General features: G+C 41.8%; 2 protein-coding genes and 153 non-coding genes across 155 annotated transcripts; 2 read left to right on the forward strand and 153 right to left on the reverse strand.

Moving 5' to 3' along the window:
* Positions 1 to 1841: 1841 nt before the first annotated feature.
* On the forward strand, positions 1842 to 3075 carry LOC149621874 (uncharacterized). Its single transcript, XM_089853634.1, has 4 exons — positions 1842 to 2042; positions 2101 to 2333; positions 2402 to 2451; positions 2879 to 3075. Exons 1-4 carry the CDS (start codon positions 1842 to 1844, stop codon positions 3073 to 3075), a joined length of 681 nt encoding a protein of 226 aa, XP_089709760.1.
* Positions 3076 to 6059: 2984 nt separating this feature from the next.
* LOC149621875 (uncharacterized) lies at positions 6060 to 7549 on the forward strand. The gene is made up of 2 exons (XM_089853649.1): positions 6060 to 7131; positions 7386 to 7549. The coding sequence occupies exons 1-2, from the start codon at positions 6796 to 6798 to the stop codon at positions 7488 to 7490; spliced, it is 441 nt and encodes a 146-aa protein (XP_089709775.1). The 5' UTR covers positions 6060 to 6795; the 3' UTR covers positions 7491 to 7549.
* A 10895-nt stretch (positions 7550 to 18444) lies between these two features.
* Positions 18445 to 18518, reverse strand: TRNAP-AGG (transfer RNA proline (anticodon AGG)). Its single transcript has one exon. It is a non-coding gene; the product is annotated as a tRNA-Pro (tRNA).
* Positions 18519 to 19246: 728 nt separating this feature from the next.
* On the reverse strand, positions 19247 to 19318 carry TRNAP-CGG (transfer RNA proline (anticodon CGG)). Its single transcript has one exon. It is a non-coding gene; the product is annotated as a tRNA-Pro (tRNA).
* Positions 19319 to 19885: 567 nt separating this feature from the next.
* TRNAP-AGG (transfer RNA proline (anticodon AGG)) lies at positions 19886 to 19959 on the reverse strand. Its single transcript has one exon. It is a non-coding gene; the product is annotated as a tRNA-Pro (tRNA).
* Positions 19960 to 20525: 566 nt separating this feature from the next.
* Positions 20526 to 20599, reverse strand: TRNAP-AGG (transfer RNA proline (anticodon AGG)). The gene has a single exon. It is a non-coding gene; the product is annotated as a tRNA-Pro (tRNA).
* Positions 20600 to 21643: 1044 nt separating this feature from the next.
* TRNAP-AGG (transfer RNA proline (anticodon AGG)) lies at positions 21644 to 21717 on the reverse strand. Its single transcript has one exon. It is a non-coding gene; the product is annotated as a tRNA-Pro (tRNA).
* Positions 21718 to 22282: 565 nt separating this feature from the next.
* Positions 22283 to 22356, reverse strand: TRNAP-AGG (transfer RNA proline (anticodon AGG)). Its single transcript has one exon. It is a non-coding gene; the product is annotated as a tRNA-Pro (tRNA).
* An 885-nt stretch (positions 22357 to 23241) lies between these two features.
* TRNAP-AGG (transfer RNA proline (anticodon AGG)) lies at positions 23242 to 23315 on the reverse strand. Its single transcript has one exon. It is a non-coding gene; the product is annotated as a tRNA-Pro (tRNA).
* A 566-nt stretch (positions 23316 to 23881) lies between these two features.
* On the reverse strand, positions 23882 to 23954 carry TRNAP-CGG (transfer RNA proline (anticodon CGG)). The gene has a single exon. It is a non-coding gene; the product is annotated as a tRNA-Pro (tRNA).
* Positions 23955 to 24521: 567 nt separating this feature from the next.
* On the reverse strand, positions 24522 to 24595 carry TRNAP-AGG (transfer RNA proline (anticodon AGG)). Its single transcript has one exon. It is a non-coding gene; the product is annotated as a tRNA-Pro (tRNA).
* An 888-nt stretch (positions 24596 to 25483) lies between these two features.
* TRNAP-AGG (transfer RNA proline (anticodon AGG)) lies at positions 25484 to 25555 on the reverse strand. The gene has a single exon. It is a non-coding gene; the product is annotated as a tRNA-Pro (tRNA).
* A 405-nt stretch (positions 25556 to 25960) lies between these two features.
* TRNAP-CGG (transfer RNA proline (anticodon CGG)) lies at positions 25961 to 26033 on the reverse strand. Its single transcript has one exon. It is a non-coding gene; the product is annotated as a tRNA-Pro (tRNA).
* Positions 26034 to 26600: 567 nt separating this feature from the next.
* Positions 26601 to 26674, reverse strand: TRNAP-AGG (transfer RNA proline (anticodon AGG)). Its single transcript has one exon. It is a non-coding gene; the product is annotated as a tRNA-Pro (tRNA).
* Positions 26675 to 27560: 886 nt separating this feature from the next.
* Positions 27561 to 27634, reverse strand: TRNAP-AGG (transfer RNA proline (anticodon AGG)). The gene has a single exon. It is a non-coding gene; the product is annotated as a tRNA-Pro (tRNA).
* Positions 27635 to 27723: 89 nt separating this feature from the next.
* TRNAP-UGG (transfer RNA proline (anticodon UGG)) lies at positions 27724 to 27795 on the reverse strand. Its single transcript has one exon. It is a non-coding gene; the product is annotated as a tRNA-Pro (tRNA).
* Positions 27796 to 27880: 85 nt separating this feature from the next.
* TRNAP-CGG (transfer RNA proline (anticodon CGG)) lies at positions 27881 to 27953 on the reverse strand. Its single transcript has one exon. It is a non-coding gene; the product is annotated as a tRNA-Pro (tRNA).
* Positions 27954 to 28681: 728 nt separating this feature from the next.
* Positions 28682 to 28755, reverse strand: TRNAP-AGG (transfer RNA proline (anticodon AGG)). The gene has a single exon. It is a non-coding gene; the product is annotated as a tRNA-Pro (tRNA).
* Positions 28756 to 29801: 1046 nt separating this feature from the next.
* On the reverse strand, positions 29802 to 29875 carry TRNAP-AGG (transfer RNA proline (anticodon AGG)). Its single transcript has one exon. It is a non-coding gene; the product is annotated as a tRNA-Pro (tRNA).
* Positions 29876 to 31401: 1526 nt separating this feature from the next.
* On the reverse strand, positions 31402 to 31475 carry TRNAP-AGG (transfer RNA proline (anticodon AGG)). The gene has a single exon. It is a non-coding gene; the product is annotated as a tRNA-Pro (tRNA).
* Positions 31476 to 31721: 246 nt separating this feature from the next.
* TRNAP-AGG (transfer RNA proline (anticodon AGG)) lies at positions 31722 to 31795 on the reverse strand. The gene has a single exon. It is a non-coding gene; the product is annotated as a tRNA-Pro (tRNA).
* Positions 31796 to 32041: 246 nt separating this feature from the next.
* Positions 32042 to 32114, reverse strand: TRNAP-CGG (transfer RNA proline (anticodon CGG)). Its single transcript has one exon. It is a non-coding gene; the product is annotated as a tRNA-Pro (tRNA).
* An 89-nt stretch (positions 32115 to 32203) lies between these two features.
* TRNAP-AGG (transfer RNA proline (anticodon AGG)) lies at positions 32204 to 32275 on the reverse strand. The gene has a single exon. It is a non-coding gene; the product is annotated as a tRNA-Pro (tRNA).
* Positions 32276 to 33482: 1207 nt separating this feature from the next.
* On the reverse strand, positions 33483 to 33556 carry TRNAP-AGG (transfer RNA proline (anticodon AGG)). Its single transcript has one exon. It is a non-coding gene; the product is annotated as a tRNA-Pro (tRNA).
* Positions 33557 to 33801: 245 nt separating this feature from the next.
* TRNAP-CGG (transfer RNA proline (anticodon CGG)) lies at positions 33802 to 33874 on the reverse strand. The gene has a single exon. It is a non-coding gene; the product is annotated as a tRNA-Pro (tRNA).
* Positions 33875 to 33963: 89 nt separating this feature from the next.
* On the reverse strand, positions 33964 to 34035 carry TRNAP-AGG (transfer RNA proline (anticodon AGG)). The gene has a single exon. It is a non-coding gene; the product is annotated as a tRNA-Pro (tRNA).
* Positions 34036 to 35242: 1207 nt separating this feature from the next.
* Positions 35243 to 35316, reverse strand: TRNAP-AGG (transfer RNA proline (anticodon AGG)). The gene has a single exon. It is a non-coding gene; the product is annotated as a tRNA-Pro (tRNA).
* A 246-nt stretch (positions 35317 to 35562) lies between these two features.
* On the reverse strand, positions 35563 to 35635 carry TRNAP-CGG (transfer RNA proline (anticodon CGG)). The gene has a single exon. It is a non-coding gene; the product is annotated as a tRNA-Pro (tRNA).
* An 89-nt stretch (positions 35636 to 35724) lies between these two features.
* On the reverse strand, positions 35725 to 35796 carry TRNAP-AGG (transfer RNA proline (anticodon AGG)). The gene has a single exon. It is a non-coding gene; the product is annotated as a tRNA-Pro (tRNA).
* Positions 35797 to 36205: 409 nt separating this feature from the next.
* TRNAP-UGG (transfer RNA proline (anticodon UGG)) lies at positions 36206 to 36277 on the reverse strand. The gene has a single exon. It is a non-coding gene; the product is annotated as a tRNA-Pro (tRNA).
* Positions 36278 to 36362: 85 nt separating this feature from the next.
* Positions 36363 to 36435, reverse strand: TRNAP-CGG (transfer RNA proline (anticodon CGG)). The gene has a single exon. It is a non-coding gene; the product is annotated as a tRNA-Pro (tRNA).
* Positions 36436 to 36684: 249 nt separating this feature from the next.
* TRNAP-CGG (transfer RNA proline (anticodon CGG)) lies at positions 36685 to 36756 on the reverse strand. Its single transcript has one exon. It is a non-coding gene; the product is annotated as a tRNA-Pro (tRNA).
* Positions 36757 to 37005: 249 nt separating this feature from the next.
* On the reverse strand, positions 37006 to 37077 carry TRNAP-UGG (transfer RNA proline (anticodon UGG)). The gene has a single exon. It is a non-coding gene; the product is annotated as a tRNA-Pro (tRNA).
* A 248-nt stretch (positions 37078 to 37325) lies between these two features.
* Positions 37326 to 37397, reverse strand: TRNAP-CGG (transfer RNA proline (anticodon CGG)). Its single transcript has one exon. It is a non-coding gene; the product is annotated as a tRNA-Pro (tRNA).
* Positions 37398 to 37486: 89 nt separating this feature from the next.
* On the reverse strand, positions 37487 to 37558 carry TRNAP-AGG (transfer RNA proline (anticodon AGG)). The gene has a single exon. It is a non-coding gene; the product is annotated as a tRNA-Pro (tRNA).
* Positions 37559 to 38124: 566 nt separating this feature from the next.
* On the reverse strand, positions 38125 to 38197 carry TRNAP-CGG (transfer RNA proline (anticodon CGG)). The gene has a single exon. It is a non-coding gene; the product is annotated as a tRNA-Pro (tRNA).
* A 249-nt stretch (positions 38198 to 38446) lies between these two features.
* On the reverse strand, positions 38447 to 38518 carry TRNAP-CGG (transfer RNA proline (anticodon CGG)). Its single transcript has one exon. It is a non-coding gene; the product is annotated as a tRNA-Pro (tRNA).
* Positions 38519 to 38767: 249 nt separating this feature from the next.
* TRNAP-UGG (transfer RNA proline (anticodon UGG)) lies at positions 38768 to 38839 on the reverse strand. The gene has a single exon. It is a non-coding gene; the product is annotated as a tRNA-Pro (tRNA).
* Positions 38840 to 39087: 248 nt separating this feature from the next.
* Positions 39088 to 39159, reverse strand: TRNAP-CGG (transfer RNA proline (anticodon CGG)). Its single transcript has one exon. It is a non-coding gene; the product is annotated as a tRNA-Pro (tRNA).
* A 726-nt stretch (positions 39160 to 39885) lies between these two features.
* On the reverse strand, positions 39886 to 39959 carry TRNAP-AGG (transfer RNA proline (anticodon AGG)). Its single transcript has one exon. It is a non-coding gene; the product is annotated as a tRNA-Pro (tRNA).
* An 86-nt stretch (positions 39960 to 40045) lies between these two features.
* On the reverse strand, positions 40046 to 40119 carry TRNAP-CGG (transfer RNA proline (anticodon CGG)). The gene has a single exon. It is a non-coding gene; the product is annotated as a tRNA-Pro (tRNA).
* An 88-nt stretch (positions 40120 to 40207) lies between these two features.
* Positions 40208 to 40279, reverse strand: TRNAP-CGG (transfer RNA proline (anticodon CGG)). The gene has a single exon. It is a non-coding gene; the product is annotated as a tRNA-Pro (tRNA).
* An 87-nt stretch (positions 40280 to 40366) lies between these two features.
* On the reverse strand, positions 40367 to 40440 carry TRNAP-AGG (transfer RNA proline (anticodon AGG)). The gene has a single exon. It is a non-coding gene; the product is annotated as a tRNA-Pro (tRNA).
* A 246-nt stretch (positions 40441 to 40686) lies between these two features.
* Positions 40687 to 40760, reverse strand: TRNAP-AGG (transfer RNA proline (anticodon AGG)). Its single transcript has one exon. It is a non-coding gene; the product is annotated as a tRNA-Pro (tRNA).
* Positions 40761 to 40847: 87 nt separating this feature from the next.
* Positions 40848 to 40921, reverse strand: TRNAP-AGG (transfer RNA proline (anticodon AGG)). Its single transcript has one exon. It is a non-coding gene; the product is annotated as a tRNA-Pro (tRNA).
* Positions 40922 to 41486: 565 nt separating this feature from the next.
* On the reverse strand, positions 41487 to 41560 carry TRNAP-AGG (transfer RNA proline (anticodon AGG)). Its single transcript has one exon. It is a non-coding gene; the product is annotated as a tRNA-Pro (tRNA).
* Positions 41561 to 41648: 88 nt separating this feature from the next.
* TRNAP-CGG (transfer RNA proline (anticodon CGG)) lies at positions 41649 to 41720 on the reverse strand. The gene has a single exon. It is a non-coding gene; the product is annotated as a tRNA-Pro (tRNA).
* A 248-nt stretch (positions 41721 to 41968) lies between these two features.
* Positions 41969 to 42040, reverse strand: TRNAP-UGG (transfer RNA proline (anticodon UGG)). Its single transcript has one exon. It is a non-coding gene; the product is annotated as a tRNA-Pro (tRNA).
* Positions 42041 to 42288: 248 nt separating this feature from the next.
* On the reverse strand, positions 42289 to 42360 carry TRNAP-CGG (transfer RNA proline (anticodon CGG)). Its single transcript has one exon. It is a non-coding gene; the product is annotated as a tRNA-Pro (tRNA).
* An 87-nt stretch (positions 42361 to 42447) lies between these two features.
* TRNAP-AGG (transfer RNA proline (anticodon AGG)) lies at positions 42448 to 42521 on the reverse strand. Its single transcript has one exon. It is a non-coding gene; the product is annotated as a tRNA-Pro (tRNA).
* Positions 42522 to 43086: 565 nt separating this feature from the next.
* Positions 43087 to 43160, reverse strand: TRNAP-AGG (transfer RNA proline (anticodon AGG)). The gene has a single exon. It is a non-coding gene; the product is annotated as a tRNA-Pro (tRNA).
* Positions 43161 to 43568: 408 nt separating this feature from the next.
* Positions 43569 to 43640, reverse strand: TRNAP-UGG (transfer RNA proline (anticodon UGG)). The gene has a single exon. It is a non-coding gene; the product is annotated as a tRNA-Pro (tRNA).
* A 248-nt stretch (positions 43641 to 43888) lies between these two features.
* On the reverse strand, positions 43889 to 43960 carry TRNAP-CGG (transfer RNA proline (anticodon CGG)). The gene has a single exon. It is a non-coding gene; the product is annotated as a tRNA-Pro (tRNA).
* An 87-nt stretch (positions 43961 to 44047) lies between these two features.
* Positions 44048 to 44121, reverse strand: TRNAP-AGG (transfer RNA proline (anticodon AGG)). The gene has a single exon. It is a non-coding gene; the product is annotated as a tRNA-Pro (tRNA).
* A 408-nt stretch (positions 44122 to 44529) lies between these two features.
* TRNAP-CGG (transfer RNA proline (anticodon CGG)) lies at positions 44530 to 44601 on the reverse strand. The gene has a single exon. It is a non-coding gene; the product is annotated as a tRNA-Pro (tRNA).
* An 87-nt stretch (positions 44602 to 44688) lies between these two features.
* On the reverse strand, positions 44689 to 44762 carry TRNAP-AGG (transfer RNA proline (anticodon AGG)). Its single transcript has one exon. It is a non-coding gene; the product is annotated as a tRNA-Pro (tRNA).
* Positions 44763 to 45327: 565 nt separating this feature from the next.
* On the reverse strand, positions 45328 to 45401 carry TRNAP-AGG (transfer RNA proline (anticodon AGG)). Its single transcript has one exon. It is a non-coding gene; the product is annotated as a tRNA-Pro (tRNA).
* Positions 45402 to 45809: 408 nt separating this feature from the next.
* Positions 45810 to 45881, reverse strand: TRNAP-UGG (transfer RNA proline (anticodon UGG)). The gene has a single exon. It is a non-coding gene; the product is annotated as a tRNA-Pro (tRNA).
* A 248-nt stretch (positions 45882 to 46129) lies between these two features.
* TRNAP-CGG (transfer RNA proline (anticodon CGG)) lies at positions 46130 to 46201 on the reverse strand. The gene has a single exon. It is a non-coding gene; the product is annotated as a tRNA-Pro (tRNA).
* Positions 46202 to 46288: 87 nt separating this feature from the next.
* On the reverse strand, positions 46289 to 46362 carry TRNAP-AGG (transfer RNA proline (anticodon AGG)). Its single transcript has one exon. It is a non-coding gene; the product is annotated as a tRNA-Pro (tRNA).
* A 246-nt stretch (positions 46363 to 46608) lies between these two features.
* TRNAP-AGG (transfer RNA proline (anticodon AGG)) lies at positions 46609 to 46682 on the reverse strand. Its single transcript has one exon. It is a non-coding gene; the product is annotated as a tRNA-Pro (tRNA).
* Positions 46683 to 47087: 405 nt separating this feature from the next.
* On the reverse strand, positions 47088 to 47161 carry TRNAP-AGG (transfer RNA proline (anticodon AGG)). Its single transcript has one exon. It is a non-coding gene; the product is annotated as a tRNA-Pro (tRNA).
* A 408-nt stretch (positions 47162 to 47569) lies between these two features.
* Positions 47570 to 47641, reverse strand: TRNAP-UGG (transfer RNA proline (anticodon UGG)). The gene has a single exon. It is a non-coding gene; the product is annotated as a tRNA-Pro (tRNA).
* Positions 47642 to 47889: 248 nt separating this feature from the next.
* On the reverse strand, positions 47890 to 47961 carry TRNAP-CGG (transfer RNA proline (anticodon CGG)). The gene has a single exon. It is a non-coding gene; the product is annotated as a tRNA-Pro (tRNA).
* Positions 47962 to 48048: 87 nt separating this feature from the next.
* TRNAP-AGG (transfer RNA proline (anticodon AGG)) lies at positions 48049 to 48122 on the reverse strand. Its single transcript has one exon. It is a non-coding gene; the product is annotated as a tRNA-Pro (tRNA).
* Positions 48123 to 48368: 246 nt separating this feature from the next.
* Positions 48369 to 48442, reverse strand: TRNAP-AGG (transfer RNA proline (anticodon AGG)). The gene has a single exon. It is a non-coding gene; the product is annotated as a tRNA-Pro (tRNA).
* An 87-nt stretch (positions 48443 to 48529) lies between these two features.
* Positions 48530 to 48603, reverse strand: TRNAP-AGG (transfer RNA proline (anticodon AGG)). Its single transcript has one exon. It is a non-coding gene; the product is annotated as a tRNA-Pro (tRNA).
* Positions 48604 to 49168: 565 nt separating this feature from the next.
* TRNAP-AGG (transfer RNA proline (anticodon AGG)) lies at positions 49169 to 49242 on the reverse strand. Its single transcript has one exon. It is a non-coding gene; the product is annotated as a tRNA-Pro (tRNA).
* An 86-nt stretch (positions 49243 to 49328) lies between these two features.
* Positions 49329 to 49402, reverse strand: TRNAP-CGG (transfer RNA proline (anticodon CGG)). Its single transcript has one exon. It is a non-coding gene; the product is annotated as a tRNA-Pro (tRNA).
* A 248-nt stretch (positions 49403 to 49650) lies between these two features.
* TRNAP-UGG (transfer RNA proline (anticodon UGG)) lies at positions 49651 to 49722 on the reverse strand. The gene has a single exon. It is a non-coding gene; the product is annotated as a tRNA-Pro (tRNA).
* A 248-nt stretch (positions 49723 to 49970) lies between these two features.
* On the reverse strand, positions 49971 to 50042 carry TRNAP-CGG (transfer RNA proline (anticodon CGG)). The gene has a single exon. It is a non-coding gene; the product is annotated as a tRNA-Pro (tRNA).
* An 87-nt stretch (positions 50043 to 50129) lies between these two features.
* On the reverse strand, positions 50130 to 50203 carry TRNAP-AGG (transfer RNA proline (anticodon AGG)). The gene has a single exon. It is a non-coding gene; the product is annotated as a tRNA-Pro (tRNA).
* Positions 50204 to 50768: 565 nt separating this feature from the next.
* On the reverse strand, positions 50769 to 50842 carry TRNAP-AGG (transfer RNA proline (anticodon AGG)). The gene has a single exon. It is a non-coding gene; the product is annotated as a tRNA-Pro (tRNA).
* A 248-nt stretch (positions 50843 to 51090) lies between these two features.
* On the reverse strand, positions 51091 to 51162 carry TRNAP-UGG (transfer RNA proline (anticodon UGG)). The gene has a single exon. It is a non-coding gene; the product is annotated as a tRNA-Pro (tRNA).
* A 248-nt stretch (positions 51163 to 51410) lies between these two features.
* On the reverse strand, positions 51411 to 51482 carry TRNAP-CGG (transfer RNA proline (anticodon CGG)). The gene has a single exon. It is a non-coding gene; the product is annotated as a tRNA-Pro (tRNA).
* Positions 51483 to 51569: 87 nt separating this feature from the next.
* Positions 51570 to 51643, reverse strand: TRNAP-AGG (transfer RNA proline (anticodon AGG)). The gene has a single exon. It is a non-coding gene; the product is annotated as a tRNA-Pro (tRNA).
* A 565-nt stretch (positions 51644 to 52208) lies between these two features.
* TRNAP-AGG (transfer RNA proline (anticodon AGG)) lies at positions 52209 to 52282 on the reverse strand. Its single transcript has one exon. It is a non-coding gene; the product is annotated as a tRNA-Pro (tRNA).
* Positions 52283 to 52690: 408 nt separating this feature from the next.
* TRNAP-CGG (transfer RNA proline (anticodon CGG)) lies at positions 52691 to 52762 on the reverse strand. The gene has a single exon. It is a non-coding gene; the product is annotated as a tRNA-Pro (tRNA).
* An 87-nt stretch (positions 52763 to 52849) lies between these two features.
* On the reverse strand, positions 52850 to 52923 carry TRNAP-AGG (transfer RNA proline (anticodon AGG)). Its single transcript has one exon. It is a non-coding gene; the product is annotated as a tRNA-Pro (tRNA).
* A 565-nt stretch (positions 52924 to 53488) lies between these two features.
* TRNAP-AGG (transfer RNA proline (anticodon AGG)) lies at positions 53489 to 53562 on the reverse strand. The gene has a single exon. It is a non-coding gene; the product is annotated as a tRNA-Pro (tRNA).
* A 248-nt stretch (positions 53563 to 53810) lies between these two features.
* On the reverse strand, positions 53811 to 53882 carry TRNAP-UGG (transfer RNA proline (anticodon UGG)). Its single transcript has one exon. It is a non-coding gene; the product is annotated as a tRNA-Pro (tRNA).
* A 248-nt stretch (positions 53883 to 54130) lies between these two features.
* On the reverse strand, positions 54131 to 54202 carry TRNAP-CGG (transfer RNA proline (anticodon CGG)). The gene has a single exon. It is a non-coding gene; the product is annotated as a tRNA-Pro (tRNA).
* An 87-nt stretch (positions 54203 to 54289) lies between these two features.
* On the reverse strand, positions 54290 to 54363 carry TRNAP-AGG (transfer RNA proline (anticodon AGG)). The gene has a single exon. It is a non-coding gene; the product is annotated as a tRNA-Pro (tRNA).
* Positions 54364 to 54928: 565 nt separating this feature from the next.
* On the reverse strand, positions 54929 to 55002 carry TRNAP-AGG (transfer RNA proline (anticodon AGG)). Its single transcript has one exon. It is a non-coding gene; the product is annotated as a tRNA-Pro (tRNA).
* A 408-nt stretch (positions 55003 to 55410) lies between these two features.
* TRNAP-UGG (transfer RNA proline (anticodon UGG)) lies at positions 55411 to 55482 on the reverse strand. Its single transcript has one exon. It is a non-coding gene; the product is annotated as a tRNA-Pro (tRNA).
* Positions 55483 to 55730: 248 nt separating this feature from the next.
* Positions 55731 to 55802, reverse strand: TRNAP-CGG (transfer RNA proline (anticodon CGG)). Its single transcript has one exon. It is a non-coding gene; the product is annotated as a tRNA-Pro (tRNA).
* Positions 55803 to 55889: 87 nt separating this feature from the next.
* On the reverse strand, positions 55890 to 55963 carry TRNAP-AGG (transfer RNA proline (anticodon AGG)). The gene has a single exon. It is a non-coding gene; the product is annotated as a tRNA-Pro (tRNA).
* A 405-nt stretch (positions 55964 to 56368) lies between these two features.
* Positions 56369 to 56442, reverse strand: TRNAP-AGG (transfer RNA proline (anticodon AGG)). Its single transcript has one exon. It is a non-coding gene; the product is annotated as a tRNA-Pro (tRNA).
* Positions 56443 to 56851: 409 nt separating this feature from the next.
* TRNAP-AGG (transfer RNA proline (anticodon AGG)) lies at positions 56852 to 56923 on the reverse strand. Its single transcript has one exon. It is a non-coding gene; the product is annotated as a tRNA-Pro (tRNA).
* Positions 56924 to 75634: 18711 nt separating this feature from the next.
* TRNAP-AGG (transfer RNA proline (anticodon AGG)) lies at positions 75635 to 75708 on the reverse strand. The gene has a single exon. It is a non-coding gene; the product is annotated as a tRNA-Pro (tRNA).
* A 1049-nt stretch (positions 75709 to 76757) lies between these two features.
* On the reverse strand, positions 76758 to 76829 carry TRNAP-CGG (transfer RNA proline (anticodon CGG)). Its single transcript has one exon. It is a non-coding gene; the product is annotated as a tRNA-Pro (tRNA).
* A 730-nt stretch (positions 76830 to 77559) lies between these two features.
* TRNAP-CGG (transfer RNA proline (anticodon CGG)) lies at positions 77560 to 77631 on the reverse strand. The gene has a single exon. It is a non-coding gene; the product is annotated as a tRNA-Pro (tRNA).
* A 247-nt stretch (positions 77632 to 77878) lies between these two features.
* TRNAP-AGG (transfer RNA proline (anticodon AGG)) lies at positions 77879 to 77952 on the reverse strand. The gene has a single exon. It is a non-coding gene; the product is annotated as a tRNA-Pro (tRNA).
* Positions 77953 to 78678: 726 nt separating this feature from the next.
* On the reverse strand, positions 78679 to 78752 carry TRNAP-AGG (transfer RNA proline (anticodon AGG)). Its single transcript has one exon. It is a non-coding gene; the product is annotated as a tRNA-Pro (tRNA).
* Positions 78753 to 79638: 886 nt separating this feature from the next.
* On the reverse strand, positions 79639 to 79712 carry TRNAP-AGG (transfer RNA proline (anticodon AGG)). The gene has a single exon. It is a non-coding gene; the product is annotated as a tRNA-Pro (tRNA).
* Positions 79713 to 79958: 246 nt separating this feature from the next.
* Positions 79959 to 80031, reverse strand: TRNAP-CGG (transfer RNA proline (anticodon CGG)). Its single transcript has one exon. It is a non-coding gene; the product is annotated as a tRNA-Pro (tRNA).
* A 406-nt stretch (positions 80032 to 80437) lies between these two features.
* TRNAP-AGG (transfer RNA proline (anticodon AGG)) lies at positions 80438 to 80511 on the reverse strand. The gene has a single exon. It is a non-coding gene; the product is annotated as a tRNA-Pro (tRNA).
* A 1206-nt stretch (positions 80512 to 81717) lies between these two features.
* On the reverse strand, positions 81718 to 81790 carry TRNAP-CGG (transfer RNA proline (anticodon CGG)). The gene has a single exon. It is a non-coding gene; the product is annotated as a tRNA-Pro (tRNA).
* An 89-nt stretch (positions 81791 to 81879) lies between these two features.
* TRNAP-AGG (transfer RNA proline (anticodon AGG)) lies at positions 81880 to 81951 on the reverse strand. The gene has a single exon. It is a non-coding gene; the product is annotated as a tRNA-Pro (tRNA).
* Positions 81952 to 82998: 1047 nt separating this feature from the next.
* On the reverse strand, positions 82999 to 83072 carry TRNAP-AGG (transfer RNA proline (anticodon AGG)). The gene has a single exon. It is a non-coding gene; the product is annotated as a tRNA-Pro (tRNA).
* A 727-nt stretch (positions 83073 to 83799) lies between these two features.
* TRNAP-AGG (transfer RNA proline (anticodon AGG)) lies at positions 83800 to 83873 on the reverse strand. The gene has a single exon. It is a non-coding gene; the product is annotated as a tRNA-Pro (tRNA).
* A 565-nt stretch (positions 83874 to 84438) lies between these two features.
* Positions 84439 to 84512, reverse strand: TRNAP-AGG (transfer RNA proline (anticodon AGG)). The gene has a single exon. It is a non-coding gene; the product is annotated as a tRNA-Pro (tRNA).
* Positions 84513 to 85397: 885 nt separating this feature from the next.
* Positions 85398 to 85471, reverse strand: TRNAP-CGG (transfer RNA proline (anticodon CGG)). The gene has a single exon. It is a non-coding gene; the product is annotated as a tRNA-Pro (tRNA).
* An 88-nt stretch (positions 85472 to 85559) lies between these two features.
* TRNAP-UGG (transfer RNA proline (anticodon UGG)) lies at positions 85560 to 85631 on the reverse strand. Its single transcript has one exon. It is a non-coding gene; the product is annotated as a tRNA-Pro (tRNA).
* Positions 85632 to 85879: 248 nt separating this feature from the next.
* TRNAP-CGG (transfer RNA proline (anticodon CGG)) lies at positions 85880 to 85951 on the reverse strand. The gene has a single exon. It is a non-coding gene; the product is annotated as a tRNA-Pro (tRNA).
* An 87-nt stretch (positions 85952 to 86038) lies between these two features.
* TRNAP-AGG (transfer RNA proline (anticodon AGG)) lies at positions 86039 to 86112 on the reverse strand. Its single transcript has one exon. It is a non-coding gene; the product is annotated as a tRNA-Pro (tRNA).
* A 565-nt stretch (positions 86113 to 86677) lies between these two features.
* On the reverse strand, positions 86678 to 86751 carry TRNAP-CGG (transfer RNA proline (anticodon CGG)). Its single transcript has one exon. It is a non-coding gene; the product is annotated as a tRNA-Pro (tRNA).
* An 88-nt stretch (positions 86752 to 86839) lies between these two features.
* Positions 86840 to 86911, reverse strand: TRNAP-UGG (transfer RNA proline (anticodon UGG)). The gene has a single exon. It is a non-coding gene; the product is annotated as a tRNA-Pro (tRNA).
* Positions 86912 to 87159: 248 nt separating this feature from the next.
* On the reverse strand, positions 87160 to 87231 carry TRNAP-CGG (transfer RNA proline (anticodon CGG)). Its single transcript has one exon. It is a non-coding gene; the product is annotated as a tRNA-Pro (tRNA).
* Positions 87232 to 87478: 247 nt separating this feature from the next.
* TRNAP-AGG (transfer RNA proline (anticodon AGG)) lies at positions 87479 to 87552 on the reverse strand. The gene has a single exon. It is a non-coding gene; the product is annotated as a tRNA-Pro (tRNA).
* A 565-nt stretch (positions 87553 to 88117) lies between these two features.
* TRNAP-AGG (transfer RNA proline (anticodon AGG)) lies at positions 88118 to 88191 on the reverse strand. The gene has a single exon. It is a non-coding gene; the product is annotated as a tRNA-Pro (tRNA).
* Positions 88192 to 88279: 88 nt separating this feature from the next.
* On the reverse strand, positions 88280 to 88351 carry TRNAP-CGG (transfer RNA proline (anticodon CGG)). Its single transcript has one exon. It is a non-coding gene; the product is annotated as a tRNA-Pro (tRNA).
* An 87-nt stretch (positions 88352 to 88438) lies between these two features.
* On the reverse strand, positions 88439 to 88512 carry TRNAP-AGG (transfer RNA proline (anticodon AGG)). Its single transcript has one exon. It is a non-coding gene; the product is annotated as a tRNA-Pro (tRNA).
* Positions 88513 to 88759: 247 nt separating this feature from the next.
* TRNAP-AGG (transfer RNA proline (anticodon AGG)) lies at positions 88760 to 88833 on the reverse strand. Its single transcript has one exon. It is a non-coding gene; the product is annotated as a tRNA-Pro (tRNA).
* A 565-nt stretch (positions 88834 to 89398) lies between these two features.
* TRNAP-AGG (transfer RNA proline (anticodon AGG)) lies at positions 89399 to 89472 on the reverse strand. Its single transcript has one exon. It is a non-coding gene; the product is annotated as a tRNA-Pro (tRNA).
* A 246-nt stretch (positions 89473 to 89718) lies between these two features.
* Positions 89719 to 89792, reverse strand: TRNAP-AGG (transfer RNA proline (anticodon AGG)). Its single transcript has one exon. It is a non-coding gene; the product is annotated as a tRNA-Pro (tRNA).
* A 727-nt stretch (positions 89793 to 90519) lies between these two features.
* Positions 90520 to 90591, reverse strand: TRNAP-CGG (transfer RNA proline (anticodon CGG)). Its single transcript has one exon. It is a non-coding gene; the product is annotated as a tRNA-Pro (tRNA).
* An 87-nt stretch (positions 90592 to 90678) lies between these two features.
* TRNAP-AGG (transfer RNA proline (anticodon AGG)) lies at positions 90679 to 90752 on the reverse strand. Its single transcript has one exon. It is a non-coding gene; the product is annotated as a tRNA-Pro (tRNA).
* A 565-nt stretch (positions 90753 to 91317) lies between these two features.
* TRNAP-CGG (transfer RNA proline (anticodon CGG)) lies at positions 91318 to 91391 on the reverse strand. Its single transcript has one exon. It is a non-coding gene; the product is annotated as a tRNA-Pro (tRNA).
* Positions 91392 to 91479: 88 nt separating this feature from the next.
* Positions 91480 to 91551, reverse strand: TRNAP-UGG (transfer RNA proline (anticodon UGG)). The gene has a single exon. It is a non-coding gene; the product is annotated as a tRNA-Pro (tRNA).
* A 248-nt stretch (positions 91552 to 91799) lies between these two features.
* On the reverse strand, positions 91800 to 91871 carry TRNAP-CGG (transfer RNA proline (anticodon CGG)). Its single transcript has one exon. It is a non-coding gene; the product is annotated as a tRNA-Pro (tRNA).
* Positions 91872 to 91958: 87 nt separating this feature from the next.
* On the reverse strand, positions 91959 to 92032 carry TRNAP-AGG (transfer RNA proline (anticodon AGG)). Its single transcript has one exon. It is a non-coding gene; the product is annotated as a tRNA-Pro (tRNA).
* Positions 92033 to 92278: 246 nt separating this feature from the next.
* On the reverse strand, positions 92279 to 92352 carry TRNAP-AGG (transfer RNA proline (anticodon AGG)). The gene has a single exon. It is a non-coding gene; the product is annotated as a tRNA-Pro (tRNA).
* A 245-nt stretch (positions 92353 to 92597) lies between these two features.
* On the reverse strand, positions 92598 to 92671 carry TRNAP-CGG (transfer RNA proline (anticodon CGG)). The gene has a single exon. It is a non-coding gene; the product is annotated as a tRNA-Pro (tRNA).
* An 88-nt stretch (positions 92672 to 92759) lies between these two features.
* Positions 92760 to 92831, reverse strand: TRNAP-UGG (transfer RNA proline (anticodon UGG)). The gene has a single exon. It is a non-coding gene; the product is annotated as a tRNA-Pro (tRNA).
* A 248-nt stretch (positions 92832 to 93079) lies between these two features.
* TRNAP-CGG (transfer RNA proline (anticodon CGG)) lies at positions 93080 to 93151 on the reverse strand. The gene has a single exon. It is a non-coding gene; the product is annotated as a tRNA-Pro (tRNA).
* Positions 93152 to 93397: 246 nt separating this feature from the next.
* Positions 93398 to 93471, reverse strand: TRNAP-AGG (transfer RNA proline (anticodon AGG)). The gene has a single exon. It is a non-coding gene; the product is annotated as a tRNA-Pro (tRNA).
* Positions 93472 to 93717: 246 nt separating this feature from the next.
* On the reverse strand, positions 93718 to 93791 carry TRNAP-AGG (transfer RNA proline (anticodon AGG)). Its single transcript has one exon. It is a non-coding gene; the product is annotated as a tRNA-Pro (tRNA).
* Positions 93792 to 94200: 409 nt separating this feature from the next.
* TRNAP-CGG (transfer RNA proline (anticodon CGG)) lies at positions 94201 to 94272 on the reverse strand. Its single transcript has one exon. It is a non-coding gene; the product is annotated as a tRNA-Pro (tRNA).
* Positions 94273 to 95159: 887 nt separating this feature from the next.
* Positions 95160 to 95233, reverse strand: TRNAP-AGG (transfer RNA proline (anticodon AGG)). The gene has a single exon. It is a non-coding gene; the product is annotated as a tRNA-Pro (tRNA).
* An 86-nt stretch (positions 95234 to 95319) lies between these two features.
* Positions 95320 to 95393, reverse strand: TRNAP-CGG (transfer RNA proline (anticodon CGG)). The gene has a single exon. It is a non-coding gene; the product is annotated as a tRNA-Pro (tRNA).
* Positions 95394 to 95481: 88 nt separating this feature from the next.
* TRNAP-CGG (transfer RNA proline (anticodon CGG)) lies at positions 95482 to 95553 on the reverse strand. Its single transcript has one exon. It is a non-coding gene; the product is annotated as a tRNA-Pro (tRNA).
* Positions 95554 to 95640: 87 nt separating this feature from the next.
* On the reverse strand, positions 95641 to 95714 carry TRNAP-AGG (transfer RNA proline (anticodon AGG)). Its single transcript has one exon. It is a non-coding gene; the product is annotated as a tRNA-Pro (tRNA).
* A 726-nt stretch (positions 95715 to 96440) lies between these two features.
* Positions 96441 to 96514, reverse strand: TRNAP-AGG (transfer RNA proline (anticodon AGG)). The gene has a single exon. It is a non-coding gene; the product is annotated as a tRNA-Pro (tRNA).
* A 565-nt stretch (positions 96515 to 97079) lies between these two features.
* Positions 97080 to 97153, reverse strand: TRNAP-AGG (transfer RNA proline (anticodon AGG)). The gene has a single exon. It is a non-coding gene; the product is annotated as a tRNA-Pro (tRNA).
* Positions 97154 to 97239: 86 nt separating this feature from the next.
* Positions 97240 to 97313, reverse strand: TRNAP-CGG (transfer RNA proline (anticodon CGG)). The gene has a single exon. It is a non-coding gene; the product is annotated as a tRNA-Pro (tRNA).
* An 88-nt stretch (positions 97314 to 97401) lies between these two features.
* Positions 97402 to 97473, reverse strand: TRNAP-CGG (transfer RNA proline (anticodon CGG)). The gene has a single exon. It is a non-coding gene; the product is annotated as a tRNA-Pro (tRNA).
* An 87-nt stretch (positions 97474 to 97560) lies between these two features.
* TRNAP-AGG (transfer RNA proline (anticodon AGG)) lies at positions 97561 to 97634 on the reverse strand. Its single transcript has one exon. It is a non-coding gene; the product is annotated as a tRNA-Pro (tRNA).
* Positions 97635 to 98040: 406 nt separating this feature from the next.
* Positions 98041 to 98114, reverse strand: TRNAP-AGG (transfer RNA proline (anticodon AGG)). The gene has a single exon. It is a non-coding gene; the product is annotated as a tRNA-Pro (tRNA).
* A 565-nt stretch (positions 98115 to 98679) lies between these two features.
* Positions 98680 to 98753, reverse strand: TRNAP-AGG (transfer RNA proline (anticodon AGG)). Its single transcript has one exon. It is a non-coding gene; the product is annotated as a tRNA-Pro (tRNA).
* Positions 98754 to 98839: 86 nt separating this feature from the next.
* TRNAP-CGG (transfer RNA proline (anticodon CGG)) lies at positions 98840 to 98913 on the reverse strand. The gene has a single exon. It is a non-coding gene; the product is annotated as a tRNA-Pro (tRNA).
* An 88-nt stretch (positions 98914 to 99001) lies between these two features.
* Positions 99002 to 99073, reverse strand: TRNAP-CGG (transfer RNA proline (anticodon CGG)). The gene has a single exon. It is a non-coding gene; the product is annotated as a tRNA-Pro (tRNA).
* Positions 99074 to 99160: 87 nt separating this feature from the next.
* TRNAP-AGG (transfer RNA proline (anticodon AGG)) lies at positions 99161 to 99234 on the reverse strand. Its single transcript has one exon. It is a non-coding gene; the product is annotated as a tRNA-Pro (tRNA).
* A 406-nt stretch (positions 99235 to 99640) lies between these two features.
* Positions 99641 to 99714, reverse strand: TRNAP-AGG (transfer RNA proline (anticodon AGG)). The gene has a single exon. It is a non-coding gene; the product is annotated as a tRNA-Pro (tRNA).
* Positions 99715 to 100279: 565 nt separating this feature from the next.
* On the reverse strand, positions 100280 to 100353 carry TRNAP-AGG (transfer RNA proline (anticodon AGG)). The gene has a single exon. It is a non-coding gene; the product is annotated as a tRNA-Pro (tRNA).
* Positions 100354 to 100439: 86 nt separating this feature from the next.
* TRNAP-CGG (transfer RNA proline (anticodon CGG)) lies at positions 100440 to 100513 on the reverse strand. Its single transcript has one exon. It is a non-coding gene; the product is annotated as a tRNA-Pro (tRNA).
* Positions 100514 to 100601: 88 nt separating this feature from the next.
* Positions 100602 to 100673, reverse strand: TRNAP-CGG (transfer RNA proline (anticodon CGG)). The gene has a single exon. It is a non-coding gene; the product is annotated as a tRNA-Pro (tRNA).
* An 87-nt stretch (positions 100674 to 100760) lies between these two features.
* Positions 100761 to 100834, reverse strand: TRNAP-AGG (transfer RNA proline (anticodon AGG)). Its single transcript has one exon. It is a non-coding gene; the product is annotated as a tRNA-Pro (tRNA).
* Positions 100835 to 101240: 406 nt separating this feature from the next.
* Positions 101241 to 101314, reverse strand: TRNAP-AGG (transfer RNA proline (anticodon AGG)). The gene has a single exon. It is a non-coding gene; the product is annotated as a tRNA-Pro (tRNA).
* A 565-nt stretch (positions 101315 to 101879) lies between these two features.
* On the reverse strand, positions 101880 to 101953 carry TRNAP-AGG (transfer RNA proline (anticodon AGG)). Its single transcript has one exon. It is a non-coding gene; the product is annotated as a tRNA-Pro (tRNA).
* Positions 101954 to 102039: 86 nt separating this feature from the next.
* Positions 102040 to 102113, reverse strand: TRNAP-CGG (transfer RNA proline (anticodon CGG)). Its single transcript has one exon. It is a non-coding gene; the product is annotated as a tRNA-Pro (tRNA).
* An 88-nt stretch (positions 102114 to 102201) lies between these two features.
* TRNAP-CGG (transfer RNA proline (anticodon CGG)) lies at positions 102202 to 102273 on the reverse strand. The gene has a single exon. It is a non-coding gene; the product is annotated as a tRNA-Pro (tRNA).
* An 87-nt stretch (positions 102274 to 102360) lies between these two features.
* Positions 102361 to 102434, reverse strand: TRNAP-AGG (transfer RNA proline (anticodon AGG)). The gene has a single exon. It is a non-coding gene; the product is annotated as a tRNA-Pro (tRNA).
* A 406-nt stretch (positions 102435 to 102840) lies between these two features.
* Positions 102841 to 102914, reverse strand: TRNAP-AGG (transfer RNA proline (anticodon AGG)). Its single transcript has one exon. It is a non-coding gene; the product is annotated as a tRNA-Pro (tRNA).
* A 727-nt stretch (positions 102915 to 103641) lies between these two features.
* TRNAP-UGG (transfer RNA proline (anticodon UGG)) lies at positions 103642 to 103713 on the reverse strand. The gene has a single exon. It is a non-coding gene; the product is annotated as a tRNA-Pro (tRNA).
* Between the last annotated feature and the right edge of the window lie 26157 nt (positions 103714 to 129870).

Raw genomic sequence — 129870 nt, forward strand, 5'->3', positions numbered from 1 at the left:
TTCGTTTCTTTCCACTAAACGGACAATTAAGGCAATTGCTTGGACGGTTTTTTCCAAACCCATTTCGTCAGCTAGGATACCACTCATTCCCATATCGTACAACGTAAAAAGCCATTTGTATCCTTCTATTTGATATTCTCTCATTTTCCCTTGGAAACTTTCCGGTTGTTTCCCCAAGTTGGTTTGTATTTTTTTCTGCGCGATTCTTTTACATAGAATTCTATAATATATTTGACTCCGCTCAAAAAGCGTTTGCAAATAATTATACCAAGTTTGTGGTTGCTCCATTTCTATTTCAAAGAGATAGTGGCAAAATAATATAAGTAATTATTCAGTAATTAATGATTCTAGTTTATCGGGTTCTTTTTTTTTAACTGAAAATACGTACCTTTCGCCTCTAATTCTCGTCCCGAGCTAGTGATGATCAGCATTGAGCAACACAGCCCGTTGCCTATGTTAATCAAGGCCTGTGCAGCCAGTTTAAAATTATTATTTTTTCTCAAAAGCAGCTTTCGCTGTCTTGCACCGATAGGCATTTTTTATCCACAGTGCCACCTCAGCAATAGGTGGTGCAAGGTACGCTGACTGATAATTTCTCTCGTCTTTGAAAACGTGGCAGCGAGGAAAACTGTCGCTAAAACTTACTTTAGCGAGAAGAAAACTCGCGTAGACGATTCTCTCTCGCCTCTCGTCTTGCGAGAGAAGCGAGAAGAATACTTCTAGCTTGATTGAAAACGCGCCCTTATGCTTCTAGAGCCGTGATTACACGGGCGTCCTGAAAACGATTCGTAACGTTTAGGAAACGTGCTGTTTACACGCAAATCTCTGGAACCGATTCGGAGAGTTTGCACATGCTGCAGAAAGGGGTTTAAAGATCTATTCTGTAGTCTGATATATTAGTCCAAGAAGGAATTTACTATAAGAAGGCCTAAAAAGGCGTCCAGTGTGCGCGTGATAGTCGACAATCCCCCCTCATGGGTGGGGGGAGGCTGGAAACCAAGGCGGGACTTAATATTTTATCTTACTCTATATTTTCCACCAGCTATCTGTTTTAACTTTTCGTTAAGCCTTGGTTTGGTTTTTGGAACTGACGAAATTATAAGTACAGTACACTTGATTCGATTTAGAAACAATTATAGAACGAACGATTTTCACGTAGAGACACTATCTATTAAGTAAGGTTCAAAACCTTTAACTAACTTGTTAATGGCAATTAAAAACCATTCTCGTACCGTTTCTGCACCGCTGGCATCCTCCATTTTCTGTTTACTTTTCGCGGTTTTTTTTCTCTATTCGGAATACGTCAATCGCGTCTGTATGACCTATCCCCACGGGATCCAATAGGAAAGCGCAGAGCAATGACGGGCATGAAAGGGGTGGGGCTTATTTGTCCGCTGACACCGGCGTAAGAGTAGAAGCGTAAAATCTAGTGACTTAGGCATTCTTATAGTAAATTTATTCTTGATTAGTCTTAAGTCTTATTGTAAAAATGGCGTGTTCTAAAGAAGTAGTTTTGTTTTTTCTGAATAAAAGGAAAACAAAAAGAAGAGAATCAAATTTTCGAAATTGTGAATTTAGAAGGACGCAAGCGCTATATCGCCAGAATTTCACAAAGCACTGGAGTTATTCCACATACGTAAGCGGTTTCAGTTGCGTCTTTTTTAAAGAAGCAGGAAGAGCGAAAGGTTTTGTTCTTCACCTTAATGAAGAATATTTTGAATGATAAAAAATTGAACCCACAACATAAAAGTATATGGTGTAGACCTCGAAATCATGTCAATTTTTGGGAAGAACGCGTTTTGGCAACTTACGTTGAGGCTGAATTCAGGATAGACTTCAGAATGAGTAAGCAATCATTTGTGAAGATTTGTGACTTACTTCATGACCGCCTGGAGAAAGAAGTCACTGTAATGCGAAAGCCCTTGACGGTGGAGCGACGAGTAGCTCTTACTCTGTATAAGTTAGCAACTCCTGGAAAGTTTAGAACTATGGGGAATCTGTTTAGTGTCGCTGGATGTACTGCTTGTGTGGTACTTCACGTAGTAAGAAAAAAACATAATTTCATGAAGGATTTATATTTATATTTAATCTATTTTCAAGGTTTGTAAAGCTATATCAGAGGTGCTTGTGCCATTAATAACAATCCCAATCGATGATCAGCTTGATGATGTTATAAATGGGTTTAAGAATGAGCTGGGATTTCCACAATGTTGTGGCTGCATTGATGGCACACACATTCCGATTATTGCACCTGAAGGACATGCCAAAGATTATTTTAATCGGAAAGGTTGGAATTCTGTCTTGTTGCAAGCGGTGGTAGATCATAGAGGAAAGTTAGTGCTATAAAAATGTCACCTAATACTTTAAATCACTGATAATCTTGATATTGATTGTATTTTAGATTTATAGATATAAATATTGGCTGGCCGAGACCGTTCATGATGCCCGAGTGTTAGCAAATTCAATCAATTTACAAAAAAGCTAAAGCAGTAACTCTTTTTTTACTGGTAGATTTTGGTGCAGAACCCTTTTCTTTAGATCAGGGGAACTAAAGGATTTTAATAAATAGAGAAACACCGTATTAATTGAAGGAACCGACATTCCTCTTTTAATTATTGGAGATCCAGCCTATCCTCTAGAAACATGGCTCATGAAAGGGTTTTCCGAAAATGGAAAACTAACAGATGCCGAATTATATTTTAACTACAGGTAATAATATTTTGTTGATTTGTTATCTTAGTATGTTTAAAATTATCAGTGATATTTCCTTTTAGGTTAATTTGGGCTAGAATGCAAGTGGAAAATGCATTTGTACGCTTAAAGGGGTGCTGGAGATGCTTGCTGAAGAGAAATGATCTAAACCTGAAAAATCTTTTAGTTGTTATTGCATGTTGTTGCACCTTGCATAATTTTTGTGAAAATGAAAAGGAATCATTTCAGCAAGAATGGCTGAACGTAGTTGATGACATTCAACAAGAACAGCCTTTTGATTATCCATTACACGTTCGATCAAATCCAAATGCAAATAGTATCAGAGACGCATTAGTAAAACATTTCTATCATCAAAGATCCTAGTTTTAAATTGGGAGAAATTTATTGATTGTTTTTGAAGAGTGGAAGACGAAATAATCTATTGCCAATAGTGCTGTTATGGTCTAATGTTTGTAATTTTGGATGTAAAATAATAAGAATTACAATTGTGGAACTCAGAACAAATAATTTATTGAAATAAAATACAATGCACGTTGTATGGATTTCATTATTTAAATCATGCGCATTTTTTCAGCAACACAACTCCAAAAGTTTTAAGCTCATGCTCCTGTTGGCGCTTCTCCCTCTCAGCTTCTCTATCATAAAATTCTGTGAGCCTCGTAATCTCTCATTTTCTCATAAAATGTCCCGTCAAATTTATTTTGTTGCTCAATAAGTTCTTTTTGTTGTTCACTCGTAACTCGCTGAAACTCAGCCAGAAATTCCTTAGAAAAGGACGCTGCCCTCCCTAACTTCCTTTTTCTGGGACCTGAAATGGCACGTTACTTTGAATCACCGTAATTTAATCAATTAGTTTATAGTTCATACTGTACTTCAGCCAGTTTCCGCCATACCTTTGGAGGCTTCACTCCGTGTTGAGTTACTCGATTGTCCAGCTTGTTTTATATCGTTTGAATCTGCTGTAGATTTTGAGCCATTTTCCCAACCAGATTCCAAGATTAGATGACTAGTTTGGTCTATACTTTGGTGACTAGATTCGTCACACACACTGGCGTTGATTTCATCTTTAATTAGGAAAATTATATAGTTGTATGATACTTGTTATATTTTTGGACAGGACTTACTATCACGTGTAGCATCATCTTCATTAAAAAGAATATTTTCTTCTAAGATAACTTCAAACCCCGAGTCTATCACAACTGGGGGTTCAGCTGCCGGCCTAAATTAAATATTACAAAATATGTTATATGAAGCATACGAGGAAATATTTATGTAGACATTATTTTACCCGTCGCCCCACAAATCCTGCATTTCGTCAAAATACTTGCAGTTTTCCCTATTTCTTCCACTTTTATTATTGTTGTCCCTTATGCTGTTTTACAAATGTTTGTGTGATTTTACTTTAGTTCGCACTTGTTGGAAAGTACACTTTGATCCCGTGATTTTTTCCAGCTCTAACGCGACTTCTTTATATATCAAATTATTTCTTCGGACACTATCCAGCTGTCTGATAATGTTTTTTTCTTTTAGAAGGTATATTAATGCCAAAACATCGTTATCACGCCAAGTTGCGGCCATCTTTTAATTTGATTTGATAAAAAAAACCTTACTCACGGGATGCCAACGCCAGAAGGCGCTAAAAACGTTTTGAAATCGCTCCCCGGGGCATTTTGGCCGAAACGATTCGAATCGGTTCGCGCGAGAATAGTTTCTGTTTACACGGTGGTTCCCAAACGGTTCAAAACGTTTCGAAGTGCCCGTGTAATCGCGGCTTATGAGTTTAAGTAACGTTAGTTACGAAATAAATATTATTACTATTTTTCTTTAGGTCCATCTTCTTCTCCAGCATGTGAAAGTCGGTAGACCACAGTTTATGAGACTCAACTCTTCTAGGATATTCTACGCTAGCTAACAGACAGTGTTGCCGAACCTACCGAAAAACCGGTATATCTATCGATATTTCGTCTGATATACCGAAATACCGAATATTATGATTTTCTACAGATTTTCTAGGATATTTCTCGAATTGACTGAATTTCCTACTGATTTTGAAGTGATAGAGCTTTTTTATATAAAATAAATTTTTTTTCAGTCTTGTTCGCAATTTTTTCGTGAAGGACTCTTGCTGCCGTTGCTGGCCTCTTTTTCTCAAGGAGTGAAACCTTCTGTGCAGGCTCGGCCGCGTGCTGTGAGAAGCTGGCCACCCCACCGGGTCCCTCCTATTCCGGTAGTTCTAGTTCTAGTTTGAAAGTTTGAAACTCGTTCTCGCTCGGCCGTTAACTATGAGGAGGAGAAGTACTCAAAATAAAAAATAGCGTCGGCAAAATCGGCCGTGTCGATGTCGTCGTCCTCGGAAGATGTACGGGTTTTTAGCTCCACAAGTAGTTTAAGAAGGAAAAAATACAAGCAACATTTCAAAAAAGGAATGGGAAAATGAATACCCTGGCTGACTTCAAAGTTCTTCGAAAAAGGCAAATTATGCCCACTGTAAAATCTGTAACAAGGATATAAATATATCGTCAGGAACGAAAGCTATCAATAAACACAACTTCTCGCATGGTCGTGTTGCGGCTTCAAAAATTATAAAATCACAACCCAAGACACTATTTTCTGGCTCTGACATAAAAGCACCAAAACCAACGCACAAGTGAAAAAAGGTATTACGATTTAAATAATTGCATCATGTCGAAACAAATATAATTTTTCTTGATTTAAAAAAATTGGCGCCAATTATGAATATGGGGCTTTCACTTAAGACCGTTTTCAAATCTATCTAACGTATAGTTTTGTTTGTAAGGGTATGGACAAAATTTGTAACTTTGGAAAATTTCCCATGTTAATTTCATGGGAAATTTCGAGTTTTTCGTCAAAATCTGTGGTTAATTTTATGGAAATGAAAACCACCCTTAGCAACTTTTTTTTTATAAAATGAACTAATTAATGTTAACCACATATTGAGGGCCCGTATTGTAGTTTTGTGGAAATTTTCGAAAACAGTTAATACATAACAAAAAAACTACATCCAAACAAAATACCCTCCTTATACATTAAGAGCAGTATGAAGTCTTATCTAAGAGAGCTACGGCTGTCTCAGAATTTTATATTTGTTTTTAGACCGCAAGAATTAAAAATATATTTTTATGGTTATGCCTACTAAGAGCTGCAGCTATTGATGAATGGGCATCAGTTGCTATTTCAATCATTTCAACTCCGAAATTTGTGCCTAAATCAATGGCTTCGGATGTTGCCAATTTTTTTGCTTTCGCAATCAGCTAAAGTGTAGGAACAGAACCTGGATGTGTGACCAGTGCTGTCATTACGCCCATCACCCGCCAAAACTAAACGTTTTCCACTCAAAGTCTGGAGAGTTTCCCTCTAAGTTTTCTTCGAAAATTCTCTATACGCTGGTGCAATAAAATGCTCTTGATAAATAAACCTATTAGAATTCGTTCATTAATGCAAGTAGTTGCTACTGCCTGAGGTGGCTAACAATTCTATCGAACTTTCGATCTTGCAGAGAAGCCAACACACATGGGCGCCAAGAGTCTGTGTTTCTTGGTACAATGGAAATAACCTAAGAAAGCGGTCCATCCCTGTGGTGTTTGCTTCTCTTATGGAATTAATAAAATGGTTTAGTCATAATTCTACTACTATAGTGAGAGCTAAACTCCCTTTCCACGCCTTATCTCAACACGGGGCTTTTTCTTGTTTTCACTAACTGCTTCGTTTATAGTTGCAAGGTAAATAGCCTTGCTATATGAGATTTCCATAAGAAAGGACCATTTCACTTGACAGTATGACGAACCTTATGGATCTTTCAATAGACCATTTTAGTAAAAAGGGGGGGAGGGGGTAGAACAGCTTCAATATTGGGTTATAGAAAGGGGCTGATCCGTTGCAGGTGCTAAAAAGGGAGATGAAAGGCAAAGAATTAACCCCCCCCCCCCGCGTATTTTCCTCTGAATCACATTGAAGTGGTTTGTACAGTTCTTCGTTTCAATATTCCCATTTCATTTTCCCTTACCATACCGTAAAGTTTAGTCGTAACCCTTCCCAAAAATATTTTTTAACAATTTATTTCTTATGTTGCCAATTGCAATGGCGGAATCTAGCCGGATGGCTACAACTATGTCGTGCAATTGTAAAAACAATTGCGATAAACGCGTTAGTCGCAGGGGCTTAGGTCCTTGCGTAAAAGCGGGCAAAATTTGCAATAGCAATTGTACGTCCGGAGTTGTTAACGGTAAAGTAATAGGGTGTGTTAATGTGGGAACAAAGAAGAGCCGTGAACTTAGGGAGATAGCTTCAGACAGTGAAGAGGAAGGCATTATAAAAAAACAAAGGCAGGCAAGGGAACCGTCACCAGAGAGTGAAGACCTAAGAAATTCCAGAGAAACCCCAGAAAGGGACGATGATTCAGTAAGTACAATTTTTTTCCAAAAAAAGCAGGACCAACTTGTATATGTAACAGCCATTCAGGAAAATAATAGGGAGAACAAAAGGCAAACTTTGGATGCCAGCCCTCAAATGCGTGAAGGACCAGAGAAGTCTGATCTTTTTACTTCTCCTTTTTATTATTCCTCCATGGCAGATGGAAAATATATTACCATCGTCATTTTTGGTTTTGAGACCTCACCAGTGTCAATAGTATAAAGTATTTTAATATAAAATAGGATAATAATCAGCAAGCGAAGCGGCCCAAAAAGATAAAGAAAAAGAATTCTATGCCGAAGACAACTGACAAAAGGCCTAGAGGGTTGCAGTGGCCTCACCCCTGAAGCCGTTGCAGACGTTGACGGAGGGCTGAGCAGCCTCGTCCAACTTTAGGACTATGTTCAGCCCGCCGCCATCTAAGCTCCTCCTCTTTTCTTATCCATAACCCCAGTCCCAAAAACAAACCAAGGCGATAAGCAACGCCGGTTGTTACTCAAAATTCAGTTCGCTTTTTGTTTCCCACTTGACCAGGCACGGTCAGTATTCGGTCTAAAGAACGTGTTCTTATTTTGGAAAGTAAAGAACAATTTTTGTACTCCGTGAATTGTCGCGATTCCAAATTTGGATCCGGTTAAAATTATGAGAGTTAAAAATACGTCAAATCTAATAAATTATTCAAAGATCACAAAAGGTATGTTTATTTTTCTTTGGATTAATTTCCCTTACGGGACGATAGTGACGGCTTCAAGTTAGGCCTACAATAACTCCCCTCACTATTGAACCTAAGGGACTTGTAACAACCCCTCAAACGGCCGGCCCGATAGTACTTTCCGATTGGGAACTGTTACAAATGGTACCGTGCCCGTCTTTCTAAGCCTCGGTCCCTTTTTTCTGTCTGGGTGGTCTGGCCCGATTCGCGTACTTAGTTACAGGTTAGTTCAAGTTTAGACAGAACGCCGCCGTATTGGGTCCCTTCCTTCTCGAACATACGAGGCAGAATTTTTCGATTTTTATTTCAAGCGGGTTGAATCATATATTTTATTAAATCTACAATTGATATCATCAGATTAAATTATTTGGAATAATCGGATTAAATTGGAATTAAACGCTTGTTAGAGGATAGATAATTTTGAATTAAATTATTTAAAAATTAAATGAACCCTCTCGAATCGTGCCCAAATTCAAATTTATACCGTGAAAGACACGATACAGAATCCTCCTCAGCTTCGGGAAATATTTCGGAATCCTCAGGATCAACGTTACCGTTAGCTAAGCCTTACCTCGTGGCCGCGGATATTATACGCCCCCCTCGATTAAGTGATTTAAATATGGCATATGCCCAAAACCCAAGATCCCCCGTGGGATGATAATCTCGATTTGACCCCGTATTTACATACAAGGGACGAAAGGGTAGAACAGGTCTCCCCAAATTATAGGTTTAATAATTCAAGAGAGGAAGAAAGAATTAGACATGAGAATAATTTAGCCCTCTTTAACAGCATGAGCCAAAGTTTAAACCTCCAGGGGAATAGCCTAATTAGAAACAGACAAGAGCGAAGTAACCCGATTTAGTCAAATTAAATGAGATACCTAGACCCTGTCCATCCAAACAAAAGGCAGAGGCTGAAGTAAACTCATATGCAAGGGCCAAGCAATTTTGAATTGTTGGGGTCCCCCAAAGCAAGTTGTACCTAAGACCACATCAACTGCGAACTTTCCGACAATGCCAATGCAAATTACCTCCCCCAGTGGGGCTATTCCACGTAGAAGCTCGGTCGAATATACAAGTGCCCCTAGTAGGCCAAATAGACCCAGTTAAGTAAACCCTGGACAAACCCAGAACCCTATAGGACAGACTCCACAGGGAATTTCTCAGTCCCCACCTAGTTTTCGACATCAAAGTAAACAATTTGCTAGTCAACCCCACGGGACATCAAACCCTCAACCACAGAGTAGTCCAAATACTGGAGGTGCCCACAGGCAGCCTTCCTAGCGTCAGTCTTGCAATCGTTTTCGAACCTAGCGGTGTCTAACCAGGGCAATGTGAAAGGCTTAGAACCCCCTGAAAGGTTAGCATTCTATGGTAGAAAAAATGAAAGCGTTCCTGAATTCATAAGAAAATTCGAGGAATACGTAAGCTTCCATAAAATCAGTGAGGATGATCAAATGCTTTTCATGCCCCTCCTGTTAAGAGACAATGCTCTATATTGGTATCGTTCCCTTCCCCAAGGAGCACATTGGGCAGAATTTAAGGGACGACCAAAACGTCATTATAGGATTAAGGATGAGGGAGCTAAGGCCCGAATAGCTTTACATAATAGAAGACAAAAACAAAATGAATCCAGCGACGAGTTTATTGGCTATTTCGTGAGGGTAAATCAGAATTTACACCCCCCAATACCGGAAGATAAATTACTCCTCATAATTAAACAAAATTTAAGGATGGAATATAAAGGGTTACTTATGGTTCTCCAGGCGCAAACGCTGTCAGACTTGCACGATGTATGCCTAAAGATAGACCAAACTTTTGAGCTAGACCAACCTCTCATCCCAAGACAACCAAAGTCCTATCGCGCAACAAAATATGGATGTGAGAGAGCCACCCATACAACAGGCCCTGCGGTATATAGCACCCAAACCTAAAGTAAATTCTCAACTAGTAGTTCCTCAGTCTTCGGGTGTACAACCAATAGCTTCCCCTATAACTGATTATTCCCAGACGGGAACGAATCAAGGGTACATCCCGAACATGGGAACTCATACTAACATGGACATTCCGTATGGGAACAATAACAACCCCGATCAGGAAGGATATTACAATCCTACCCCCGTCCAAAATGATCCTCAAACCTATCGAGCTCCTTTCCCGAGGCCCAGTTCCCAACCAAGGCAACCCCACCTTGCAGCAAGACCTCCACCAAGAAGACGAAGCCTCCCCAGAGACGAATACCCTCGTCAAACTCGAGTCTTTGAGAGAGGAAATCCTGACATTGCACCCAGAGAAAACCAGCCTCAGCAACAAGAGCTACAGCTCGTTCCAAGACGTCCACAGAATCAAGCCAGGAGAGTCAGAATCCTCCGGGAGTCCAGGACGACCGACCAGTCACCTGCTTCAACTGCGGTGGCTTGCGTCACTATGCCAGCGAATGTCCATCCCCAAGGGTAGAAAGACAAAGAGGTCCGTTTCCGGGAAACGCCAACCCGGGAGGGAATCCCCGAGGACGTCTCCCTCCCGCAACACAATAGTCCCGAGAGAAGAAAATCGAATCGTGGCACGATCCTCTTTACGACTAGCCACAATTCGAAGAAGAAGAGGACTCCCCAAAAGAAAACCACATCTAATAAGCATTCAATTTGAACACACAATCATACAGACTAGAATCGATAATGGGGCAGAAGTTTCCATGATTAATTTAGACCAATGGCGGGCCTTACAGAGATTTCGACGGGATATCACATTTGAACCGAACTCAGAAAAATCAGAATGTATCGTAATGGGAAATGGACAATACTCTTTCATTGAAGGCTCTACCGTATTAGAATTTGAAATTAAATTTGAACAAGATATAACGAGGAGGAGATTTAGTCAAGAGTTCCACATCGTCCCTTCACTTCTCTGCGATGCAATCTTAGGCCAAGATTTTCTAGAAGACTGGAAAACCATGATCGATTTTGGAAATTAAACTTGTAATATTGATGGACTATTATTAAAACTCGTAGAAGTCTCAGAGGATAAGCTTCCTCCCTCACCGCAAATGGTTTCTAACGTCAACGAAGCAGTTGAATCAACCTCTCTCTCATATAAGCAGAAGAGAGAGTTGAAAGAACTCCTTCTCCGATTTCCGGAACTCTTTACTGATAAGTTTGGAAGAACCAGCTTAGTGGTCCATGAAATCCACACAGGAAATGCTAAGCCGATACACAAAAGGCCATATCGAGTTAGTGATGCCAAGAAAAAAATTATCGAACAAAGCATCTATGACATGCTCAAGGATGGAATAATCAAGCCATCTACGTCACCATGGGCCTCGCCAGTAGTGATCCTAGAGCAAGACGACGGATCCGGCACAGGCAAGAAGAAATACCGTTTCTGTATTGATGTCCGAGAACTAAATTCAATCACCCAAAGGATCCATATCCGATTCCAAGAATCAACGGAACTCTCAGTAAATTGGGAAAACCCAAATACATCACCGCATTGGATTTGAAATCTGGATACTGGCAAGTTGAAATGGAACCAGAAAGTGCGCCAAAGACAGCTTTCATAACGCACGCGGGAAATTACGAATTTAACGTATTACCGTTTGGACTTTGCAACGAACAAGTACCTTCCAGCGTCTCCTGGATGAAGTTTTCCGAGATGGAGAAAAATTCGCTATCGTCGTTTATCTCGACGACATCCTAATAGCCTCCGAGACATGGAAAGAGCAGAAGAACGCTCTGGAGTACGTAATGAATAAACTAAAGAACGCTGGCTTAACTCTTCAGTTGAAGAAATGCCGCTTCGCCCAATCGGAAGCAGTCGTCCTCGGACATGTAATCAACGAAACCGGAATTTACATAGATCCTTCCAAGGTTGACGCAATCAAGAAATATCCTCAGCCAAAGACGCTAAAACAACCCCAACGATTCCTTGGAATGGCCGGATGGCATCATAGATTTATACCTCATAACTCAAAGATAGCCACTCCACTCAATCAATTAAAGAAGAAAGGAGTCAAGTTTGTATGGGGTCCTGACCAAGAGGAATCTTTCCAGAAGATAAAAGACGCCATTTGCAGCTCACCACCATTGGCAGCGTATAAACCGGATGCGCCAAGCATTCTGACAACAGATGCGTCAGATGCCGGCGTGGGTGCAATGCTATCTCAGATTCAAGACGGAATCGAAGTCCCAATCGCATACGCTAGTATAAATCTTCGAAACGCTGAAGCATAGTACAGTACTTCGAAAAGAAATGTCTAGCGATATATTGGGCCATTGGACATTTCCGCCCGTACCTGGAAAGTAAACCTTTTACAGTCGTAACCGACCATAAAGCTTTACAGTGGCTATTTGGACTCAAAGAACCAAACTCAAAACTCGTCAGATGGGCGATGTATCTACAGACGTTCGATTTCAAGGTTCAACATAAGAAAGGAGTCGACAACGTCGTGGCCGACGCCCTTTCGCGAGCTCCAATAGGACTGTTCGCCATGTCTGTAGCCTCCACCATGGAAGTGGAAAATCAAGACACACCATCTGAAGAGTCGAACGCACCATCAGATCATTCACACGTCGCGTATATTTTACCACCAAATCCACACGCGAATTTTCATATCTTTGATCGCGATGATATCATTACCGCTCAAGGGGAAGATCCTGTTATTCGCGAAATCATTGAACAATTGAGACAAAATAACCCTCCAGACAATACAGAGTACGAGATGGTAAACAATCTCATTTACCGAAAAGCGTCAGGAGTTTGTCCAGCGCGAATCTACCTACCTCAATCTCTCAGAAGAGAAGCTATGAGGCTATTGCATGATCATCCTCTCTCTGCCCATAGAGGTAAATACAAGACGCGAGAGAAAGTAGGACATAGATACTGATGGCCCGATCTCGACAAGGACGTCAGGCAATATGTCAAGGAATGCGTCCTATGCCAACAATACAAGATCAGTAACCGTAGGACACCTGGTCTTATGATATCTACAGTTCCGACTGGACCCTTCGACAAAATAGGAGTTGATATCATGGGACCCTTTCCAATCAGTAGAAGAGGATACAAATTCCTCCTCGTCTTCACGGATTACATGACAAAATTCGTCGAACTAATCCCTTTAAAAAGAATAACAGCCGACGCATACGCCCTCGCACTGAAGAACTTCGTGTGTCGATGGGGAGCACCGAAGCATATACTAAGCGACAGAGGGACTCAGTTCGTGTCCTCCCTATGGCACAATACGGGCAAATTATACAACATTGGACCCATTCACACTTCACCTTATCACCCTCAGTCGAACATCACTGAGCGGGTAAACCGAGTCCTCGGACTAACCATCTCCATATATGTAGAGAACAATCACAGAACGTGGGACGAAACCCTGAACGCTCTTGCGTTCGCGATAAACTCAGCTCCCCACGAAACGACTAAAAGATCTCCTTTCTACTTAAACATGGGACGAGAACCGATACTTCCATGGGACATCGACGTAGGGATGCCCATCGAGGAATTTGAAGATCGTTCGGAGACCTTGAAGATCTTGAAGGACCAGTGGAAATTAACCAAGACCTTCTCGAAACTGGCTCAGGCCGAACAGAAAAAATACTATGATCTCACGAGAGAAGACCTAGAGTTCGACATTGGGACGATCGTTTGGAAATTGACTCATCCCCTATCCAACGCTAACCTGGGTCGAATGGCCAAGCTATGTCCAAAGTGGACGGGTCCCTACAAGATCATAGAGAAGAGAAGTCCACTAGCTTACGTCCTAGAAGACATGATCTCGGGACAAAAGACCGGCCCAATCAACATGTCGCAACTCAAGTTGTACCAAACCCCTGACGTTCCAATAGAGGAAAACGAAGAGGCGCCTTCTCCCGGAGAAGAACTAGCGGAACCAGAAGAAGTCCACCCAGAGGAAATCGTTCAGGAAAGGGAAAACACCATCCCTTTTGAAAAAACACGCATCTGACTATTGAACAACCCAAAAGGTCCAAGTAAATTACAAGACAACTTACTATGCTACTTGTTTCACGCATCTGATAATTGAACAACCCAAAAGGTCCAAGTAAATTACAAGACAACTTACTATGCTACTTGTTTCACGCATCTGAGTATTGATGCCATTTATACCAGGAGGCCAGGGTACTTGGAGTAAAATAAGCACCACCAAATAGGCTCGCATCGAGGTACAAATGGTTTCAATACTACTAGTCTTGAAATGGTTGTATAATAATAAAATATTTGTTAAACTCAATGTATTATTTTTTAATATTTACCTTAGACTAGTAACCCCTATTTTGCGAAGTCTGTCATCAGTAGAGCTCTTTAAATTTAGTAGATATATAACTTTATCGACGACAGTTACGTTTTCACCCATGTATATTTTCACTGAAATCATTTCTTAAAAATATACGAACCACAATAAAAAAAATACATTAACCAACCTTTCTATATGAATCGCTAAATTTCGAATTACACCAACGTAGCCAAAGATATATTTTGCGTGAACCAACCGTCAAAACAACAAGCCACTGGAATTTTGTTAACATGAAGGCAGGGCGTTACGCAGTACGTCGGAGGTCCTAATTCATATTATACATTTAATCTCAAACTAATTAGAATTTTAAAAGCTATGCGCGACATTTTCAAAATGTCTCTATAAGCAGAATTATCTTAAAATTAGTAGGAAAAAGTAAAAATTTTACTACATTTAAATAGATCAAAAGAAAAACAAAACATCTGGCGTCATAAACGGCAGAGAAAATTTATTTTATGGCATAGGCATGGATAAAGAATGCGCGTGAGAAAATCTGTTTTCACTCTACAGGATAGGCAACTCCCTATCTCGAACGACAGCTTATTCTGTATATACTCTGTTACAACATCGTTTGGCAGCACGCGTAAACCTAGGTCTCTAAGTAACGTAGCTAAAAACGTGCTGTCGAGAGACAAAAAACTTCAGGATCTTCAGGATTTAAGATATCCGCGAGTTTTTTAGCTCGAGTGCACGGACCTCTAGGCTTTAGTTTCAAATACGTGTGGTAGGCTGTATACAATTTCACACGTATTTGAAAACTAAGGCCTAGAGGTCCGTGCACTCGAGCTAAAAAACTAGCGGATATCTTAAATCCTGAAGATCCTGAAGTTTTTAGTCTCTTGACAGCACGTACAAAGCTACATTACATAGACACTTAACTTTGCGCGTGCTGCAAACCGGTGTTGTAACAGAGTATATACAGAATAAGCTGTCGTACGAGATAGGGAGTTCCCGATCCTATTGCGTGAGAACAAATTTCCGCACGTGCATGGCATAGGGGAGAACTTGACCGAGGGGACCGACATTAGAGCGTACTTGATAATAAAACACTATAGATTTTCATGATTTCAATGACTAAATAATGATTTTACTGATTTGGAGGTCAATTTCACGTTTTTTAATTAAAAGATTGGAAGGATTTCTGTAAACCATAAAAAAGGAAAACAGGGGAAAATGGAAAAATGAGGTTAAATAAATAGTTAACAAAAACTACTCGGGGAAATTTAGAATTTTTTATGTAAATTGAGAGATATTTGCCGAATAATTAAGCAAAATGTTCGTGAATATTCCCTCCGTAGGATTAACATTACACTAAACTTTGGAGGCTCATAACTCTGTTTAAATTAGATATAGGGGTCTTTTGATTGTATAATAGTCCTATTTGCCCCCCTCTTTCGATAACATTTGATCCATAGGATACTCCCATATACAGGAAAATTAAGGAAAACTCGAGGAAGTATATGTGGAAATCCCTGGAAATCCCTGGAAAATGTTTTTTTTACAAAAGTTGTATGAACCCTGGGTAAAGCTTCGAGAGATACATTACAGATTTCACTAATTCGTTTATACTGATTTGAATGTTTTACCAAATTTTTGCAGTTAATTTAACGATTACATGGATATCACGGCGATTTTAGTGAATTTTTGTGTACGAGATTTGAAAGAGCGACGGCACCCTCGTCTTTTGACGCATTCGTAAAAGCAATAAAAATCTTAAAAGGAATGAAAACAAATAGAGGGGGGTATACCGAACCTTTTCCTTAACTACCCATTTTACAGTGAACGGTGAACCATCAGGATAGGAGAAACATTAGTAAAGGGACTTAACCTGAGATTAACCCAATGAATAGAGTTAATGTTACCGTCCAAAACTGGCAATTTTGTTCTAAGAAAAGGGATCAACCTACAGTTCAACACGAAGTAGACCATTTTACTTAACTACCATTTTCATTCTTGTTTACGAAGTGTCAATAGATAGAAGTCCTTAACTGGAGCTGGTCGAAGGTCCCCAAATGAGGTATGTTTCCAATTTCGTTTCCAGAGCTTCACTTTTTAATAATGTGGGGTTTTGAACGTTAAAGAATTGTTCAAAACCCAAAGTAAACTCGTTTATAATATTCGTATCGACCAAAACTTGAGGGGAATATGACTCAATCTTAAGCTAAATATTTCACGGGAAACCAACTTAACTTTTACTTAACTTGCACATAACAAAATGGACGGTGAACAATCGGGATAAAAGAAAGAGGAGTAAAGGGATTAACCCTAGATTAACTTATTGAATAAGGTAAACTACACCGCGGGTAAAGTAACTTTGCTTTTCCTGAAATGCTTGGTAAAGGGACTAAACATGAGTTTAACTTATAAAGTACAGAAGACAAAATAATGAGTTTACTTGACAACCAGTTTCATTCTGTTACAGGTATTGTTGTACGATAGAGAAAGAAATTACGTGGACACTTATAACATTCGAAGGAAATCTAATCTGGTAAGTGTTAAAGTACGTTTTACACACAATGATAAGAAATCCAGAGCTTTAATTTCTAATAATGTGGGGTTTTGAACGTTAAAGAATTGTTCAAACCCCGAGTTAACTACTTTACTCTCGATAAAAACATGAGGCACATTGACACTTGCGAAATGGGACTTAGACTCAAACTTACGCTAAATATTTCCCGGGAAACCAACTTAACTTTTACTTAACTTGCACATAACAAAATGGACGGAGAACAATCCTGATAATAGAAAGAGGAGTAAAGGGAGTTAACCTTAGATTAACTTATTGAATACGGTAAACTACACCGCGGGTAAAGTAACTTTGCTTTTCGTGAAATGCTTGGTAAAGGGAATAAACATGAGTTTAACTTTTCAAGTACAGAAGACAAAATAATGAGTTTACTTGACAACCAGTTTCATTCTGTTACAGGTATTGTTGTACGATAGAGAAAGAAATTACGTGGACACTTATAACATTCGAAGGAAATCTAATCTGGTAAGTGTTAAAGTACGTTTTACACACAATGATAAGAAATCCAGAGCTTTTATTTCTAATAATGTGGGGTTTTGAACGTTAAAGAATTGTTCAAACCCCGATTTAACTGGTTTACTCTCGATAAAAACATGAGGCACATTGACACTTGCGAAATGGGACTGAGACTCAAACTTAAGCTTAATATTTCCCGGGAAATCAACTTAACTTTTACTTAACTTGCACATAACAAAATGGACGGTGATCAATCGTGATAAAACTGAAAGTAGTAGAGGAAGTTAACCCGAGATTAACTTATTGAATAGGGTAAACTTTACCGCGGGTACATTTACTATGCTTTTCCTGAAATGGTTTAATTTAGGATCGACTAAGGTCGAACACCAAAGAGCGAATTATAAACGAGATCAAGTTTTATAAATCTTTGTTCTAATATTTCCATTTTTTTAAAACAGGTCTTTAGTAAAATTAACGCCAAAAAATGAGTAAGTGCAAACTGAATAGTTTAGATTTTAATTTAATCATTTTAACTTAATTTTAAAATAAAAATAGTCGTTAAAATAGACATAATATATGGAGAAATAAATCTGCAAAACTATTCATATATATTCTTCCATATTTAACATTTTCAGGCGCAAGATATTTAACAATAAAATATATAGCAGCAAAGGTAGAAGAAACGTATAACGCTGAAAAAGATGCACCTTAACCCAACGGATCATGTATGACAGCGAGACATACTCAACTCGTAGTCCTACAATTTAACTAGTTGCATATAAATAGTCACCAAATTACTTCTGCAAAACTCGGGTCCGTCCGGGCTTTGAACCCGGGACCACTCACACCCGAAGCGAGTATCATACCCCAAAACCAACGGATCCTGTATGACAGCGAGACATGCTCAACTCGTAGGCCTACAATTTAATTAGTTGCATTTAAGTAGTCACCAAATTACTTCTGCAAAACTCGGGTCCGTCCGGTATTTGAACCCGGGACCACTCACACCCGAAGTGAGTATCATACCCCTAGAATAACAGACTATGTATAACACTGAAACATGCTCAACTCGTAGGCCTACAATATAACTAGTTGCATTTAAATAGTCACCAAATTACTTCTGCAAAAACTCGTGTCCGTCCGGAATTTGAACCCGGGACCCCTCGCACCCTAAGCGAGTATCATACCCCTAGACCAACGGACGAAATATGACACTGAAACATGCTCAACTCGTAGTCCTACTATTTAACTAGTTACATTTAAATAGTCACCAAATTACTTCTGCAAAACTCGGGTCCGTCCGGGATTTGAACCCGGGACCACTCGCACCCTAAGCGAGTATCATACCCCTAGACCAACGGACGAAGTATGACACTGAAACATGCTCAACTCGTAGTCCTACAATTTAACTCGTTGCATTTAAATAGTCACCAAATTACTTCTGCAAAACTCGGGTCCGTCAGGGATTTGAACCCGGGACCACTCACACCCAAAGCGAGTATCATACCCTTAACCCAACGGATCATGTATGACAGCGAGACATGCTCAACTCGTAGTCCTACAATTTAACTAGTTGCATATAAATAGTCACCAAATTACTTCTGCAAAACTCGGGTCCTTGCGGGATTTGAACCCCGGACCACTCACACCCGAAGCAAGTATCATACCCTTAAACCAACGGATCATGTATGACAGCGAGACATGCTCAACTCGTAGTCCTACAATTTAACTAGTTGAATATAAATAGTCACAAAATTACTTCTGCAAAACTCGGGTCCGTCCGGGATTTGAACCAGGGACCCCTCGCACCCTAAGCTAGTATCATTCCCTTAGACCAACGGACGAAATATGACGCTGAAACATGCTCAACTCGTAGTCCTACTATTTAACTAGTTACATTTAAATAGTCACCAAATTACTTCTGCAAAACTCGGGAGCGACCGGGATTTGAACCCGGGACCACTCACACCCGAAGCGAGTATCATACCCCAAAACAAACGGATCATGTATGACACCGAGACATGCTCAACTCGTAGTCCTACAATTTAACTAGTTGCATTTAAGTAGTCACCAAATTACTTCTGCAAAACACGGGTCCGTCCGGGATTTGAACCCGGGACCACTCACACCCGAAGCGAGTATCATACCCCTAGACCAACGGACCATGTATGACACTGAAACATGCTACACTCGTAGGCCTACAATATAACTAGTTGCATTTAAATAGTCACCAAATTACTTCTGCAAAACTCGGGTCCGTCCGGGCTTTGAACCCGGGACCACTCACACCCGAAGCGAGAATCATACCCCAAAACCAACGGATAATGTATGACAGCGAGACATGCTCAACTCGTAGGCCTACAATTTAATTAGTTGCATTTAAGTAGTCACCAAATTACTTCTGCAAAACTCGGGTCCGTCCGGGATTTGAACCCGGGACCACTCACACCCGAAGTGAGTATCATACCCCTAGACCAACAGACTATGTATAACACTGAAACATGCTCAACTCGTAGGCCTACAATATAACTAGTTGCATTTAAATAGTCACCAAATTACTTCTGCAAAAACTCGTGTCCGTCCGGAATTTGAACCCGGGACTCCTCGCACCCTAAGCGAGTATCATACCCCTAGACCAACGGACGAAATATGACACTGAAACATGCTCAACTCGTAGTCCTACTATTTAACTAGTTACATTTAAATAGTCACCAAATTACTTCTGCAAAACTCGGGTCCGTCCGGGATTTGAACCCGGGACCACTCGCACCCTAAGCGAGTATCATACCCCTAGACCAACGGACGAAGTATGACACTGAAACATGCTCAACTCGTAGTCCTACAATTTAACTCGTTGCATTTAAATAGTCACCAAATTACTTCTGCAAAACTCGGGTCCGTCAGGGATTTGAACCCGGGACCACTCACACCCGAAGCGAGTATCATACCCTTAACCCAACGGATCATGTATGACAGCGAGACATGCTCAACTCGTAGTCCTACAATTTAACTAGTTGCATATAAATAGTCACCAAATTACTTCTGCAAAACTCGGGTCCGTGCGGAATTTGAACCCGGGACCACTCACACCCGACGCGAGTATCATACCCTTAAACCAACGGATCATGTATGACAGCAAGACATGCTCAACTCGTAGTCCTACAATTTAACTAGTTGCATATAAATAGTCACCAAATTACTTCTGCAAAACTCGGGTCCGTCCGTGATTTGAACCCGGGACCCCTTGCACCCTAAGCGAGTATCATACCCTTAGACCAACGGACGAAATATGACGCTGAAACATGCTCAACTCGTAGTCCTACTATTTAACTAGTTACATTTAAATAGTCACCAAATTACTTCTGCAAAACTCGGGTCCGTCCGGGATTTGAACCCGGGACCACTCGCACCCTAAGCGAGTATCATACCCCTAGACCAACGGACGAAGTATGACATGAAACATGCTCAACTCGTAGTCCTACAATTCAACTCGTTGCATTTAAATAGTCACCAAATTACTTCTGCAAAAACACGGGTCCGTCCGGGGTTTGAACCCGGGACCACTCGTACCCAAAGCGAGTATCATACCCCTAGACCAACGGACCATGTATGTAAAAACATGCTCAACTCATAGGCCTACCCTGTAGTTAGTTGCATTTAAATAGTCTCTAAATTACCTCTGCAAAAACTCGGTTCCGTCCGGGATTTGAACCCGGGACCACTCACAACCGAAGCGAGTATCATACCCCTAAACCAACGGACGAAGTATGACACTGAAACATGCTCAACTCGTAGTCCTACAATTTAACTCGTTGCATTTAAATAGTCACCAAATTACTTCTGCAAAACTCGGGTCCGTCAGGGATTTGAACCCGGGACCACTCACACCCAAAGCGAGTATCATACCCTTAACCCAACGGATTATGTATGACAGCGAGACATGCTCAACTCGTAGTCCTACAATTTAACTAGTTGCATATAAATAGTCACCAAATTACTTCTGCAAAACTCGGGTCCTTGCGGGATTTGAACCCCGGACCACTCACACCCGAAGCGAGTATCATACCCTTAAACCAACGGATCATGTATGACAGCGAGACATGCTCAACTCGTAGTCCTACAATTTAACTAGTTGAATATAAATAGTCACAAAATTACTTCTGCAAAACTCGGGTCCGTCCGGGATTTGAACCAGGGACCCCTCGCACCCTAAGCTAGTATCATTCCCTTAGACCAACGGACGAAATATGACGCTGAAACATGCTCAACTCGTAGTCCTACTATTTAACTAGTTACATTTAAATAGTCACCAAATTACTTCTGCAAAACTCGGGAGCGACCGGGATTTGAACCCGGGACCACTCACACCCGAAGCGAGTATCATACCCCAAAACCAACGGATCATGTATGACACCGAGACATGCTCAACTCGTAGGCCTACAATTTAATTAGTTGCATTTAAGTAGTCACCAAATTACTTCTGCAAAACTCGGGTCCGTCCGGGATTTGAACCCGGGACCACTCGCACCCTAAGCGAGTATCATACCCCTAGACCAACGGACGAAGTATGACACTGAAACATGCTCAACTCGTAGTCCTACAATTTAACTCGTTGCATTTAAATAGTCACCAAATTACTTCTGCAAAAACACGGGTCCGTCCGGGGTTTGAACCCGGGACCACTCGTACCCAAAGCGAGTATCATACCCCTAGACCAACGGACCATGTATGTAAAAACATGCTTAACTCATAGGCCTACCCTGTAGTTAGTTGCATTTAAATAGTCACTAAATTACTTCTGCAAAAAGTCGTGTCCGTCCGGGATTTTAACCCGGGACCCCTCGCACCCTAAGCGAGTATCATACCCCTAGACCAACGGACGAAATATGACACTGAAACATGCTCAACTCGTAGTCCTACTATTTAACTAGTTATATTTAAATAGTCACCAAATTACTTCTGCAAAACTCGGGAGCGACCGGGATTTGAACCCGGGACCACTCACACCCGAAGCGAGTATCATACCCCAAAACCAACGGATCATGTATGACACCGAGACATGCTCAACTCGTAGGCCTACAATTTAATTAGTTGCATTTAAGTAGTCACCAAATTACTTCTGCAAAACTCGGGTCCGTCCGGGATTTGAACCCGGGACCACTCGCACCCTAAGCGAGTATCATACCCCTAGACCAACGGACGAAGTATGACACTGAAACATGCTCAACTCGTAGTCCTACAATTTAACTCGTTGCATTTAAATAGTCACCAAATTACTTCTGCAAAAACACGGGTCCGTCCGGGGTTTGAACCCGGGACCACTCGTACCCAAAGCGAGTATCATACCCCTAGACCAACGGACCATGTATGTAAAAACATGCTTAACTCATAGGCCTACCCTGTAGTTAGTTGCATTTAAATAGTCACTAAATTACTTCTGCAAAAACTCGTGTCCGTCCGGGATTTTAACCCGGGACCCCTCGCACCCTAAGCGAGTATCATACCCCTAGACAAACGGACGAAATATGACACAGAAACATGCTCAACTCGTAGTCCTACTATTTAACTAGTTATATTTAAATAGTCACCAAATTACATCTGCAAAACTCGGGTCCGTCCGGGATTTGAACCCGGGACCACTCACACCCGAAGCGAGTAACAAACCCCAAAAGCAACGGATCATGTATGACAGCGAGACATGCTCAACTCGTAGTCCTACAATTTAACTAGTTGAATATAAATAGTCACAAAATTACTTCTGCAAAACTCGGGTCCGTCCGGGATTTGAACCAGGGACCCCTCGCACCCTAAGCTAGTATCATTCCCTTAGACCAACGGACGAAATATGACGCTGAAACATGCTCAACTCGTAGTCCTACTATTTAACTAGTTACATTTAAATAGTCACCAAATTACTTCTGCAAAACTCGGGAGCGACCGGGATTTGAACCCGGGACCACTCACACCCGAAGCGAGTATCATACCCCAAAACCAACGGATCATGTATGACACCGAGACATGCTCAACTCGTAGGCCTACAATTTAATTAGTTGCATTTAAGTAGTCACCAAATTACTGCTGCAAAACTCGGGTCCGTCCGGGATTTGAACCCGGGACCACTCGCACCCTAAGCGAGTATCATACCCCTAGACCAACGGACGAAGTGTGACACTGAAACATGCTCAACTCGTAGTCCTACAATTTAACTCGTTGCATTTAAATAGTCACCAAATTACTTCTGCAAAAACACGGGTCCGTCCGGGGTTTGAACCCGGGACCACTCGTACCCAAAGCGAGTATCATACCCCTAGACCAACGGACCATGTATGTAAAAACATGCTTAACTCATAGGCCTACCCTGTAGTTAGTTGCATTTAAATAGTCACTAAATTACTTCTGCAAAAACTCGTGTCCGTCCGGGATTTTAACCCGGGACCCCTCGCACCCTAAGCGAGTATCATACCCCTAGACCAACGGACGAAATATGACACTGAAACATGCTCAACTCGTAGTCCTACTATTTAACTAGTTATATTTAAATAGTCACCAAATTACATCTGCAAAACTCGGGTCCGTCCGGGATTTGAACCCGGGACCACTCACACCCGAAGCGAGTAACATACCCCAAAAGCAACGGATCATGTATGACAGCGAGACATGCTAAACTCGTTGGCCTACAATTTAATTAGTTGCATTTAAGTAGTCACCAAATTACTTCTGCAAAACTCGGCTCCGTCCGGGATTTGAACCCGGGACCACTCACACCCGAAGCGAGTATCATACCCCTAGACCAACGGACCATGTATGACACTGAAACATGCTACACTCGTAGGCCTACAATATAACTAGTTGCATTTAAATAGTCACCAAATTACTTCTGCAAAACTCGGGTCCGTCCGGGCTTTGAACCCGGGACCACTCACACCCGAAGCGAGTATCATACCCCAAAACCAACGGATAATGTATGACAGCGAGACATGCTCAACTCGTAGGCCTACAATTTAATTAGTTGCATTTAAGTAGTCACCAAATTACTTCTGCAAAACTCGGGTCCGTCCGGGATTTGAACCCGGGACCACTCACACCCGAAGTGAGTATCATACCCCTAGACCAACAGACTATGTATAACACTGAAACATGCTCAACTCGTAGGCCTACAATATAACTAGTTGCATTTAAATAGTCACCAAATTACTTCTGCAAAAACTCGTGTCCGTCCGGAATTTGAACCCGGGACCCCTCGCACCCTAAGCGAGTATCATATCCCGAGACCAACGGACGAAATATGACACTGAAACATGCTCAACTCGTAGTCCTACTATTTAACTAGTTACATTTAAATAGTCACCAAATTACTTCTGCAAAACTCGGGTCCGTCCGGGATTTGAACCCGGGACCACTCGCACCCTAAGCGAGTATCATACCCCTAGACCAACGGACGAAGTATGACACTGAAACATGCTCAACTCGTAGTCCTACAATTTAACTCGTTGCATTTAAATAGTCACCAAATTACTTCTGCAAAACTCGGGTCCGTTAGGGATTTGAACCCGGGACCACTCACACCCGAAGCGAGTATCATACCCTTAACCCAACGGATCATGTATGACAGCGAGACATGCTCAACTCGTAGTCCTACAATTTAACTAGTTGCATATAAATAGTCACCAAATTACTTCTGCAAAACTCGGGTCCGTGCGGGATTTGAACCCGGGACCACTCACACCCGACGCGAGTATCATACCCTTAAACCAACGGATCATGTATGACAGCAAGACATGCTCAACTCGTAGTCCTACAATTTAACTAGTTGCATATAAATAGTCACCAAATTACTTCTGCAAAACTCGGGTCCGTCCGGGATTTGAACCAGGGACCCCTCGCACCCTAAGCGAGTATCATACCCCTAGACCAACGGACGAAATATGACGCTGAAAGATGCTCAACTCGTAGTCCTACTATTTAACTAGTTACATTTAAATAGTCACCAAATTACTTCTGCAAAACTCGGGTCCGTCCGGGATTTGAACCCGGGACCACTCACACCCGAAGCGAGTATCATACCCCTAAACCAACGGATCATGTATGACAGCGAGACATGCTCAACTCGTAGTCCTACAATTTAACTAGTTGCATTTAAATAGTCACCAAATTACTTCTGCAAAACTCGGGTCCGTCCGTGATTTGAACCCGGGACCCCTTGCACCCTAAGCGAGTATCATACCCTTAGACCAACGGACGAAATATGACGCTGAAACATGCTCAACTCGTAGTCCTACTATTTAACTAGTTACATTTAAATAGTCACCAAATTACTTCTGCAAAACTCGGGTCCGTCCGGGATTTGAACCCGGGACCACTCGCACCCTAAGCGAGTATCATACCCCTAGACCAACGGACCATGTATGTAAAAACATGCTTAACTCATAGGCCTACCCTGTAGTTAGTTGCATTTAAATAGTCACTAAATTACTTCTGCAAAAACTCGTGTCCGTCCGGGATTTTAACCCGGGACCCCTCGCACCCTAAGCGAGTATCATACCCCTAGACCAACGGACGAAATATGACACTGAAACATGCTCAACTCGTAGTCCTACTATTTAACTAGTTATATTTAAATAGTCACCAAATTACATCTGCAAAACTCGGGTCCGTCCGGGATTTGAACCCGGGACCACTCACACCCGAAGCGAGTAACATACCCCAAAAGCAACGGATCATGTATGACAGCGAGACATGCTAAACTCGTTGGCCTACAATTTAATTAGTTGCATTTAAGTAGTCACCAAATTACTTCTGCAAAACTCGGCTCCGTCCGGGATTTGAACCCGGGACCACTCACACCCGAAGCGAGTATCATACCCCTAGACCAACGGACCATGTATGACACTGAAACATGCTACACTCGTAGGCCTACAATATAACTAGTTGCATTTAAATAGTCACCAAATTACTTCTGCAAAACTCGGGTCCGTCCGGGCTTTGAACCCGGGACCACTCACACCCGAAGCGAGTATCATACCCCAAAACCAACGGATAATGTATGACAGCGAGACATGCTCAACTCGTAGGCCTACAATTTAATTAGTTGCATTTAAGTAGTCACCAAATTACTTCTGCAAAACTCGGGTCCGTCCGGGATTTGAACCCGGGACCACTCACACCCGAAGTGAGTATCATACCCCTAGACCAACAGACTATGTATAACACTGAAACATGCTCAACTCGTAGGCCTACAATATAACTAGTTGCATTTAAATAGTCACCAAATTACTTCTGCAAAAACTCGTGTCCGTCCGGAATTTGAACCCGGGACCCCTCGCACCCTAAGCGAGTATCATATCCCTAGACCAACGGACGAAATATGACACTGAAACATGCTCAACTCGTAGTCCTACTATTTAACTAGTTACATTTAAATAGTCACCAAATTACTTCTGCAAAACTCGGGTCCGTCCGGGATTTGAACCCGGGACCACTCGCACCCTAAGCGAGTATCATACCCCTAGACCAACGGACGAAGTATGACACTGAAACATGCTCAACTCGTAGTCCTACAATTTAACTCGTTGCATTTAAATAGTCACCAAATTACTTCTGCAAAACTCGGGTCCGTTAGGGATTTGAACCCGGGACCACTCACACCCGACGCGAGTATCATACCCTTAAACCAACGGATCATGTATGACAGCAAGACATGCTCAACTCGTAGTCCTACAATTTAACTAGTTGCATATAAATAGTCACCAAATTACTTCTGCAAAACTCGGGTCCGTGCGGGATTTGAACCCGGGACCACTCACACCCGACGCGAGTATCATACCCTTAAACCAACGGATCATGTATGACAGCAAGACATGCTCAACTCGTAGTCCTACAATTTAACTAGTTGCATATAAATAGTCACCAAATTACTTCTGCAAAACTCGGGTCCGTCCGGGATTTGAACCAGGGACCCCTCGCACCCTAAGCGAGTATCATACCCCTAGACCAACGGACGAAATATGACGCTGAAAGATGCTCAACTCGTAGTCCTACTATTTAACTAGTTACATTTAAATAGTCACCAAATTACTTCTGCAAAACTCGGGTCCGTCCGGGATTTGAACCCGGGACCACTCACACCCGAAGCGAGTATCATACCCCTAAACCAACGGATCATGTATGACAGCGAGACATGCTCAACTCGTAGTCCTACAATTTAACTAGTTGCATTTAAATAGTCACCAAATTACTTCTGCAAAACTCGGGTCCGTCCGTGATTTGAACCCGGGACCCCTTGCACCCTAAGCGAGTATCATACCCTTAGACCAACGGACGAAATATGACGCTGAAACATGCTCAACTCGTAGTCCTACTATTTAACTAGTTACATTTAAATAGTCACCAAATTACTTCTGCAAAACTCGGGTCCGTCCGGGATTTGAACCCGGGACCACTCGCACCCTAAGCGAGTATCATACCCCTAGACCAACGGACGAAGTATGACACTGAAACATGCTCAACTCGTAGTCCTACAATTCAACTCGTTGCATTTAAATAGTCACCAAATTACTTCTGCAAAAACACGGGTCCGTCCGGGGTTTGAACCCGGGACCACTCGTACCCAAAGCGAGTATCATACCACTAGACCAACGGACCATGTATGTAAAAACATGCTCAACTCATAGGCCTACCCTGTAGTTAGTTGCATTTAAATAGTCTCTAAATTACCTCTGCAAAAACTCGGTTCCGTCCGGGATTTGAACCCGGGACCACTCACACCCGAAGCCAGTATCATACCCCTAGACCAACGGACCATGTATGTTATTGAAACATGCTCAACTCGTAGGCCTACAATATAACTAGTTGCATTTAAATAGTCACTAAATTACCTCTGCAAAAACTCGGGTCCGTCCGGGATTTGAACCCGGGACCACTCACACCCTAAGCGAGTATCATACCCCTAAACCAACGGACGACGTATGACACTGAAACATGCTCAACTCGTAGTCCTACAATTTAACTAGTTACATTTAAATAGTCACCAAATTACTTCTGCAAAACTCGGGTCCGTCCGGGATTTGAACCCGGGACCACTCGCACCCTAACCGAGTATCATACCCCTAGACCAACGGACGAAGTATGACACTGAAACATGCTCAACTCGTAGTCCTACAATTTAACTAGTTACATTTAAATAGTCACCAAATTACTTCTGCAAAACTCGGGTCCGTCCGGGATTTGAACCCGGGACCACTCACACCCGAAGTGAGTATCATACCCCTAGATCAACAAACTATGTATAACACTGAAACATGCTCAACTCGTAGGCCTACAATATAACTAGTTGCATTTAAATAGTCACCAAATTACTTCTGCAAAAACTCGTGTTCGTCCGGAATTTGAACCCGGGACCCCTCGCACCCTAAGCGAGTATCATACCCCTAGACCAACGGACGAAATATGACACTGAAACATGCTCAACTCGTAGTCCTACTATTTAACTAGTTACATTTAAATAGTCACCAAATTACTTCTGCAAAACTCGGGTCCGTCCGGGATTTGAACCCGGGACCACTCGCACCCTAAGCGAGTATCATACCCCTAGACCAACGGACGAAGTATGACACTGAAACATGCTCAACTCGTAGTCCTACAATTTAACTCGTTGCATTTAAATAGTCACCAAATTACTTCTGCAAAACTCGGGTCCGTCAGGGATTTGAACCCGGGACCACTCACACCCGAAGCGAGTATCATACCCTTAACCCAACGGATAATGTATGACAGCGAGACATGCTCAACTCGTATTCCTACAATTTAACTAGTTGCTTATAAATAGTCACCAAATTACTTCTGCAAAACTCGGGTCCGTGCGGGATTTGAACCCGGGACCACTCACACCCGACGCGAGTATCATACCCTTAAACCAACGGATCATGTATGACAGCGAGACATGCTCAACTCGTAGTCCTACAATTTAATTAGTTGCATATAAATAGTCACCAAATTACTTCTGAAAAACTCGGGTCCGTCCGGGATTTGAACCAGGGACCCCTCGCACCCTAAGCGAGTATCATACCCCTAGACCAACGGACGAAATATGACGCTGAAACATGCTCAACTCGTAGTCCTACTATTTAACTAGTTACATTTAAATAGTCACCAAATTACTTCTGCAAAACTCGGGTCCGTCCGGGATTTGAACCCGGGACCACTCACACCCGAAGCGAGTATCATACCCCTAAACCAACGGATCATGTATGACAGCGAGACATGCTCAACTCGTAGTCCTACAATTTAACTAGTTGCATTTAAATAGTCACCAAATTACTTCTGCAAAACTCGGGTCCGTCCGGGATTTGAACCCGGGACCCCTCGCACCCTAAGCTAGTATCATTCCCTTAGACCAACGGACGAAATATGACGCTGAAACATGCTCAACTCGTAGTCCTACTATTTAACTAGTTACATTTAAATAGTCACCAAATTACTTCTGCAAAACTCGGGTCCGTCCGGGATTTGAACCCGGGACCCCTCGCACCCTAAGCTAGTATCATTTCCTTAGACCAACGGACGAAATATGACGCTGAAACATGCTCAACTCGTAGTCCTACTATTTAACTAGTTACATTTAAATAGTCACCAAATTACTTCTGCAAAACTCGGGTCCGTCCGGGATTTGAACCCGGGACCACTCGCACCCTAAGCGAGTATCATACCCCTAGACCAACGGACGAAGTATGACACTGAAACATGCTCAACTCGTAGTCCTACAATTTAACTCGTTGCATTTAAATAGTCACCAAATTACTTCTGCAAAACTCGGGTCCGTCAGGGATTTGAACCCGGGACCACTCACACCCGAAGCGAGTATCATACCCTTAACCCAACGGATCATGTATGACAGCGAGACATGCTCAACTCGTAGTCCTACAATTTAACTAGTTGCATATAAATAGTCACCAAATTACTTCTGCAAAACTCGGGTCCGTGCGGGATTTGAACCCGGGACCACTCACACCCGACGCGAGTATCATACCCTTAAACCAACGGATCATGTATGACAGCGAGACATGCTCAACTCGTAGTCCTACAATTTAATTAGTTGCATATAAATAGTCACCAAATTACTTCTGAAAAACTCGGGTCCGTCCGGGATTTGAACCAGGGACCCCTCGCACCCTAAGCGAGTATCATACCCCTAGACCAACGGACGAAATATGACGCTGAAACATGCTCAACTCGTAGTCCTACTATTTAACTAGTTACATTTAAATAGTCACCAAATTACTTCTGCAAAACTCGGGTCCGTCCGGGATTTGAACCCGGGACCACTCACACCCGAAGCGAGTATCATACCCCTAAACCAACGGATCATGTATGACAGCGAGACATGCTCAACTCGTAGTCCTACAATTTAACTAGTTGCATTTAAATAGTCACCAAATTACTTCTGAAAAACTCGGGTCCGTCCGGGATTTGAACCAGGGACCCCTCGCACCCTAAGCGAGTATCATACCCCTAGACCAACGGACGAAATATGACGCTGAAACATGCTCAACTCGTAGTCCTACTATTTAACTAGTTACATTTAAATAGTCACCAAATTACTTCTGCAAAACTCGGGTCCGTCCGGGATTTGAACCCGGGACCACTCACACCCGAAGCGAGTATCATACCCCTAAACCAACGGATCATGTATGACAGCGAGACATGCTCAACTCGTAGTCCTACAATTTAACTAGTTGCATTTAAATAGTCACCAAATTACTTCTGCAAAACTCGGGTCCGTCCGGGATTTGAACCCGGGACCCCTCGCACCCTAAGCTAGTATCATTCCCTTAGACCAACGGACGAAATATGACTCTGAAACATGCTCAACTCGTAGTCCTACTATTTAACTAGTTACATTTAAATAGTCACCAAATTACTTCTGCAAAACTCGGGAGCGACCGGGATTTGAACCCGGGACCACTCACACCCGAAGCGAGTATCATACCCCAAAACCAACGGATCATGTATGACACCGAGACATGCTCAACTCGTAGGCCTACAATTTAATTAGTTGCATTTAAGTAGTCACCAAATTACTTCTGCAAAACTCGGGTCCGTCAGGGATTTGAACCCGGGACCACTCGCACCCTAAGCGAGTATCATACCCCTAGACCAACGGACGAAGTATGACAATGAAACATGCTCAACTCGTAGTCCTACTATTTAACTAGTTACATTTAAATAGTCACCAAATTACTTCTGTAAAACTCGGGTCCGTCCGGGATTTGAACCCGGGACCTCTCGCACCCTAAGCGAGTATCATACCCCTAGACCAACGGACGAAGTATGACACTGAAACATGCTCAACTCGTAGTCCTACAATTTAACTCGTTGCATTTAAATAGTCACCAAATTACTTCTGCAAAACTCGGGTCCGTCAGGGATTTGAACCCGGGACCACTCACACCCGAAGCGAGTATCATACCCTTAACCCAACGGATCATGTATGACAGCGAGACATGCTCAACTCGTAGTCCTACAATTTAACTAGTTGCATATAAATAGTCACCAAATTACTTCTGCAAAACTCGGGTCCGTCCGGGATTTGAACCCGGGACCACTCGCACCCTAAGCGAGTATCATACCCCTAGACCAACGGACGAAGTATGACACTGAAACATGCTCAACTCGTAGTCCTACAATTCAACTCGTTGCATTTAAATAGTCACCAAATTACTTCTGCAAAAACACGGGTCCGTCCGGGGTTTGAACCCGGGACCACTCGTACCCAAAGCGAGTATCATACCCCTAGACCAACGGACCATGTATGTAAAAACATGCTCAACTCATAGGCCTACCCTGTAGTTAGTTGCATTTAAATAGTCTCTAAATTACCTCTGCAAAAACTCGGTTCTGTCCGGGATTTGAACCCGGGACCACTCACACCCGAAGCGAGTATCATACCCCTAGACCAACGGACCATGTATGTTATTGAAACATGCTCAACTCGTAGGCCTACAATATAACTAGTTGCATTTAAATAGTCACTAAATTACCTCTGCAAAAACTCGGGTCCGTCCGGGATTTGAACCCGGGACCACTCACACCCTAAGCGAGTATCATACCCCTAGACCAACGGACCATGTATGTTATTGAAACATGCTCAACTCGTAGGCCTACAATATAACTAGTTGCATTTAAATAGTCACTAAATTACCTCTGCAAAAACTCGGGTCCGTCCGGGATTTGAACCCGGGACCACTCACACCCTAAGCGAGTATCATACCCCTAAACCAACGGACGAAGTATGACATTGAAACATGCTCAACTCGTAGTCCTACAATTTAACTAGTTACATTTAAATAGTCACCAAATTACTTCTGCAAAACTCGGGTCCGTCCGGGATTTGAACCCGGGACCACTCGCACCCTAACCGAGTATCATACCCCTAGACCAACGGACGAAGTATGACACTGAAACATGCTCAACTCGTAGTCCTACAATTTAACTAGTTACATTTAAATAGTCACCAAATTACTTCTGCAAAACTCGGGTCCGTCCGGGATTTGAACCCGGGACCACTCACACCCGAAGTGAGTATCATACCCCTAGACCAACAGACTATGTATAACACTGAAACATGCTCAACTCGTAGTCCTACAATTTAACTAGTTGCATATAAATAGTCACCAAATTACTTCTGCAAAACTCGGGTCCGTGCGGGATTTGAACCCGGGACCACTCACACCCGACGCGAGTATCATACCCTTAAACCAACGGATCATGTATGACAGCGAGACATGCTCAACTCGTAGTCCTACAATTTAACTAGTTGCATATAAATAGTCACCAAATTACTTCTGCAAATCTCGGGTCCGTCCGGGATTTGAACCAGGGACCCCTCGCACCCTAAGCGAGTATCATACCCCTAGACCAACGGACGAAATATGACGCTGAAACATGCTCAACTCGTAGTCCTACTATTTAACTAGTTACATTTAAATAGTCACCAAATTACTTCTGCAAAACTCGAGTCCGTCCGGGATTTGAACCCGGGACCACTCACACCCGAAGCGAGTATCATACCTCTAAACCAACGGATCATGTATGACAGCGAGACATGCTCAACTCGTAGTCCTACAATTTAACTAGTTGCATTTAAATAGTCACCAAATTACTTCTGCAAAACTCGGGTCCGTCCGTGATTTGAACCCGGGACCCCTTGCACCCTAAGCGAGTATCATACCCTTAGACCAACGGACGAAATATGACGCTGAAACATGCTCAACTCGTAGTCCTACTATTTAACTAGTTACATTTAAATAGTCACCAAATTACTTCTGCAAAACTCGGGTCCGTCCGGGATTTGAACCCGGGACCACTCGCACCCTAAGCGAGTATCATACCCTTAGACCAACGGACGAAATATGACGCTGAAACATGCTCAACTCGTAGTCCTACAATTTAACTCGTTGCATTTAAATAGCCACCAATTACTTCTGCAAAAACACGGGTCCGTCCGGGGTTTGAACCCGGGACCACTCGTACCCAAAGCGAGTATCATACCCCTAGACCAACGGACCATGTATGTAAAAACATGCTCAACTCATAGGCCTACCCTGTAGTTAGTTGCATTTAAATAGTCTCTAAATTACCTCTGCAAAAACTCGGTTCCGTCCGGGATTTGAACCCGGGACCACTCACACCCGAAGCGAGTATCATTCCCCTAGACCAACGGACCATGTATGTTATTGAAACATGCTCAACTCGTAGGCCTACAATATAACTAGTTGCATTTAAATAGTCACTAAATTACCTCTGCAAAAACTCGGGTCCGTCCGGGATTTGAACCCGGGACCACTCACACCCTAAGCGAGTATCATACCCCTAGACCAACGGACCATGTATGTTATTGAAACATGCTCAACTCGTAGGCCTACAATATAACTAGTTGCATTTAAATAGTCACTAAATTACCTCTGCAAAAACTCGGGTCCGTCCGGGATTTGAACCCGGGACCACTCACACCCTAAGCGAGTATCATACCCCTAAACCAACGGACGAAGTATGACATTGAAACATGCTCAACTCGTAGTCCTACAATTTAACTAGTTACATTTAAATAGTCACCAAATTACTTCTGCAAAACTCGGGTCCGTCCGGGATTTGAACCCGGGACCACTCGCACCCTAACCGAGTATCATACCCCTAGACCAACGGACGAAGTATGACACTGAAACATGCTCAACTCGTAGTCCTACAATTTAACTAGTTACATTTAAATAGTCACCAAATTACTTCTGCAAAACTCGGGTCCGTCCGGGATTTGAACCCGGGACCACTCACACCCGAAGTGAGTATCATACCCCTAGACCAACAGACTATGTATAACACTGAAACATGCTCAACTCGTAGTCCTACAATTTAACTAGTTGCATATAAATAGTCACCAAATTACTTCTGCAAAACTCGGGTCCGTGCGGGATTTGAACCCGGGACCACTCACACCCGACGCGAGTATCATACCCTTAAACCAACGGATCATGTATGACAGCGAGACATGCTCAACTCGTAGTCCTACAATTTAACTAGTTGCATATAAATAGTCACCAAATTACTTCTGCAAATCTCGGGTCCGTCCGGGATTTGAACCAGGGACCCCTCGCACCCTAAGCGAGTATCATACCCCTAGACCAACGGACGAAATATGACGCTGAAACATGCTCAACTCGTAGTCCTACTATTTAACTAGTTACATTTAAATAGTCACCAAATTACTTCTGCAAAACTCGAGTCCGTCCGGGATTTGAACCCGGGACCACTCACACCCGAAGCGAGTATCATACCTCTAAACCAACGGATCATGTATGACAGCGAGACATGCTCAACTCGTAGTCCTACAATTTAACTAGTTGCATTTAAATAGTCACGAAATTACTTCTGCAAAACTCGGGTCCGTCCGTGATTTGAACCCGGGACCCCTTGCACCCTAAGCGAGTATCATACCCTTAGACCAACGGACGAAATATGACGCTGAAACATGCTCAACTCGTAGTCCTACTATTTAACTAGTTACATTTAAATAGTCACCAAATTACTTCTGCAAAACTCGGGTCCGTCCGGGATTTGAACCCGGGACCACTCGCACCCTAAGCGAGTATCATACCCCTAGACCAACGGACGAAGTATGACACTGAAACATGCTCAACTCGTAGTCCTACAATTTAACTCGTTGCATTTAAATAGCCACCAAATTACTTCTGCAAAAACACGGGTCCGTCCGGGGTTTGAACCCGGGACCACTCGTACCCAAAGCGAGTATCATACCCCTAGACCAACGGACCATGTATGTAAAAACATGCTCAACTCATAGGCCTACCCTGTAGTTAGTTGCATTTAAATAGTCTCTAAATTACCTCTGCAAAAACTCGGTTCCGTCCGGGATTTGAACCCGGGACCACTCACACCCGAAGCGAGTATCATTCCCCTAGACCAACGGACCATGTATTTTATTGAAACATGCTCAACTCGTAGGCCTACAATATAACTAGTTGCATTTAAATAGTCACTAAATTACCTCTGCAAAAACTCGGGTCCGTCCGGGATTTGAACCCGGGACCACTCACACCCTAAGCGAGTATCATACCCCTAGACCAACGGACCATGTATGTTATTGAAACATGCTCAACTCGTAGGCCTACAATATAACTAGTTGCATTTAAATAGTCACTAAATTACCTCTGCAAAAACTCGGGTCCGTCCGGGATTTGAACCCGGGACCACTCACACCCTAAGCGAGTATCATACCCCTAAACCAACGGACGAAGTATGACATTGAAACATGCTCAACTCGTAGTCCTACAATTTAACTAGTTACATTTAAATAGTCACCAAATTACTTCTGCAAAACTCGGGTCCGTCCGGGATTTGAACCCGGGACCACTCGCACCCTAACCGAGTATCATACCCCTAGACCAACGGACGAAGTATGACACTGAAACATGCTCAACTCGTAGTCCTACAATTTAACTAGTTACATTTAAATAGTCACCAAATTACTTCTGCAAAACTCGGGTCCGTCCGGGATTTGAACCCGGGACCACTCGTACCCAAAGCGAGTATCATACCCCTAGACCAACGGACCATGTATGTAAAAACATGCTCAACTCATAGGCCTACCCTGTAGTTAGTTGCATTTAAATAGTCTCTAAATTACCTCTGCAAAAACTCGGTTCCGTCCGGGATTTGAACCCGGGACCACTCACACCCGAAGCGAGTATCATTCCCCTAGACCAACGGACCATGTATGTTATTGAAACATGCTCAACTCGTAGGCCTACAATATAACTAGTTGCATTTAAATAGTCACTAAATTACCTCTGCAAAAACTCGGGTCCGTCCGGGATTTGAACCCGGGACCACTCGCACCCGAAGCGAGTAACATACCCCAAAAGCAACGGATCACATATGACAGCGAGGCATGCTAAACTCGTTGGCCTACAATTTAATTAGTTGCATTTAAGTAGTCACCAAATTACTTCTGCAAAACTCGGGTCCGTCCGGGATTTGAACCCGGGACCACTCACACCCGAAGCGAGTATCATACCCCTAGACCAACGGACCATGTATGACACTGAAACATGCTACACTCGTAGGCCTACAATATAACTAGTTGCATTTAAATAGTCACCAAATTACTTCTGCAAAAACTCGTGTCCGTCCGGGATTTGAACCCGGGACCCCTCGCACCCTAAGCGAGTATCATTATTCTAGACCAACGGACGAAATATGACACTGAAACATGCTCAACTCGTAGTCCTACAATTCAACTCGTTGCATTTAAATAGTCACCAAATTACTTCTGCAAAACTCGGGTCCGTCCGGGCTTTGAACCCGGGACCACTCGCACCCAAAGCGAGTATCATACCCCTAGACCAACGGACCATGTATGAAATAAAACATGCTCAACTCAAAGGCCTACCCTATAGTTAGTTGCATTTAAATAGTCACTAAATTACTTCTGCAAAAACTCGGGTCCGTCCGGGATTTGAACCCGGGACCACTCACACCCGAAGCGAGTAACATACCCCAAAAGCAACGGATCACATATGACAGCGAGGCATGCTAAACTCGATGGCCTACAATTTAATTAGTTGCATTTAAGTAGTCACCAAATTACTTCTGCAAAACTCGGGTCCGTCCGGGATTTGAACCCGGGACCACTCACACCCGAAGCGAGTATCATACCCCTAGACCAACGGACCATGTATGTTATTGAAACATGCTCAACTCGTAGGCCTACAATATAACTAGTTGCATTTAAATAGTCACTAAATTACCTCTGCAAAAACTCGGGTCCGTCCGGGATTTGAACCCGGGACCACTCACACCCTAAGCGAGTATCATACCCCTAGACCAACGGACCATGTATGTTATTGAAACATGCTCAACTCGTAGGCCTACAATATAACTAGTTGCATTTAAATAGTCACTAAATTACCTCTGCAAAAACTCGGGTCCGTCCGGGATTTGAACCCGGGACCACTCACACCCTAAGCGAGTATCATACCCCTAAACCAACGGACGAAGTATGACATTGAAACATGCTCAACTCGTAGTCCTACAATTTAACTAGTTACATTTAAATAGTCACCAAATTACTTCTGCAAAACTCGGGTCCGTCCGGGATTTGAACCCGGGACCACTCGCACCCTAACCGAGTATCATACCCCTAGACCAACGGACGAAGTATGACACTGAAACATGCTCAACTCGTAGTCCTACAATTTAACTAGTTACATTTAAATAGTCACCAAATTACTTCTGCAAAACTCGGGTCCGTCCGGGATTTGAACCCGGGACCACTCGTACCCAAAGCGAGTATCATACCCCTAGACCAACGGACCATGTATGTAAAAACATGCTCAACTCATAGGCCTACCCTGTAGTTAGTTGCATTTAAATAGTCTCTAAATTACCTCTGCAAAAACTCGGTTCCGTCCGGGATTTGAACCCGGGACCACTCACACCCGAAGCGAGTATCATTCCCCTAGACCAACGGACCATGTATGTTATTGAAACATGCTCAACTCGTAGGCCTACAATATAACTAGTTGCATTTAAATAGTCACTAAATTACCTCTGCAAAAACTCGGGTCCGTCCGGGATTTGAACCCGGGACCACTCGCACCCGAAGCGAGTAACATACCCCAAAAGCAACGGATCACATATGACAGCGAGGCATGCTAAACTCGTTGGCCTACAATTTAATTAGTTGCATTTAAGTAGTCACCAAATTACTTCTGCAAAACTCGGGTCCGTCCGGGATTTGAACCCGGGACCACTCACACCCGAAGCGAGTATCATACCCCTAGACCAACGGACCATGTATGACACTGAAACATGCTACACTCGTAGGCCTACAATATAACTAGTTGCATTTAAATAGTCACCAAATTACTTCTGCAAAAACTCGTGTCCGTCCGGGATTTGAACCCGGGACCCCTCGCACCCTAAGCGAGTATCATTATTCTAGACCAACGGACGAAATATGACACTGAAACATGCTCAACTCGTAGTCCTACAATTCAACTCGTTGCATTTAAATAGTCACCAAATTACTTCTGCAAAACTCGGGTCCGTCCGGGCTTTGAACCCGGGACCACTCGCACCCAAAGCGAGTATCATACCCCTAGACCAACGGACCATGTATGAAATAGAACATGCTCAACTCAAAGGCCTACCCTATAGTTAGTTGCATTTAAATAGTCACTAAATTACTTCTGCAAAAACTCGGGTCCGTCCGGGATTTGAACCCGGGACCACTCACACCCGAAGCGAGTAACATACCCCAAAAGCAACGGATCACATATGACAGCGAGGCATGCTAAACTCGATGGCCTACAATTTAATTAGTTGCATTTAAGTAGTCACCAAATTACTTCTGCAAAACTCGGGTCCGTCCGGGATTTGAACCCGGGACCACTCACACCCGAAGCGAGTATCATACCCCTAGACCAACGGACCATGTATGACACTGAAACATGCTACACTCGTAGGCCTACAATATAACTAGTTGCATTTAAATAGTCACCAAATTACTTCTGCAAAAACTCGTGTCCGTCCGGGATTTGAACCCGGGACCCCTCGCACCCTAAGCGAGTATCATTATTCTAGACCAACGGACGAAATATGACACTGAAACATGCTCAACTCGTAGTCCTACTATTTAACTCGTTGCATTTAAATAGTCACCAAATTACTTCTGCAAAACTCGGGTCCGTCCGGGATTTGAACCCGGGACCACTCACACCCGAAGCGAGTATCATACCCCTAAACCAACGGATCATGTATGACAGCGAGACAAGCTCAACTCGTAGTCCTACAATTTAACTAGTTGCATTTAAATAGTCACCAAATTACTGCTGCAAAAACACGGGTCCGTCCGGGATTTGAACCCGGGACCACTCGCACCCAAAGCGTGTATCATACCCCTAGACCAACGGACCATGTATGTAAAAACATGCTCAACTCATAGGCCTACCCTGTAGTTAGTTGCATTTAAATAGTCTCTAAATTACCTCAGCAAAAACTCGGTTCCGTCCGGGATTTGAACCCGGGACCACTCGCACCCAAAGCGAGTTTCATACCCCTAGACCAACGGCCCATGTATGAAATAAAACATGCTCAACTCATAGGCCTATCCTATAATTAGTTGCATTTAAATAGTCACTAAATTACCTCTGCAAAAACTCGGGTCCGTCCGGGATTTGAACCCGGGACCCCTCGCACCCTAAGCGAGTATCATACCCCTAGACCAACGGACGAAATATGACGCTGAAACATGCTCAACTCGTAGTCCTACTATTTAACTAGATACATTTAAATAGTCACCAAATTACTTCTGCAAAACTCGGGTCCGTCCGGGATTTGAACCCGGGACCACTCACACCCGAAGCGAGTATCATACCCCTAGACCAACGGACGAAGTATAACACTGAAACATGCTCAACTCGTAGTCCTACAATTCAACTCGTTGCATTTAAATAGTCACCAAATTACTTTTGCAAAACTCGGGTCCGTCCGGGCTTTGAACCCGGGACCACTCACATCCGAAGCGAGTATCATACCCCTAGACCAACGGACCATGTATGACACTGAAACATGCTACACTCGTAGGCCTACAATATAACTAGTTGCATTTAAATAGTCACCAAATTACTTCTGCAAAAACTCGTGTCCGTCCGGGATTTGAACCCGGGACCCCTCGCACCCTAAGCGAGTATCATACCCCTAGACCAACGGACGAAATATGACACTGAAACATGCTCAACTCGTAGTCCTACTATTTAACTCGTTGCATTTAAATAGTCACCAAATTACTTCTGCAAAACTCGGGTCCGTCAGGGATTTGAACCCGGGACCACTCACACCCGAAGCGAGTATCATACCCTTAAACCAACGGATCATGTATGACAGCGAGACATGCTCAACTCGTAGTCCTACAATTTAACTAGTTGCATATAAATAGTCACCAAATTACTTCTGCAAAACTCGGGTCCGTCCGGGATTTGAACCCGGGACCCCTCGCACCCTAAGCGAGTATCATACCCCTAGACCAACGGACGAAATATGACGCTGAAACATGCTCAACTCGTAGTCCTACTATTTAACTAGTTGCATTTAAATAGTCACCAAATTACTTCTGCAAAAACTCGTGTCCGTCCGGGATTTGAACCCGGGACCCCTCGCACCCTAAGCGAGTATCATACCCCTAGACCAACGGACGAAATATGACGCTGAAACATGCTCAACTCGTAGTCCTACTATTTAACTAGTTACATTTAAATAGTCACCAAATTACTTCTGCAAAACTCTGGTCCGTCCGGGATTTGAACCCGGGACCACTCACACCCGAAGCGAGTATCATACCCCTATTCCAACGGATCATGTATGACAGCGAGACATGCTCAACTCGTAGTCCTACAATTTAACTAGTTGCATTTAAATAGTCACCAAATTACTGCTGCAAAAACACGGGTCCGTCCGGGATTTGAACCCGGGACAACTCGCACCCAAAGCGTGTATCATACCCCTAGACCAACGGACAATGTATGTAAAAACATGCTCAACTCATAGGCCTACCCTGTAGTTAGTTGCATTTAAATAGTCTCTAAATTACCTCAGCAAAAACTCGGTTCCGTCCGGGATTTGAACCCGGGACCACTCGCACCCAAAGCGAGTATCATACCCCTAGACCAACGGCCCATGTATGAAATAAAACATGCTCAACTCATAGGCCTATCCTATAATTAGTTGCATTTAAATAGTCACTAAATTACCTCTGCAAAAACTCGGGTCCGTCCGGGATTTGAACCCGGGACCCCTCGCACCCTAAGCGAGCATCATACCCCTAGACCAACGGACGAAATATGACGCTGAAACATGCTCAACTCGTAGTCCTACTATTTAACTAGTTACATTTAAATAGTCACCAAATTACTTCTGCAAAACTCGGGTCCGTCCGGGATTTGAACCCGGGACCACTCACACCCGAAGCGAGTATCATACCCCTAGACCAACGGACCATGTATGACACTGAAACATGCTACACTCGTAGGCCTACAATATAACTAGTTGCATTTAAATAGTCACCAAATTACTTTTGCAAAACTCGGGTCCGTCCGGGCTTTGAACCCGGGACCACTCACATCCGAAGCGAGTATCATACCCCAAAACCAACGGATCATGTGTGACAGCGAGACATGCTCAACTCGTAGGCCTACAATTTAATTAGTTGCATTTAAGTGGTCACCAAATTACTTCTGCAAAACTCGGGTCCGTCCGGGATTTGAACCCGGGACCACTCGCACCCAAAGCGAGTATCATACCCCTAGACCAACGGACCATGTATGAAATAAAACATGCTCAACTCAAAGGCCTACCCTATAGTTAGTTGCATTTAAATAGTCACTAAATTACTTCTGCAAAAACTCGGGTCCGTCCGGGATTTGAACCCGGGACCACTCACACCCGAAGCGAGTAACATACCCCAAAAGCAACGGATCATGTATGACAGCGAGACATGCTAAACTCGTTGGCCTACAATTTAATTAGTTGCATTTAAGTAGTCACCAAATTACTTCTGCAAAACTCGGGTCCGTCCGGGATTTGAACCCGGGACCACTCACACCCGAAGCGAGTATCATACCCCTAGACCAACGGACCATGTATGACACTGAAACATGCTACACTCGTAGGCCTACAATATAACTAGTTGCATTTAAATAGTCACCAAATTACTTCTGCAAAAACTCGTGTCCGTCCGGGATTTGAACCCGGGACCCCTCGCACCCTAAGCGAGTATCATACCCCTAGACCAACGGACGAAATATGACACTGAAACATGCTCAACTCGTAGTCCTACTATTTAACTCGTTGCATTTAAATAGTCACCAAATTACTTCTGCAAAACTCGGGTCCGTCCGGGATTTGACCCCGGGACCACTCACACCCGAAGCGAGTATCATACCCTTAAACCAACGGATCATGTATGACAGCGAGACATGCTCAACTCGTAGTCCTACAATTTAACTAGTTGCATTTAAATAGTCACCAAATTACTGCTGCAAAAACACGGGTCCGTCCGGGATTTGAACCCGGGACCACTCGCACCCAAAGCGTGTATCATACCCCTAGACCAACGGACCATGTATGTAAAAACATGCTCAACTCATAGGCCTACCCTGTAGTTAGTTGCATTTAAATAGTCTCTAAATTACCTCAGCAAAAACTCGGTTCCGTCCGGGATTTGAACCCGGGACCACTCGCACCCAAAGCGAGTATCATACCCCTAGACCAACGGCCCATGTATGAAATAAAACATGCTCAACTCATAGGCCTATCCTATAATTAGTTGCATTTAAATAGTCACTAAATTACCTCTGCAAAAACTCGGGTCCGTCCGGGATTTGAACCCGGGACCCCTCGCACCCTAAGCGAGTATCATACCCCTAGACCAACGGACGAAATATGACGCTGAAACATGCTCAACTCGTAGTCCTACTATTTAACTAGTTACATTTAAATAGTCACCAAATTACTTCTGCAAAACTCGGGTCCGTCCGAGATTTGAACCCGGGACCACTCACACCCGAAGCGAGTATCATACCCCTAGACCAACGGACGAAGTATGACACTGAAACATGCTCAACTCGTAGTCCTACAATTCAACTCGTTGCATTTAAATAGTCACCAAATTACTTTTGCAAAACTCGGGTCCGTCCGGGCTTTGAACCCGGGACCACTCACATCCGAAGCGAGTATCATACCCCAAAACCAACGGATCATGTGTGACAGCGAGACATGCTCAACTCGTAGGCCTACAATTTAATTAGTTGCATTTAAGTGGTCACCAAATTACTTCTGCAAAACTCGGGTCCGTCCGGGATTTGAACCCGGGACCACTCGCACCCAAAGCGAGTATCATACCCCTAGACCAACGGACCATGTATGAAATAAAACATGCTCAACTCAAAGGCCTACCCTATAGTTAGTTGCATTTAAATAGTCACTAAATTACTTCTGCAAAAACTCGGGTCCGTCCGGGATTTGAACCCGGGACCACTCACACCCGAAGCGAGTAACATACCCCAAAAGCAACGGATCATGTATGACAGCGAGACATGCTAAACTCGTTGGCCTACAATTTAATTAGTTGCATTTAAGTAGTCACCAAATTACTTCTGCAAAACTCGGGTCCGTCCGGGATTTGAACCCGGGACCACTCACACCCGAAGCGAGTATCATACCCCTAGACCAACGGACCATGTATGACACTGAAACATGCTACACTCGTAGGCCTACAATATAACTAGTTGCATTTAAATAGTCACCAAATTACTTCTGCAAAAACTCGGGTCCGTCCGGGATTTGAACCCGGGACCCCTCGCACCCTAAGCGAGTATCATACCCCTAGACCAACGGACGAAATATGACACTGAAACATGCTCAACTCGTAGTCCTACTATTTAACTAGTTACATTTAAATAGTCACCAAATTACTTCTGCAAAACTCGGGTCCGTCCGAGATTTGAACCCGGGACCACTCACACCCGAAGCGAGTATCATACCCCTAGACCAACGGACGAAGTATGACACTGAAACATGCTCAACTCGTAGTCCTACAATTCAACTCGTTGCATTTAAATAGTCACCAAATCACTTTTGCAAAACTCGGGTCCGTCCGGGCTTTGAACCCGGGACCACTCACATCCGAAGCGAGTAACATACCCCAAAAGCAACGGATCATGTATGACAGCGAGACATGCTAAACTCGTTGGCCTACAATTTAATTAGTTGCATTTAAGTAGTCACCAAATTACTTCTGCAAAACTCGGGTCCGTCCGGGATTTGAACCCGGGACCACTCACACCCGAAGCGAGTATCATACCCCTAGACCAACGGACCATGTATGACACTGAAACATGCTACACTCGTAGGCCTACAATATAACTAGTTGCATTTAAATAGTCACCAAATTACTTCTGCAAAAACTCGTGTCCGTCCGGGATTTGAACCCGGGACCCCTCGCACCCTAAGCGAGTATCATACCCCTAGACCAACGGACGAAATATGACACTGAAACATGCTCAACTCGTAGTCCTACTATTTAACTCGTTGCATTTAAATAGTCACCAAATTACTTCTGCAAAACTCGGGTCCGTCCGGGATTTGACCCCGGGACCACTCACACCCGAAGCGAGTATCATACCCTTAAACCAACGGATCATGTATGACAGCGAGACATGCTCAACTCGTAGTCCTACAATTTAACTAGTTGCATTTAAATAGTCACCAAATTACTGCTGCAAAAACACGGGTCCGTCCGGGATTTGAACCCGGGACCACTCGCACCCAAAGCGTGTATCATACCCCTAGACCAACGGACCATGTATGTAAAAACATGCTCAACTCATAGGCCTACCCTGTAGTTAGTTGCATTTAAATAGTCTCTAAATTACCTCAGCAAAAACTCGGTTCCGTCCGGGATTTGAACCCGGGACCACTCGCACCCAAAGCGAGTATCATACCCCTAGACCAACGGCCCATGTATGAAATAAAACATGCTCAACTCATAGGCCTATCCTATAATTAGTTGCATTTAAATAGTCACTAAATTACCTCTGCAAAAACTCGGGTCCGTCCGGGATTTGAACCCGGGACCCCTCGCACCCTAAGCGAGTATCATACCCCTAGACCAACGGACGAAATATGACGCTGAAACATGCTCAACTCGTAGTCCTACTATTTAACTAGTTACATTTAAATAGTCACCAAATTACTTCTGCAAAACTCGGGTCCGTCCGAGATTTGAACCCGGGACCACTCACACCCGAAGCGAGTATCATACCCCTAGACCAACGGACGAAGTATGACACTGAAACATGCTCAACTCGTAGTCCTACAATTCAACTCGTTGCATTTAAATAGTCACCAAATTACTTTTGCAAAACTCGGGTCCGTCCGGGCTTTGAACCCGGGACCACTCACATCCGAAGCGAGTATCATACCCCAAAACCAACGGATCATGTGTGACAGCGAGACATGCTCAACTCGTAGGCCTACAATTTAATTAGTTGCATTTAAGTGGTCACCAAATTACTTCTGCAAAACTCGGGTCCGTCCGGGATTTGAACCCGGGACCACTCGCACCCAAAGCGAGTATCATACCCCTAGACCAACGGACCATGTATGAAATAAAACATGCTCAACTCAAAGGCCTACCCTATAGTTAGTTGCATTTAAATAGTCACTAAATTACTTCTGCAAAAACTCGGGTCCGTCCGGGATTTGAACCCGGGACCACTCACACCCGAAGCGAGTAACATACCCCAAAAGCAACGGATCATGTATGACAGCGAGACATGCTAAACTCGTTGGCCTACAATTTAATTAGTTGCATTTAAGTAGTCACCAAATTACTTCTGCAAAACTCGGGTCCGTCCGGGATTTGAACCCGGGACCACTCACACCCGAAGCGAGTATCATACCCCTAGACCAACGGACCATGTATGACACTGAAACATGCTACACTCGTAGGCCTACAATATAACTAGTTGCATTTAAATAGTCACCAAATTACTTCTGCAAAAACTCGGGTCCGTCCGGGATTTGAACCCGGGACCCCTCGCACCCTAAGCGAGTATCATACCCCTAGACCAACGGACGAAATATGACACTGAAACATGCTCAACTCGTAGTCCTACTATTTAACTCGTTGCATTTAAATAGTCACCAAATTACTTCTGCAAAACTCGGGTCCGTCAGGGATTTGAACCCGGGACCACTCACACCCGAAGCGAGTATCATACCCTTAAACCAACGGATCATGTATGACAGCGAGACATGCTCAACTCGTAGTCCTACAATTTAACTAGTTGCATATAAATAGTCACCAAATTACTTCTGCAAAACTCGGGTCCGTCCGGGATTTGAACCCGGGACCCCTCGCACCCTAAGCGAGTATCATACCCCTAGACCAACGGACGAAATATGACGCTGAAACATGCTCAACTCGTAGTCCTACTATTTAACTAGTTGCATTTAAATAGTCACCAAATTACTGCTGCAAAAACACGGGTCCGTCCGGGATTTGAACCCGGGACCACTCGCACCCAAAGCGTGTATCATACCCCTAGACCAACGGACCATGTATGTAAAAACATGCTCAACTCATAGGCCTACCCTGTAGTTAGTTGCATTTAAATAGTCTCTAAATTACCTCAGCAAAAACTCGGTTCCGTCCGGGATTTGAACCCGGGACCACTCGCACCCAAAGCGAGTATCATACCCCTAGACCAACGGCCCATGTATGAAATAAAACATGCTCAACTCATAGGCCTATCCTATAATTAGTTGCATTTAAATAGTCACTAAATTACCTCTGCAAAAACTCGGGTCCGTCCGGGATTTGAACCCGGGACCCCTCGCACCCTAAGCGAGTATCATACCCCTAGACCAACGGACGAAATATGACGCTGAAACATGCTCAACTCGTAGTCCTACTATTTAACTAGTTACATTTAAATAGTCACCAAATTACTTCTGCAAAACTCGGGTCCGTCCGAGATTTGAACCCGGGACCACTCACACCCGAAGCGAGTATCATACCCCTAGACCAACGGACGAAGTATGACACTGAAACATGCTCAACTCGTAGTCCTACAATTCAACTCGTTGCATTTAAATAGTCACCAAATTACTTTTGCAAAACTCGGGTCCGTCCGGGCTTTGAACCCGGGACCACTCACATCCGAAGCGAGTATCATACCCCAAAACCAACGGATCATGTGTGACAGCGAGACATGCTCAACTCGTAGGCCTACAATTTAATTAGTTGCATTTAAGTGGTCACCAAATTACTTCTGCAAAACTCGGGTCCGTCCGGGATTTGAACCCGGGACCACTCGCACCCAAAGCGAGTATCATACCCCTAGACCAACGGACCATGTATGAAATAAAACATGCTCAACTCAAAGGCCTACCCTATAGTTAGTTGCATTTAAATAGTCACTAAATTACTTCTGCAAAAACTCGGGTCCGTCCGGGATTTGAACCCGGGACCACTCACACCCGAAGCGAGTAACATACCCCAAAAGCAACGGATCATGTATGACAGCGAGACATGCTAAACTCGTTGGCCTACAATTTAATTAGTTGCATTTAAGTAGTCACCAAATTACTTCTGCAAAACTCGGGTCCGTCCGGGATTTGAACCCGGGACCACTCACACCCGAAGCGAGTATCATACCCCTAGACCAACGGACCATGTATGACACTGAAACATGCTACACTCGTAGGCCTACAATATAACTAGTTGCATTTAAATAGTCACCAAATTACTTCTGCAAAAACTCGGGTCCGTCCGGGATTTGAACCCGGGACCCCTCGCACCCTAAGCGAGTATCATACCCCTAGACCAACGGACGAAATATGACACTGAAACATGCTCAACTCGTAGTCCTACTATTTAACTCGTTGCATTTAAATAGTCACCAAATTACTTCTGCAAAACTCGGGTCCGTCAGGGATTTGAACCCGCGACCACTCACACCCGAAGCGAGTATCATACCCTTAAACCAACGGATCATGTATGACAGCGAGACATGCTCAACTCGTAGTCCTACAATTTAACTAGTTGCATATAAATAGTCACCAAATTACTTCTGCAAAACTCGGGTCCGTCCGGGATTTGAACCCGGGACCCCTCGCACCCTAAGCGAGTATCATACCCCTAGACCAACGGACGAAATATGACGCTGAAACATGCTCAACTCGTAGTCCTACTATTTAACTAGTTGCATTTAAATAGTCACCAAATTACTTCTGCAAAAACTCGTGTCCGTCCGGGATTTGAACCCGGGACCCCTCGCACCCTAAGCGAGTATCATACCCCTAGACCAACGGACGAAATATGACGCTGAAACATGCTCAACTCGTAGTCCTACTATTTAACTAGTTACATTTAAATAGTCACCAAATTACTTCTGCAAAACTCTGGTCCGTCCGGGATTTGAACCCGGGACCACTCACACCCGAAGCGAGTATCATACCCCTAATCCAACGGATCATGTATGACAGCGAGACATGCTCAACTCGTAGTCCTACAATTTAACTAGTTGCATTTAAATAGTCACCAAATTACTGCTGCAAAAACACGGGTCCGTCCGGGATTTGAACCCGGGACCACTCGCACCCAAAGCGTGTATCATACCCCTAGACCAACGGACCATGTATGTAAAAACATGCTCAACTCATAGGCCTACCCTGTAGTTAGTTGCATTTAAATAGTCTCTAAATTACCTCAGCAAAAACTCGGTTCCGTCCGGGATTTGAACCCGGGACCACTCGTACCCAAAGCGAGTATCATACCCCTAGACCAACGGCCCATGTATGAAATAAAACATGCTCAACTCATAGGCCTATCCTATAATTAGTTGCATTTAAATAGTCACTAAATTACCTCTGCAAAAACTCGGGTCCGTCCGGGATTTGAACCCGGGACCCCTCGCACCCTAAGCGAGCATCATACCCCTAGACCAACGGACGAAATATGACGCTGAAACATGCTCAACTCGTAGTCCTACTATTTAACTAGTTACATTTAAATAGTCACCAAATTACTTCTGCAAAACTCGGGTCCGTCCGGGATTTGAACCCGGGACCACTCACACCCGAAGCGAGTATCATACCCCTAGACCAACGGACGAAGTATGACACTGAAACATGCACAACTCGTAGTCCTACAATTCAACTCGTTGCATTTAAATAGTCACCAAATTACTTTTGCAAAACTCGGGTCCGTCCGGGCTTTGAACCCGGGACCACTCACATCCGAAGCGAGTATCATACCCCAAAACCAACGGATCATGTGTGACAGCGAGACATGCTCAACTCGTAGGCCTACAATTTAATTAGTTGCATTTAAGTGGTCACCAAATTACTTCTGCAAAACTCGGGTCCGTCCGGGATTTGAACCCGGGACCACTCGCACCCAAAGCGAGTATCATACCCCTAGACCAACGGACCATGTATGAAATAAAACATGCTCAACTCAAAGGCCTACCCTATAGTTAGTTGCATTTAAATAGTCACTAAATTACTTCTGCAAAAACTCGGGTCCGTCCGGGATTTGAACCCGGGACCACTCACACCCGAAGCGAGTAACATACCCCAAAAGCAACGGATCATGTATGACAGCGAGACATGCTAAACTCGTTGGCCTACAATTTAATTAGTTGCATATAAGTAGTCACCAAATTACTTCTGCAAAACTCGGGTCCGTCCGGGATTTGAACCCGGGACCACTCACACCCGAAGCGAGTATCATACCCCTAGACCAACGGACCATGTATGACACTGAAACATGCTACACTCGTAGGCCTACAATATAACTAGTTGCATTTAAATAGTCACCAAATTACTTCTGCAAAAACTCGTGTCCGTCCGGGATTTGAACCCGGGACCCCTCGCACCCTAAGCGAGTATCATACCCCTAGACCAACGGACGAAATATGACACTGAAACATGCTCAACTCGTAGTCCTACTATTTAACTCGTTGCATTTAAATAGTCACCAAATTACTTCTGCAAAACTCGGGTCCGTCCGGGATTTGACCCCGGGACCACTCACACCCGAAGCGAGTATCATACCCTTAAACCAACGGATCATGTATGACAGCGAGACATGCTCAACTCGTAGTCCTACAATTTAACTAGTTGCATTTAAATAGTCACCAAATTACTGCTGCAAAAACACGGGTCCGTCCGGGATTTGAACCCGGGACCACTCGCACCCAAAGCGTGTATCATACCCCTAGACCAACGGACCATGTATGTAAAAACATGCTCAACTCATAGGCCTACCCTGTAGTTAGTTGCATTTAAATAGTCTCTAAATTACCTCAGCAAAAACTCGGTTCCGTCCGGGATTTGAACCCGGGACCACTCGCACCCAAAGCGAGTATCATACCCCTAGACCAACGGCCCATGTATGAAATAAAACATGCTCAACTCATAGGCCTATCCTATAATTAGTTGCATTTAAATAGTCACTAAATTACCTCTGCAAAAACTCGGGTCCGTCCGGGATTTGAACCCGGGACCCCTCGCACCCTAAGCGAGTATCATACCCCTAGACCAACGGACGAAGTATGACACTGAAACATGCTCAACTCGTAGTCCTACAATTCAACTCGTTGCATTTAAATAGTCACCAAATTACTTTTGCAAAACTCGGGTCCGTCCGGGCTTTGAACCCGGGACCACTCACATCCGAAGCGAGTATCATACCCCAAAACCAACGGATCATGTGTGACAACGAGACATGCTCAACTCGTAGGCCTACAATTTAATTAGTTGCATTTAAGTGGTCACCAAATTACTTCTGCAAAACTCGGGTCCGTCCGGGATTTGAACCCGGGACCACTCGCACCCAAAGCGAGTATCATACCCCTAGACCAACGGACCATGTATGAAATAAAACATGCTCAACTCAAAGGCCTACCCTATAGTTAGTTGCATTTAAATAGTCACTAAATTACTTCTGCAAAAACTCGGGTCCGTCCGGGATTTGAACCCGGGACCACTCACACCCGAAGCGAGTAACATACCCCAAAAGCAACGGATCATGTATGACAGCGAGACATGCTAAACTCGTTGGCCTACAATTTAATTAGTTGCATTTAAGTAGTCACCAAATTACTTCTGCAAAACTCGGGTCCGTCCGGGATTTGAACCCGGGACCACTCACACCCGAAGCGAGTATCATACCCCTAGACCAACGGACCATGTATGACACTGAAACATGCTACACTCGTAGGCCTACAATATAACTAGTTGCATTTAAATAGTCACCAAATTACTTCTGCAAAAACTCGTGTCCGTCCGGGATTTGAACCCGGGACCCCTCGCACCCTAAGCGAGTATCATACCCCTAGACCAACGGACGAAATATGACACTGAAACATGCTCAACTCGTAGTCCTACTATTTAACTCGTTGCATTTAAATAGTCACCAAATTACTTCTGCAAAACTCGGGTCCGTCCGGGATTTGACCCCGGGACCACTCACACCCGAAGCGAGTATCATACCCTTAAACCAACGGATCATGTATGACAGCGAGACATGCTCAACTCGTAGTCCTACAATTTAACTAGTTGCATTTAAATAGTCACCAAATTACTGCTGCAAAAACACGGGTCCGTCCGGGATTTGAACCCGGGACCACTCGCACCCAAAGCGTGTATCATACCCCTAGACCAACGGACCATGTATGTAAAAACATGCTCAACTCATAGGCCAACCCTGTAGTTAGTTGCATTTAAATAGTCTCTAAATTACCTCAGCAAAAACTCGGTTCCGTCCGGGATTTGAACCCGGGACCACTCGCACCCAAAGCGAGTATCATACCCCTAGACCAACGGCCCATGTATGAAATAAAACATGCTCAACTCATAGGCCTATCCTATAATTAGTTGCATTTAAATAGTCACTAAATTACCTCTGCAAAAACTCGGGTCCGTCCGGGATTTGAACCCGGGACCCCTCGCACCCTAAGCGAGTATCATACCCCTAGACCAACGGACGAAATATGACGCTGAAACATGCTCAACTCGTAGTCCTACTATTTAACTAGTTACATTTAAATAGTCACCAAATTACTTCTGCAAAACTCGGGTCCGTCCGAGATTTGAACCCGGGACCACTCACACCCGAAGCGAGTATCATACCCCTAGACCAACGGACGAAGTATGACACTGAAACATGCTCAACTCGTAGTCCTACAATTCAACTCGTTGCATTTAAATAGTCACCAAATCACTTTTGCAAAACTCGGGTCCGTCCGGGCTTTGAACCCGGGACCACTCACATCCGAAGCGAGTAACATACCCCAAAAGCAACGGATCATGTATGACAGCGAGACATGCTAAACTCGTTGGCCTACAATTTAATTAGTTGCATTTAAGTAGTCACCAAATTACTTCTGCAAAACTCGGGTCCGTCCGGGATTTGAACCCGGGACCACTCACACCCGAAGCGAGTATCATACCCCTAGACCAACGGACCATGTATGACACTGAAACATGCTACACTCGTAGGCCTACAATATAACTAGTTGCATTTAAATAGTCACCAAATTACTTCTGCAAAAACTCGTGTCCGTCCGGGATTTGAACCCGGGACCCCTCGCACCCTAAGCGAGTATCATACCCCTAGACCAACGGATGAAATATGACACTGAAACATGCTCAACTCGTAGTCCTACTATTTAACTCGTTGCATTTAAATAGTCACCAAATTACTTCTGCAAAACTCGGGTCCGTCCGGGATTTGACCCCGGGACCACTCACACCCGAAGCGAGTATCATACCCTTAAACCAACGGATCATGTATGACAGCGAGACATGCTCAACTCGTAGTCCTACAATTTAACTAGTTGCATTTAAATAGTCACCAAATTACTGCTGCAAAAACACGGGTCCGTCCGGGATTTGAACCCGGGACCACTCGCACCCAAAGCGTGTATCATACCCCTAGACCAACGGACCATGTATGTAAAAACATGCTCAACTCATAGGCCTACCCTGTAGTTAGTTGCATTTAAATAGTCTCTAAATTACCTCAGCAAAAACTCGGTTCCGTCCGGGATTTGAACCCGGGACCACTCGCACCCAAAGCGAGTATCATACCCCTAGACCAACGGCCCATGTATGAAATAAAACATGCTCAACTCATAGGCCTATCCTATAATTAGTTGCATTTAAATAGTCACTAAATTACCTCTGCAAAAACTCGGGTCCGTCCGGGATTTGAACCCGGGACCCCTCGCACCCTAAGCGAGTATCATACCCCTAGACCAACGGACGAAGTATGACACTGAAACATGCTCAACTCGTAGTCCTACAATTCAACTCGTTGCATTTAAATAGTCACCAAATTACTTTTGCAAAACTCGGGTCCGTCCGGGCTTTGAACCCGGGACCACTCACATCCGAAGCGAGTATCATACCCCAAAACCAACGGATCATGTGTGACAGCGAGACATGCTCAACTCGTAGGCCTACAATTTAATTAGTTGCATTTAAGTGGTCACCAAATTACTTCTGCAAAACTCGGGTCCGTCCGGGATTTGAACCCGGGACCACTCGCACCCAAAGCGAGTATCATACCCCTAGACCAACGGACCATGTATGAAATAAAACATGCTCAACTCAAAGGCCTACCCTATAGTTAGTTGCATTTAAATAGTCACTAAATTACTTCTGCAAAAACTCGGGTCCGTCCGGGATTTGAACCCGGGACCACTCACACCCGAAGCGAGTAACATACCCCAAAAGCAACGGATCATGTATGACAGCGAGACATGCTAAACTCGTTGGCCTACAATTTAATTAGTTGCATTTAAGTAGTCACCAAATTACTTCTGCAAAACTCGGGTCCGTCCGGGATTTGAACCCGGGACCACTCACACCCGAAGCGAGTATCATACCCCTAGACCAACGGACCATGTATGACACTGAAACATGCTACACTCGTAGGCCTACAATATAACTAGTTGCATTTAAATAGTCACCAAATTACTTCTGCAAAAACTCGTGTCCGTCCGGGATTTGAACCCGGGACCCCTCGCACCCTAAGCGAGTATCATACCCCTAGACCAACGGACGAAATATGACACTGAAACATGCTCAACTCGTAGTCCTACTATTTAACTCGTTGCATTTAAATAGTCACCAAATTACTTCTGCAAAACTCGGGTCCGTCCGGGATTTGACCCCGGGACCACTCACACCCGAAGCGAGTATCATACCCTTAAACCAACGGATCATGTATGACAGCGAGACATGCTCAACTCGTAGTCCTACAATTTAACTAGTTGCATTTAAATAGTCACCAAATTACTGCTGCAAAAACACGGGTCCGTCCGGGATTTGAACCCGGGACCACTCGCACCCAAAGCGTGTATCATACCCCTAGACCAACGGCTCATGTATGTAAAAACATGCTCAACTCATAGGCCAACCCTGTAGTTAGTTGCATTTAAATAGTCTCTAAATTACCTCAGCAAAAACTCGGTTCCGTCCGGGATTTGAACCCGGGACCACTCGCACCCAAAGCGAGTATCATACCCCTAGACCAACGGCCCATGTATGAAATAAAACATGCTCAACTCATAGGCCTATCCTATAATTAGTTGCATTTAAATAGTCACTAAATTACCTCTGCAAAAACTCGGGTCCGTCCGGGATTTGAACCCGGGACCCCTCGCACCCTAAGCGAGTATCATACCCCTAGACCAACGGACGAAATATGACGCTGAAACATGCTCAACTCGTAGTCCTACTATTTAACTAGTTACATTTAAATAGTCACCAAATTACTTCTGCAAAACTCGGGTCCGTCCGAGATTTGAACCCGGGACCACTCACACCCGAAGCGAGTATCATACCCCTAGACCAACGGACGAAGTATGACACTGAAACATGCTCAACTCGTAGTCCTACAATTCAACTCGTTGCATTTAAATAGTCACCAAATCACTTTTGCAAAACTCGGGTCCGTCCGGGCTTTGAACCCGGGACCACTCACATCCGAAGCGAGTATCATACCCCAAAACCAACGGATCATGTGTGACAGCGAGACATGCTCAACTAGTAGGCCTACAATTTAATTAGTTGCATTTAAGGGGTCACCAAATTACTTCTGCAAAACTCGGGTCCGTCCGGGATTTGAACCCGGGACCACTCGCACCCAAAGCGAGTATCATACCCCTAGACCAACGGACCATGTATGAAATAAAACATGCTCAACTCAAAGGCCTACCCTATAGTTAGTTGCATTTAAATAGTCACTAAATTACTTCTGCAAAAACTCGGGTCCGTCCGGGATTTGAACCCGGGACCACTCACACCCGAAGCGAGTAACATACCCCAAAAGCAACGGATCATGTATGACAGCGAGACATGCTAAACTCGTTGGCCTACAATTTAATTAGTTGCATTTAAGTAGTCACCAAATTACTTCTGCAAAACTCGGGTCCGTCCGGGATTTGAACCCGGGACCACTCACACCCGAAGCGAGTATCATACCCCTAGACCAACGGACCATGTATGACACTGAAACATGCTACACTCGTAGGCCTACAATATAACTAGTTGCATTTAAATAGTCACCAAATTACTTCTGCAAAAACTCGTGTCCGTCCGGGATTTGAACCCGGGACCCCTCGCACCCTAAGCGAGTATCATACCCCTAGACCAACGGACGAAATATGACACTGAAACATGCTCAACTCGTAGTCCTACTATTTAACTCGTTGCATTTAAATAGTCACCAAATTACTTCTGCAAAACTCGGGTCCGTCAGGGATTTGAACCCGGGACCACTCACACCCAAAGCGAGTATCATACCCTTAAACCAACGGATCATGTATGACAGCGAGACATGCTCAACTCGTAGTCCTACAATTTAACTAGTTGCATATAAATAGTCACCAAATTACTTCTGCAAACTCGGGTCCGTCCGGGATTTGAACCCGGGACCACTCACACCCGAAGCGAGTATCATACCCTTAAACCAACGGATCATGTATGACAGCGAGACATGCTCAACTCGTAGTCCTACAATTTAACTAGTTGCATATAAATAGTCACCAAATTACTTCTGCAAAACTCGGGTCCGTCCGGGATTTGAACCCGGGACCCCTCGCACCCTAAGCGAGTATCATACCCCTAGACCAACGGACGAAATATGACGCTGAAACATGCTCAACTCGTAGTCCTACTATTTAACTAGTTACATTTAAATAGTCACCAAATTACTTCTGCAAAACTCGGGTCCGTCCGGGATTTGAACCCGGGACCACTCACACCCGAAGCGAGTATCATACCCCTAAACCAACGGATCATGTATGACAGCGAGACATGCTCAACTCGTAGTCCTACAATTTAACTAGTTGCATTTAAATAGTCACCAAATTACTGCTGCAAAAACACGGGTCCGTCCGGGATTTAAACCCGGGACCACTCGCACCCAAAGCGTGTATCATACCCCTAGACCAACGGCCCATGTATGAAATAAAACATGCTCAACTCATAGGCCTATCCTATAATTAGTTGCATTTAAATTGTCACTAAATTACCTCTGCAAAAACTCGGGTCCGTCCGGGATTTTAACCCGGGACCACTCGCACCCTAAGCGAGTATCATACCCCTAGACCAACGGACCATGTATGAAATGCTAGTAAGCTCTTAAGGAATTGAAAGTTTACCGGCGTTTCGGATATCCTACGAATTCATCAATGAGCATATCTCCCTCTTGGAAATGTCTCAGGTCAACAGTTCTCTTCATAAAGTCATACTTGTCTAAAATGAGACTTGAAATTTACTCATATTGCCAGGAAAGGTAATGAGGTGATCACGAGTTGTCCTTATCGATGCACGAGTTACAACGCGATATCTGATTACACATAACAGCTAACCATGCCTAATTGCTTCAATTTATACTATTATAGACTGGATTATGGAGGGTCTAATCTCAACTCGAATTAATCTATAAATCAAAGTCCTGACTGACTGACTGATAATCAACGCCCAGCCCAAACCGCTTGCCCTAGAAGGCTCAAACTTTGCGGGAATGTTACTCATAAGTAGTAGGCGCATACTAAGAAAGATTTTTCCAATCCGCCGCCATCTTAATAAATGTCGCCCAGAAATGTAAAAAATCTTCTTCATGCAACAAAGTCCGCGCGTTTCAACCGGTTCCTCAAATATTTAGTACACTAATTTCCTTTAACCCATAGACGGGCTGAATGGTCTTTTGGGTTCGATTTGTTGCCATCTTTTTAAATGCCGGCCAAAAGCTTAAAAACCCTTCTTTATGGAATAATGTCCGCGTGAAAAATAATAAATAATGTCCCGACGGGCTGACGGGCAACACAGAGTGCCTTCGCTCCTAGGGTGCTACAAAAACATTAGTAATCAGTAAAATCTACCCATTCTTTGTACCATTTTGATGGAAATTCTTATTAGACGCGAGCTACGTCGCGGGTAACAGCTAGTAGTTTATATTATCCGAGAAGAACGTTACTACATTACTGCGACCTTTGCCTGTCACGGAATTGGGTTATATGAAATCAATCAGCACCAGAATTTCTTGGACGCGGGCCCTTTTTAAATTCAGGTAAATTCCTGTTCTATTTCCAAGCCACCGCTTGTCTCAATCTATGTTGTTCGAACCATTTAATATAACTTTAAAAGACGGGTTTCTTTTTTTAAAATCAAGAGATGTTTGTAAGCTTGCGAAAAAGGGTTAGAACAACACGGCACCTAACATAATCTATCGCGGCTTTGCACCAATTCGCATCAATGCACAAGCGATACTCACACTCTCCACCACATATCTCATGGGCTCGTTCATGGTGAGCTCCGGGGTTCCTCGACTGACACGGACGTACTGAATGAAGAATCACAGTCGATCTTTGCACTATTTTGAAAACAAAATACTCAAAAACTCACTCAATTTTTGATCACGAAAACTATGGAGTGATACAAATTTAAATTTTATAAATGCTTTCAACGGACGTTTCAAGAAATCATTGCCTTCTACGTTTTTTCAATTGATGGAGCAATATTTGTTATTGCTAATGTAGTTCTCGTTCGATTCAGAAATGACTGGGATACATCGTCTCGAGTGAGGTTGTGAAAAACTCGCAGAATGTAATTGCAGAGTTATGTACTTATTCAACGCAATTCTGCTAGTTTATATTGGGGAAATGCCACTTTTGAAGTTCTGTTCAATGGGAATTTGTTTTACTTAGGTGTCCAATTTTATATTGTAATAAGTGTTTTACCAAATAAATTATAAAAACCCTAGTAGCACTGCCGACGTAGGGCCTACATGGTCGGCTTTGTGTGTTACCGACGAGTTGGTAAAAAGTCACTAATAAGTCGGGAGAGTAATAGTTTGAAAGTCGAAATGTCCGCCTGGAGGGACGACGGCCCGCCGGTTTCCCTACTGTTTTGAGGCTACTATAAAACGACTGTTGGCCGACTATATGTCGGCGTCATTATGCCTACCTAAAGCCGCGCTCAATCCGACGATTTCGCGGCTTTTTAGTATAGGAACGGTAAATCGTCGGTAAAGGGCTGGTAGAGTAAGGGTTTGAGAGTCGAAATGTCCACCCGGCGGGACGACGGCCCGCCGGTTTTCCGACTGTTATGAGGCGACTATAAAACGACTGTTGGCCGACTATATGTCGGCATCATTATGCCTACCTAAAGCCGCGCTCAATCCGACGATTTCGCGGCTTTTTAGTATAGGAACGGTAAATCGTCGGTAAAGGGCTGGTAGAGTAAGGGTTTGAGAATCGAAGTGTCTGCCCGGTTGGACGACGGCCCACTGGTTTACCGACTGTTACGACAAGAATGAAATACGACCCTCATCCAGCACGTTTGAGAGTCGACTTAACCGCCTGTCAGCAAGGGGTCCGACGCTTTTGCCACGATCAAGCCTTAACTCGAGGCTTCATTCGCTTATAGTAAAGGATACTGATACCTAGTATTGAAATTTCTTTAATACATTTTCAATGAACAACACTTAAGAATTTGAGCTTTGTATATTTCAAGTAACATGCAGGTCAATTATAACAATTTCAAATATTAAACAATGTATTCGATATTACACGACTAGTCGAATGGAAATATTAGATGCCTAGCTAATTGGTTTTAACAAAAAGTAAAATTTTTCAGGGCGAGTATAATATTTACATCAATTAAAGCATTTATTAATAATCATTAATAATATCTTCGATGTGGCCAGTTACTATCTCTTAAATTACAAAAATCTTAATGAAAAATATACACTTACAGATTTTTTAAGGAAAAAGAAAAACATACAATTCTAAAGGGTATTACTTGACACATTTTTCTCTTAAAATGTTTGAAACCGCATAAAAATTCTCTAACTAAAACAAATTGAGATCTATTTTGGAATTCAGTATTATTTTCACAACCAAAAATCTTTAAAATACTTAATATATAAGGTTTTTGAACTCCAAGCGACCCAAAACACTTGCTTCGTTTATATTCAAACAAAGAAACTGAAGGTATGCATAAACGTTTAAGTTTTGGTTTCACTTTATAGGGGTGTGGTTCCCAGCAGATGAGAAGCTAGGTAAAAAAGCAAAGGCTTATGCATAAATCTGGCTCTAAGAGGTAGATAAATTGATAATTCAATAACAAAATTCAAACCATACGTGACAAACGAAGACGTTTCTAGTTTATATAGTGTGACAAAGAACCTTGGCGATGAAATTAAAAGTTAGCAAGCCTAGAACTAATCACTTTCGACCACAAAAATCTCGTTTAAACATTTTAACGACCCAGCCGCGTCAGAGATACTGGAAAGGCAAACTTGCTTTCACACTAGCAGCGCCCTCTTCGATGATGACGTGCATGGCGTTACCTTAGTTACGCCAATAGAACAGAGGCGTGTCACCTGACCCGAGAAATTACAGGAGGGAAAATTCAAACTAGAAAATCAGATGTGTTTTCTTGCTTTGCAGTTTTTTGTAACGTTATGTTTCTAGTGTTGCCAAAAATATAGTATTATCAACTTCTGCTTGTGGGTCGAAATATAGTATAAGTTAAATATATAACAAAAAAATTGGTGGCATATGCAAAATAGTAAAAGTCCAAAAAACCGTCCCACGGAAAAAGAAGGCCTATACAACAACTTCGTTTTTCATTTAACTCTTTTAAAACGTGACCATACCAACTAGCGGGAAGGAGTTGGTAATCAATTAGCAAAAATGGGTTACATGTTTAGGACGGTAGGCAAGCCTATTTCAAACCACCACAGTTCCAACTGTCGAATAAAGTCGGTTACTAAACGGCCTAAGAATAACTTTGATTTAATTTTACTCTTCTTAAACGTCACAATAACGACTAGCGCGAGGGAGTTGGTAATCAATTGGCAAAAAATGTGTTGGAACTTTCTAGACGGTAGGCAAGCCTACTTCAAACCACCACAGTTACAACTGTCGGATAAATGTCGGTTACTAAACGGCCTAAGAATAACTTTGCTTTCAATTTTACTCTTCTTAAACGTCACAATAACGACTAGCGCGAGGGAGTTGGTAATCAATTGGCAAACAATGTGTTGGAACTTTCTAGACGGTAGGCAAGCCTACTTTAAACCATCTCAGTTCCAACTGTCGGATAAATGTCGGTTACTAAACGGCCTAAGCATAACTTTGTTTTTAATTATACTCTTCTTAAACGTCACAATACCGACTAGCGCGAAAGAGTCGGTAATCAATTGGCAAAAAATAAGTTGGAATTTTCTAGACGGTAGGCAAGCCTACTTTAAACCATCTCATTTCCAACTGTCAGATAGATGTCGGCATTGCCAACTTAAAGAAGTAGTCGGCTTTATGAGTCGGAAAAGTGTCGGAATAAGCATGGTTCAGCCGACTGGACCGTAAACCGACTATTCGACCTTTAACCGACTGTTATGCGGAAGGCTTGTGCTGCTGGGGAAATTTCTTTTTTTTTTTAGTCGATTTCAGATTTTTAGTTCAAGAAGTCACGTCAATTGTTGAAAACGTGTCGTAACTGGCCGAGCATACATATTCAGAAGTATCCGACCCCAAAGAGACAAGAAGTTTATCCAACCAAAATTATAAGCACCATGAGTTGATTTCAGATTTTTAGTCCATGCTGTAGGTCCTCAGTTCAAGAGCTTGGGGTCTTCTTTTCTCCTGTTAGTTGTTGAAAGCGTGTCGTAACTCGATGAGCATTACCAGAAAGGAAATGATCATTGAAGAGACGTGCACGAGAAATATGGGGCCGACATCATCAAGAGATGTCTTCGAAAATGCCAAGCTTTGCTTCGTCTTCAGGTATTTTGAGCAGGCGTTTTTGTTCAACAGAAAGTTGGCTCTGATCTGATGTCCAGTCTCCCAATAGTTCAAAATTCTGTCGCGTAAAGAAAATATCGGAAAATGATTGTACCAATAACATTTTCTCTTACCTTAGGTTGATCAAGTCTTTCAATCTATTCGAAGCCGCCGTGGACACTTGGAAAGCGATGGCCAACTGATAGAAAGGATCTCTACCGTAATGCAAGTCTTTTCCCGCTTTGTAACCGTGAAGGCACATGTACTCAAAATGATGAAAGGAGGCAAAGTTGACGGCGTTCCCTTGATTGAAGACGTTGTCGTTGTCTCCCTTTCTTCGATTCATTTTTGGAACCTTCTTTCGTATTCTAGCAAAACGTCTTTACGGTTTTCCTAATTAGAAAAAAAATTACATATTTTAATTGTATAGTGTATGAGTCAAGTATGGTTATATTCTAAGGGTTCGCATAAGTAATTGGTTATGCCAGGGCTATGCAAATACGCGGGGGAGAATCACCTCCGGCGGACACGGACAGTCGTCACATTGGGGCAGTGCTGGCGATATCAAACTTCGCCTCTGAGAAGCTTGACTTACACAAGTGCGCCACCTTGTTAATAGAATGAAACTAAGTGAAGTAATAATATGAGGGAAGTATGTAAGCCCCTGCTGCTGTTCATTCTTTTCAGTAAATCACGAAGAAAGAAATTTCTGCAATGTCAAAAGCGAAAAATAATATTCAAGTCGATCAACGTTCACCAGGGCAAGTGATAGTACTGCTAAAGCGTATGTTTTGCATCTTGAAAGTTCGTTAAATAAGTGCTAAGTATGTTGCTTTGTAGCTTTCGGAGTTGATTTCCAATATTATGAAAAACCAATCGTATCTACCGTGTCTATCTGGAATAGACAACAACCAGAATATGGAGGGATTAGAAGCCAATGCGTAGAGAGGGTAACTATGTAAAATAGACAAAGATCAGAAGATGATGGCGTTAGAAGCAAATGTTTACATATGAAGAATGGACAAAAAACTATGCAGATGAAGGAATAGCGGCCATACAGATTCCATAGACTTGTGCACAAACAGAAGTGATAAACTTGTGCACATAAAGATTCTACAGACCTGTGCACAAACATATTCCATAGACCTGTACACATACAGATCCCTTAGACTGATTCCAAACTGATGTCAAAGACTTGCGCACAATCATATGTCATAGACATGTGCACAAAAATTCTATAGACTTGTGCACAAACATGAGTCATATACCTGTGCACAAAAATATTACATGGACCTGTCCACAAAAACATTCCATTGACCTTTGTAGAAAAATTTCCATACCCCTATACTCAAAAATATTCCTTACCCATTTGCGCAAAAATATCACGTACACCTGTTCACATAAATATCACGTACACCTGTGCACAAAAATATTTCATATCCATTTTAACAAAAGTATTCCGTACACCTGTGCACAAAAATATTTCGTACGCCTGTGCACAAAAATATTCCGTAGACCTGTGCACAAACAGAAATCACAGGCTTGTGCAAAAAAATGTCGTAGACTTGCGCAAAAAAAGATGCCATAGACATGTGAACATCAGATTCCATAGAGTTGAGCACAAACAGATTTCCTATCCCTATGCTCAAACAGATTCCATATCCTTATGCTCAAAAAGATTCCATACTCATTTGCGCAAAAATAATCCGGAGACCCGTACTCAAAAATATTCCCTAGACTTGTGCACAAAAAGATTCCATAGACCTGTGCACCAAAAGATTGCATAGGCCTGTGCACAAAGAGATTTTATACCCCTTTGCACAAAAATATTCTGTAGACCTGTGCATAAACATATGTTATAGACAAGACTTGTGTATAAACATATGTTATAGACAAGGCTTGTGTATAAACATAGATTATAGATATTGGTAATCTAGTCGATTTATTTTAATGGTTAATCTAGTTTAATTACCTTTAATTGGTAATCTAGTTTAATTACCTTTAATTGGTAATATAATATAATTACCTTTAATTGTTAATATAATATAACTATCTTTAATTGCAAATATAATATAATTATCTTTAATTGCAAATATAATATAATTACCTTTAAATGGTTATATAATTTAATTACCTTTAATTGGTTATATAATTTAATTACCTTTAATTGGTAATCTAATTTAATTACCTTTAATTGGTAATCTAATTCAATTTCCTTTAATTGGTAATCTAATTCAATTACCTTTAATTGGTAATCTAATTCAATTACCTTTAATTGGTAATCTGATTTAATTACCTTTAATTGGTAATCTAATTCAATTACCTTTAATTGGTAATCTGATTTAATTACCTTTAATTGATAATCTAATTTAATTACCTTTAATTGGTAATCTGATTTAATTACCTTTAATTGGTAATCTGATTTAATTACCTTTAATTGGTAATCTAATTTAATTACCTTTAATTGGTAATCTAATTCAATTACCTTTAATTGGTAATCTAATTCAATTACCTTTAATTGGTAATCTAATTTAATTACCTTTAATTGGTAATCTAATTTAATTACCTTTAATTGGTAATCTAATTTAATTACCTTTAATTGGTAATCTAATTTAATTACCTTTAATTGGTAATCTAATTTAATTACCTTTAATTGGTAATCTAATTTAATTACCTTTAATTGGTAATCTAATTTAATTACCTTTAGTTGGTAATCTAATTTAATTACCTTTAATTGGTAATCTGATTTAATTACCTTTAATTGGTAATCTAATTTAATTACCTTTAATTGGTAATCTGATTTAATTACCTTTAATTGGTAATCTAATTTAATTACCTTTAATTGGTAATCTGATTTAATTACCTTTAATTGGTAATCTGATTTAATTACATTTAATTGGTAATCTAATTTAATTACCTTTAATTGGTAATCTGATTTAATTACATTTAATTGGTAATCTAATTTAATTACCTTTAATTGTTAATCTAATTTAATTACCTTTAATTGGTAATCTAATTTAATTACCTTTAATTGGTAATCTGATTTAATTACCTTTAATTGGTAATCTGATTTAATTACATTTAATTGGTAATCTAATTTAATTACCTTTAATTAGTAATCTAATTCAATTACCTTTAATTGGTAATCTAATTCAATTACCTTTAATTGGTAATCTAATTTAATTACCTTTAATTGGTAATCTAATTCAATTACCTTTAATTGGTAATCTAATTCAATTACCTTTAATTGGTAATCTAATTCAATTACCTTTAATTGGTAATCTGATTTAATTACCTTTAATTGGTAATCTAATTCAATTACCTTTAATTGGTAATCTAATTTAATTACCTTTAATTGGTAATCTAATTTAATTACCTTTAATTGGTAATCTAATTTAATTACCTTTAATTGGTAATCTAATTTAATTACCTTTAATTGGTAATCTAATTTAATTACCTTTAATTGGTAATCTGATTTAATTACCTTTAATTGGTAATCTAATTTAATTACCTTTAATTGGTAATCTGATTTAATTACCTTTAATTGGTAATCTGATTTAATTACCTTTAATTGGTAATCTGATTTAATTACATTTAATTGGTAATCTGATTTAATTACATTTAATTGGTAATCTGATTTAATTACATTTAATTGGTAATCTAATTTAATTACCTTTAATTGGTAATCTAATTTAATTACCTTTAATTGGTAATCTAATTTAATTACCTTTAATTGGTAATCTGATTTAATTACATTTAATTGATAATCTGATTTAATTACATTTAATTGGTAATCTAGTTTAATAACCTATAATTGGTAGTTATCTTTAATTGCTTATTTAGTTCAATTATATTTCATTAGTAATCTAGTTTAATTAGATTTAATCTGTATTTCGCTACTAAATTAGTTGGACGCGCAAAAGTTATAATGACAATTAAGCTAGCTTATTGCCCTACCAATTTGATTAGCTAAAGCCAGTCACTAAATCTACGGTAAAACGACGCTATTTCACCCATGCTAAAAACAAGTAAGTTACACAGTTTTAGGGTAAACCACATAATTCAGAGCATGTAATTTAGTCTATGAAAAACAATTTTCTTAATGAAAAATTATAGGCGACAATTATAAGTTTGGGGCTTTCAATTAAGACCGTTTTCAAATCTAACAAACGTATTGTCAACGGTAGTTGAAAAATGGGTGAGTTTGGAAAATTTCCTATGTTATTTCTATGGACATTTTCTAGTTTTTCGCCATAATCTGTAATTAATTTTATGGAAATAAAAACCACCCTTTGCAACTTTATGTTTTATAAAATAAACTATTGGATGGATTATCTTGAATAAGGCCCGGATTTTAGTTCAGTATAAAAAGATCAAAACAATAAACTTAATTAATACGATTAAGAGGTTACAACCAACCCAAAAACCTTCCTTATACATTAGAGCCGTCATCAGGCCTTATCTACCGCTCCCTTAGAATTTCGAACTTCGGCATTCTTGGCTATGATTCATCCCTACCTATCGTCACCCCTAGATTAATAACATAATTTTTATACCCGCAAATATCTCACGAGGAAATAGTTGTCAATTAAAACAATGCGCATATTGGGGTGTTTGAAGATGTCATCGAAGCTATGTATGTTGCGATCAATGTCCACCGTCAATTTGGTCGACAGGTTGGCTTTGAAGACTTCCATCAAAATGAAACAGCCGACGAAGTAGGTGGCCAAGATAACCTTCTTGGCGGACTCGTACGTGTTCCCCAATAGTCTGGAGGATTAGGGAAACAATCACGCACTCTATGAGAAATGCGTGAAACCTTTGCACAATGATAAATGCCCGAAAACCATTGACTCTAGGGATTCCTGACGGGAAACCTTTCGCTCTGGAACAAAATTTAGGGAACTTCATAAAATTTAGATTTCAAATATATATGTCATTATAAGATATTTTGGAAACCTTTCGCAAATGATTTGGAGTTGGGCTCCAATCTTGAATTAATTAATACCCTTATTTATCATTGTGCAAAGTTTCACGCTTTCTTCAAAAAGTGTATGATTTCGAATAGAATTTTAATTTCTTTTCCAGCCTACAAAGTGTCGGAGACTCCGACAAGGAAACGGTGTACTTTTGGCACCAATCGCTTGGCAATCGTCAAGAAATTGAACAAGAAGAGAAAGAGAATGATAAGCGTCCACACCTTCGAAAGGCAGTGATTATTCAGTATAAGAAGTCTCCTAAAGATGAAACGTGTACGCACCTTCGGAAGAAAGACTTCAAGGATTGCACTCAGTGATATTTGGTACTCGGGTTTTTGGAAATAAGACAACATGTTATGTTCGTAGAGTCGAAACGGGTGGCTTAGAGTTCGATTTATTTTTACGTAATAATCGAAATATGGAGAGTGCACGTGTATCCAACGAGAATACATATCTCCTTCCTAAAACAGGTTACGAAACAAATTAAAATTTTCTCTTTCTTTCGCGGTTCCGCCTCCACGACTAAAATCGTTCTAGTCCGAATTTAAGACTTACCGTTTTATACACGTTATCGGTGGGAATGTACGTTACGTTAATACTGCCAAAAATATTCAACACTTAAACCTAAATGCCAGTACTTAAGATGTTAACGTATTGGAAATTTACCGGCCTTTCGGATATACTACGAATTGATCAATGATCCTATCTCCCTCATGGCGATTTCTCACGTCCATAGTTCTCTTCATAAAGTCATACATGATCTAAAATGAGACTTGAAATTTATTTTGGAACTTATTTCAAGAAAGATAATGAGGTGGTCACGAGTAGTCCATATCGATGCACGAGGTACAACGCGATACCTTGATTTCACTTATACAGATAACGAAATATTTTATCATCAGGCCTAATTGCTTCAATTTATATTATAATAGACTGGGTTTCGAAGGGTCTAATCTCAACTCGAATTTATATTTTATATTCTCCCGAAACCTTTGTCTGTCACAGTATTGAATTATAGGAAATCAGTCCGCGCCAGTCAACAAGAATGCCTTGGACAAGGGCTCTTTTCTAATTAAGATAAACTCTCTGGATGACTACTATGCCTGTTCTATTTCCACGGTGCGTCTCAATCTAAGTTAATCCAACCATTTAGTAAAACATTAAAAGACGGGTTTCTTTAGTTCAAGAGATGTTTGTAGACCTGCGAAAAAAGCAACACGGCACCTAACTAAATCTATCGTGGCTTTGCCTAATTCACATCAAGGCATACGCGATACTCACACTCTCCACCACATATCTCATGGGCTCGTTCATGGTCAGCTTCGAGGTTTCTCGCCTGACTCAGACGTAGCGAACGAGGAATCACAGTAGAACTTTGCGCTACTTTGAAAGCAAAATACGCGAAGACTCACTCAATTTCGCACCTAGATTGCTGAAAACCAGACACGTTATTATAGCTTTGATGTAATCTACGCTTTCGTCAGACGTTTTAAGAAATCATTGCCTTCTGCGATTTTTCAATTGATGGAGCAATCCGGCTCAATTATCAGTCGTCGGTAATCCGACTAAATCTCCATCCGACGGTAATCCGACTAAATTTCCATACGACGGTAATCCAGCTTGATTACCAGTCGTCGGTAGTCGGGCTTGATTACCAGTCGTCGGTAGTCGGGCTTGATTACCAGTCGTCGGTAATCCAGCTTTATTACCAGTCGTTGGTAATTGGGCTTAATTATCAGTCTTCGGTAATCTGGCTTAATTACCAGCCGTCGGTAATCGGGCTTAATTTCCAGTCGTCGGTAATCCGGCTTAATTACCAGCCTTCGGTAATCGGGCTTAATTACCAGTCGTCGGTAATACAGGTTTATTACCAGTCGTTGGTAATCTAGCTTAATTGCCAGCCGTCGGTAATGTAGCTTAATTACCTTTAATTGGTAATCTAGTTTAATTACCTCGATCTAATTGGTAATCTAGTTTTATAACCTATAATTGGTAGTCTAGTTTAATTACCTCTAACTGATAATTTATTTTAAGTACGCTTAATTGTTAATCTAGTTTAATTACCTTAAATTCGTAATCTAGTTTAATTACCTTAAATTCATAATCTAGTTTAATTACCTTAAATTCGTAATCTAGTTTAATTACCTTAAATTCGTAATCTAGTTTAATTACCTTAAATTCGTAATCTAGTTTGATTACCTTAAATTCGTAATCTAGTTTAATTACCTTAAATTCGTAATCTAGTTTAATTACCTTAAATTCGTAATCTAGTTTAATTACCTTAAATTCGTAATCTAGTTTAATTACCTTAAATTCGTAATCTAGTTTAATTACCTTAAATTCGTAATCTAGTTTAATTACCTTAAATTCGTAAAAATAAAGATCCTGGAGGAATCGGACGCCAAGAGCTCTAGAGAAGACGAACCCGTGCAGAATGCGATGATGGGCAGTAGCCACTTTTCCCGGAAAACTGCAGAAAAGGGTAGAGGAAGAGGTTCACGTGGACGAGGAAGCACGACCTTCAAGTACAAGTGTCATGGATGCAGGAAACCCGGCCACAAGGTAGCCGATTGCCCCGACAGAAACCATGGTTCAGGCATAAGAACCAGAAAGAAAGAAAACGCCCATCATGTACTGGCAGAAAATTTGGCCGAGGTAGAATTCGCATTGCACCTGAAGGATTATCAAGATTCCTGGTGCCTGGACAGCGGAGCCACCTCACATATGACTTCCAGCAGAGACTGCTTCAACGTCTACGAAGAGACCACGAAATCTTTAAACCTGGCCACTGCAGAGTCAACGAAGATACGAGGTGATGGCGAAGTAAAAGTACACGCAACGAATGGCAGCGACAATCGAATTCTTCGCCTGGAACGAGCCCTTCATGTCCCGGATTTAAGAACAAATCTCCTATCCATTGCCAAGATGACAGATAAAGGACATGAGGTCATATTCAAGAAGTCGCACGCCTGGATTAAGACGGCAACCGGGGAAGTGATTGCAGTTGCTGACAGAGTTGGAGACCTTTATTTCCTGAGAAAGGCTGAAGAAACGGTCCATGCAGTGCAATCGGAAATAAAGCCTAGAAGCAACCTGGAAAACTGGCATTTCCTACTCGGTCACTTGAACGACAGAAGTTTAAAGGAAATGGCCCGGAAGAATTTGGCTACGGGACTCAACATTGAAAAAGATGGGAGCCTGGGAATCTGCCAAATCTGTATCAAAGGAAAGCAATCGAAGGAGCCGTTGCCGAAAACCGAAGATAGCCGCACCTCACATGTCCTGGAAATTGTACACTCTGACGTATGCGGGCCGATGAGAGTAACGTCGATGAGCGGAGCCAAGTACATCGTCGTTTTCACTGATGATTATTCCCGGTGGACTGAAGTCAGTTTCTTAAAACACAAGAGCGAAGTGTTGAAAGCCTTTAAAGAATTCAAGCCACGAGCTGAAGTGGAAACCGGGAGAAAAATCAAGACCTTGCAGTCCGACAACGGAACCGAATACTGCAACAATGAATTCGACAGATTCCTGAAAGACTCTGGGATAAAAAGAAGACTCACCGTACCATATACCCCGGAACAGAATGGCATTGCTGAAAGAAAGAACAGAACACTCCTGGATACGGCCCGATGTATGATGATACAAGCGCAACTTCCACCTTCATTCTGGGCAGAAGCGATGGCCACGGCTAATTACATTCGAAACCGTTGTCCTTCCCGGAGTATAAATGGAGAAGTACCATTTACCAGATGGACCGGAAAGAACCCATCCCTGCAGCATTTGAAGATTTTCGGCGACAAAGCTTTGCTGTTGGACGAAAATAAAAGGAAGGGGAAGTTTGCAGCCAGGAGCAAAGAATGCGTTTTCATCGGCTATTCTCAAGTCTCGAAAGCCTATCGACTCTGGGTTCCGTCCGAGAAGCAAATTTACCGAAGTCGAAATGTCAAGTTCCTGGGAGAATTTAATAAACAAGGCGGATATGATGATTTCGTCACTCCAGAAGTAAACCTGAAATACGGAAGCAAAGCTAAAGGCGAAATCGAAGTCCCGGCCACCACACACGCTGCAAAACCGCCAAGCAGAGAAGAAGTCAAAAAGGAGTTCAAAGATGAAATCCCGGAAGAATCCAATGCCCAGGAAAACGAGGACGTCTTCGAAGAGCCCTCAGAAACCCTCGTTCTGAAGAAAGGTCCCAGAAGACCGAAGAAAATAAGAACAGAAACCCTCGTTCTGAAGAAAGGTCCCAGAAGACCGAAGAAAATAAGAACTGGAGTACCCGGACGACCGAAGAAAAGGTTCAACATGATTCCGAGCGCCTCAGAAGAGTCTACTGAAGAGGCTACTGACGAGCAAGAAACCCTGTCCGATGAGTCAGCAAACCTAGCCATCTTATCAGAACCTTTGTCCTTGAAGCAAGCCCTGGCTTCTCCGTACGCAAACGATTGGAAGAAAGCAGTAACGGAAGAGTTCGTTTCGCTTATCAAGTGCGAAACCTGGGACATCGTTGACAGTCCAGAAAACCAGAAGGTCCTTGGAAATCGTTTAGTCTTCCGAACGAAGTACTTACCCAGCGGAGAAGTAGAGAAAAGGAAAGCCAGGCTCGTAGCGAAAGGTTTTGCTCAGAGACCAGGGATCGACTACCAAGAGACATTCGCACCCGTCATTAGATCCAGCTCCATAAGACTGCTTATGGCCCTTGCTGTGGAAATCGGTTTGGAAGTCCACCAAATGGATGTCGTCACGGCCTATCTTAATGGCGAACTCGAGGAGGAAATATATATGGTCGTCCCGGAAGGATTAACAGAATCCCTCGAAGAAATCGTCAAGTCAACCAGGTTCGACAAGTCGATCATTGCCAGAGCAAAGAAATGGGCCAGCGACCTGGAAGAAGAGGGACATAAAGTCTGTCGTATCAAGAAATCCCTCTACGGCCTAAAACAATCGGGCCGCCAATGGTACAAGAAGTTACATCAAAGACTTTCGGAAATTGGAATGACACCATTGAAGAGCGACCCCTGCTTATACGTTTTAAGAGTCGCGGAAGATATTATGATCATTGGAGTTTATGTCGACGATCTGATCCTTGCAAGCAACAACCCGGATTGGATGACTGAAGTAAAGATTGAACTTGGGAGAAAATTCGATATGAAGGACCTGGGGCCAATCCATCACTGTCTAGGAATGGAATTTCACCAAGATCTAAAACAAAATACCATCCGGATCTCCCAAGCGAAATATGCTGAAACGGTCCTGAAACGTTTCAACATGCAAGACTCCAAAGCAATAGCGACTCCAATGGATGCCAACAACAAGTTGCAAAATCCGGAACACCCAGTAGCAGAAGACATCAGTCGTATTCCGTATCAATCTCTGGTCGGCTCTCTCATGTACCTGGTAGTGTCATCACGACCGGATATGGCGTATTCAGTCAGCGCATTGAGCCAGTTCAACACAAGTTATGACGAAACTCATTGGATAGCCGGGAAAAGAGTTCTGAGATACCTGAAGGGAACTCTTCATCATGGGTTGCTTTATCGGAAGACCGGATTGCCAATCCAGGGTTTCGTTGATGCAGATTATGGAGGCTGTCCGAAAGATAGGAAGTCATATACTGGATATGTCTTCAAACTAGCCGGCGCTGCAGTATCCTGGGAAGCCCGGAAACAGCGAACTGTTGCCTTGTCCAGTACAGAAGCAGAATATATGGCAATGTCCGACGCAACTAAAGAAGCCATATATCTCAAGGGACTTCTCAACGAACTTGGAGTATCAGTTCAGGCGATCGAGCTGTACAACGAAAACCAGGGTGCCCAGAAACTCGTTCAGAATCCTGTTTTCCATGCCAGAACGAAGCACATTGATATCCGGCACCACTTCATTCGAGACACCTACGACCAGGGACATATAGCCTTGCGGTATCTACCAACAGAGGAAATGCTAGCTGACATCTGCACAAAGAGCCTGTTCCGTCCGAAGCACCTCTTCTGCGTCAAAGCCCTTGGACTGAAAATAATTAAATGACCACCCCCTGGATAGAAGATTGAAACCACCGATATTAAGAGGGACTGTTGTAAATTAGAGATAATACCGGTTGTTTTTTATCTATATCCAGATTCTATTTTCTACACTTGTGTTTTTTATGCATCGCGGTCATTCTTGTAATCTTTATTTTTTATCGCGATGCCTTAAAGGGTATGGGAATTTACAATTTCATATCATATTTTAGCACGAAAGTGGTATTATATTACACTTTCAAGTCTCTACTTTCAAAATATAAAGTTTTTAATATAATTGAACCAAAGTTTCTATTTTTAAAATCCATTGGAAAATCACGAAAACTCAGCTTCGATATATAAATTATTTTGTCTTGTCAGCTTGTTCGGTTGGTTTATGACATCACACGGGCAAACCTATACAAGCGAGAGCGAGCGCGAGCCATACCCGTCTCGTGCTCTGTCTATGCTTTGATAGCGGAGAGAGTGGCACCATCTCGCGTGCGTGACGTCAAAAACAAGAAAACGTTGTAGCCTTTCTTAAAGACTTTTAAAAAGTGGATTTTAAATAATTTCATATGAAGCATTTTCAAATGCATATTGCCAAATAACTAGAAATCGGAGAATTAAAAGCTTGATATTTCTGAATTCACAGTAATTAATTCTATCTTTTGCTATATAAATCAGAGGTTTTTCAAACGAAGCTTCTCATACCCTTTAACTATATAACCGGATAACATTCCGATAACGTTATCAGTTCTCAGTCGTCAGTTGTTCAGAGTTCAGTTCCCAGTTATCTGTTCTCAGATATGAGTTGTCAGTAACGTTCCCGGAAATCAACATAAATGTTTTACTTAAATTAATAAAGAGTTTATAATCAGTTAAACCCAGAGTCGTTCTTGCGTCAAACAACAACAATTACCTTAAATTCGTAATCTAGTTTAATTACCTTAAACTCGTAATCTAGTTTAATTACCTTAAATTCGTAATCTAGTTTAATTACCTTAAATTCGTAATCTAGTTTAATTACCTTAAATTCGTGCCTTAAATTCGTAATCTAGTTTAATTACCTTAAATTCGTGCCTTAAATTCGTAATCTAGTTTATTTATCTTTAATTGGGAATCTAGTTTAATTATCTTTAATTGGGAATCTAGTTTAATTATCTTTAATTGGGAATCTAGTTTAATCATCTTTAACTGATAATCTAGTTTAATCATCTTTAACTGATAATCTAGTTTAATCATCATTAACTGATAATCTAGTTTAATCATCATTAACTGATAATCTAGTTTAATCATCTTTAACTGATAATCTAGTTTAATCATCTTTAACTGATAATCTAGTTTAATCATCTTTAAAAGGTAATCTAGTTTAATAATCTTTTAGTGGTAATCCAGTTTAATTATCTTTAATCTGTACAGGGAAAAGTTAAAAGCTATTTGTTCTAAGAATTTGACCATGTCCACGGCAATACGACCAAAGTCCAAGAGTGGCTTCCTACACTACATAACTCATGCTAAAAAGTCGCAAGTTCCATAGTCTCAGGGTAAACCACGTAAGTCAGAGCATGTAATTAAAACTATGAAAAACAATACTTAAACTTAACTTTTCTTGATGAAAAAATAGGCGCCAATTATAGATATGGGGGCTTTCATTTAAGACCGTTTTCAAATCTACCTAACGTATAGTTATTTTTGTAAGGGTATGGACAAAATGGGTAAGTTTGAAAAATTTCCCATGTTATTTCTATGGAGATTTTCCAGTTTTTCGTCAAAATCTGTGATTAGTTTTATGGAAATGAAAACCACCCTTAGCAAATAAATTTATTATAAAATAAACTAATTAATGGATCTCTTTAAAATTTTAACCACATACTGAGGGCCGGAATTGTAGTTCTGTGGAATTTTTTGAAAACAGTTAATGCAACACAAAAAAAGCTAGGCCCACATCCAAACAAAAACCCTCCTTATTCATTAAGAGTGGTATGAAGTCTTATCTAAGAGAGCTACGGCTCTCTCAGAATAAAAACTGTCATTGTACACAAAGACCGGAAAGTGTAAAAGGTAAGTGTAGAAAATTAACTGCCTGAAGAAACAGATATTCAAATTTTCACTTTTGAAGACATGATTATAAAACATCAATTATTTTAAAAAATTCTTATCTTACTCTTTTTCACCCAAAATTTAATTTTAACAAAATATTTTTCAACATTATTTACCCAAGTATTTTGTTCGTGATCTTTTGAGAGCTATACAGCACGTTAATATTTAATACTTCGAAAAATTTAAAATTAAAGAATCCGTTTCGTTAAGTTTTCATACGGTTTATATTTTATCAGTTTATATTTTCTATCCATTTTATCCTCTTTAAATAGCAATTTAACTAGTTGCATATAAATAGTCACCAAATTACTTCTGCAAAACTCGGGTCCGTGCGGGATTTGAACCCGGGACCACTCACACCCGACGCGAGTATCATACCCTTAAACCAACGGATCATGTATGACAGCAAGACATGCTCAACTCGTAGTCCTACAATTTAACTAGTTGCATATAAATAGTCACCAAATTACTTCTGCAAAACTCGGGTCCGTCCGGGATTTGAACCAGGGACCCCTCGCACCCTAAGCGAGTATCATACCCCTAGACCAACGGACGAAATATGACGCTGAAACATGCTCAACTCGTAGTCCTACTATTTAACTAGTTACATTTAAATAGTCACCAAATTACTTCTGCAAAACTCGGGTCCGTCCGGGATTTGAACCCGGGACCACTCACACCCGAAGCGAGTATCATACCCCTAAACCAACGGATCATGTATGACAGCGAGACATGCTCAACTCGTAGTCCTACAATTTAACTAGTTGCATTTAAATAGTCACCAAATTACTTCTGCAAAACTCGGGTCCGTCCGTGATTTGAACCCGGGACCCCTTGCACCCTAAGCGAGTATCATACCCTTAGACCAACGGACGAAATATGACGCTGAAACATGCTCAACTCGTAGTCCTACTATTTAACTAGTTACATTTAAATAGTCACCAAATTACTTCTGCAAAACTCGGGTCCGTCCGGGATTTGAACCCGGGACCACTCGCACCCTAAGCGAGTATCATACCCCTAGACCAACGGACGAAGTATGACACTGAAACATGCTCAACTCGTAGTCCTACAATTCAACTCGTTGCATTTAAATAGTCACCAAATTACTTCTGCAAAAACACGGGTCCGTCCGGGGTTTGAACCCGGGACCACTCGTACCCAAAGCGAGTATCATACCCCTAGACCAACGGACCATGTATATGAAAACATGCTCAACTCATAGGCCTACCCTGTAGTTAGTTGCATTTAAATAGTCTCTAAATTACCTCTGCAAAAACTCGGTTCCGTCCGGGATTTGAACCCGGGACCACTCACACCCGAAGCGAGTATCATACCCCTAGACCAACGGGCCATGTATGTTATTGAAACATGCTCAACTCGTAGGCCTACAATATAACTAGTTGCATTTAAATAGTCACTAAATTACCTCTGCAAAAACTCGGGTCCGTCCGGGATTTGAACCCGGGACCACTCACACCCTAAGCGAGTATCATACCCCTAAACCAACGGACGACGTATGACACTGAAACATGCTCAACTCGTAGTCCTACAATTTAACTAGTTACATTTAAATAGTCACCAAATTACTTCTGCAAAACTCGGGTCCGTCTGGGATTTGAACCCGGGACCACTCGCACCCTAACCGAGTATCATACCCCTAGACCAACGGACGAAGTATGACACTGAAACATGCTCAACTCGTAGTCCTACAATTTAACTAGTTACATTTAAATAGTCACCAAATTACTTCTGCAAAACTCGGGTCCGTCCGGGATTTGAACCCGGGACCACTCACACCCGAAGTGAGTATCATACCCCTAGATCAACAGACTATGTATAACACTGAAACATGCTCAACTCGTAGGCCTACAATATAACTAGTTGCATTTAAATAGTCACCAAATTACTTCTGCAAAAACTCGTGTCCGTCCGGAATTTGAACCCGGGACCCCTCGCACCCTAAGCGAGTATCATACCCCTAGACCAACGGACGAAATATGACACTGAAACATGCTCAACTCGTAGTCCTACTATTTAACTAGTTACATTTAAATAGTCACCAAATTACTTCTGCAAAACTCGGGACCGTCCGGGATTTGAACCCGGGACCACTCACACCCGAAGCGAGTATCATACCCCTAGACCAACGGACCATGTATGTTATTGAAACATGCTCAACTCGTAGGCCTACAATATAACTAGTTGCATTTAAATAGTCACTAAATTACCTCTGCAAAAACTCGGGTCCGTCCGGGATTTGAACCCGGGACCACTCACACCCTAAGCGAGTATCATACCCCTAAACCAACGGACGACGTATGACACTGAAACATGCTCAACTCGTAGTCCTACAATTTAACTAGTTACATTTAAATAGTCACCAAATTACTTCTGCAAAACTCGGGTCCGTCTGGGATTTGAACCCGGGACCACTCGCACCCTAACCGAGTATCATACCCCTAGACCAACGGACGAAGTATGACACTGAAACATGCTCAACTCGTAGTCCTACAATTTAACTAGTTACATTTAAATAGTCACCAAATTACTTCTGCAAAACTCGGGTCCGTCCGGGATTTGAACCCGGGACCACTCACACCCGAAGTGAGTATCATACCCCTAGATCAACAGACTATGTATAACACTGAAACATGCTCAACTCGTAGGCCTACAATATAACTAGTTGCATTTAAATAGTCACCAAATTACTTCTGCAAAAACTCGTGTCCGTCCGGAATTTGAACCCGGGACCCCTCGCACCCTAAGCGAGTATCATACCCCTAGACCAACGGACGAAATATGACACTGAAACATGCTCAACTCGTAGTCCTACTATTTAACTAGTTACATTTAAATAGTCACCAAATTACTTCTGCAAAACTCGGGACCGTCCGGGATTTGAACCCGGGACCACTCACACCCGAAGCGAGTATCATACCCCTAGACCAACGGACCATGTATTTTATTGAAACATGCTCAACTCGTAGGCCTACAATATAACTAGTTGCATTTAAATAGTCACTAAATTACCTCTGCAAAAACTCGTGTCCGTCCGGAATTTGAACCCGGGACCCCTCGCACCCTAAGCGAGTATCATACCCCTAGACCAACGGACGAAATATGACACTGAAACATGCTCAACTCGTAGTCCTACTATTTAACTAGTTACATTTAAATAGTCACCAAATTACTTCTGCAAAACTCGGGTCCGTCCGGGATTTGAACCCGGGACCACTCGCACCCTAAGCGAGTATCATACCCCTAGACCAACGGACGAAGTATGACAATGAAACATGCTCAACTCGTAGTCCTACAATTTAACTCGTTGCATTTAAATAGTCACCAAATTACTTCTGCAAAACTCGGGTTCGTCAGGGATTTGAACCCGGGACCACTCACACCCGAAGCGAGTATCATACCCTTAACCCAACGGATCATGTATGACAGCGAGACATGCTCAACTCGTAGTCCTACAATTTAACTAGTTGCATATAAATAGTCACCAAATTACTTCTGCAAAACTCGGGTCCGTGCGGGATTTGAACCCGGGACCACTCACACCCGACGCGAGTATCATACCCTTAAACCAACGGATCATGCATGACAGCGAGACATGCTCAACTCGTAGTCCTACAATTTAACTAGTTGCATATAAATAGTCACCAAATTACTTCTGCAAAACTCGGGTCCGTCCGGGATTTGAACCAGGGACCCCTCGCACCCTAAGCGAGTATCATACCCCTAGACCAACGGACGAAATATGACGCTGAAACATGCTCAACTCGTAGTCCTACTATTTAACTAGTTACATTTAAATAGTCACCAAATTACTTCTGCAAAACTCGTTTCCGTCCGGGATTTGAACCCGGGACCACTCACACCCGAAGCGAGTATCATACCCCTAAACCAACGGATCATGTATGACAGCGAGACATGCTCAACTCGTAGTCCTACAATTTAACTAGTTGCATTTAAATAGTCACCAAATTACTTCTGCAAAACTCGGGTCCGTCCGGGATTTGAACCCGGGACCACTCGCACCCTAAGCGAGTATCATACCCCTAGACCAACGGACGAAGTATGACACTGAAACATGCTCAACTCGTAGTCCTACAATTTAACTCGTTGCATTTAAATAGTCACCAAATTACTTCTGCAAAACTCGGGTTCGTCAGGGATTTGAACCCGGGACCACTCACACCCGAAGCGAGTATCATACCCTTAACCCAACGGATCATGCATGACAGCGAGACATGCTCAACTCGTAGTCCTACAATTTAACTAGTTGCATATAAATAGTCACCAAATTACTTCTGCAAAACTCGGGTCCGTGCGGGATTTGAACCCGGGACCACTCACACCCGACGCGAGTATCATACCCTTAAACCAACGGATCATGCATGACAGCGAGACATGCTCAACTCGTAGTCCTACAATTTAACTAGTTGCATATAAATAGTCACCAAATTACTTCTGCAAAACTCGGGTCCGTCCGGGATTTGAACCAGGGACCCCTCGCACCCTAAGCGAGTATCATACCCCTAGACCAACGGACGAAATATGACGCTGAAACATGCTCAACTCGTAGTCCTACTATTTAACTAGTTACATTTAAATAGTCACCAAATTACTTCTGCAAAACTCGGGTCCGTCCGGGATTTGAACCCGGGACCACTCACACCCGAAGCGAGTATCATACCCCTAAACCAACGGATCATGTATGACAGCGAGACATGCTCAACTCGTAGTCCTACAATTTAACTAGTTGCATTTAAATAGTCACCAAATTACTTCTGCAAAACTCGGGTCCGTCCGTGATTTGAACCCGGGACCCCTTGCACCCTAAGCGAGTATCATACCCTTAGACCGACGGACGAAATATGACGCTGAAACATGCTCAACTCGTAGTCCTACTATTTAACTAGTTACATTTAAATAGTCACCAAATTACTTCTGCAAAACTCGGGTCCGTCCGGGATTTGAACCCGGGACCACTCGCACCCTAAGCGAGTATCATACCCCTAGACCAACGGACGAAGTATGACACTGAAACATGCTCAACTCGTAGTCCTACAATTCAACTCGTTGCATTTAAATAGTCACCAAATTACTTCTGCAAAAACACGGGTCCGTCCGGGGTTTGAACCCGGGACCACTCGTACCCAAAGCGAGTATCATACCCCTAGACCAACGGACCATGTATATAAAAACATGCTCAACTCATAGGCCTACCCTGTAGTTAGTTGCATTTAAATAGTCTCTAAATTACCTCTGCAAAAACTCGGTTCCGTCCGGGATTTGAACCCGGGACCACTCACACCCGAAGCGAGTATCATACCCCTAGACCAACGGACCATGTATGTTATTGAAACATGCTCAACTCGTAGGCCTACAATATAACTAGTTGCATTTAAATAGTCACTAAATTACTTCTGCAAAACTCGGGTCCGTCCGGGATTTGAACCAGGGACCCCTCGCACCCTAAGCGAGTATCATACCCCTAGACCAACGGACGAAATATGACGCTGAAACATGCTCAACTCGTAGTCCTACTATTTAACTAGTTACATTTAAATAGTCACCAAATTACTTCTGCAAAACTCGTTTCCGTCCGGGATTTGAACCCGGGACCACTCACACCCGAAGCGAGTATCATACCCCTAAACCAACGGATCATGTATGACAGCGAGACATGCTCAACTCGTAGTCCTACAATTTAACTAGTTGCATTTAAATAGTCACCAAATTACTTCTGCAAAACTCGGGTCCGTCCGGGATTTGAACCCGGGACCACTCGCACCCTAAGCGAGTATCATACCCCTAGACCAACGGACGAAGTATGACACTGAAACATGCTCAACTCGTAGTCCTACAATTTAACTCGTTGCATTTAAATAGTCACCAAATTACTTCTGCAAAACTCGGGTTCGTCAGGGATTTGAACCCGGGACCACTCACACCCGAAGCGAGTATCATACCCTTAACCCAACGGATCATGTATGACAGCGAGACATGCTCAACTCGTAGTCCTACAATTTAACTAGTTGCATATAAATAGTCACCAAATTACTTCTGCAAAACTCGGGTCCGTGCGGGATTTGAACCCGGGACCACTCACACCCGACGCGAGTATCATACCCTTAAACCAACGGATCATGCATGACAGCGAGACATGCTCAACTCGTAGTCCTACAATTTAACTAGTTGCATATAAATAGTCACCAAATTACTTCTGCAAAACTCGGGTCCGTCCGGGATTTGAACCAGGGACCCCTCGCACCCTAAGCGAGTATCATACCCCTAGACCAACGGACGAAATATGACGCTGAAACATGCTCAACTCGTAGTCCTACTATTTAACTAGTTACATTTAAATAGTCACCAAATTACTTCTGCAAAACTCGGGTCCGTCCGGGATTTGAACCCGGGACCACTCACACCCGAAGCGAGTATCATACCCCTAAACCAACGGATCATGTATGACAGCGAGACATGCTCAACTCGTAGTCCTACAATTTAACTAGTTGCATTTAAATAGTCACCAAATTACTTCTGCAAAACTCGGGTCCGTCCGTGATTTGAACCCGGGACCCCTTGCACCCTAAGCGAGTATCATACCCTTAGACCGACGGACGAAATATGACGCTGAAACATGCTCAACTCGTAGTCCTACTATTTAACTAGTTACATTTAAATAGTCACCAAATTACTTCTGCAAAACTCGGGTCCGTCCGGGATTTGAACCCGGGACCACTCGCACCCTAAGCGAGTATCATACCCCTATACCAACGGACGAAGTATGACACTGAAACATGCTCAACTCGTAGTCCTACAATTCAACTCGTTGCATTTAAATAGTCACCAAATTACTTCTGCAAAAACACGGGTCCGTCCGGGGTTTGAACCCGGGACCACTCGTACCCAAAGCGAGTATCATACCCCTAGACCAACGGACCATGTATGTAAAAACATGCTCAACTCATAGGCCTACCCTGTAGTTAGTTGCATTTAAATAGTCTCTAAATTACCTCTGCAAAAACTCGGTTCCGTCCGGGATTTGAACCCGGGACCACTCACACCCGAAGCGAGTATCATACCCCTAGACCAACGGACCATGTATGTTATTGAAACATGCTCAACTCGTAGGCCTACAATATAACTAGTTGCATTTAAATAGTCACTAAATTACCTCTGCAAAAACTCGGGTCCGTCCGGGATTTGAACCCGGGACCACTCACACCCTAAGCGAGTATCATACCCCTAGACCAACGGACCATGTATGTTATTGAAACATGCTCAACTCGTAGGCCTACAATATAACTAGTTGCATTTAAATAGTCACCAAATTACTTCTGCAAAAACTCGTGTCCGTCCGGAATTTGAACCCGGGGCCCCTCGCACCCTAAGCGAGTATCATACCCCTAGACCAACGGACGAAATATGACACTGAAACATGCTCAACTCGAAGTCCTACAATTTAACTCGTTGCATTTAAATAGTCACCAAATTACTTCTGCAAAACTCGGGTCCGTCAGGGATTTGAACCCGGGACCACTCACACCCGAAGCGAGTATCATACCCTTAAACCAACGGATCATGTATGACAGCGAGACATGCTCAACTCGTAGTCCTACAATTTAACTAGTTGCATATAAATAGTCACCAAATTACTTCTGCAAAACTCGGGTCCGTGCGGGATTTGAACCCGGGACCACTCACACCCGACGCGAGTATCATACCCTTAAACCAACGGATCATGTATGACAGCGAGACATGCTCAACTCGTAGTCCTACAATTTAACTAGATGCATATAAATAGTCACCAAATTACTTCTGCAAAACACGGGTCCGTCCGGGATTTGAACCAGGGACCCCTCGCACCCTAAGCGAGTATCATACCCCTAGACCAACGGACGAAATATGACGCTGAAACATGCTCAACTCGTAGTCCTACTATTTAACTAGTTACATTTAAATAGTCACCAAATTACTTCTGCAAAACTCGGGTCCGTCCGGGATTTGAACCCGGGACCACTCACACCCGAAGCGAGTATCATACCTCTAAACCAACGGATCATGTATGACAGCGAGACATGCTCAACTCGTAGTCCTACAATTTAACTAGTTGCATTTAAATAGTCACCAAATTACTTCTGCAAAACTCGGGTCCGTCCGTGATTTGAACCCGGGACCCCTTGCAAACTAAGCGAGTATCATACCCTTAGACCAACAGACGAAATATGACGCTGAAACATGCTCAACTCGTAGTCCTACTATTTAACTAGTTACATTTAAATAGTCACCAAATTACCTCTGCAAAACTCGGGTCCGTCCGGGATTTGAACCCGGGACCACTCGCACCCTAAGCGAGTATCATACCCCTAGACCAACGGACGAAGTATGACACTGAAACATGCTCAACTCGTAGTCCTACAATTCAACTCGTTGCATTTAAATAGTCACCAAATTACATCTGCAAAACTCGGGTCCGTCCGGGATTTGAACCCGGGACCACTCACACCCGAAGCGAGTAACATACCCCAAAAGCAACGGATCATGTATGACAGCGAGACATGCTAAACTCGTAGGCCTACAATTTAATTAGTTGCATTTAAGTAGTCACCAAATTACTTCTGCAAAACTCGGGTCCTTCCGGGATTTGAACCCGGGACCACTCGCACCCTAAGCGAGTATCATACCCCTAGACCAACGGACGAAGTATGACACTGAAACATGCTCAACTCGTAGTCCTACAATTTAACTCGTTGCATTTAAATAGTCACCAAATTACTTCTGCAAAAACACGGGTCCGTCCGGGGTTTGAACCCGGGACCACTCACACCCGAAGCGAGTATCATACCCTTAAACCAACGGATCATGTATGACAGCGAGACATGCTCAACTCGTAGTCCTACAATTTAACTAGTTGCATATAAATAGTCACCAAATTACTTCTGCAAAACTCGGGTCCGTCCGGGATTTGAACCCGGGACCACTCACAACCGAAGCGAGTATCATACCCTTAAACCAACGGATCATGTATGACAGCGAGACATGCTCAACTCGTAGTCCTACAATTTAACTAGTTGCATATAAATAGTCACCAAATTACTTCTGCAAAACTCGGGTCCGTCCGGGATTTGAACCCGGGACCCCTCGCACCCTAAGCGAGTATCATACCCCTAGACCAACGGACGAAATATGACGCTGAAACATGCTCAACTCGTAGTCCTACTATTTAACTAGTTACATTTAAATAGTCACCAAATTACTTCTGCAAAACTCGGGTCCGTCCGGGATTTGAACCCGGGACCACTCACACCCGAAGCGAGTATCATACCCCTAAACCAACGGATCATGTATGACAGCAAGACATGCTCAACTCGTAGTCCTACAATTTAACTAGTTGCATTTAAATACTCACCAAATTACTGCTGCAAAAACACGGGTCCGTCCGGGATTTGAACCCGGGACCACTCGCACCCAAAGCGTGTATCATACCCCTAGACCAACGGACCATGTATGTAAAAACATGCTGAACTCATAGGCCTACCCTGTAGTTAGTTGCATTTAAATAGTCTCTAAATTACCTCAGCAAAATCTCGGTTCCGTCCGGGATTTGAACCCGGGACCACTCGCACCCAAAGCGAGTATCATACCCCTAGACCAACGGCCCATGTATGAAATAAAACATGCTCAACTCATAGGCCTATCCTATAATTAGTTGCATTTAAATAGTCACTAAATTACCTCTGCATAAACTCGGGTCCGTCCGGGATTTGAACCCGGGACCCCTCGCACCCTAAGCGAGTATCATACCCCTAGACCAACGGACGAAATATGACGCTGAAACATGCTCAACTCGTAGTCCTACTATTTAACTAGTTACATTTAAATAGTCACCAAATTACTTCTGCAAAACTCGGGTCCGTCCGGGATTTGAACCCGGGACCACTCACACCCGAAGCGAGTATCATACCTCTAAACCAACGGATCATGTATGACAGCGAGACATGCTCAACTCGTAGTCCTACAATTTAACTAGTTGCATTTAAATAGTCACCAAATTACTTCTGCAAAAGTCGGGTCCGTCCGTGATTTGAACCCGGGACCCCTTGCACCCTAAGCGAGTATCATACCCTTAGACCAACGGACGAAATATGACGCTGAAACATGCTCAACTCGTAGTCCTACTATTTAACTAGTTACATTTAAATAGTCACCAAATTACTTCTGCAAAACTCGGGTCCGTCCGGGATTTGAACCCGGGACCACTCACACCCGAAGCGAGTAACATACCCCAAAAGCAACGGATCATGTATGACAGCGAGACATGCTAAACTCGTAGGCCTACAATTTAATTAGTTGCATTTAAGTAGTCACCAAATTACTTCTGCAAAACTCGTTTCCTTCCGGGATTTGAACCCGGGACCACTCGCACCCTAAGCGAGTATCATACCCCTAGACCAACGGACGAAGTACGACACTGAAACATGCTCAACTCGTAGTCCTACAATTTAACTCGTTGCATTTAAATAGTCACCAAATTACTTCTGCAAAAACACGGGTCCGTCCGGGGTTTGAACCCGGGACCACTCGTACCCAAAGCGAGTATCATACCCCTAGACCAACGGACCATGTATGTAAAAACATGCTCAACTCATAGGCCTACCCAGTAGTTAGTTGCATTTAAATAGTCTCTAAATTACCTCTGCAAAAACTCGGTTCCGTCCGGGATTTGAACCCGGGACCACTCACACCCGAAGCGAGTATCATACCCCTAGACCAACGGACGAAGTATGACACTGAAACATGCTCAACTCGTAGTCCTACAATTCAACTCGTTGCATTTAAATAGTCACCAAATTACTTCTGCAAAACTCGGGTCCGTCCGGGCTTTGAACCCGGGACCACTCGCACCCAAAGCGAGTATCATACCCCTAGACCAACGGACCATGTATGAAATAAAACATGCTCAACTCAAAGACCTACCCTATAGTTAGTTGCATTTAAATAGTCACTAAATTACTTCTGCAAAAACTCGGGTCCGTCCGGGATTTGAACCCGGGACCACTCACACCCGAAGCGAGTAACATACCCCAAAAGCAACGGATCATGTATGACAGCGAGGCATGCTAAACTCGTTGGCCTACAATTTAATTAGTTGCATTTAAGTAGTCACCAAATTACTTCTGCAAAACTCGGGTCCGTCCGGGATTTGAACCCGGGACCACTCACACCCGAAGCGAGTATCATACCCCTAGACCAACGGACCATGTATGACACTGAAACATGCTACACTCGTAGGCCTACAATATAACTAGTTGCATTTAAATAGTCACCAAATTACTTCTGCAAAAACTCGTGTCCGTCCGGGATTTGAACCCGGGACCCCTCGCACCCTAAGCGAGTATCATACCCCTAGACCAACGGACGAAATATGACACTGAAACATGCTCAACTCGTAGTCCTACTATTTAACTAGTTACATTTAAATAGTCACCAAATTACTTCTGCAAAACTCGGGTCCGTCCGGGATTTGAACCCGGGACCACTCACACCCGAAGCGAGTAACATACCCCAAAAGCAACGGATCATGTATGACAGCGAGACATGCTAAAATCGTAGGCCTACAATTTAATTAGTTGCATTTAAGTAGTCACCAAATTACTTCTGCAAAACTCGGGTCCTTCCGGGATTTGAACCCGGGACCACTCGCACCCTAAGCGAGTATCATACCCCTAGACCAACGGACGAAGTATGACACTGAAACATGCTCAACTCGTAGTCCTACAATTTAACTCGTTGCATTTAAATAGTCACCAAATTACTTCTGCAAAAACACGGGTCCGTCCGGGGTTTGAACCCGGGACCACTCGTACCCAAAGCGAGTATCATACCCCTAGACCAACGGACCATGTATGTAAAAACATGCTCAACTCATATGCCTACCCTGTAGTTAGTTGCATTTAAATAGTCTCTAAATTACCTCTGCAAAAACTCGGTTCCGTCCGGGATTTGAACCCGGGACCACTCACACCCGAAGCGAGTATCATACCCCTAGACCAACGGACGAAGTATGACACTGAAACATGCTCAACTCGTAGTCCTACAATTCAACTCGTTGCATTTAAATAGTCACCAAATTACTTCTGCAAAACTCGGGTCCGTCCGGGCTTTGAACCCGGGACCACTCGCACCCAAAGCGAGTATCATACCCCTAGACCAACGGACCATGTATGAAATAAAACATGCTCAACTCAAAGACCTACCCTATAGTTAGTTGCATTTAAATAGTCACTAAATTACTTCTGCAAAAACTCGGGTCCGTCCGGGACTTGAACCCGGGACCACTCACACCCGAAGCGAGTAACATACCCCAAAAGCAACGGATCATGTATGACAGCGAGGCATGCTAAACTCGTTGACCTACAATTTAATTAGTTGCTTTTAAGTAGTCACCAAATTACTTCTGCAAAACTCGGGTCCGTCCGGGATTTGAACCCGGGACCACTCACACCCGAAGCGAGTATCATACCCCTAGACCAACGGACCATGTATGACACTGAAACATGCTACACTAGTAGGCCTACAATATAACTAGTTGCATTTAAATAGTCACCAAATTACTTCTGCAAAAACTCGTGTCCGTCCAGGATTTGAACCCGGGACCCCTCGCACCCTAAGCGAGTATCATACCCCTAGACCAACGGACGAAATATGACACTGAAACATGCTCAACTCGTAGTCCTACTATTTAACTCGTTGCATTTAAATAGTCACCAAATTACTTCTGCAAAACTCGGGTCCGTCCGGGATTTGAACCCGGGACCCCTCGCACCCTAAGCGAGTATCATACCCCTAGACCAACGGACGAAATATGACGCTGAAACATGCTCAACTCGTAGTCCTACTATTTAACTAGTTACATTTAAATAGTCACCAAATTACTTCTGCAAAACTCGGGTCCGTCCGGGATTTGAACCCGGGACCACTCACACCCGAAGCGAGTATCATACCCCTAAACCAACGGATCATGTATGACAGCGAGACATGCTCAACTCGTAGTCCTACAATTTAACTAGTTGCATTTAAATAGTCACCAAATTACTGCTGCAAAAACACGGGTCCGTCCGGTATTTGAACCCGGGACCACTCGCACCCAAAGCGTGTATCATACCCCTAGACCAACGGACCATGTATGTAAAAACATGCTCAACTCATAGGCCTACCCTGTAGTTAGTTGCATTTAAATAGTCTCTAAATTACCTCAGCAAAAACTCGGTTCCGTCCGGGATTTGAACCCGGGACCACTCGCACCCAAAGCGAGTATCATACCCCTAGACCAACGGCCCATGTATGAAATAAAACATGCTCAACTCATAGGCCTATCCTATAATTAGTTGCATTTAAATAGTCACTAAATTACCTCTGCAAAAACTCGGGTCCGTCCGGGATTTGAACCCGGGACCCCTCGCACCCTAAGCGAGTATCATACCCCTAGACCAACGGACGAAATATGACGCTGAAACATGCTCAACTCGTAGTCCTACTATTTAACTAGTTACATTTAAATAGTCACCAAATTACTTCTGCAAAACTCGGGTCCGTCCGGGATTTGAACCCGGGACCACTCACATCCGAAGCGAGTATCATACCCCTAGACCAACGGACCATGTATGACACTGAAACATGCTACACTCGTAGGCCTACAATATAACTAGTTGCATTTAAATAGTCACCAAATTACTTCTGCAAAAACTCGTGTCCGTCCGGGATTTGAACCCGGGACCCCTCGCACCCTAAGCGAGTATCATACCCCTAGACCAACGGACGAAATATGACACTGAAACATGCTCAACTCGTAGTCCTACTATTTAACTCGTTGCATTTAAATAGTCACCAAATTACTTCTGCAAAAACACGGGTCCGTCCGGGGTTTGAACCCGGGACCACTCACACCCGAAGCGAGTATCATACCCTTAAACCAACGGATCATGTATGACAGCGAGACATGCTCAACTCGTAGTCCTACAATTTAACTAGTTGCATATAAATAGTCACCAAATTACTTCTGCAAAACTCGGGTCCGTCCGGGATTTGAACCCGGGACCCCTCGCACCCTAAGCGAGTATCATACCCCTAGACCAACGGACGAAATATGACGCTGAAACATGCTCAACTCGTAGTCCTACTATTTAACTAGTTACATTTAAATAGTCACCAAATTACTTCTGCAAAACTCGGGTCCGTCCGGGATTTGAACCCGGGACCACTCACACCCGAAGCGAGTATCATACCCCTAAACCAACGGATCATGTATGACAGCGAGACATGCTCAACTCGTAGTCCTACAATTTAACTAGTTGCATTTAAATAGTCACCAAATTACTGCTGCAAAAACACGGGTCCGTCCGGGATTTGAACCCGGGACCACTCGCACCCAAAGCGTGTATCATACCCCTAGACCAACGGACCATGTATGTAAAAACATGCTGAACTCATAGGCCTACCCTGTAGTTAGTTGCATTTAAATAGTCTCTAAATTACCTCAGCAAAATCTCGGTTCCGTCCGGGATTTGAACCCGGGACCACTCGCACCCAAAGCGAGTATCATACCCCTAGACCAACGGCCCATGTATGAAATAAAACATGCTCAACTCATAGGCCTATCCTATAATTAGTTGCATTTAAATAGTCACTAAATTACCTCTGCATAAACTCGGGTCCGTCCGGGATTTGAACCCGGGACCCCTCGCACCCTAAGCGAGTATCATACCCCTAGACCAACGGACGAAATATGACGCTGAAACATGCTCAACTCGTAGTCCTACTATTTAACTAGTTACATTTAAATAGTCACCAAATTACTTCTGCAAAACTCGGGTCCGTCCGGGATTTGAACCCGGGACCACTCACACCCGAAGCGAGTATCATACCTCTAAACCAACGGATCATGTATGACAGCGAGACATGCTCAACTCGTAGTCCTACAATTTAACTAGTTGCATATAAATAGTCACCAAATTACTTCTGCAAAACTCGGGTCCGTCCGGGATTTGAACCCGGGACCCCTCGCACCCTAAGCGAGTATCATACCCCTAGACCAACGGACGAAATATGACGCTGAAACATGCTCAACTCGTAGTCCTACTATTTAACTAGTTACATTTAAATAGTCACCAAATTACTTCTGCAAAACTCGGGTCCGTCCGGGATTTGAACCCGGGACCACTCACACCCGAAGCGAGTATCATACCCCTAAACCAACGGATCATGTATGACAGCGAGACATGCTCAACTCGTAGTCCTACAATTTAACTAGTTGCATTTAAATAGTCACCAAATTACTGCTGCAAAAACACGGGTCCGTCCGGGATTTGAACCCGGGACCACTCGCACCCAAAGCGTGTATCATACCCCTAGACCAACGGACCATGTATGTAAAAACATGCTGAACTCATAGGCCTACCCTGTAGTTAGTTGCATTTAAATAGTCTCTAAATTACCTCAGCAAAATCTCGGTTCCGTCCGGGATTTGAACCCGGGACCACTCGCACCCAAAGCGAGTATCATACCCCTAGACCAACGGCCCATGTATGAAATAAAACATGCTCAACTCAAAGACCTACCCTATAGTTAGTTGCATTTAAATAGTCACTAAATTACTTCTGCAAAAACTCGGGTCCGTCCGGGATTTGAACCCGGGACCACTCACACCCGAAGCGAGTAACATACCCCAAAAGCAACGGATCATGTATGACAGCGAGGCATGCTAAACTCGTTGGCCTACAATTTAATTAGTTGCATTTAAGTAGTCACCAAATTACTTCTGCAAAACTCGGGTCCGTCCGGGATTTGAACCCGGGACCACTCACACCCGAAGCGAGTATCATACCCCTAGACCAACGGACCATGTATGACACTGAAACATGCTACACTCGTAGGCCTACAATATAACTAGTTGCATTTAAATAGTCACCAAATTACTTCTGCAAAAACTCGTGTCCGTCCGGGATTTGAACCCGGGACCCCTCGCACCCTAAGCGAGTATCATACCCCTAGACCAACGGACGAAATATGACACTGAAACATGCTCAACTCGTAGTCCTACTATTTAACTAGTTACATTTAAATAGTCACCAAATTACTTCTGCAAAACTCGGGTCCGTCCGGGATTTGAACCCGGGACCACTCACACCCGAAGCGAGTAACATACCCCAAAAGCAACGGATCATGTATGACAGCGAGACATGCTAAAATCGTAGGCCTACAATTTAATTAGTTGCATTTAAGTAGTCACCAAATTACTTCTGCAAAACTCGGGTCCTTCCGGGATTTGAACCCGGGACCACTCGCACCCTAAGCGAGTATCATACCCCTAGACCAACGGACGAAATATGACACTGAAACATGCTCAACTCGTAGTCCTACAATTTAACTCGTTGCATTTAAATAGTCACCAAATTACTTCTGCAAAAACACGGGTCCGTCCGGGGTTTGAACCCGGGACCACTCGTACCCAAAGCGAGTATCATACCCCTAGACCAACGGACCATGTATGTAAAAACATGCTCAACTCATAGGCCTACCCTGTAGTTAGTTGCATTTAAATAGTCTCTAAATTACCTCTGCAAAAACTCGGTTCCGTCCGGGATTTGAACCCGGGACCACTCACACCCGAAGCGAGTATCATACCCCTAGACCAACGGACGAAGTATGACACTGAAACATGCTCAACTCGTAGTCCTACAATTCAACTCGTTGCATTTAAATAGTCACCAAATTACTTCTGCAAAACTCGGGTCCGTCCGGGCTTTGAACCCGGGACCACTCGCACCCAAAGCGAGTATCATACCCCTAGACCAACGGACCATGTATGAAATAAAACATGCTCAACTCAAAGACCTACCCTATAGTTAGTTGCATTTAAATAGTCACTAAATTACTTCTGCAAAAACTCGGGTCCGTCCGGGATTTGAACCCGGGACCACTCACACCCGAAGCGAGTAACATACCCCAAAAGCAACGGATCATGTATGACAGCGAGGCATGCTAAACTCGTTGGCCTACAATTTAATTAGTTGCATTTAAGTAGTCACCAAATTACTTCTGCAAAACTCGGGTCCGTCCGGGATTTGAACCCGGGACCACTCACACCCGAAGCGAGTATCATACCCCTAGACCAACGGACCATGTATGACACTGAAACATGCTACACTCGTAGGCCTACAATATAACTAGTTGCATTTAAATAGTCACCAAATTACTTCTGCAAAAACTCGTGTCCGTCCGGGATTTGAACCCGGGACCCCTCGCACCCTAAGCGAGTATCATACCCCTAGACCAACGGACGAAATATGACACTGAAACATGCTCAACTCGTAGTCCTACTATTTAACTAGTTACATTTAAATAGTCACCAAATTACTTCTGCAAAACTCGGGTCCGTCCGGGATTTGAACCCGGGACCACTCACACCCGAAGCGAGTAACATACCCCAAAAGCAACGGATCATGTATGACAGCGAGACATGCTAAAATCGTAGGCCTACAATTTAATTAGTTGCATTTAAGTAGTCACCAAATTACTTCTGCAAAACTCGGGTCCGTCCGGGATTTGAACCCGGGACCACTCGCACCCTAAGCGAGTATCATACCCCTAGACCAACGGACGAAGTATGACACTGAAACATGCTCAACTCGTAGTCCTACAATTTAACTCGTTGCATTTAAATAGTCACCAAATTACTTCTGCAAAAACACGGGTCCGTCCGGGGTTTGAACCCGGGACCACTCGTACCCAAAGCGAGTATCATACCCCTAGACCAACGGACCATGTATGTAAAAACATGCTCAACTCATAGGCCTACCCTGTAGTTAGTTGCATTTAAATAGTCTCTAAATTACCTCTGCAAAAACTCGGTTCCGTCCGGGATTTGAACCCGGGACCACTCACACCCGAAGCGAGTATCATACCCCTAGACCAACGGACGAAGTATGACACTGAAACATGCTCAACTCGTAGTCCTACAATTCAACTCGTTGCATTTAAATAGTCACCAAATTACTTCTGCAAAACTCGGGTCCGTCCGGGCTTTGAACCCGGGACCACTCGCACCCAAAGCGAGTATCATACCCCTAGACCAACGGACCATGTATGAAATAAAACATGCTCAACTCAAAGACCTACCCTATAGTTAGTTGCATTTAAATAGTCACTAAATTACTTCTGCAAAAACTCGGGTCCGTCCGGGATTTGAACCCGGGACCACTCACACCCGAAGCGAGTAACATACCCCAAAAGCAACGGATCATGTATGACAGCGAGGCATGCTAAACTCGTTGGCCTACAATTTAATTAGTTGCATTTAAGTAGTCACCAAATTACTTCTGCAAAACTCGGGTCCGTCCGGGATTTGAACCCGGGACCACTCACACCCGAAGCGAGTATCATACCCCTAGACCAACGGACCATGTATGACACTGAAACATGCTACACTCGTAGGCCTACTATTTAACTCGTTGCATTTAAATAGTCACCAAATTACTTCTGCAAAACTCGGGTCCGTCAGGGATTTGAACCCGGGACCACTCACACCCGAAGCGAGTATCATACCCTTAAACCAACGGATCATGTTTAACAGCGAGACATGCTCAACTCGTAGTCCTACAATTTAACTAGTTGCATATAAATAGTCACCAAATTACTTCTGCAAAACTCGGGTCCGTCCGGGATTTGAACCCGGGACCCCTCGCACCCTAAGCGAGTATCATACCCCTAGACCAACGGACGAAATATGACGCTGAAACATGCTCAACTCGTAGTCCTACTATTTAACTAGTTACATTTAAATAGTCACCAAATTACTTCTGCAAAACTCGGGTCCGTCCGGGATTTGAACCCGGGACCACTCACACCCGAAGCGAGTATCATACCCTTAAACCAACGGATCATGTATGACAGCGAGACATGCTCAACTCGTAGTCCTACAATTTAACTAGTTGCATATAAATAGTCACCAAATTACTTCTGCAAAACTCGGGTCCGTCCGGGATTTGAACCCGGGACCCCTCGCACCCTAAGCGAGTATCATACCCCTAGACCAACGGACGAAATATGACGCTGAAACATGCTCAACTCGTAGTCCTACTATTTAACTAGTTACATTTAAATAGTCACCAAATTACTTCTGCAAAACTCGGGTCCGTCCGGGATTTGAACCCGGGACCACTCACACCCGAAGCGAGTATCATACCCCTAAACCAACGGATCATGTATGACAGCGAGACATGCTCAACTCGTAGTCCTACAATTTAACTAGTTGCATTTAAATAGTCACCAAATTACTGCTGCAAAAACACGGGTCCGTCCGGCATTTGAACCCGGGACCACTCGCACCCGAAGCGAGTATCATACCCCTAGACCAACGGACGAAGTATGACACTGAAACATGCTCAACTCGTAGTCCTACAATTCAACTCGTTGCATTTAAATAGTCACCAAATTACTTTTGCAAAACTCGGGTCCGTCCGGGCTTTGAACCCGGGACCACTCACATCCGAAGCGAGTATCATACCCCTAGACCAACGGACCATGTATGACACTGAAACATGCTACACTCGTAGGCCTACAATATAACTAGTTGCATTTAAATAGTCACCAAATTACTTCTGCAAAAACTCGTGTCCGTCCGGGATTTGAACCCGGGACCACTCACAACCGAAGCGAGTATCATACCCCTAGACCAACGGACGAAATATGACGCTGAAACATGCTCAACTCGTAGTCCTACTATTTAACTAGTTACATTTAAATAGTCACCAAATTACTTCTGCAAAACTCGGGTCCGTCCGGGATTTGAACCTGGGACCACTCACACCCGAAGCGAGTATCATACCCTTAAACCAACGGATCATGTATGACAGCGAGACATGCTCAACTCGTAGTCCTACAATTTAACTAGTTGCATATAAATAGTCACCAAATTACTTCTGCAAAACTCGGGTCCGTCCGGGATTTGAACCCGGGACCACTCGCACCCGAAGCGAGTATCATACCCTTAAACCAACGGATCATGTATGACAGCGAGACATGCTCAACTCGTAGTCCTACAATTTAACTAGTTGCATATAAATAGTCACCAAATTACTTCTGCAAAACTCGGGTCCGTCCGGGATTTGAACCCGGGACCACTCACACCCGAAGCGAGTATCATACCCTTAAACCAACGGATCATGTATGACAGCGAGACATGCTCAACTCGTAGTCCTACAATTTAACTAGTTGCATATAAATAGTCACCAAATTACTTCTGCAAAACTCGGGTCCGTCCGGGATTTGAACCCGGGACCACTCACAACCGAAGCGAGTATCATACCCTTAAACCAACGGATCATGTATGACAGCGAGACATGCTCAACTCGTAGTCCTACAATTTAACTAGTTGCATATAAATAGTCACCAAATTACTTCTGCAAAACTCGGGTCCGTCCGGGATTTGAACCCGGGACCCCTCGCACCCTAAGCGAGTATCATACCCCTAGACCAACGGACGAAATATGACGCTGAAACATGCTCAACTCGTAGTCCTACTATTTAACTAGTTACATTTAAATAGTCACCAAATTACTTCTGCAAAACTCGGGTCCGTCCGGGATTTGAACCCGGGACCACTCACACCCGAAGCGAGTATCATACCCCTAGACCAACGGACGAAGTATGACACTGAAACATGCTCAACTCGTAGTCCTACAATTCAACTCGTTGCATTTAAATAGTCACCAAATTACTTTTGCAAAACTCGGGTCCGTCCGGGCTTTGAACCCGGGACCACTCACATCCGAAGCGAGTATCATACCCCTAGACCAACGGACCATGTATGACACTGAAACATGCTACACTCGTAGGCCTACAATATAACTAGTTGCATTTAAATAGTCACCAAATTACTTCTGCAAAAACTCGTGTCCGTCCGGGATTTGAACCCGGGACCCCTCGCACCCTAAGCGAGTATCATACCCCTAGACCAACGGACGAAATATGACACTGAAACATGCTCAACTCGTAGTCCTACTATTTAACTCGTTGCATTTAAATAGTCACCAAATTACTTCTGCAAAACTCGGGTCCGTCAGGGATTTGAACCCGGGACCACTCACACCCGAAGCGAGTATCATACCCTTAAACCAACGGATCATGTATGACAGCGAGACATGCTCAACTCGTAGTCCTACAATTTAACTAGTTGCATATAAATAGTCACCAAATTACTTCTGCAAAACTCGGGTCCGTCCGGGATTTGAACCCGGGACCACTCACAACCGAAGCGAGTATCATACCCCTAGACCAACGGACGAAATATGACGCTGAAACATGCTCAACTCGTAGTCCTACTATTTAACTAGTTACATTTAAATAGTCACCAAATTACTTCTGCAAAACTCGGGTCCGTCCGGGATTTGAACCTGGGACCACTCACACCCGAAGCGAGTATCATACCCTTAAACCAACGGATCATGTATGACAGCGAGACATGCTCAACTCGTAGTCCTACAATTTAACTAGTTGCATATAAATAGTCACCAAATTACTTCTGCAAAACTCGGGTCCGTCCGGGATTTGAACCCGGGACCACTCGCACCCGAAGCGAGTATCATACCCTTAAACCAACGGATCATGTATGACAGCGAGACATGCTCAACTCGTAGTCCTACAATTTAACTAGTTGCATATAAATAGTCACCAAATTACTTCTGCAAAACTCGGGTCCGTCCGGGATTTGAACCCGGGACCCCTCGCACCCTAAGCGAGTATCATACCCCTAGACCAACGGACGAAATATGACGCTGAAACATGCTCAACTCGTAGTCCTACTATTTAACTAGTTACATTTAAATAGTCACCAAATTACTTCTGCAAAACTCGGGTCCGTCCGGGATTTGAACCCGGGACCACTCACACCCGAAGCGAGTATCATACCCCTAAACCAATGGATCATGTATGACAGCGAGACATGCTCAACTCGTAGTCCTACAATTTAACTAGTTGCATTTAAATAGTCACCAAATTACTGCTGCAAAAACACGGGTCCGTCCGGTATTTGAACCCGGGACCACTCGCACCCAAAGCGTGTATCATACCCCTAGACCAACGGACCATGTATGTAAAAACATGCTCAACTCATAGGCCTACCCTGTAGTTAGTTGCATTTAAATAGTCTCTAAATTACCTCAGCAAAAACTCGGTTCCGTCCGGGATTTGAACCCGGGACCACTCGCACCCAAAGCGAGTATCATACCCCTAGACCAACGGCCCATGTATGAAATAAAACATGCTCAACTCATAGGCCTATCCTATAATTAGTTGCATTTAAATAGTCACTAAATTACCTCTGCAAAAACTCGGGTCCGTCCGGGATTTGAACCCGGGACCCCTCGCACCCTAAGCGAGTATCATACCCCTAGACCAACGGACGAAATATGACGCTGAAACATGCTCAACTCGTAGTCCTACTATTTAACTAGTTACATTTAAATAGTCACCAAATTACTTCTGCAAAACTCGGGTCCGTCCGGGATTTGAACCCGGGACCACTCACACCCGAAGCGAGTATCATACCCCTAGACCAACGGACGAAGTATGACACTGAAACATGCTCAACTCGTAGTCCTACAATTCAACTCGTTGCATTTAAATAGTCACCAAATTACTTTTGCAAAACTCGGGTCCGTCCGGGCTTTGAACCCGGGACCACTCACATCCGAAGCGAGTATCATACCCCTAGACCAACGGACCATGTATGACACTGAAACATGCTACACTCGTAGGCCTACAATATAACTAGTTGCATTTAAATAGTCACCAAATTACTTCTGCAAAAACTCGTGTCCGTCCGGGATTTGAACCCGGGACCCCTCGCACCCTAAGCGAGTATCATACCCCTAGACCAACGGACGAAATATGACACTGAAACATGCTCAACTCGTAGTCCTACTATTTAACTCGTTGCATTTAAATAGTCACCAAATTACTTCTGCAAAACTCGGGTCCGTCAGGGATTTGAACCCGGGACCACTCACACCCGAAGCGAGTATCATACCCTTAAACCAACGGATCATGTATGACAGCGAGACATGCTCAACTCGTAGTCCTACAATTTAACTAGTTGCATATAAATAGTCACCAAATTACTTCTGCAAAACTCGGGTCCGTCCGGGATTTGAACCCGGGACCACTCACAACCGAAGCGAGTATCATACCCTTAAACCAACGGATCATGTATGACAGCGAGACATGCTCAACTCGTAGTCCTACAATTTAACTAGTTGCATATAAATAGTCACCAAATTACTTCTGCAAAACTCGGGTCCGTCCGGGATTTGAACCCGGGACCCCTCGCACCCTAAGCGAGTATCATACCCCTAGACCAACGGACGAAATATGACGCTGAAACATGCTCAACTCGTAGTCCTACTATTTAACTAGTTACATTTAAATAGTCACCAAATTACTTCTGCAAAACTCGGGTCCGTCCGGGATTTGAACCCGGGACCACTCACACCCGAAGCGAGTATCATACCCCTAAACCAACGGATCATGTATGACAGCGAGACATGCTCAACTCGTAGTCCTACAATTTAACTAGTTGCATTTAAATAGTCACCAAATTACTGCTGCAAAAACACGGGTCCGTCCGGTATTTGAACCCGGGACCACTCGCACCCAAAGCGTGTATCATACCCCTAGACCAACGGACCATGTATGTAAAAACATGCTCAACTCATAGGCCTACCCTGTAGTTAGTTGCATTTAAATAGTCTCTAAATTACCTCAGCAAAAACTCGGTTCCGTCCGGGATTTGAACCCGGGACCACTCGCACCCAAAGCGAGTATCATACCCCTAGACCAACGGCCCATGTATGAAATAAAACATGCTCAACTCATAGGCCTATCCTATAATTAGTTGCATTTAAATAGTCACTAAATTACCTCTGCAAAAACTCGGGTCCGTCCGGGATTTGAACCCGGGACCCCTCGCACCCTAAGCGAGTATCATACCCCTAGACCAACGGACGAAATATGACGCTGAAACATGCTCAACTCGTAGTCCTACTATTTAACTAGTTACATTTAAATAGTCACCAAATTACTTCTGCAAAACTCGGGTCCGTCCGGGATTTGAACCCGGGACCACTCACACCCGAAGCGAGTATCATACCCCTAGACCAACGGACGAAGTATGACACTGAAACATGCTCAACTCGTAGTCCTACAATTCAACTCGTTGCATTTAAATAGTCACCAAATTACTTTTGCAAAACTCGGGTCCGTCCGGGCTTTGAACCCGGGACCACTCACATCCGAAGCGAGTATCATACCCCTAGACCAACGGACCATGTATGACACTGAAACATGCTACACTCGTAGGCCTACAATATAACTAGTTGCATTTAAATAGTCACCAAATTACTTCTGCAAAAACTCGTGTCCGTCCGGGATTTGAACCCGGGACCCCTCGCACCCTAAGCGAGTATCATACCCCTAGACCAACGGACGAAATATGACACTGAAACATGCTCAACTCGTAGTCCTACTATTTAACTCGTTGCATTTAAATAGTCACCAAATTACTTCTGCAAAACTCGGGTCCGTCAGGGATTTGAACCCGGGACCACTCACACCCGAAGCGAGTATCATACCCTTAAACCAACGGATCATGTATGACAGCGAGACATGCTCAACTCGTAGTCCTACAATTTAACTAGTTGCATATAAATAGTCACCAAATTACTTCTGCAAAACTCGGGTCCGTCCGGGATTTGAACCCGGGACCACTCACAACCGAAGCGAGTATCATACCCTTAAACCAACGGATCATGTATGACAGCGAGACATGCTCAACTCGTAGTCCTACAATTTAACTAGTTGCATATAAATAGTCACCAAATTACTTCTGCAAAACTCGGGTCCGTCCGGGATTTGAACCCGGGACCCCTCGCACCCTAAGCGAGTATCATACCCCTAGACCAACGGACGAAATATGACGCTGAAACATGCTCAACTCGTAGTCCTACTATTTAACTAGTTACATTTAAATAGTCACCAAATTACTTCTGCAAAACTCGGGTCCGTCCGGGATTTGAACCCGGGACCACTCACACCCGAAGCGAGTATCATACCCCTAAACCAACGGATCATGTATGACAGCGAGACATGCTCAACTCGTAGTCCTACAATTTAACTAGTTGCATTTAAATAGTCACCAAATTACTGCTGCAAAAACACGGGTCCGTCCGGTATTTGAACCCGGGACCACTCGCACCCAAAGCGTGTATCATACCCCTAGACCAACGGACCATGTATGTAAAAACATGCTCAACTCATAGGCCTACCCTGTAGTTAGTTGCATTTAAATAGTCTCTAAATTACCTCAGCAAAAACTCGGTTCCGTCCGGGATTTGAACCCGGGACCACTCGCACCCAAAGCGAGTATCATACCCCTAGACCAACGGCCCATGTATGAAATAAAACATGCTCAACTCATAGGCCTATCCTATAATTAGTTGCATTTAAATAGTCACTAAATTACCTCTGCAAAAACTCGGGTCCGTCCGGGATTTGAACCCGGGACCCCTCGCACCCTAAGCGAGTATCATACCCCTAGACCAACGGACGAAATATGACGCTGAAACATGCTCAACTCGTAGTCCTACTATTTAACTAGTTACATTTAAATAGTCACCAAATTACTTCTGCAAAACTCGGGTCCGTCCGGGATTTGAACCCGGGACCACTCACACCCGAAGCGAGTATCATACCCCTAGACCAACGGACGAAGTATGACACTGAAACATGCTCAACTCGTAGTCCTACAATTCAACTCGTTGCATTTAAATAGTCACCAAATTACTTTTGCAAAACTCGGGTCCGTCCGGGCTTTGAACCCGGGACCACTCACATCCGAAGCGAGTATCATACCCCTAGACCAACGGACCATGTATGACACTGAAACATGCTACACTCGTAGGCCTACAATATAACTAGTTGCATTTAAATAGTCACCAAATTACTTCTGCAAAAACTCGTGTCCGTCCGGGATTTGAACCCGGGACCCCTCGCACCCTAAGCGAGTATCATACCCCTAGACCAACGGACGAAATATGACACTGAAACATGCTCAACTCGTAGTCCTACTATTTAACTCGTTGCATTTAAATAGTCACCAAATTACTTCTGCAAAACTCGGGTCCGTCAGGGATTTGAACCCGGGACCACTCACACCCGAAGCGAGTATCATACCCTTAAACCAACGGATCATGTATGACAGCGAGACATGCTCAACTCGTAGTCCTACAATTTAACTAGTTGCATATAAATAGTCACCAAATTACTTCTGCAAAACTCGGGTCCGTCCGGGATTTGAACCCGGGACCACTCACAACCGAAGCGAGTATCATACCCTTAAACCAACGGATCATGTATGACAGCGAGACATGCTCAACTCGTAGTCCTACAATTTAACTAGTTGCATATAAATAGTCACCAAATTACTTCTGCAAAACTCGGGTCCGTCCGGGATTTGAACCCGGGACCCCTCGCACCCTAAGCGAGTATCATACCCCTAGACCAACGGACGAAATATGACGCTGAAACATGCTCAACTCGTAGTCCTACTATTTAACTAGTTACATTTAAATAGTCACCAAATTACTTCTGCAAAACTCGGGTCCGTCCGGGATTTGAACCCGGGACCACTCACACCCGAAGCGAGTATCATACCCCTAAACCAACGGTTCATGTATGACAGCGAGACATGCTCAACTCGTAGTCCTACAATTTAACTAGTTGCATTTAAATAGTCACCAAATTACTGCTGCAAAAACACGGGTCCGTCCGGGATTTGAACCCGGGACCACTCGCACCCAAAGCGTGTATCATACCCCTAGACCAACGGACCATGTATGTAAAAACATGCTCAACTCATAGGCCTACCCTGTAGTTAGTTGCATTTAAATAGTCTCTAAATTACCTCAGCAAAAACTCGGTTCCGTCCGGGATTTGAACCCGGGACCACTCGCACCCAAAGCGAGTATCATACCCCTAGACCAACGGCCCATGTATGAAATAAAACATGCTCAACTCATAGGCCTATCCTATAATTAGTTGCATTTAAATAGTCACTAAATTACCTCTGCAAAAACTCGGGTCCGTCCGGGATTTGAACCCGGGACCCCTCGCACCCTAAGCGAGTATCATACCCCTAGACCAACGGACGAAATATGACGCTGAAACATGCTCAACTCGTAGTCCTACTATTTAACTAGTTACATTTAAATAGTCACCAAATTACTTCTGCAAAACTCGGGTCCGTCCGGGATTTGAACCCGGGACCACTCACACCCGAAGCGAGTATCATACCCCTAGACCAACGGACGAAGTATGACACTGAAACATGCTCAACTCGTAGTCCTACAATTCAGCTCGTTGCATTTAAATAGTCACCAAATTACTTTTGCAAAACTCGGGTCCGTCCGGGCTTTGAACCCGGGACCACTCACATCCGAAGCGAGTATCATACCCCTAGACCAACGGACCATGTATGACACTGAAACATGCTACACTCGTAGGCCTACAATATAACTAGTTGCATTTAAATAGTCACCAAATTACTTCTGCAAAAACTCGTGTCCGTCCGGGATTTGAACCCGGGACCCCTCGCACCCTAAGCGAGTATCATACCCCTAGACCAACGGACGAAATATGACACTGAAACATGCTCAACTCGTAGTCCTACTATTTAACTCGTTGCATTTAAATAGTCACCAAATTACTTCTGCAAAACTCGGGTCCGTCAGGGATTTGAACCCGGGACCACTCACACCCGAAGCGAGTATCATACCCTTAAACCAACGGATCATGTATGACAGCGAGACATGCTCAACTCGTAGTCCTACAATTTAACTAGTTGCATATAAATAGTCACCAAATTACTTCTGCAAAACTCGGGTCCGTCCGGGATTTGAACCCGGGACCACTCACACCCGAAGCGAGTATCATACCCTTAAACCAACGGATCATGTATGACAGCGAGACATGCTCAACTCGTAGTCCTACAATTTAACTAGTTGCATATAAATAGTCACCAAATTACTTCTGCAAAACTCGGGTCCGTCCGGGATTTGAACCCGGGACCCCTCGCACCCTAAGCGAGTATCATACCCCTAGACCAACGGACGAAATATGACGCTGAAACATGCTCAACTCGTAGTCCTACTATTTAACTAGTTACATTTAAATAGTCACCAAATTACTTCTGCAAAACTCGGGTCCGTCCGGGATTTGAACCCGGGACCACTCACACCCGAAGCGAGTATCATACCCCTAAACCAACGGATCATGTATGACAGCGAGACATGCTCAACTCGTAGTCCTACAATTTAACTAGTTGCATTTAAATAGTCACCAAATTACTGCTGCAAAAACACGGGTCCGTCCGGGATTTGAACCCGGGACCACTCGCACCCAAAGCGTGTATCATACCCCTAGACCAACGGACCATGTATGTAAAAACATGCTCAACTCATAGGACTACCCTGTAGTTAGTTGCATTTAAATAGTCTCTAAATTACCTCAGCAAAAACTCGGTTCCGTCCGGGATTTGAACCCGGAACCACTCGCACCCAAAGCGAGTATCATACCCCTAGACCAACGGCCCATGTATGAAATAAAACATGCTCAACTCATAGGCCTATCCTATAATTAGTTGCATTTAAATATTCACTAAATTACCTCTGCAAAAACTCGGGTCCGTCCGGGATTTGAACCCGGGACCCCTCGCACCCTAAGCGAGTATCATACCCTAGACCAACGGACGAAATATGACGCTGAAACATGCTCAACTCGTAGTCCTACTATTTAACTCGTTGCATTTAAATAGTCACCAAATTACTTCTGCAAAAACTCGGGTCCGTCCGGGATTTGAACCCGGGACCACTCGCACCCAAAGCGAGTATCATACCCCTAGACCAACGGACCATGTATGAAATGCTAGTAAGCTCTTAAGGAATTGAAAGTTTACCGGCGTTTCGGATATCCTATGAATTCATCAATGAGCATATCTCCCTCTTGGAAATGTCTCAGGTCAACAGTTCTCTTCATAAAGTCATACTTGTCTAAAATGAGACTTGAAATTTACTCATATTGCCAGGAAAGGTAATGAGGTGATCACGAGTTGTCCTTATCGATGCACGAGTTACAACGCGATATCTGATTACACATAACAGCTAACCATGCCTAATTGCTTCAATTTATACTATTATAGACTGGATTATGGAGGGTCTAATCTCAACTCGAATTAATCTATAAATCAAAGTCCTGACTGACTGACTGATAATCAACGCCCAGCCCAAACCGCTTGCCCTAGAAGGCTCAAACTTTGCGGGAATGTTACTCATAAGTAGTAGGCGCATACTAAGAAAGATTTTTCCAATCCGCCGCCATCTTAATAAATGTCGCCCAGAAATGTAAAAAATCTTCTCCATGCAACAAAGTCCGCGCGTTTCAACCGGTTCCTCAAATATTTAGTACACTAATTTCCTTTAACCCATAGACGGGCTGAATGGTCTTTTGGGTTCGATTTGTTGCCATCTTTTTAAATGCCGGCCAAAAGCTTAAAAACCCTTCTTTATGGAATAATGTCCGCGTGAAAAATAATAAATAATGTCCCGACGGGCTGACGGGCAACACAGAGTGCCTTCGCTCCTAGGGTGCTACAAAAACATTAGTAATCAGTAAAATCTACCCATTCTTTGTACCATTTTGATGGAAATTCTTATTACACGCGAGCTACGTCGCGGGTAACAGCTAGTAGTTTATATTATCCGAGAAGAACGTTACTACATTACTGCGACCTTTGCCTGTCACGGAATTGGGTTATATGAAATCAATCAGCACCAGAATTTCTTGGACGCGGGCCCTTTTTAAATTCAGGTAAATTCTCTGTCCTACTATTCCTGTTCTATTTCCAAGCCACCGCTTGTCTCAATCTATGTTGTTCGAACCATTTAATATAACTTTAAAAGACGGGTTTCTTTTTTTAAAATCAAGAGATGTTTGTAAGCTTGCGAAAAAGCGTTAGAACAACACGGCACCTAACATAATCTATCGCGGCTTTGCACCAATTCGCATCAATGCACAAGCGATACTCACACTCTCCACCACATATCTCATGGGCTCGTTCATGGTGAGCTCCGGGGTTCCTCGACTGACACGGACGTACTGAATGAAGAATCACAGTCGATCTTTGCACTATTTTGAAAACAAAATACTCAAAAACTCACTCAATTTTTGATCACGAAAACTATGGAGTGATACAAATTTAAATTTTATAAATGCTTTCAACGGACGTTTCAAGAAATCATTGCCTTCTACGTTTTTTCAATTGATGGAGCAATATTTGTTATTGCTAATGTAGTTCTCGTTCGATTCAGAAATGACTGGGATACATCGTCTCGAGTGAGGTTGTGAAAAACTCGCAGAATGTAATTGCAGAGTTATGTACTTATTCAACGCAATTCTGCTAGTTTATATTGGGGAAATGCCACTTTTGAAGTTCTGTTCAATGGGAATTTGTTTTACTTAGGTGTCCAATTTTATATTGTAATAAGTGTTTTACCAAATAAATTATAAAAACCCTAGTAGCACTGCCGACGTAGGGCCTACATGGTCGGCTTTGTGTGTTACCGACGAGTTGGTAAAAAGTCACTAATAAGTCGGGAGAGTAATAGTTTGAAAGTCGAAATGTCCGCCTGGAGGGACGACGGCCCGCCGGTTTCCCTACTGTTTTGAGGCTACTATAAAACGACTGTTGGCCGACTATATGTCGGCGTCATTATGCCTACCTAAAGCCGCGCTCAATCCGACGATTTCGCGGCTTTTTAATATAGGAACGGTAAATCGTCGGTAAAGGGCTGGTAGAGTAAGGGTTTGAGAGTCGAAATGTCCACCCGGCGGGACGACGGCCCGCCGGTTTTCCGACTGTTATGAGGCGACTATAAAACGACTGTTGGCCGACTATATGTCGGCATCATTATGCCTACCTAAAGCCGCGCTCAATCCGACGATTTCGCGGCTTTTTAGTATAGGAACGGTAAATCGTCGGTAAAGGGCTGGTAGAGTAAGGGTTTGAGAATCGAAGTGTCCGCCCGGTTGGACGACGGCCCACTGGTTTACCGACTGTTACGACAAGAATGAAATACGACCCTCATCCAGCACGTTTGAGAGTCGACTTAACCGCCTGTCAGCAAGAGGTCCGACGCTTTTGCCACGATCAAGCCTTAACTCGAGGCTTCATTCGCTTATAGTAAAGGATACTGATACCTAGTATTGAAATTTCTTTAATACATTTTCAATGAACAACACTTAAGAATTTGAACTTTGAATATTTCAAGTAACATGCAGGTCAATTATAACAATTTCAAATATTAAACAATGTATTCGATATTACACGACTAGTCGAATGGAAATATTAGATGCCTAGCTAATTGGTTTTAACAAAAAGTAAAATTTTTCAGGGCGAGTATAATATTTACATCAATTAAAGCATTTATTAATAATCATTAATAATATCTTCGATGTGGCCAATTACTATCTCTTAAATTACAAAAATCTTAATGAAAAATATACACTTACAGATTTTTTAAGGAAAAAGAAAAACAATTCTAAAGGGTATTACTTGACACATTTTTCTCTTAAAATGTTTGAAACCGCATAAAAATTCTCAAATTAAAACAAATTGAGATCTATTTTGGAATTCAGTATTATTTTTCACAACCAAAAATCTTTAAAATACTTAATATATAAGGTTTTTGAACTCCAAGCGCCCCAAAACGCTTGCTTCTTTTATAATCAAACTCAGAAACTGAAGGTATACATAAACGTTTAAGCTTTGGTTTCACTTTCTATGGGTGTGGTTCCCATTAGATGAGAAGCTAGGTAAAAAAGCAAAGGCTTATGCATAAAACTGGCTCTAAGATAAATTGATAATTCAATAACCAAATTCAAACCTTACGTGACAAACGAAGACGTTTCTAGTTTACATAGTGTGACAAAGAACCTTAGCGATGAAATTAAAAGTTAGCAAGCCTAGAACTAATCATTTTCGACCACAAAAATCTCGTTTAAACCTTCTAACGACCCAGCCGCGTCAGAGATACTGGAAAGGCTGACTTGCTTTCGCACTAGCAGCGCCCTCTTCGATGATGACGTGCATGGCGTTACCTTAGTTACGCCAATAGAACAGAGGCGTGTCACCTGACCCAAGAAATTACAGATTGGAAAATTCAAACTAGAAAATCAGATGTGTTTTCTTGCTTTGCAGTTTTTTGTAACGTTATGTTTCTAGTGTTTCCAAAAATATAGTATTATCAACTTCTGCTTGTGGGTCGAAATATAGTATAAGTTAAATATATAACAAAAAAAATTTGGTGGCATATGCGGAATAGTAAAAGTCAAATAAACCGTCCCACGGAAAAAGAAGGCCTATACAACAACTTCGTTTTTCATTTTACTTTTTTAAAACGTGACCATACCGACTAGCGGGAAGGAGTTGATAATCAATTGGCTAAAATGGGTTACATGTTTAGGACGGTAGGCAAGCCTACTTCAAACCACCACAGTTCCAACTGTCGGATAAATGTCGGTTACTAAACGGCCTAAGAATAACTTTGCTTTTAATTTTACTCTTCTTAAACTCACAATAACGACTAGCGCGAGGGAGTTGGTAATCAATTGGCAAAAAATGTGTTGGAATTTTCTAGACAGTAGGCAAGCCTACTTTAAACCATCTCTGTTCCAACTGTCAGATAGATGTCGGCATTGCCAACTAAAAGAAGTAGTCGGCTTCATGAGTCGGAAAAGTGTCGGAATAAGCATGGTACAGCTGACTGGACCGTAAACCAACTATTCGACCTTTAACCGACTGTTATGCGGAAGGCTTGTGCTACTGGGGTGGTTTCCATTATAATAGTAAGGAAAAAGCGCAATTGCGAAAACCTTTGGTGGCCGATCCGACGTTTGGGAGGCTAGACGTTTCTCGTAACCCTAGCTGATCGCCGTGTATATCCTAAAACCAAACGATGATAATGGAGTAGAAGCCAATGATACAGATTGGTGTCTATGTGGAATAGACGGAAGACCAGTGGATGGTGGTGTTAGAAGCCAGTGTAAGTGCAGACTGGTGTCAATGTGGGATTGACAAAGAACAGAAGATGGTGGTGTTGGAAGCCAGAAAAATACGAGACTGGTGTTCATGTGGGATGTACGAAGACCAAACATGGTGGCGTGAGAACTAACGTATAGAGTAGCCAACGGAGAGTGATACAATTTTCCAAATTTCTGTGAACTGTCAATGTGGTCCGGAAATTGGGAACACGTTTGCTCCGATACGCAAACTGCGAACGCGGTCACGTGGGTGTAACAACAGACAGACAGACAGACACGACCGTTACAGAACCTCTCCTGGACTACGTCAAACGGAGAGGTAAAAAGTGGCATTCGCACACCCCTACAAATATGGCATCAACGAAAAGAACGCTTGGCAATAGCCGGAAACTCCATCTCTCGCATTCCAGAAGTGGTGCGGTCAAATATTCCTTCTATCACTGAGTGATCATTCCGTGTAATATTTTACCTGAGGATATTGTCAATACGGGTTCTACAACCATTTTTAAACTCAAACGCTTAACATTTTATCGCAGAAATTAGATGTTCTGTCTTCTACCAAGCGTATATTTAGGGCCAGCTATTCCATATTTTTCCCCCCATGAATTTCATAGGGAGGGTCAAACCAACTACAGAGTGGGCCTGGCCCACCTGTACCCACCTGATTATGCTACACTCTTAAAGGTGTTATGCTACACTCTTTAAGGTGTTATGTGACACTGAAAGGTGTTAAATAAATAGTTCTAGGTTTATTAATAGAGTCATGGGACGTTACCATAACTTGTTCGCTGTAGTGAAAGGTTTGATCAAGCAATACACTCATTATTTTATTCATATTCTCGTTTTTTGCGGCAAGAGATATTTCAGCTGAAGTATTTAGAAAAATTGGCAATTATTCTGTCTATTGAAGTATAATGAGAGGAAAGTGTTTTCATAGCATCCGAGTTGTGAATCGAACTTTTTATAACACTTGAATAACTTGTTTTTTGCTATAGCTCAGGCAAATGCTTATCAATATTTCAGTTTGGTAGATAAGTAAGAAGATAGTTCTAATTTTGAATCGGTGAGGTAAAATGTTCGTTTCTCAAACTTGTTTTGCTTCTACTAGAAGGGTTTACAAAATCGATCCAATTTGTAATGTATTCGTTTCCTCTACTAGGTAATGTTTTGGAAATCGCTTGAGTACTCCGTGTTTTAAAATGATCATTAGCAAAGGTTTAGTTCAAAAGTAGAAAAACACGAGTTCAGATATGATTCCTTTGTTGATTAGTGGATAAATTAATTTACATCATGAATACTGATTGTTCTGGTTTTCATCTTTCAGCCCTGCACAAGTGAGAATACTAGAGAAGAAAAAGACGAACACAGAAAACATTCATGAGATGCGAACCAGCTTGAAAGGTGGCAATGTTAAATCGCGTGTTTTATAGCACTTAAAAGCTGATTGCTATCTTTCCGACACTTGATATTTTAACGCATACGTGTAACTACGCATTTCGAGATTAAGTTGCGAATAGGAATATTTTACAGTCGAGTGTAACAGTTCAGAGCTTAAACATAGAAGAAAAAACTGATAAATATTTATTTCGTCAATACATTATTGAACTAGAATTTCGATTATTAATTTTAATCATTGCCAATTTTCTGTGAGAGATATTGGTACCACTTTTTGACGACCAAATTGAACCACCAGGATTTTAGTAAGAGTAAATATCTTTCATTTAAAATTTCGATTTCCCAAGGTTGATAAATAGAACAGATTTTTGATGAAAATAATTCACATTTACTTAACGGAAGGGCAGGGTGTTACTGAGATGTTACCGATTATCTTAAAGAACTTTAGGCGAATGCTAAGGGAAAATTAACAAGTTTTCCGCGCTCAAATAGAATGTCCCTTTTAGTAGGTTGTCTATTATTTCAAATAATGAAAACTTTTAAATATAAGAAAATTTATTTGCAAGAAAATCAATAAAATAAAATATAGAGTATAGAGAAAAAGAGAATGCGCGCAAATGAGCAAAAAGGGCTGAAGAAAGGGTTGCTACCTTAGGATTGTTTTACTGAGTGAGTTATTGTGTCGGTAATCCTCTAAGCAGGGACGGAAATAAGATAAATTTTAGAAACCTATGGGGGTCACTGCCTATAAATTTTTTAGGTGTGCAACAATGCTACGGTGTGCCTCAAGCATCTTGTTCAGTGTCCCAAAGCTTTTAAAAATTGTCTACGAAGCCTATAAAATAGTGTTTGTTTTTTTTAAATTTTCTATTTCCAAATTTAATGTGTCCGTCATACTTGCGTCTTTAGAAACATATATAATTATATATTATTGTCTACATCATGGATCCCAGAACTCTAATGAAAGTCTTAGTGTTAGTGGTAAGTACTCTACTGAATTATTGAACTTATCGACATTGACCATAGTTAAGTTGCGCTATATTTTATTAAGAACGTAATTTCGTTCATTGTTTTTTCATATAGATCATAAATAGCCTATTTTGTATCTGTGAGTCAGATTCAATAGAGAATTAAAGATTCCAGAATATAGTAATAGACGAAAACGTGAAAAAGGAAGTGTGAATGAAGTAGACAAAAATAATAAAAAACAGACATTAAAATTTGAAAAAGTTTCAAATTACTAAATGTAACTCAAGAAGCCAAATATTTCTGTATATAAGTGTTTATAGACAGATTAGAGGTTGTGATTTGAGGCCTAAGTTCTAAGACTAATCGTAGGACTGAGCTTTAAAACATTTTTTGCATTCAGACATATTCTCCAGTATTCTTTTTGCACCTTGTCACTTGTTGTCACCTGCATACAATAAAACATGAATTCAAACATTTATTTACACCCTGTGCAATTTAGTATAGAGACGTCATCCGTTGGCAGTATTGAGGGTTGTCCACAAAGGAAGGTGTTGGTCTGATCTCGACCACACTGTATATATGGTATAAATTTAAATTTGACAACCGAGGCTTATAATTCGAAATCTTAATATTTGTAAATATCACAAAATATACTTGAAAATAATGTAGCCCATTATTAGGCCACATTGTTTACGTACTCTCGCTATAATAAATTTACTTCTCGTGAAAAATCCCCCTCTATACCAGTGAGAGGGGAATATTTTTTCTTTAGCAACGTGGCAACGTGAACCACACGTCGCCGATTCCCTACTTACTTCCTCATTTCCAATATTTGTTTTTGTTTATACTTCTAATACTGCTACTAACGTAGAACTATTAGTTCCATCAGGAATAGATATCTTCTTCTTGGAATCTTTACGAGACCATAGACCCCATACTAATAACTGAGTGAATGTAAGGGGAAGGGCTTGAAAATTTGTTTAACAGCCTGCGCCTCCTTCCTCGACTTTCTTTCGCTCTTCACATGTATAGGAACAAAAAAATTTATTTAAAAAAACAGTAAATACTAGTTCAGCACACGCAAAGAGAATTGGTTTAAATTTGGGTTTGGCGCTCAGAGGTCACGCGATTCGCGGTGAGGGTCGCTAGCTATGTTAATATCACGTGGCGTTTTAGTTTCAAATACATGAAAAAATAACACGCACTTTCCAACCCCCCAAAAAAAGACGAATCACGTTGAAATACTTGGAGTATTTATTAAATATGGCTCGATAATGGTGTGTAAATAAGCTACTAGTTGTAAAGAGATCTATATATAACGCATGAATAATAATAACCACAGTTCTTTATTATTAAATAGCAGAAAGTGTTGCATATTCGGGTGAAACTATTGGGAAGCTAGTGTTTGACTCGGCTTGAAGAGTTTAAATTTTGGTTTCAACACTTGTTGTCTCCTTTTTGGTTTTTCTAGAATCACTTCAACTTTATTACGAAAACATTAGATTTCAGTAAATACAATCCAGGAGAGACCCTTTGCTATGAATTTCTCTTGTATCCGACAGGCCGGTAATTTTTTCCAGCGTTTTCCAAAATAATGTAAACATAAGAGATAAATTATTAGTTTTTTTAGGGTTAACATAACGTACTCACCTGTCGTCGATCATATCGACTTGACAAGTATTGTTTTTCTACACGACACACGGTATATTATATTGGTTTAAGGTTTGTTTTGTTTTAGTACGGCGATTTAGCCTCTACACTTTGCGATGCCCCCGAACAAATCCTACACTCACCCATTTGAGCTCTACGAACGCAACGTTCTGTCAATTTATCGCGAAGCTGAATACCAAGTATCATTAACCGGACTGTTTGAAATTTTCCATCCTCAGGTATGTATCTTCGCTAAAATTTATTTGACGGTCAGAGGGTCGATGCGCATGCCTAAATCTCGATCTAGAGTTTCAATTAAGACTGCGCGAATACTCAGCTCGAGTCTCGGGTTAGGTATCGAGCCTTTAAAAAAGATAAGCCTAGGCTCGAATAGGACTCGAAGACAAAGTTCAAGGTGCTTTGAGTAATCGTATATTTCTTTAAAGGAAAATTCCTAAGCGCAGAGGGTACAGTCACTAGCTAGCCAACTACTTCGATATTTAGTGGCTTTTGTTAAGGGAAACTAGATGGTAGATCTTGATAACCAAGGCATCGAGATCTTCGCCCAATGCCATTGAAGTTCAATTTCCTAAATTTTACGTACACTCTATTTCAAATGTATTTCCGTTGTTTTTATTTATTTTTTTTATTATTTTTGTTAATTCAAGACCTCTCCAGCATAAAGAAATGGTACCTGAGGCTATGATTCTTAATATATTTGTCCATCAATAGAAAACCAATTTGAAGTCAAGAAATGTTCCCAAATATGAAATTTTCCTAATAATTAAATATTTTTAATAATTAAATATTAACATTAGAATAATTTGAAAATGATTATGGATATCAGCGAAGGGGATTTCTACGTGGATAGTGACTAGGGTTTCTTTGTATTTTTAATAGTGTACGCAATGTTTGCATTTGTAAAAATGAGAATCACCACAAAAAGTGAAAATTGAAACGATTTTTCCATTCAGGATGATTCTTCCTATATCTAGTTTTATTACAAATAAGTTAACAGGTAATAAAGTTTATTTAAACAAATACTTAAAAACGAGCTTTGCTTGTTTGTATTTTTCCTTTACGCACAGTCACAATTCGTTGACAATTTGACAAACTGCCTGTTTTACACCATTTACATCATAGGAAGGTCTCATATTTTGTTTAGATAAGTTCCTCAAGATTCGGTCCACGAATAAAGTATAGTTTTTATCTGGTTTGCCAGTATGGAGAAAATCAAGTGAAACCCATTTTTAAGGTTAACCGTGCGAGGTCCTTTCAATGAATTGAAATATCCCGTAAACATAGAAAATTTTATAATATAAATCGGCACCACTGATATCGAAAATCATAATAATTTTCTGCTAAAGATAATATTTATGAAACGTGCCTGGAATTTCGACTACAAATTGAACGTATTTTGATGGGCAACTATATTATGTATCATACTCTCAAGTATTAATTCTCTATGCTGAATAATGTTTGAACTACCAAAGGATTAAAAAAAAGGAACGGACAAAGATTCTAGAAAAAGGTAGTACAAGTATGATAAGAGCAGAAAAAGTGAATATTGTCCTCACGGAAATAATTCGATATTTCTAGCTTCTAAACGAGTCTCCTGTACCAGAAGTCCATTCAATTAGCCTAGGAAGTAAACAATTACAATAGCTGCTATAGCGCACGTCTCTGCTGGCAAAGAACCCCTTTTAACCCCATGGATGGGGGCTAGTTTCATTACCCCTTTTCCAAACACCGTTAAAAATCTCGAGCTCCTCTCTTGGAAGTCTTTCTTCACGAGAGCGGGCCGTGACTTCTTCAGCCCAAGAACGCTGTAACTCTAAAAGGACCGGAAAAGGGGGTGGATCCCTATATATAGCAAGTTTGGTTTGTAAAAAAATAGGGAAGGGAACGGCCCGGTCGTTAAATTGTTTTCTCTTCAATTGGTTTATGAAGAATTGTAAAAAACTCAAATGCCTTGACTGAAGGCTCGGTTTTACAGTGGAAGGGGGCGTTTTCCGGTCCCTTTAGAGATCCAACGATAATTTTCAGTCAATAGCTGTTTCTCTCCCAAAAGGGGAATTTTTGGCGTTCGAGTCGCACCTAAAACGGAGATCTGAGAAAAATTATCGCGATTTGGTGAATGTGTCGCCCTTCTTCAGTATTGCTACACAAGAGAGGGGAGACCAAAATCCCAATTTTATTTACTTCCTAGGCTAATTTAATGGACTTCTCCCTTTAATAATAACGAAACTGAATTTGAAACATATAATATAATAATATAAGGAAGTTCTTTTAAATTTAAAATTCACTTTACGGCCCGAATAAAATATTTTGACTTGTGAGTAAGGTTCGAGAACGCAACATCACATTTACTTGATACTAAAATTAAGAAATTGTGACGGCTCGAACTTGCCACGAAACCGCAAAGTCAAGTCTCACACCTGTAGGCCGCAAAAGTTAACATTTTTACATTAAAATGGCGTATTTTCACTTAAAAGGTGTGGATTTTTATTGCCTTGTTCAATTACACACTTTCCCCAGTAGCACAAGCCTTCCGCATAACAGTCGGTTAAAGGTCGAATAGTCGGTTTACGGTCCAGTCGGCTGTACCGTGCTTATTCCGACACTTTTCCGACTTATGAAGCCGACTACTTCTTTTAGTTGGCAATGCCGACATTTATCCGACAGTTGGAACTGAAATGGTTTAAAGTAGGCTTGCCTACCGTCTAGAAAATTCCAACACATTTTTTGCCAATTGATTACCAACTCCCTCGCGCTAGTCGGTATTGTGACGTTTAAGAAGAGTAAAATTAAAAGCAAAGTTATTCATAGGCCGTTTAGTAACCGACATTTATCCGACAGTTGGAACTGTGGTGGGCTTGCCTACCGTCCTAAACATGTAATCTATTTTTGCCAATTGATTACCAACTCCTTCCCGCTAGTCGGTATTGTCACGTTTAAAAAGAGTAAAATGAAAAACGAAGTTGTTGGTAGGCCTTCTTTTTCCGTGGGACGGTTTTTTTGACTTTTACTATTCAGCATATGCCACCAAAATATTTTTGTTAAATATTTAACTTATACTATATTTCGACCCACAATCAGAAGTTGATAATACTATATTTTTGGCAACACTAGAAACATAACGTTACAAAAAACTGCAAAGCAAGAAAACACATCTGATTTTCTAGTTTGAATTTTCCCTCCTGTAATATCTCGGGTCAGGTGACACGCCTCTGTTCTATTGGCGTAACTAAGGTAACGCCATGCACGTTATCATCGAAGAGGGCGCTGCTAGTGCGAAAGAAAGTCAGCCTTTCCAGTATCTCTGACGCTGCTGAGTCGTTAGAATGTTTAAACGAGATTTTTGTGGTCGAAAATGATTAGTTCTAGGCTTGCTAACTTTTAATTTCATCGCTAAGGTTCTTTCTCACATTATATAAACTAGAAACGTCTTCGTTTGTCACGTAAGGTTTGTATTTTGTCATTAAATTATCAATCTATCTACCTCTTAGAGCCATTTTTATGCTAAGCCTTTGCTTTTTACCTAGCTTCTCATCTGCTGGGAACCACACCCCTTCAAAGTGAAACCAAAACTTAAACGTTTATGTATACCTTCAGTTTCTTTGTTTGAATATAAAAGAAGCAAAAGTTTTGGGGCGCTTGGAGTTCAAAAACCTTATATATTAAGAATTTAAGAGATTTTTGGTTGTGAAAATAATACTGAATTCCAAAATAGATCTCAATGTGTTTTAGTTACAGAATTTTTATGCGGTTTCAAACATTTTAAGAGAAAAATGTGTCAAGTAATACCCTTTAGAATTGTATGTTTTTCTTTTTCCTTAAAAAATCTGTAAGTGTATATTTTTCATTAAGATTTTTGTAATTTAAGAGATAGTAATTGGCCAAATCGAAGATATTAACAATGAATATTAATAAATGCTTTAATTGATGTAAATATTATACTCGCCCTGAAAAATTTAAGTTTTTGTTAAAACCAATTAGCTAGGCAGCTAATATTTTCATTCGACTAGTCGTGTCATATAGAATACATTGTTTAATATTTGAAATTGTTATAATTGACCTGTATGTTACTTGAAATATAAAAAGTACAAATTCTTAAGTGTTGTTCATTGAAAATGTATTAAAGAAATTTCAATACTTGGTATCAGTATCCTTTACTATAAGCGAATGAAGCCTCGAGTTAAGGCTTGATTGTCGCAAAACCGTCGGGCCTCGAGTTAAGGTTTGATCGTCGCAAAAGCGTCGGACCTCTTGCTGACAGGCGGTTAAGTCGACTCTAAAAAGTGTTGTATGAGGGTCGTATTTCATTCGTGTCGTAACAGTCGGTAAACCAGTGGGCCGTAGTCCCACCGGGCGGACATTTCGATTCTCAAACCCTTACTCTACCTGCCCTTTACCGACGATTTACCGTTCCTATACTAAAAAGCCGCGAAATCGTCGGATTGTGCGCGGCTTTAGGTAGGCATAATGACGCCGACATATAGTCGGCCAACAGTCGTTTTATAGTCGCCTCATAACAGTCGGAAAACCGGCGGGCCATCGTCCCGCCGGGCGGACATTTTGACTCTCAAACCCTTACTCTACCAGCCCTTTACCGACGATTTACCGTTCCTATACTAAAAAGCCGCGAAATCGTCGGATTGAGCGCGGTTTTAGGTAGGCATAATGACGCCGACATATAGACGACCAACAGTCGTTTTATAGTAGCCTCAAAACAGTAGGAAAACTGGCGGGCCGTCGTCCCTCCAGGCGGACAGTTCGACATTCGAACCATTACTCTCCCGACTTATTAGTGACTTTTTACCAACTCGTCGGTAACAGACAAAGCCGACCATGTAGGCCCTACGTCGGCAGTGCTACTAGGGGGTGCTCATGATGAATTCTGACAATCCTAAAAATTTACACTAAATATCTAGAAGCTACAGTCCCGGGTTTCGGCCCCAAAAATTGTCGTAGATTATTCCTTCTACGTCGTTATGTTAGGTTCAACGAAATAATGAGTCAAAAATTTGACCTTTTCATCATAAGTTTTATTTGAAGAAACTTTCTAATTACAATCCATAAGGCTTTTTCATTTTACATCCTTAAAATTCAGAAGTCCGAATACCTATTTTCCCAACAATTTTGTCCATCTTTTAAGGATTTTTAACTGATAGTGAAGAGTTATTTACCAGTGACTTTTTCTCTTGTTCTAATGTAAAGAACGTATATAAAGTGCAATTAAATGTTAAGTGTTAATTATTAACTATCTTTTTAAAGGAGATAACGTCATCAAGTAGGATGTGCCAATTTATAGATCTCTTGAATTTATGATTTACGTCATACACTTTTAGAGATTTTTGTTTTCAAAGGATACGAAAAAAGAAAATAAAAAGTAGGATGAGGGTTTTCCTAGAATATGGTTTCTGACCTTATCCTTGCGTAGAAACAGTATTAGTACTGTTAAAGATTTGAAAATATTGGCTTTGTCAACAGAGCCCCCGTAGTGGGAAGCCTCCTTGCCGAAACTTCAAACCTATTCTATTCTAATTGTGGCCATAAAGTTAAAGGGAGACTAAAATATTCAGAAAACCATTTTTATAGATTGAAATATATAAAATATCATCAAAATCATTAATGAAACTTAGCAAACCCATCCGGGGCCCGCTTTCAATCACGGAGTATATAGAATAAAGAACAATATTATGCAAAAAGGAGTAATGTTATATCGGAAGTAAATATAAAATATAGTTTTTGGAAAAGGCATATTATTTTTGGAAGTCAAGGATGATAAACAACAATATTTTGGAAAAGGCGTAACCTTTTAAAGTTATTTATATAATATTACTAACCTAACCTATTCAAACCTAACCTAAACTAACTTAACCAAACCTGACCTAATACTATTGCGCTTTAAACAATTAAACATGGCATTATAAATTTGGGCTCAAGTCACCCAACCCAACCGAATACTATTGGACTTCAAATAACCCATCCCAACCAAACATTAAAACGCTTTAACACACTAGACCACGAAACTGTTTGTTGGACAACCATTAAAATTCAAACTTAAAGCTGTAATTAATACTAATTTTTAACATACAACTTCTGTTGATAATTCTGGATTATGGATAATGGATAAAATAACGTGGATAATGGATAGATAATGCCGAGCTCTAATACTTATACCTTCAATAATACGAAACAACGCTCAAGATATAAACGCTGTAATCAAAATGCGCTAAAACGAGAAATGGCTATAATGGCAAACGAGTTTATGAAAATGCCGTTTTGGACAATGCAGTTTTGATAACACGCCCAATCGATAGCATACCCAAAACAAACACCCCCCTAAATTCCTACAAGAAAGTAAGGAAACGTAAATATACCAATATTTCATTAAATCAAGATTATTTATTGAAAGAGATGTGTATGATTAATAGGTACCTAATTGTTATTTTTAAGTTGTTTGTATTTCGTTGTGACGTTTGTTCTGTATACAGGAATTTAATTAAAACACCATCTGAAAATTTACGGAGTACGCTTCAAGCTTAATGGAGCAACTTCGTCCAGAAAAACGAAGAAAATGCGAACTGCACATTATTCAATACATAAATGAACAAATTAATTCAGAATTAAATTCTGGTTAAACTTTATTTATTCTTTCGTATATTTGTTTAAGGCAAAAAAATTTAAAATATGCATATATGTACATTATTGACACTAAATACACCAATTGTTTGTCTTATTACTGTTTTCGTAACGTGATGGGTCGTGGTAGCCTAAGTAATTCCCATTGCCAATCAACTTCACCCTTTTGGGATTAAAAATAGTTGCAAAACCCATCCCTCATATCTCGTGCTAACTGACAAGAGTTTCGAGCAGCTGTAGCACGTTGTTTTAACAAAGCCCTAGCAGAATCGTTTAATAATCGTTCTTCCCGCTCTCCAATAATAACATTACCGAGGGAATCTTTGTGGTCGGCAAAAAGGTTAGGGCAGCAGGTTTTGACTGGCCTATTTTCGTCTTCTTTCATGAGGTAGTTGCGAAGAACACATGCAGCCATGTTTATTTGGTCAACATTTTCAGGTTTGAGTTGTAATGGCAACCGAAAAACTCTTCATCTCGAGGGTAAAATGCCAAAAGCATTTTCGCTACACCGTCTGCAAAACGTTTGTTTTGTAGTTTAAAACATACCGTTCGGTCACGTTACGAACCTGGCTCGACTAAGTCTATAATTGAATACTCGTCGCTTAGAATTGACTTGTTTTGCGGAATAGGGCCTCATGAAATTGGGAAGTAACTGAAACGCTTCATCACCGACCAACACGTGACCAAATTTGGTCTATGTGCCCGGCAACAAGGAATCCATAGTCAACATTGCCATTCTCCACAGCTTTGCCAAAGGCAGATGACTTGAAGATTCCTCCGTCAGAACTGGAGCCACATGCACCAATATTCACAGTCAGGAAGCGACATTTTGCGTCAAAACAATAGAATTAAAGCCCTATGTCAAAGCGATAAATTATAGTATAATTTAACTGAATATGTTCTAACTTCTACATTTGACGGAGAGACCTATCCGATGAAATTATCTCTTTACTTAAGTTCCGCCTAATAAGACAAGTAGGAACCAATTAGAAATTTGAAAACTTTTCTCGCTAGTATGTTACATACATCATGTAATAGCTATTTAGATATCATTTACTATCGTAACCGGCCCAATATGCTGTGCCTCATTTTCTTATTTGTTTATGGGTTAATAGTCAATGTTTTGTTAACTCTTTACGAAATTGAGCGGCGAAGTCGGAAACAATTAGAAACTAAACCCAGACGTTCCTCCACTGAGCACCCTTCCGAGTCAAATAACGATTCGGGGTCGAGGTGAACAATGAACTCTTTGAAACTTGTTTGTTTATCCCTCCTTGTCGTTGATTATTTTGTAATGTATATTTTGTATTTATTTATTACGCATATCTATACATCTCATAAAAAATGAATATCTGAGGTATTACAATCTGGGTGTTTTTTTATTAACCTTAAGCCTACAGAAAGAAAAGCTGGTTCGGACTGGTCTGGGTTTATTAAAGGGTGACACCCATTACTAGCAGGCTAGGGGATGACGTCAGTGTTGAATATAGTTTTAGATTTGGTTTGAGTTAAGATGACGTCATGGGCGTTGATAATAACACAGCTCGTGGTAGTCTGGGGGATCTTAAAAGTGGGTTAAACCCCCCTATATAGTCATAGCATGGTGGAAGCAGGGTTGTTTGATTTAAATCAGTTTGATTTAAATCAGTTTGATTTAAATCACTGATTTAAATCAAGCGATTTTTTTAAAAAAATCATTTGATTAAAATCAAGAATATATTTTTAATTTTAAAAAAGGTTTTCTAAGATTCCAAGAAGTAGTTTAAGAAACTCGAGAAGAAACTTAACTAGAAAAGACCTAAAATTAAAAAAAATCATGGTTTTGGTATATTTCAATGTAAGTTTTTCCCAGAACTCCAGTTTGTCTTGCTGGATAGGCTAGGAAATGATATAGCGGTCAAGCTAGTCTTTTTATACAAGCAATTGAATAGTAACAATATCCAATAGCTGCTAAAATGTCATGATTATTTTGCTTTTGATTAATTTTGACTCAAAAGTTATCATGTTGGTAATTTACTATCTAGTAGTTCAATAAAAATCAAAAAAATCAAAAAAATCAACAACCCTGGGTGGAAGGCAGGTAAGCAGGAAGTTTGGTGAATGAGGGTCTGGCGTCCATCTTTGCATATCTGGGTGGTCTCTACTACTCATTTATACGTGAAAATTCCGGATCTTTTAATTTTGGACGATTTCTAAGAGATTCCCCTTCACCTGTTACCCAATCTCGAAATATTACACCGCCTAGTAGTCTGTCACAAGCGACAAACGCGTATAGACCAGCGCGGTCGCTGACTCCACGCGCCATAGTTGATCCAGGTAATGGAATGAAACGTATAGTTTAGGCCTGGATTGGCCATGTTGTTAGGAAACGTGAATAATTTAGCGAAATTTCAGAATCGCCATTTCCAACGCGAAGTAACGAGCAATATGACCACTTAGGCCCAAATCGTTCTCGAGCTCACAACCCTACGGAAGGTGGTCATTCAAGGCGCAGATCTGCCAGAGATGAGATTAGTAGGATGCGAAACACTAGAAAATTATTTTCGGGAAAATTTTAAATTTATATTAAGAATTTCTAATAGGTTGAACTAGAGCGAAAAGAAGAGGGGCATATGATAGAGTTTTGGCTGATAACGCGCCGAGCACAGAGCAGTTTTTTCAGAACATGCTCGAAATGCAAACAAGGCAAATGGTGGCTATGGAGGAAAATGCTGCGTGCCAAAAGCGTCTAGTTGAGGGTGCAGAGGCAAGAAATAAGGTAGAATGAGAGCGAAATCGCGTATTCAAGTTTTTGATTGAGAACGCTGTTGCCGTCTTGAAAAAGAACTTTCCAGATGACACTTTAATATCAGATTCTGAATAGAGAAATTCGCACTTTTTTAAATACTTCGTTTATAGCTATTATACTTCTAAAAGCGTGTACCATTTAGCCAAAGTTGTTCATTAATAATTTCTATGTTAATTTTAACCGATTTTTTTCCTTTGCTACTTAGTTTTCGACACCACCACGGGAAGGTATGGTACGCCGCACATGTTCACTTTTCGCTTACTAACGCGAAACAACGAACTTCTGGTGTCATTTGACAATTAATCTGAGGTCACCTCAATGGATGGTTGCAGTAAATTATATTAGCAAAGAGGGTATATGTTTGACCATGTTTCTGATATAACTTACTGCTATAAAACCCATTGCGTTTACCTCACCTAACTGTCAAATGGCCCTTAAAAGGGCCTTTTTTTCCTCGCACTTGGAACTTAGCGGAAATGCCGAAAAAGGCGGCTGCGAACTTAAAGCCCAGCATTAAACCAATTGTCACGAGCTCCAGGTTGTTGTGCAATAGCGTCATCATTACCACTATTCACCAGGTCAACTATTTCTAACTGCAGCCTTCCTTCCGCATACTCCTAGGGGATGTTATTTTTAATACACATGTTGTGGAGGACGCAACAGGCATAGATAATATTTCCAGCTCTTTTAGCAGAATAATGTATAACACGGTCTTTCAACAAACACCGGAACCTCTCCTTTAAAACTCCGTTGCACCTCTCAACACATTTGCGAGCTTCTTTGTGATTGTCGTTGAATCTTACTTCCGCATCGTTGGCTGGTTGTGAGATGGGGACCATTAGCCATAGCTGGAGAGGATACCCAGCATCACCTGAAAATCAGTGTTATGCATTCTCTAAAAAGTAAGAATTTGCTCTTGACAGGAAAATCCGCTTTTCAGCTTTATGCAAATTGTTTTATATCAAATTATAAATACATTTTAATACCAAGAAGCCAAGAGTTTTGGAATCTTTCCTCTTGATGTTTGGCTTATAAAAATTCATGAGCCTGGGAGGACTTCCAAATGAAAGAATCGTGAGACAATCCAGGGTATTGTCCATTGACGTTAAAATAGTAAGATCCAATTTACAAATCTAAAATTTTAAAAAATTAACTTCATATTGTAAATAGTCTGAGGTAGATGATAAAATCCCTCCTACGGAATGGAAGGTAATAAACGCATTATTTGTGCATCTCAGTCACATTGCACCTGGACCTCTTATCAATCAACCTCCTAGATAAAACCACTTTAGAGACTAGGGAACATGATCTATGTTTTAGGTACAGAGAGAGATTTTTGCCATTACAGTTCTTTGGTGCTTTTTCGAAAGCCAGTTTTAGTACACAACTATGGGAAGCTATATACTTCCGTAGAAGGATTTTCCTCATCCACTTCTAATATAAACCTATTATTAAACCTATCAACCACTCACAAGCTGGACGTTGAGAGAGTAATATCCCTTCCTGTTGAAAAAATGTACCGGGTCAAGGGGCTCATCTTTACTTGTAGGGGTAACAATTGCTACATGAGTGCCATCTAATGCACCGATGACACCCGGAAAATTTTTCTCTTTCATAAATCTGAGTTTCAGAAAGTTAACTCTTATTACTCATAATTATTGCAGCTATTAAGTTTCTACATTCCATTTATTTCTTACTAACTTTGATTTAATCCTCATTTGGTCCTCCACCGTGCAAGAGAATTTGACCCACTCTTCCAAAAGTTCATCCACAATGGCATTGCTCACATCTCGAACAACTCTACTGACAGTTGCTTGGCTAACTGCGAGAAGAAGCTCTTGACCAATGCCAGTTTGATATGATCCAGTCGCATAAAAGCGTAATGCAATCAAGATCTAAAAGATTGGTTAACACTTATATTTGAGAACTAGAGACTGTTCATTTTTTCATCGCATCTTTCACTTTTCAGAATTTCAAAATAAAAAAATTGTGATAGATCACTGTGTTTACCTTCGAATCAAGAGGTAGAGCAGTGATTCGAGTTCCACTAAGCCTTGGCTCCAATCGTTCGCAAATTTGGATAACCAAGCATCGAGATTATCGAAAAAGTTTAATATATTGAACAGTTGGTTGTTCAAAAGCTTTCTCGGGATCTCTTAAAACTCTTTCTCTTCTCTTCTTGCCGACGAAAGATTTCGAGGTACATAAAAACATTCGCAGCCATGTTGACCATGAAACTAACTCTTTAAAAAACGAAAGCGTTTCCACCTTTCGGCCCAACAATTTTCTCCCGCGAAATTTCAAAGTAGTAAAATATTGCGTAGCTAATAAGTTTTCTTTGTACAAAAAGAAAAAAACCGAAACAAACTAAAAAAGTCCGCTTTCATGTCGACCTTTTATATGGCAGAAAAACATTTGTCCCTTCGATAAAATTTTAACAACAAGATTTACGCTGTTGTTTATTTATCACACGCTTATCGAACTATCTTTACGATAATTTTGAGTACAAAAGTTGTAGAATTCCGATTTGTTGATAACTTATCGAACTTTCGATAAATCCGAGTTATCGTATGTGATAACTCGAAAAAACAGCTAGAGAATTGGCCCCACTATTTGACAAGCTTTTAGCATTGGTTCAGAACTCATTGAAAAAGGCGCACAGATTGGCAATAACATTAAGGTGCAATGACTATACTATGTTTGTCGTTGTAGAGACTTCGGTTCAACTCTCATCTACAGCTGGGCTATATTTACGATTTTTTTCAAATTTATTCCATATACTATACTTGCAAATTGTCTAACCACCTCAATTAGTTTTTTCCCCATTTTTCCACCACCTATGGCAAAAAAATAGCTCTATTAACTAAATATAGACTAAATTGAAGAGTAAACAGAACGACAAGATAATAAAATGACGGAAATCGGATGTCGGTTTCCTAAATTAACTCTTAATCGGTCAAAATATATCACGTGGCCCCAAGAGGAATCTGAAATATCTAATTGAAACAGATATAAGCTGAAAATGGGATTCAGCGCCTGCTTGCACAACCGTTTAAACAAATCCGGGTTAGTCTAGTATGCGAAAGGCCACGCTGAAACTGAATATTTCAATCTGTTCCAGCTACCGCTTTCAGTTTTCACTTTACGCTCGTTTGCGAAGGTACCTTAATTTAATTGCCTGTAATGGCCAGAGCAAACCAAAGGAGGAGTATGAAACCGTCACGCTGTGTTTATGGAGCAGCTAACTGACGAGTAAAGATGCGAATTGAGTTGTTGCGGAGAATTATCCCTGCCGAGATTTACTCAATTTTCTCATCATCTCCTTGTCTGTCTCCTGTAATAACATCGAATATATAGATGACTACTTGACTACTTCTCTAGTAACACCAAATCTCCGAGGCTACAACTAGTTACGCTATTGTGTCTCAGATTCTCTCAGTCGAACGTTTCATCTCCAGTGTTTATTAATGATGCAGCCCGAAGCGAAACCGTATCCATCATTTGTAGGGTAATCCAAATTTTATGACTTAAAGCTTTTCTTCGCATGAAACACACCATCATAGAGTGCTATAATTATAGTGGTCGTGTTATATTGCGTATGACCATAAGTTTATAAGATATGTTCCAAAAGTATGGCACTTCCTATATTTCGTAATAATAGAAACTCACTGAGAGCTAGTTCGAGAACGACGCGAGAATTGACTCCACTCGGTTTTGCAGTCAATCTTCTTATTTAGTCTGTACTAAGCCTTTGACAGCGCCTTGCCAGACGTCGCTTCACGAGAATCTATGAAGTTCCACCTACGTCGCTTCATGACAAGCTCTCAGTAATCAGTGACAAACTTATGTAAGATATCTTATGAGCTTATGGTATTACCAGACGTAATATCCCAACACATCACAATGTCTCATAAATAAATATATATAAATTTTTGCCTTCTATGCTAATTTCTCGCATTATTTTTATGATTCACGCTTACACTAATGGCCCCTCTGGTATCCTTATATTCTTTCGTAAGAAATACTTCCTATTCAACGTAGAAATAATCTTACTAATAATTTATTTTGGAATCCATCATATTTTTCGAAACTGAATGCTTCATCGTAATTTTAAACCCCATAGCGATCAATGTTTCCAAGATAACGATGTAACTTTCCTTGGCGAACAACAACAAATTACTTATAAATTCAGTTATGCAATTATGAACTTCAAGTGAAAGATAAATATTGAATATCTCATTATATTTTATCTTTTAAATTTGAGCTTTCCTTATCCTCGTGGGATTGACGCGACGAATACATTTTGCAAGAGGAAAGCTCTTGGCTTACTCCTTCTGCTTCAGGGATCAGATATTGAGACTAACACGTGGAGAACCAGTCACATGTTGCATAGCCCGAAAAAGCCATCTCTCGCTGTTACTATTACATAAACAAACAAAATCTGCACGAGACTAATATTAAGTTTAATGTCAAACCTTAAAAGAAAAAGAAAATGCCTAAAAATCAGCTTTCTAATTATTTTCAATTATTTAACACGAAAAGGTAATTTTTACGTAGGGAACATGTTATTTTCTCTTGGTTTACCAAGCGGATGCTTTCAGTGAACAGCTCGCCCAATTAGTTACTGAACGCTACGATAGGGTAGAGGTTAATAATATAAAAATACACAGTTTGTTTTTCAAAAATCAAAATTAAGCCTAACACATCAACTTTTGAAACTCTGATGTATTAAAAAGTTTTCGTAATGATTTTGATGTTATTTTATATATTAAAAAACCATTATCTCTTTAGAGTTGGCTTCACATTTAAGTGTAATGAGGAGATTATGTTTTATTTTTATAACATCTAAAAGAAACGTGTGATTTAAACATTTTAAATTCACGAGGAAACGAATTAATCTTAAGAACGCTATTATAAAAAGTTCTGTAATTAAGTAAAACAAATAAAAAGTATTTAGTGTATTTATTCCAAGAACGAAATGTCAGCTAACACAACTTTTAGTGAATTTGAAAATGCACCTTTTAGTGCAAAATTCGGTACTTTTACGAATTTAAACCTCTTTTGCAAAGTGCAAATTATAAAGAAGAAAAAAAAATTTAAAAATATGTAGTGCATTCTGGAAGATTTTAATATCAACGACAAACCGCTAACATCCTTAGCCTGTGATGTATGTCTTTATTAAAACCCGAAATATTTCGTGTCGTAAATTTAAAAAAAACTTAAAAAATCTTAAACATTTACGAAAAATGTTTCTTCTATGCTCGTTCAGAAGATCAAAGATACATTTGTAATATAATACTGGCATGAAACCTTCGCCAGCGACCAGTACAGATACTTTGACGTTGATGCTGGAATAAATCGTAGTACAGAATTTACTACTAGCGCCTGTAAATCTAGTAGAAATTGTCCCTTTATATCACCAACGCGTTAGGAGAAGTATCAAGACGGGTCGTCAGCTAAAGGTATAATGTTCTTTGTTTGGCCTTAGGTTTTATGTTAAGAATTGGACAAAAGATCAACCGTGTATCCGTGACACACTCAAGTTCACCATTTTTACATCTCTGAGTGACGATGACGTTACGTGTCTGAGTGTGTCACTGCGTTCGCAGCAGACCCAACCAAGAAATATTTTGAATTTTTATAACGGCTTAGATCTCGAGCTCGGGTTTTGAGGTGAGAAAGGGAGACCCTGATTGGCTTGATTTCGCCGTGCGCAGAACCCGTTTTACCCCAAGAGTCAGACTCTAAACCAATCAGAAAAAAGAGAGATTTATTTTCGTCACTCAACGACAGATGGTACTACTGTCCACTTTGTTAGTCACGTGATCCTATCCCTTAGGGGTTGAGACTAGACCAAGCCAACTTGTTTATTTGTTTGTTGGGTCTGTTGGCAAATCGGAGCAAATGTTCGCAATTTCTGGTCCTCGTTCGCATTTCACAAGCAATACTGGCTTCTACTCCATTATCATCGTTAGGGTTAATACGCTGCGATCGGCTAGTCTTACGAGATACATCTAGCCTCCTATTGGCAGGACTTCCACCAAATTTCACGCAATTAGGCCTTTTCAAATCATTCACCTTAAATTTCCCAAAATTCTTAAAGAGGCCTACGATTGAATTCAAATGTTTAAAATGATTTTAGGAATAACGTTTCTTAAAACTACTTAACTAGTAAAGTAAAACCTTTCGACTCGGAGAGGTTTATTTTGGTTTCCCAACTTGTTCATTGTAACAAATTAAATACTTCTAGAATTTTATGAAATATTACGCGTTTATATTAAGAAAACATCTGGTTTGAATTCTTTTGAAATTTCCAAAAGGTAGAGCTTCTAATTCTGAAGGTTTAAGGTACGATTGCACGTTTCAATATTTAATTGTGGAACACAGATAAAGCTACAAAGCGCGAGTTAAAGGAAGATCCAGCATTTTATCTATACGTTTTACTTATTCTCAGAAAAATAAGGGAAACATATGTTATTTTAAAATTAAAATATATTCTCATTTCATCAATAAATTTAACGTTGCACCCTGCCTTTTAGCTTCAAACGCCGACTTAATGACGTACCACAATGTTTGTCTCATCTCCCGCGTTTTTTTCCCGCAAATTAGTGTTCCAAGGAAATTAATTTTATGAAAGGCGGGTTTTCAACTTTTAATTTATGGATGCATTTTCATATTTTAAATCATTGTAAGATATTTTCTGGATATTTCATTATTCATATAGGTCTAATCAGGGATAGATTTAATTTTAGAAGTAGGAATAGAGAACCGTTAGTATTTACTTCAGTCTGACTCATAGCCCAGTATAAAAACCCTCCCTCCAACATGAAACGAAAAGTTTAAATTATCTTATTGGCTCACTTAAACTACGTTTTGATGACGTTACTGACGGGAACAGTGAATAATACGTAATCCCTTTTTATCTCTGTCGCTATGACCCCCTTCTTCTTCCATACCCCTGCGTCCCGGGGAAGGGGGTCCGGAACTATGACGCGCGCCCAGATTTATGTCAGGTGTAGATCAATAAGGAGTGAAATATTAATGTCAGGTTATCTCAGATCAATAAGGAGTGAAACATTTTTGTCAGGTGTAGCTCAGATAAATAAGGAGGGAAACATTTATGTCAGGAGTAGCTCAGATCAATAAGGAGTGAAACATTTATGTCAGGTGTAGCTCAGATCAATAAGGAGTGAAACATTTATGTCAGGTGTAGCTCAGATCAATAAGGAGTGAAACATTTATGTCAGTTGTAGCTCAGATCAATAAGGAGTGATATCATTTGTATCATTTATTCGGCCCTATCTTGGCATGATAGTGCTTCCTTTAATTCGTAAAATTAAGTAAAAATAGTTATATCAATATTTTTTCTAAACGTTTAAGATTTTGAATACAAGTGGTAAGTTTATTAGCTGATAAATTAATGTAATGGCGAGAACCATTATATGCCACTTATGTTAGGTGTATTTCAGATAAACTAGTGATATAATATCAACTATCTCAGGTCTATCGCAAGCCATAATTTTCCACTTTTATCAGGTGTATCCCAGGTCTGTTGCAAGTGATAATTTGTCACGTACGCGGGGTGTCTTTCGGGTCAATAACGAGTGATTATTTGTCACTCAGGTCGGGTGTCTTTCGGGTCAAAAACGGGTGATTGTCACTCATGTCGGCTGTCTCTCGGGTCAATAACGGGTATTTGTTATTCATGTCGGGTGTCTTTCGGCCCAGTAACGGGTGATTATTTGTCACGTATGTCGGGTGTCTTTCGGTTCAATAACGGTAGTACGTATGAATGGCCATAGGAAAACATGTTGGGAGTTACCATGCTTGTAAAAGTTTGGCTGATTATCGAGGGTTGTTCCTTAGACTAAAAAAAAAATTTCAGACGGGGGGCCACTTTCAGAGTCTGCCATCTTGGAAAATGGCCGCCGGTATAATTATTGAAATATCTCAGCAACTCCTTGTCCAAATTAAACGTTCTTGGGTTCCAAATACTCAGAAATATATTTTGAATGCTAATAAAATTTCTAAACCGAAAGTTTCTAAGCCAGTATAAATATATTAGGCCTAAAACTGAAAAAGTAGGTAAAAAACCTACATTTTTCTTATTATCTTCTAAGCTTTTCAGATTTTCTGTTAGATTTTGGCTTAACTATAAGTAGACGAGCAAGAGTAAACTGTTCATTGTATTTGATGCGTAGTAAAAACTAAACTAAAACTAAAACATACACGAAAGAGAAAACCGAGGGGCAATCACTTCGTTGCAGGGTGCGTCGTTAAACAAGATTAAAGGAATCTAAACATGTTTAAATCAATGCACTGTGGAAGGCGGGGGTAAACATTCTAATTCGATTTAATCAGGTCGGGGTGCGTTCTTAAACAAGGAAGTGAACTGCCCCTCGGAGAAAACAAAACTAAAAGTTTAGAAACATATCGTTGTACTGCGCTCTGCGTTGTATTTTGCGAATGGGAGTGAGATTAACACTATTCTTGAAAGTTAAACGTACGTACTAAAATTTTTA

This window comes from Phalangium opilio, unplaced genomic scaffold, assembly GCF_054372755.1.
Source record: "Phalangium opilio isolate 3A_F unplaced genomic scaffold, DU_Popi_V2 ptg000200l_1, whole genome shotgun sequence".
NCBI lineage: Eukaryota > Metazoa > Arthropoda > Arachnida > Opiliones > Phalangiidae > Phalangium > Phalangium opilio.

Coding starts and splice junctions, on each gene's coding strand:
- LOC149621874 (XM_089853634.1), top strand. CDS start 1,842: ATGAGTAAGCAATCATTTGTGAAGATTTGTGACTTACTTCATGACCGC. Junction 2,043..2,100: donor CTTGTGTGGTACTTCACGTA/GTAAGAAAAAAA, acceptor TCTATTTTCAAG/GTTTGTAAAGCTATATCAGA. Junction 2,452..2,878: donor ACCGTTCATGATGCCCGAGT/GTTAGCAAATTC, acceptor AAAATCTTTTAG/TTGTTATTGCATGTTGTTGC.
- LOC149621875 (XM_089853649.1), top strand. CDS start 6,796: ATGTTGCCAATTGCAATGGCGGAATCTAGCCGGATGGCTACAACTATG. Junction 7,132..7,385: donor CAGAAAGGGACGATGATTCA/GTAAGTACAATT, acceptor AATATAAAATAG/GATAATAATCAGCAAGCGAA.